Source organism: Drosophila navojoa, chromosome 2, assembly GCF_054131105.1.
Source record: "Drosophila navojoa isolate 15081-1374.11 chromosome 2, UAZ_NAV_1.0, whole genome shotgun sequence".
Lineage (NCBI taxonomy): Eukaryota > Metazoa > Arthropoda > Insecta > Diptera > Drosophilidae > Drosophila > Drosophila navojoa.
This window is the reverse complement of record NC_142890.1, coordinates 20,633,341-20,741,227: the sequence shown is the minus strand read 5'-3', so window position 1 is coordinate 20,741,227 and position 107,887 is coordinate 20,633,341. Positions and strand designations below refer to the sequence as shown.

Below are 107,887 nucleotides of genomic sequence, written 5' to 3'. Positions count from 1 at the left end.
AAACCCATCTGGGACGGACTATCTACAGCTGTCGTAGTACCCTACGAAGCGGCTGTTCTGACGCACAAATCAAATAACGCCAAGACTCATGCTGCGGCTCGGGTTGGCAATATTCTTTGGGCAGCAGCCCGGCACCAGTACCAAGAGTAACGCCGACGCCGACGCCGACGCCGATATCGACATCGACATCAACTTTGCCGCCTGCCCATCTGCACGCCCGCCCGACTGTTCGTCTTTGTCGGTTGGCTGTCGTCATCGCCTGAATTTGAATGCAAAGTCGAAGAGTTGTTGGTTTTGTTGTTGTCGCTTAGGTTGTTGTTATTGCTATTGCTCTTGCTGCGCATAGCAGGCTGAAGCTGCTGCTGCAGCAGCACACAACAGACAAACGTTACGAAAATATATAAAATAGCGAATTTGCTCTTCCGTTTTGTTTCACATTCACCTCAGCTGGATGCAATGCCTTGAATTGCTCAGTGGAAATCAATGCCGGCCTCCCGTGGGCTTTGGTGGCTAATCGGCTCTTCCAAAAACAAAATGGATCCACAAAATGGCGACTCGTAAATGTCGCTTCGGCAGTAAAACGAAGTCAATCGGCGATCGTACATCCTGTTCAATGGTCAAGCAATGCTTCGCTGCGATCGTATGCATATCTACAAATGGACCCAAGAATTTCCATCTGTATACATACTTTTAGTCTATACTATGCAATATGCTAAAAGTAAAATATATGTCTTTGTTTATTAAAATGTTTATTATCTTATTCTATTATCCAATTATGGATTGTTTGTACAATATATGTATAAAAAATATATATACATACATATATGTATATATGTACCCACATATGCCTTTTTTCAATTTGCTAGATAAACTACTTGTTAAGTAAAAAATTAGTAAGTTTAAATTTAAAGGCAGGCTACCATAACTATGCATTTTAACTACATGAGTGCTCAAGGTTTTCAAAAAAGATCTTTTTGCCTCTGGTGTCTATTATTTGAGGCAGAAAAACCAAAACAATCAAGTTTGTAAAAAATATAAATAACCAAAGCGCCACTGTCGACTGTTTTTTGTACTATGGCTTGTTTAAAAAAATTGCCCAACAGAGCGCGCCTTTACGGGGTGTTGGAGCAATGAGCTGGGTACAGCGAGCATGTAGTCGTTCCCAAATTAACCGATAGAGTAAGCCTATGATCCCATCAGTGGAAAAATCAATCCAATTGGAATACTGGTGGCAAAAATATTTGGGTATGCTAAAATAGTAAACAATACATTGACATTAACCAGAGTAGATTAACTTATTGCATACTATCACTTGAGATGATATTGTTTATTATATATTATTTTTTCAGCTAACATTTTTATTCTAGCATTTGAAATATATTCAAAACTATATCACGACCAATCCTCGGGTTTATAAAAGACTTTTCGACATATCGATATGTTGCATAAAATTTCCAACAGAGTGCGCCACAAGCAGTAGTAAATTGAGTTAAGTTAGCTGCGTCCTTTCCAAACAGCTGTTTGCAAAAATTAAAACGCATTGCCGGTTAATAAAGCACGCATAAAAATGATGCAACAAGCTAAACACATTGTAAGTTAAATGCTGTAATACTTTAAACAAAGAAATGTTCGTAAATTGTCATATATTTATGAATTAACAGCTTAAGCCAGTGCTAAATGGATTTCGGAGTCTGCCGGCACGAGGTGCCGCAAGCACGACGGCCGCAGCGCCCGCCAAAATTGAAAAAAGTATATGGAAAATCATTTCTAGGTCTGCATAAATCTATTAACAGGTCCTATTATAAATTTCAAATATATAGCTGTCAACACGGTAACTATATTGGGGCGTGTCGGTGCAGATCCACAACTCCGCGGCTCGCTGGAGCATCCGGTGGTCACCTTCTCAGTAGCTACTCACACCAATTACAAGTGAGTGGAAATGTAACATACCCATAAACATACATATAATGTAACTGTAACACAAATATTTCTTTCGCCAGATATGAGAATGGAGACTGGGCGCAACGCACCGACTGGCATCGAGTGGTTGTCTTCAAACCCAATCTGCGTGAAACTGTGCTGGAGTACCTCAAGAAGGGGCAACGCACAATGGTGCAGGGCAAGATTACATATGGCGAGATAACCGACCAGCAGGGCAACCAAAAGACAAGCACCAGCATTATAGCCGACGATGTGCTCTTCTTCCGTGACTCGAACTAAGAACTAACAATTAACAAACCAAATATCTTCATAATCTTCGTCATGTTAAGAACAAAGTTGAACTTGAATGCATTTAATTGCCTACTAATTCATACATATGTATCATATAAACCGTTATATTGAATATTAATTTTCAAAATTTATAACGAGCTGTAGTTGGGCGGGGTCCATTGTAGCGTTTGTCTTTCATTATCTTGGCTCTGTGGCGGGTGCACTTGGTACTTAAGCTATTGATCTTTACTTTTCTGCATATTTTATTATAGCTTTTAATGACCTGGTTGGTCAATTTGTGCAGCTTATCCAGTTTTTTTTCCAGTCCAGTTATTGCTGATAAATGGTAGTCCATTATCCTGGTTACCTATAGAAATACGTTAAATCTTGTCTCGTAGATATGGGTTTTCTATACTCTCACCAAATTTGGGGATTCTAAACGCACGATGGCTTCTTCGTTATAAGCCTTGAGTTCCTCTTTTAGGTCGTTACATTGCGCAGTCGATTGGTCCGCCGATATAAGTAGCTTCAGGAATGTACGATAACTGCTAGGTCTCAGGGGTATCTGCTCGGGACCCTTTGAGAAATCTATGTAGTTGGCCTGATATCGTGAAAGGAGTTTATCCATTTCATCCAACTGCACTTCGTTCTCCTGTAATTCGAGCTCCGTTTGAAAGATACACTCCTGCATTTTGTTAATAAGCAGATCCACTGTAACACGCTGAAAACGATTGATTATTGGCGAAAATCTGAATATGATTTCGTTTGCAACAGTGTCAATATCTCACTTCTTTCCCAATCTCCAAGCAATTTCTTTCCTGTTCACGTATAAAATCCATTTTTAGATCAAATTCTTTCGCCGCCTCTTCAGCCTCATCTAATAAAACTCTGGATAGCATGTCCAAATATAAAAAGGACATTGGGTCCGATATCGATGGGTCACTCATTGCTAAAATTTAATACTTTAAAAATTGATAAAATCAAAGATTAAATTTAGTAAGGCTATAAAAATATATAATACATATGTATGTTTGAAAATAAATAGGAATGTTGCTAGATGGGAATTGATTTATAATAGGTTGCTATGTAAAGGTTATTGGGAAATAAACATAAATAATGTTTAAATACAATTTTTACTTGCATGGCATAAAAAATATATGACTTCAAATTAGCGTTTATGTTAAAGAGTCATTTGAAATTGCTAAGGATCCCTAATATCATTTAACATTATGATCATGTGAAAACAGTTAAAATAAAAATAAGATTAAATATATTCCTTAAGTTACAGGTACTTTACTTTTTCTTTTTATTTTGTAAATATATTATAATAACCGGAATTTATGCCGAAAGTGCAAAAAATAAGAATATAATTATATCATGTATATACATATGTATTTTGTTATTATTTTTTCGGTCGCGTGAAATGTAACTTAATCCATATCTAATACTCATTTAGACGAGCCTTCAAGCTTTTATAATGTAAAATTTGGCTCTGAGCGACTTGGCAACTAGCTGCAATTACATCTAATCTTGCGATCCACACGCTGCTTGGAAACAAATGATGCTGAATTATAACACACACACACACATTCTTCCTCTTCTGCTGTTGATTTGTAAGCTTATCGATCTAGAATTATGTCACAGAATTGAATAGCAACAACAAAGGGGGCCACAACAAATTTAGCAAACACTCAAATACCGCGATCCACACTCTCAATCGTCGAGCTCTTCCACACATATCGGCGGGAGCGTTTCGTTATCTGTGTGTGTGCGAGTATTTGTTGGGTTTATATGATATGTTCATGTATATGTATGTGAGTGTTATTCAGTCACGACTCGAAACTCATTTCGCGTACTCAAAGCCCATTCAGTTCGCATTTAGCTTTTTGCCAGCACGGCGGCGCTTGCCAATCTCCAGCGCACGTTACAAACGGCTTGGGGTCTCAGTCCCGCCTCTCGTGGCTCTGATAATCGAAATCCCAACTTATTTACATCAAGTGTATTGCAATCAAGTATAAGCCAACAGAAGATGCAAATTGCTACCACTTGATTTATCGAGTTGAATTCAGAGGGAATCTATTTCTTACCTGGAACGATATTTATTGTTGAACAATAGCACTATTAATCTAAGCAAAAATGGCTGTGGATTACGTTTTAGAGGACTTAATGGGCAAACTGGGTGAGTAGATAGGTCAATCACTCCGCCAACGTTACAAAGTGTGTGGCGTCCTTATCATGGGCGCATATCAGCAATGCGTTCGCTTATCTTGTGCCCGGCATGGCGACCGCGTTGTTTCCGTTTATCCAAGTCGAAAATGCATTAATGTTAGATTCAGTTATCCGGCTGTCACTTTTAATTATCAGATGCGAGATATTGTTATCTCTTTGATATATGTCCGCATTTTGCTCGTCCCTTTGATTTCGTATATGCATGCGATTGTGTGCATACCTACATACATACATATATGTACAAACATATAATCTTTCATATTTTTTATTATCATTGTCGGCCAGTCAAGTTTAATACACTTTTAATTGCCCCTGTTTGCTAATTTAATAATCATCTCAAGGTTAAGAGTCGTATATGACTGACTGACATTTAGTTACAACTTCCTATATAGAGAACGCAACTCAGTCAAAATTGTCGATCGTCAGTAATCGATCGTTTCCAGTTGGACATATACATATGAAATAGACTTTACAAATATATCTTTGGGAACGTACTCAGACCGCATCGTCACGCGGTTGCAGATGAGCTGCTTATTAAGTTTTAGAATGGGATGCGGTTTATTCAGGTAATTCACACGTTTATAGATAAATGCGAGCAGTTGAAAAGTCATTATAAATATTGCATTGTAAACTAATGCAAATTTATTAAGATTATTATTATTTTTTTTTTTATAAATACGCGCGAACTACGCTTCAAATTTACTCTAAGCTTACATAACCTTTAATAAGCATTGTGTAAGCCCTATAACCATAAATGGCAAGGCTTATCAATGACAGAATTCAATCAGTTTTATATTTTTGTTATTGATGAATTTATTGGTTAATTGAATAGCAAGAGTTCGTAAACTGCATTTGGCAAATTCTTCAAATCGTAACATATGAATTTTAAGGCGGCCCACGCCGGTCTGTAGAAAACAAGTTTTTATCATTCGATGCCAACCGGTAAGAGACTAATGACCGCATTAGCCACTTTTTCCTCGCGTCAAAGTATATGTTAATATCTTGTATCTACATATATTGTAAGTACATATGACGGCAAAAGATTCGAAAGTCCAAAAACAGGTTATTCAATTTATGTTCTTCTAATATTTATACTTTTAATTATTTACTTATTGTTTCATTTATTTATTTTGTTTTTTGTTTTGCTCAGCTCTACCTCTTAGTGAAGGTGAGATCTGAATTGTTTCTACGTTCCGTGACTTTCTAGTTCTTCTTTTAGCTCTGTCATTCAAAACATGACTCAAACGTAGTGAAATATATATACAAAATATTATATTTACCAAATGTGTTGGGCAATTCTGAATGACCTTCACTTTTACTAAAAAAAAAAAAAAGTTCTTTTGTTATATATATAAATATGTATATAAACATATTTGCGCTGATAAGAACTCTGTTGGACTCTGAGGGGCAAAGGTCTCAACGCTCTGTATAGAATTCATTTATATTTAACATATATGCCCATATATACATTAAGAAAGCGTGCTGTATGAGTTATATATGTAGGTGTGTAAATTATAATTATATAAGTGTTAGTCGAACTATTCAAAATGAATAGTAAAGGGCTTTGTTATGATAATGCAGTGCAACCTGTTGCGATTTACATGTTCTCCCTGTCCAAATTGAATCAGGGCGTAGTCTAGGTCAAGTTTACATACATCGGCTCCATATATGTATATTGAATTTTTGTATATATAGAATGTTCTTTTGTTTATATTTACATTTATTTTGATTCGCTTGTTCGATAATGTGGCTACTGACCTAGAGCGAATATGTACAACAACACACAGATTATACCAATTACTTGCTGTAACACACTCGCAATTATTAAACAAACTTTTAAATATGCATATGATTGAGGAAAAATCCATCAGCAAACTGAAAACCATATACAATCCATACAACCGCACATTGCAGTGGGGCCAACCACAGTTGATGCACTCGATTCGTTTGTGCAACATTTGGCATTGTTCATTTTGTGGCTCACAGTTGTGCAATGGCTTAGTTATAGTGTGTGTAATTAAAAGCAAACATAAGTTCTAAATCAATGTCAAAAAGTTTTAAATGTTACCGAAGAGAATGGAGAACGAAATTAAAATGCAATAGCAATTCTAAGGGGCATTTCAATTTTTTTTTGTTAGTTGAATGATGTGAGCACGCACTAGAAATACAATTGATCTCTATATGAAACATAATATAATGTTTCTATCATTTTTTCACACAGCATAGCTAACATCAATGTAGAGTCGAGTAAAGTATTAATACGTCAATCAGCATATGTTTGATGGGTATTTGAAGATGATAAGCTTTTAACTCGTTTATTCTGTTGACAGTTTTTTGTTTCTTTTTTTTTTCACTGCGAGTCAAAGAGCAAAATAGTATTGGTCTTTTATCTATTCAATAATAACAATTTCCTTGCTCCATTTATGATGACAGTATATTGCAAATACATGGTTTATGTCATGTTTGATTACCAAAATAAACAATTCGTGTTCGTTATTGTGCCTAAGGGCAGGGCTCCACTAAACTGGGCGAAACAGCCCACAATGCGGCCATAAACTGATGAAAAGCTCTGTGGACTGATTTTCTGATAATCCGTTATGATTTCGCATTCTACCGTTTGATTTCATATTCATTTTCAATTTCATTACGTATCGATCGGACGGTCGGCAGTTTTTCTGATTATGCAATTGAATTTAATTAAAGATCGCCGGAGTGTGGAATTGGTATTAATTAAAAACTACTTTTTTGTGCCCGAGATCTGTGACATAATTTCACACTTATAGTGCGATCATTTGAGCAGTTTTACAAATTCTTAGACAATGGTATCACGTCTGGGAATTGTCTGTAACTTTACTGGCATTCGTCTGTTGTTTGTCTTTTTGTCCACTCAACTGGTTGAACACATCAATATTGATATTGCTAGAATAGTTGGTACCGCAAATCAATTGTAATTTATTGTCGATTGAACATTGGACCGATCAAGTGACAAATATCTAGGCTACGTCCAAAGAAATTTACAAAGTGCCTGACCTCGAGAAGCCAGATCACAGCACAGCACAGTACAGTGCATGCAAAAAATATATCAACGCCAATAGTTCCCATAAAACATAAAAGAGAAGAGTAAACAGAGAAAAGCAAAACCAACTGTTGGCAAACAGTTTACCGCGCATTTGTATGCCATTCAATTGAAATCGAATTGAATAAATTCCACTTGATTTAATTGCAAAGTCTGCCGAGTGACGACAATTCTATCGGCGCCGTTAAACGCGTTCAGTTACGCCCAACGAAAAATATCTGATAACCCAATTTGACAACAAAAAGAACTCTGTTGTCATAGCTGATTATATCATATCATGCACGACATATGAAAGTGGATAATCCAATCATTTTAAAAGCATTTATCTGAAGAAAAATATATGGCATGCAAATAAAATACTAATTTGCAATTGTAATCCATGTTGAATCGGCATTCAATTAAACAAATAAGTGGCAGACGCCTTCTTTGCTTATCTTAGCTCATTCATTTCGTGTTTATTTGCAATATTGTTGAAATCTGTTTAATTAAATAAAGCAAACACAAGTGCTTTCTATTATGAGCCCAACAGTCAGTGGCAAATATAAGGAAATTTTCTACATTTAATATCCTTTGCGTTTCAGAAAAGAAAGAAAATAATTTAGAAAGTTTTTACTGATTTTTGGCTACTTTTTCCTAGTATCTTGGTTTCATTATTATTATATGATAAAAAGCGAATTCCATTGTGGCCAAATCAGTACGTCGATAATCTATTTATTTTTACTCTGATAAATAATATTCTGATAAGCCATTCGGAAGAATGGTATTGCATTATCAACTTCCGTCCTAGACAGTATTTATTATTTTATTTAATTAAGATTCGCATATTGACTGATTATATTTTTGTTCTTTAAGGTGAATTCGGCAAATACCAATTCGCTCAATTTTTCCTGCAAGTGCTGTCCGCTTTGACAGCGGGTATGCACATGCTGTCCCTGGTGACTGTTGCATCAGTGCCCGAGCATCGATGCTTTATAGCCGGCGTAGATAACAGTACCCTGTCCCAGTTGCCATGGAACTCTACCGCCATCCTTGACGCCATTCCATTAAAGCCATCCGGCGAGCTGGACTCCTGTCATATGTACAATGCGAGCGCTGGGGATCACAGCCAGATACCCTGTGAGAAGTATGTGTACGATACAACGTATTATAAGACATCCCGCACCATCGACTGGGACTTCGTTTGCGATCGTCGCTGGATGGGTGCCATCATTCAAACAGTCTTTATGTTGGGTACATTCACGGGCGCCGTTACGTTGGGTGGCCTGGCAGATAAGGTCGGTCGCAAGACCGTCTTTTGCTGGTCGGCGCTACTGCAACTATTTGTCGGCGTAGGCGTGGCTTTCATCCCGGAATACTTTTCGGTCATGGTGGCGCGTTTTATCCTAGGTATAGTGGGCTCCGCTGGTGCCTATATATGCGGCTTTGTACTGACCATGGAGCTGGTGGGCGCTACCAAACGGACAGTATGCGGCATTACCTTCCAGGTGAGCACAAAATTTTGCTAATCATATTGAATGACTTGGCTATATGAATCTTCTAGATAGATATTCTGAATCTAAAAACCCGATTTCTCAATCAATTCACAGCTTTGAGACAATATAGGTCAAGGCAAAAAACAAAAAAAAAAAAAAACCAATTAATACGTTTCAAAAACTTCTAATTAAATTAAAGCTTAGACCGTGAAATTTGCAAGACAATTGAATAGATTTGAACTCTACAGAGAAATTATTTTTGAAATCAAATTATTTCTTTTTCCAGGCTGTCTTTGCTGGTGGCATAATGCTCGTTGCCGGCTGGGGTGCCATTATCAAGGATCGTCAAATGCTGCAGGTGGTGTATGGCTTGCACGGTTGCCTGTTTCTGGCCCATTGGTGGCTGATGGATGAGTCGCCGCGCTGGCTGTGGATGCAGGGGCGTGCCGCCGAGGCAGTGGACATTGTGGCAAAGGGAGTACGCATTAACGGCTCTGGCATACCCATAGGCAAGGACTACTATGTGCAGAAGGCCAAGCAACAGGCTGCTGTTGAGGAGAAGTCGAGTGCTGGTCTCGCGGATCTCTTCCGCACGCCCAACTTGCGGATGAAGACCCTGAACGTGTGCCTCTGTTGGTTCGCTAACTCAATTGTCTACTATGGCCTATCGCTGAGTGCTGGCAAGCTTTATGGCAATCCCTATCTGATACTGTTCCTTATGGGTCTGGTGGAGTTCCCTAGCTATATAACCATTGTTTTTGTCCTGGATCGCCTGGGACGTCGCTCCATCACCTCCACTCTGATGCTTGGTGGCGGCTTCTGTTGCATCGTGGCCGCCTTCATAGCTCAGGGTACCACACTGTCCACGAGTATTGTGATGCTGGGTAAGCTGCTTATTGCTGGATCCTTTGCCGTCATCTACAACTACTCGGCGGAGCTGTTTCCCACTGTGGTGCGCAACTCAGCCATGGGATTGGGCTCAATGTGTGCCCGTCTCTCTGGCGCTCTGACACCCCTGATTACTCTACTCGGCGATTCATTTGATCCGAAGATTCCGGCTGTGCTGTTCGGCGTGGTTGCCTTAGTGTCCGGCTTCTGGGTTATGTTCCTGCCGGAAACAATGAACAAGCCAATGCCAGAGTCCATTGAGGATGGCGAGCGCTTTGGCAAGGGTGATACCTGGTTCAGCCAATGTGCTGGCCGGAAGCCACGCCAGGATAGTATTTATCCCGACGATCCTGAGCAAATGGTGCCGCTCAAGACCATCGAAAGTAAATAAGATATGCCAAAGTTTTGTTTTTTGTTTTGTTTTGTTAAGCCTAAGACACATCTATACTGACACACACCCACACACACATGCACTCCCACTATCAGCTGCTTTTGCGCTGTTTAGTTAGCTTTCATCATGTTAATAAATTACATAAAATACATCTGTTTGGAGCTATTGACCAAAGACATGCAAGCCAATGGATGCAGTATCCCACTGCTATTTCAAATATGTGCTTTAAGCTGTTTTCATATTACATTTGAACCGAAAAGTTGCACTAAAGAAGCTTGTAAGATAATCAGATGGAAAATGTATTCCATGAGAAATATAGCTCTCAGACAGGGATTTGATCGAAAATGCCAGGTTAGCAAATTCATTAACCATAACGACATTCGGATCAAGCTTAAAAGTATGCGTTAGTATTGTTACAGGTATATCAGTTCTCAGCTAAAATATAATTATAATTAAATATCTGGGAGTACTGCATCCTTTTAAAAATACGGCTATTTGTAAATTCTATATTTTGGGCACACATTTAAAGGAACCTACTCGATTTTTCTTTGGTTTTATGTTAAAATGACTAACAATTAGAAATCATATCTCAGTGTGATTAAATTATTTGGTTGTCGCCGTCTTCAGAACCATTTCGGGACAATAGAAAACGCACAAGGAGTACATGTACGAAAGCCTGGGATGGGATTCACGAATTGCTGCAAAAGTGGCAAAAATATGGCGACCGCATTGCAAATATTTCACATTTTCTCACGTCAATTAAAGGACTTTGTATTGTTTTTTGTTTAAAATGGTTTTTGATTTGGTTACTAGGTACAATTGAGAACATTCATTTTGAATTTGAATATAACTTCATTTTTCATTTACTTGTTTTTGAATTGTAGCTAATGTGTATACATATATACGTATTTCAATATCAGATATAGATATCCGAGTTCTCTGTGGCTTACAATTAGATTAACATTTACATATACACAGATATATAGATTCATATCCGAATTTCCGTTTGCGATTTCTTCGTCATCTTGAGTGCAAAAGTTCATTTTTTGCAGCTACTTGCAAACATATTTTGTTATACATATTTCTTTTTTAGCATGAAGGTACATTTAGATATTGTGGATAGCCACATCGATACAAATAGAAACAGACACCAAGAGAGAGACAACGCGATTTCGTATGCAAACAACAAACACATCTAGAATCAATTGGAGTTAACAGCTCCACTTGGCGTACATTAAGATAAGCTAATGTTTGTAAATGCTCGACGGCAACGCTCGAGGCAAATCATAAGGAAACGGGAAACCGAAACTTGAAACGCTCCAAACGTGAGAGTACAAGTACTTAATATAAAACATAGCTACGTGTAAATTAATCACAATCGAATTTTGTTTTAAGAAATTATTTACAACAAATTCTCTCAACCGCCAGGCTGCCCACACTGCTGCCCATTCTCAATGGCCAAATGTCCAGTCATCTGGCTTGCCATAGTCCTCATTCGTTCTCTATAGATGCTCAGTATTGGTTGTGGTACGCTGGCGCTGGCTCTGGCTCTTGCATATGCCGCCAAACATTCCGTTTTAAGCTCTTAGTTTGGCGCTTATGCGCGCTCCGGACATTTGGTTTGTACAATCGGTGCTTTGGGCTGGAGTGCAGTGCCTACGCTGCCGGTCTCGGGCAGCACAGCGGTGTGCACAATAATTGCTGGCTGATCCTCACTCTGTGGGTGCAGCTCGTGGGATTCGCCGGGCGTCAAGCTGGCCAATGCAGCGAGCAGATCGTGGTTTACCAACGGCTCACCTTCCTCGCGCGGCTCCCAGCCGGCTGGTGGTGAGGCGGGCGGAGAGATAAGGAACTGTTTGACCGGCGCCGGTGGCTGTAGATTCTTGTTGTTAACAGGTGTCACCGGCTGAGCAAAGTAGCAGGTGATCACTGTCTTTTTGTTAAACTCGTATTGGTGCAGTTTAATGCGCGCATTGGCCGCTGCGACGGCATTGTCATAGTTCACCCGCAGCCGGCGAAAGCTGCGCAGCCACTGGAAAGTGGCCGACTCGCTGAAGGTACGGAACAGTTCCTCCATGGCGTGCTTAAGCTCGGGATTAGCAAACACCTCCGAGTGTATGTTGGTCACGATGATCGACGTGGGCAGATCATCAAACGAATCGGGATCCACCTCCGGCTCTGTATCGGTGTCCACGTCTGCTTCAGGCGGCAACGTCGGGTGCTGACTGGGCAGACCGTCGGCGGCGTTTATATAAATATCCTGATCCGGTGACAGTTTGTCTATGCTTCCACCGCCGCTGCTGTTCTGCGTTGACTTTAATTTGCTGCTATTATTGTTATTATGGTTGCTGCGTGGTAGTGTCGTCGTTGGTGTGACATTGCCGGCATCCCCATCAGCGCTCGCCGAGCTGGCTGCGTTGTTATTCGACTTGGACGTGTCGGACATGGCTGGGCTGTAATATATAGAGAGAGAGCGAGAGAGAAAATGAAGTCAGTGTGAGTATTTCAACTATTTACAAAGCTTGTACGCATACGAGTTGTAAAGTGTGGAGCAAGATGTTTCGACAAACTATTTCCAACTATGCGTGCGAGGAGAAAGGCATCTCCGTTGCTCAAGGTCAGAGTAAAGCGGAAGTCTGTATGTTAAGGCAAGTGGAAAAAATCCATATCCACATTACGCTGCTCACTTGTGGAATGAGGATTTGCCTTTTGCTAAAACAATTAAATATATTCTGCTCTTAAAGGAAAATAGACAAGTTAACCAAGAAACAAACCTGACTCTTTTTTCCCAAGTCAGTGAAATTAAGGACAGCAATTAGCCTTTCATCATTGCCTAAATACGTTTTGCATTATAAAGGTTTCTGTGGGCTATAGCCAGCGGATAACATTAGCACCTTTATTTTATAATTGCGGGCTAATGTTAATTTATCTAGTGATACTCTTTTTGGTTATGCTTGCCCACACACAAAAAATTCTCTTAAGGAATAAAACAGATCCTTTTAAGCAACGTATTAATTGCCATATTTGCCTAATTGCTAACTACTAAAACTCATTGACGTAACACCGTTGGAGCAAGTGCCTCAAAATATTTACGACCAAAAAGCTACAGACGTGTCTACAGATATTTAGAATACAAGAAAAATAGTGAAAAAAAAAAAAAAAAAAAAAAAAAAAAAAATAGAACTCAAAGAAGGGGAAATGTGGATTGGGGCAGTGAAGTAAACTTAAGTATCGCCACGTGAAGGCAATCAATAGCGACTGCTGTGAGCTCGCTTTGGTGACGCACTGTTGATTCACAACTGCTCTTGATTTTATTGTTATATATATATATATATATATCCTATATATACTATATACCCTAAATATAGGTTAAATGAGGGGCTGGGTGATTAATAGCATTGGCGAATTTTTGTGAATGAATGAAAATGAGCAAAGTCGGCGCGACAAAGCTACGGCATGGGGGCAATGACGTCCTCGTTGTCGTCGCCTTTGACGTCGTCCCTGCCATAGGCGCTGCTGTTATTGGGATTGTTGTTGTTGTTTACGGCAGCACCTGCGACTGGGTTCAATTTGCCGACACGAAACCAAGAAACTTTTACCCACTTTTATTATGATGATTACTATTTTGGGCCGAGCATAGTTTTAGATTAGCGCTCAATTGTATGCTATAAAATGCTTACTTCCTTGCAGACTGAGCGCCCGTCTATTTATATAGCGTCTAGCGACAGTGAACAAGTATCTAGGCGTCTACACAGTGGCTTGATTATATATTTGCTTAATATTAGCTTACTTTTATTTTATTGTTTTCTTCACAGCAAGGCAGTCAAAGTGTTTTCCCACATTTTGATATTCACAATTACCATGAAATTATCACGCAATTACTTAAAATTCACAGTAAAATCTCAAACACACTTTTGCAAAAGCATTAAATTCAGAATTCCCATTTTTAATGGGTTCAGAGTTTGAAAATGATACAATATCAAACAGGGCAAAATATAGTCTTACTAGTATTTAAAAAGAAATCCATTGCTTTACCTTTTTTATTTTATTTTATTTATTGCAATTATGAAGGAAATTCTCTTCACTTTCAGACACACTTCAAAAAGTCCAACATTTAAAGGTCAACAAAAATAAAATATCGAATCGCAAACCAGCATCTATCACGGCACATCGACTGACTTTAGTTACCTAAATTCTGTATAACTCGCTCGTTTGTGCGTCATCAATCAATCGGTAGAGAAAAACATAGCAAAAAGAAGAGATAATTGGATTTCAATCACTATTTTTGTTTATTTATAAATAATTTAAACTTTTATTTCTACTGAGCCAAATTTAGTATAGAAGTCGCGTACTTTTTTAAGACTTGCTTCCATTAACATATCTAAGCTGCCATTAACTCATTCTCTACAATTGCAAATGGATAATTTAATTGAAAATGTGCTGGAGATTGGCACTTTTGTGGTTTGTTTTTCATTAAATTTAAATGCAATTACGAACATGGGCAATGTGCTATCTAGCTATTGACAGGGCTATTATGCCAAATTGACACATTCCCGTGGTTGAGGGCGAAGGCAACTGTCAAGCGCAGGCTTTAAAGTGCGCGACTCGGGCCTCTAGGACGCTCAGCGTACTAATATCCTTGTCACTGGACAAGACACGGTGACCGCCCGTAGTGAAAAGCTCTGGTTGTTGTTTTCGCGTTTTGTTTTGTTTTGTTTTTTTGTTTTTTTGTTGTTGCCACGTTTCGTTGGCTTAGCGTGGCGCACAGATGCAAAGTACGAGCGCGATAGGAAGTACAATAAAAACAATGGCCAAATTCAAACAGTAGCCCCAAATGACGACAGCGACGCAACAGACCTGAACGTGTCCACAAGAACGAGGACAACGTCGATGGCACTGGCGACTACGACGAGTTGATCTATTTCTGGATGATTGATTTGCTTAAAAAAACATATACAAACACACATAAAAACATATACGTACATTTCTTACTCGTGCGGAAGTTAAGCTCTGTGTTCGCATGACGTATGCATTATTATGTTGAGTTTCGTTCAGTGAGCCTTTTACTGAATGGGTCTGCTGGAAATACGCTTGAACTGTAGTCTGAAGGTAAGCGTACTGGTAGGTAAATGGAAACCAGAAAATGCAAGTAACTAAGGGAGGTAATGGGCGGAATCTCTAGTAAACGAGCGGCTTGCATGCAAATTGTGTGGCTGCCTGGATGACGTCATCATTTGTTTGCATGCCAAAATAATCGCAAAGTTCTCTTATAAAAGGCGCAATACCTATAAAAAGCCGGGCTTAAAATATTTAAACGAATAAAGACAAAACAACGTCCAGCGCGACTCAACATGATGATGAATTAGCCGACGCTCGTTATCCTGCGACCTTCACTCATTCATAATTGCTGTCATTATTATATCAAGTGGGTCCCTAGCAAATTATAAGAAGCCTCCGCCTAGTTTGCATAGTGGGCGTTAACCTAGCAGAGCTTGGTATGCTAAAGCGTTGGCACACAAATACAAAGAATTTCTGTAAAATAAAAAAATATATATATTCTGATTGTACAAAAATAGATCAAACATGGCCGTGCAGACAATGCAACAACAGGTGAGAGCTAAGGAGCTCGGTCACACTTGACCTTTGCACTTTACCGAAGCTAAATAAATTCTTTGCCCACGTTTAGAGCATAACTTTATCACTATTTTTGTTTTTTTTGTATATAAGTTCTTGCAACTATGGCAAATGCGTAGAACTTTAAATAAGACTATAAACTAATTTAATTGGATTTCACTTGAAAATACAATCAAGTCCTGATGAGAGCGTGTCTGCTAATAGTTAATCAGAATGAGTGCAATTGCAACTGAAAGTGCACAGTAGTCTCTCATTTCCGTTGCCCTTCGTCTGACCTTCAGGAGAAAAACAGAACATGTTTCAATGCCAATGCGTGGGATAATCTAATTTGATTTCAACCAACCAATTTGAGACTGAACCTGCATACGGTATTCATATGTGCCACGAATGCTCGTACGCTTGCCACGCACATTTATTCGATATATGTTTCATGTGGGGGCTTGTTTTTGCTATTGAAGCATGCACAGTTCAATATTTAATTAAAAGTTTCTGAAAGTGGATTATGCTGCATTCAATGCGTCTGATCCATGTTCTCACATTTATAGCTGTCTGCAGTTGATGTAGATGCAAAGAATTGATGAAATATGCAGTTATTAGTTATATCTATTTTATTTATATTAGACTCACAATTGTTGCAGTATTATATGGAATATGCTTTAAATGATGTATCAAGACGGCAGATTATTTTTATTAACAACATTCCCTTCCTGCGTATGCATGATTCATGTAAAGCCTTAAGCTTTTCAAGCAAAAGCAGCAGCAAAAGCAAGCAACACCCACAGCTCGAGCTATTTATGTATCTAGTATGCGAAACGCCCACCTAAAAGTCTGCAATGCTTTTTATAACACTCTTCTATATATAATTTAATTGAGCATCATATGACGCGTGCAGCTTGCCAGGCAGCCACCCAGCTGGTTGCAACTGTCGGCGGCAGCCGGTTTGGTAATTGTTTATAAAGGTGAACCGAACACTGTGTCATAATGCACCATGTACACAATACATATAAGTGGATGTGTGCCCGCACACAGACATGCGTATGTATACACTGCGTATGCACAATTTTCTTTATGTACTACGGAGCCGCAATAGGGTGGAAGGCTTCCGCTTGTGGATTGCCGTGTGGGCATGTCGCATGCAACAAATGCCAAAGATTCCTTATCAGTGGAATGCTTTCACTGCATTCAAGCATTCAGCTGAATTAGCAGACACAGTTTTAACCCTATCCCGTTGTTAATTCATTGAAGAATATTTTCGTTGTTTTTTTGTTGTACACTTTTTCGCATTTGGTTGACTAATTGAAGGTAATCCCTTAATCCATTTGACAGTTGCCTCCCGCATCGTCAGTTATCGCGAGTTCGGCCCCACGCTGCCCACTCATTAAGATGTATACACTCGTATATATTTATATATTACACGTATATAACGTTAACAATCATCCCTACGAAACAATATTTGTATCTATGTATGACGCCCGCATGCGAGTAAATCGAGCGTGTGTGGTCGACTGGGTGGCTCCGGGTGTAATAGAATAGCCTCCGCTGCATGGATTGTTGCGGCATTGTGACCTTTAACATTGGCTGCTTCAGAGCTGCCTCAGAATCGCACAGCTTCAATTTCTGCTGGCTCAATGCTTTTGCCCGTCATGACAATGGCAGCTTTTGTAATTACCCGACACATTCAGGCACAAGCTGTTAATAAAATCGTTTACACGCCGATAAGCAGGCAATCCAACAAAATTGCTGCATTCCATGTATTCAAATAGATGAACATTATTCAAATTAATTACCTAATAATAGAAACCTAGTATGTAATTATAATAATTGTAATTCTAAAATCATAAGATCAACTATTGTTAGGAATGAAATTTGATTGAAAAATTTATATAGATAACGTGTTATAGGCAAAATCATGATATTTTAAAATTTCATAGTTTTTGCATTCAAGCCTTTATAAATTCAGAGTTTGATACATGGGAATTTGATTAAATTGATTGGATTCGCATAATTTGATTTGTTATATGATCAATTTATTTGCTGCCTAGAATATTTTAGCGCAAAGCTTTAATAGACACAACCTGTGGGGTTAAATGCGCCAAGCAACCTTTGAGTTGAGTATGTGACATTTGACAGTTATGAGAGCTTACTCTGGCGCTCTCAGCAACAGTCTGGGTTTCAGATTGTTGGTAAATAGAAGGCAACTACGGCATATATACTTTTAGCATCTGAGCAGTGGCATGTAGGAGAATTATTAATTGAAAATTGCGGCATATCAAAAGCAGCAACTGCTGGCGGTCATAACTCACGTATGGTTAAGGCATTGCTATCAACAAATTTAATAAATTTGAGGGAAAGAGCGCATAAAATTTAAAATCACTTCAGTTCGACTATTTTATTCGAGTATGAAAAGGAAGCTGTAAACTCTTTGGGATTATAAAGCACCGCTCAAAGCCAAGCATATTTTAATCCAAATTCAAAGCTGTCTCTGCGCAAATTATACAAATTTTGTTAAAATCCCAACGTAGATTTTCGTTAAGTAACAAGAGAAGTTTCTTTTCAAGAATGCAAAGCGTACAGTTACTCTGAAAGTACTTTTAATGATTTCCGGAAATTAATAAAGAAATAGAATAATTCTGAAGAAGCTTTAACCATTTATTAATAGCCTGTAAATACGTCATTGCTCCATTCAACATCTTTAACATGAAAGCAGACGCTTGTTGAAAAATTGAATTTTTATCGGACTCAACGCTCCCGACATTGAGCGCTGGCTTCGGGGGAATATTTCGGGACCCACACAAATGACAGCCGTCCACCCACTACCCCATCTAACAACTAGATATGCTCACAAGTTTCGATGGTTATCGAGCATAGCCTTGGGTTTCTGACACATTTTTGCAGACAGGCCCTTTTGTTGCTGGCTGTCAGGAACAACTGATGACATGCCAAAGCAGCCGCTAAAATAGTTTCATCAACTTATGCAAAATGTAGCCAAATTTGGCATGTGTTGCCAAATTCGAATAGGGAGTTATCACAAATATGGAGTAGAAGGAATACTGTCAACTATTTAATATAAAATAATTCTGCATACAAAGCACGATATTAATAATGTAATTAATCATCAGCCCCTTTAGATAGATATTTATTTAATTAATAGATATCAAATTATAATGATATAACGAAACAACAACTTGAACTTATTTAATATATGAAATCGTAAATCATGGAGGTTAAGCTAAAATACATAAACTAGTTTAGGTACACAGTAGGATCGCCATTATAAGCGCATTCAATTTTCATTTCTATAATTGATATTATAGAAACTTTACGGTTTAGTCGTCTATCGTAAATTTGATTTAGCAGAGAATTGCTTTCGGTTCAAATTATAGACTTCCTCTAATTACCATTTATATATACATTTTTTTTTGTAGGTGCCTATACATTCTTAAAAAACATCATTTTTGCCATCTGCAAGGGTATTAGCGTAGGGGTTAATTTGGGGATCGCTTGTTAAGCACGTTCTGTTCTGCTAAATCGTAATTCATTGCCGTAGTGGTCGTCATTGCCCGGCGCTTATCATTGATAGCCCGGCGTTGACGCACCAAATGAACCCGGTTGCAGCTGATGTCGACAAGTTGTCCCCAGTTACCGACTAAACTGATAACAATTAACAGTTGTTATTATCGTTAATTGAGACGTACACACATAAAGAGGCATTGTGTTGCCAGTATATTTATGCCCCAACTAGGTATGCTTCAACTCAAGTCAAGGCGTCGACAATGCCAATCAGCACACTGATTCCATTGTGCTCAGCGAGCCATTCCACTCGCTCGCTCTGACGTCTGTTCAATTGCAACGCAGTCGCCCAGTCTTAGTCTCGAAACTAACCGATTGACGAAAGAGCCAGCCCATGCTCAGTTCGTCAAGTGCCAAGAGCAGTGTATGGCGAAAGACTCGAGTTGTGAGTGAGTGACTGACAGATACTCTGTATGGGGCATTCAAAATGCTATTAAAAACGTGACAAATATATCTAATATATTTTTTTAGAACTCTATTAACTTTCGATTTAGATAGCAAGCTAATGACATATAAAATAACTGAATCAACTATATAAGTATAAAGATTAATGTCTACAGGGTATTTTAAAATAGCGTAAGAGCAAAGTGAACGCAATTTAAAAATAGCCAAAGACGCGTTCAAATGCCCAACTGATATGAAAACAAGAACAATGAGTTGATTTATTTTAAAACTCTTCATATTTTTTGCGTCAGCATCGACGCAAACTATGCAAATACTACGTAGGCTCTGTGTACATATATGCATATGTACGAATACATATGCAGACATGGAGATACGCCCATTGACCGCCTTTACCAAAACTTTCGATTTCCCCTCATTTTACCAAATTGGTATTACAAAATTATAGTATCTGTGTCATTCGGCATACGAATCGTGGCCAATTTAATAGCAAAATATATATACATCAGTAATACATCAGCGAGTGAAAAATGAAATCTATAATAAATATAAATAGCATTTGAAAATAAAACTCGGAATCTGAAATTGCTGAGCTGACTGATTGACTGAATTGAACTAACCTTTTTCTTTGAGTTTTAAAGCAGCGCAAAGGATGTCAATAGCTCATCCTCTGATTAATCAACTGCGCGAAAAGCTATTGAACGCGCTTTTCATCCTATTTATCTCTAAGTCCTAAAAGTTGATAATGTAATTATGACGTGAATAAAATATTTTTATAATTTTGATAGAAAATGAGTTAATAAATTAAGGAGGGCGTACTTGCATAGATTCTAGACGAATACCAATAACTGAATTTAAAGTAATTAAGTAAAAGTATTTACGTAAGGGCCAGAGCTTTTTTTATTTTGTGCTAATTTTTATGATAGCCAAGACAAGTTGTTAAGGCGATGTCTGGGAGTTAAATTGGTGACAGTCAAAGGCTTCCAAACGGGCACTGTCCCGTGGCCAGACAAAGGTCGCTATAGAAACCAAGGTCGAGCTTGGCAAGATGTGCTGTTACAGTGCGTGTGTGATTTAGGTGTGCGTGTGCGTGTGTGTGTGTGTTGCTTGGAGGCAATGTCTACGGCAACGCCCACAGCAATCGCGAAGGAGAGCAAAAGAGAGACACAGAAAGAGAGTAAGGCAACAAAAAATATAAAAATATTTGCACAAGAGCCGATTTTTATTTGCATTTGAGAATTTATTGCTTCTGGCTTCTCTGCTTTCGGTCGGTTTCGACTCAGCAATTTTCATTTTCTGATTTCTGTGCTGCTAAGGGAATTTGTTACTGCGAGGACCGAAAGGCAATGGGCGCTGTACGCGCTGCCCAAAGCAATTAAAATTTTCAAGCAACCAGTGGCAGTCGCACCAGCAGCAAGAACAACAACTACAACTACAGCTGAACCACATCTCCAGACAAGGACGCCATTGTGTTTAGAATTCACAAGCCAGCACAAAGGGCGGCAATTGTGATAGGTGTTTGGGGTTACAGGCTGCCAGTCACGGTCATGGCTGAAGGAACCCCTTCCTCAACATAAAGATGCGATACGCAAGATGGACACGCCAGCTGATGGCCAACAGACATGGGCAGGAAATTCAATAAAGCAAACAAATTTACATATGTGCACAAACAACTAGCAAAAAATATACAGTGCTTTGATCTTAATTGCAAAATACCCTATTGTTAATTATAATAATATTTTAATTTGTAAAATATTATTATAATATATATTTCCAATTTACATTTATATATTTATATTTATATTTATATTTATATTTATATTTATATTTGCTATTTGTATCTAATAAGGTATTGGAATTCCAGGGAATTAAATAATATCCGCGCTCGTTCATTAGGATTACAAAATAATCTGCTGCTAGAATTCTAAGGCACATCGTCATTGTGTGTCGTTGCAAATAAATGACTATCGAGACATAATACCTCTCAATGCTGTGAATGTGTGTAGGGTATTAATGTATTCGCACCCACGCAAATAAGAGTGTCATGGAAAAGGCAGATTTAGAGTGCGAAATGTCGAACACTGAACTTCCCATACACTTGTTACAATAACAACAATTATACAGAGATATATCTAAATGTAAATAAAAGCGAATGGACATTCTTATACGTATTATAGTCAAATAATAATAAGCTTTAATATCGGATGTAAATATTATTTTCATTCCTGAATTATATGTATGTATATATTTAACAAAATATATTATTAGGCATTACTAATAATACCATAAGGTACGATTGGGTAAATCATAAGAATATTAATATATTGTACATATTTGTAATTCAGTGTCTCTGTTACTACTACTACGAAATTCCCTGAACTTGTTGAAGAACTGATATTCCAATGATTCTTCGTTAATTTTCTGCACAAGCAACAACACACACACACTCACGCACACGCTCCTCTAACTGCGCAATTGCGCTTGGACTGAATTTTAGGACATGTTATGGGAATTTATTTGTAGATGGACCTTCTGAATGTGATGATAACATTCGAGTAGGTACTTGCCAAACCAGAACTTTTCAGTATTTTAAAACCCTTTAGTTTTAAGTAAGTTTCGACGGTATGGGGTGGATTTGTGACCACTATTAAAGTTGTATGAGTCGAGCCAAGTCGACCCAGTCCGTGACCCTGACCATACATGCTTGTTACATACATTTTAACAAAATCATTATACCTTAAATTCCCATTATCTATGGCTTCAGGGTATAAAAACGCGCAATTTATCAGAAGCGTCACAACAAATTTCCTCTGCCCTTCGAAATGTGCCAGTTTTAATAGGGGCGAGAATTTGTGGCAAGTGGCAAGTGGCATATAGCGAATATGTGGCAAAGGGGAAGGCTCCTCCGGGTTTAATTACGTTGCAGTGAAAATGTTACGCGTATGCCGTAATACGAATAAATTGAATTTGCAGCAGTGCGGCAATGGCCGACAGTTTCAATGTTTATAAACAAAACGTGAGCAAACAAAAGCGAAAGCAAAACATTTTTCTACATACACATACATACATTCGTATACACACTTATGCACACATACATACATATCCGAACATAAAAAAACTTGCATCTATAGACGCCGCCTTGGTATGTATATGCATTACATAAGCAAATTGGAATTGCGATCCTCACGAATTTGTTCGTCAGCATTAAAAATAAATAATGCATTTACTTACCGCTTGTAAACTACTTCAGGAAACTGACGCCGAAAACGCCGACAAATGTTGTTTATGTTGTTATCTATCCAGCGAAGTTTGAGAACGACGCGAAACAGTCAAATGGTGTGTTCTTAATATTAATTCTAACGGATATCGTGACCGAGCTTGTGTAGTGTATAATGCAAAAGCAAATAAGTTTTGCTTTTTGGCATCTGCTTGACACAATTTGACTTTTCGACAGTCAGAACGCGACACAACCGCTCCCCACAATTTTCGCTTCAATAATATTTGTGTTAATTCCAGTGTAACCAGAGTGTACTCTCCAAAAATACTAATAATACACGTAAAATATGGTACTATCACTAACCAGAGAGCACATAGACCGGACACGTAGTGTAAAGTGTTTTGCACACTTATTTTCGAGGGTAATCTCCCAGTCAACTTCGTATTTGCTCGGCTCATCACTTTTAGGGGTCGGACTACAAAAATATGCGAGAGCACAATCATTTCGCTTTATGCGCTCGACCCAGATGGTCGATGGTTGAACAAAAGATCCCTCTGCGCTCAATGTTTCCCTTGCTCTCTCTCTCTCTCTCGATGCTCTTTGCTCTCTCAAATGTGTATATGTGTGTATGCATGTGAGCACAAGCAGCAGCTCTGAGCTGCCAGCTCACGAAAATTGAAATTTCTTCGCAGCAAGAACCCATGCCTTCCCTTCTGTGTGAAGAGTATACCGAACTTATCAAACTGTTTGCCAAGCTCGTACAAAATATGTATATGTGTTTTCGATTTTATTTGTGGAAAGAGTATGAAAGCGTTGGTGCTCATAGTGAAAATGCTTTCGCGACGAGCGTGCACGCACACACTCTCCCTTGCTACATGTACTATGAGCATTTGTGTGCCTGTGTGCGAAGCTCTTGCTGCCAGTAGCAATTTTAAATCCCAGCATTTGCATTTGGTCGATCTTGTGAAGTGCTCACATACATACATACGTACATATGTATGTACATATATACATTTGATTGTGTGTACGCATGGGCTGCGATGCTTACAATTATGGGAGATCACTTGTAGAAGCATTTATATGCCTATGTGATTTCATATGTGCGTGTGTGTATGGGCATGTGTGCTTGGGAGATGAACATTGGCGTGTGCCTGCCTCAACTTAGAATGATGTGAACGATTTTGGGCTTTTGTAGCTTTATTGACTAGCTAAAGCGACAAGTGCATGTGTGTAGTATATTGACTGGCGAGTAACTCGCGCTTATATTTAAGCACCTGATTTCATTTCAATGAATGCATTTTTTAAAAATATGTAATACCTGATTAAGTTCATTAAGCTAATGGAAAGCAATCCCTTGCACCTGTTATTATATATACATACATGCATGCAAGTAAAAAAACTTATACGCTGTATTGACAAGTGCATATCAAGTATTAAAAAAAATGCATTCATTGAAATGAAATCAGGTGCTTAAATATAAGCGCGAGTTACTCGCCAGTCAATATACTACACACATGCACTTGTCGCTTTAGCTAGTCAATAAAGCTACAAAAGCCCAAAATCGTTCACATCATTCTAAGTTGAGGCAGGCACACGCCAATGTTCATCTCCCAAGCACACATGCCCATACACACACGCACATATGAAATCACATAGGCATAGAAATGCTTCTACAAGTGATCTCCCATAATTGTAAGCATCGCAGCCCATGCGTACACACAATCAAATGTATATATGTACATACATATGTACGTATGTATGTATGTGAGCACTTCACAAGATCGACCAAATGCAAATGCTGGGATTTAAAATTGCTACTGGCAGCAAGAGCTTCGCACACAGGCACACAAATGCTCATAGTACATGTAGCAAGGGAGAGTGTGTGCGTGCACGCTCGTCGCGAAAGCATTTTCACTATGAGCACCAACGCTTTCATACTCTTTCCACAAATAAAATCGAAAACACATATACATATTTTGTACGAGCTTGGCAAACAGTTTGATAAGTTCGGTATACTCTTCACACAGAAGGGAAGGCATGGGTTCTTGCTGCGAAGAAATTTCAATTTTCGTGAGCTGGCAGCTCAGAGCTGCTGCTTGTGCTCACATGCATACACACATATACACATTTGAGAGAGCAAAGAGCATCGAGAGAGAGAGAGAGAGCAAGGGAAACATTGAGCGCAGAGGGATCTTTTGTTCAACCATCGACCATCTGGGTCGAGCGCATAAAGCGAAATGATTGTGCTCTCGCATATTTTTGTAGTCCGACCCCTAAAAGTGATGAGCCGAGCAAATACGAAGTTGACTGGGAGATTACCCTCGAAAATAAGTGTGCAAAACACTTTACACTACGTGTCCGGTCTATGTGCTCTCTGGTTAGTGGTACTATTTTTAAAAAATACCAATTTGGTTTAACAGCTGACACAGTGCAGCCGACTTCATCGCACAGCGTATGCTAGCGATGAGATAATTGATTATTTACTTAAACAGATAAGTCATAAAATCTATATTAATTATCTACTGGACTTTAATTTAATTTTTAAATTGTTACCTATGCGAAAATTTTAATATAAAAATAATGTAACAACATTTATTTCAAGTATCTAGTGATGTGTCATGTAACCGTGACTTGCTAACAGTTACATAGAGTGTCTCACCACTAGTTGTTATTATTTGGTGGTGCGTTTAATTCATATTTGTTTTCAACTCTAGCGTTTAAAGATAATTCAAATAAAACAAGACCAAATACAACATGGCCAATGTTGAGTCAATGATTGTGGAGGAAAAGACGCAGGTCAAGCAAATCGATCGCGAGAAGGTTTGTCACAATTATCATATGGCGAACACGAATGCCGGCTATTTTGGTTTATATGCTTCCTCTTCTCGCTATCATTGCAGACCTGCCCGCTGCTGCTGCGAGTATTCTGTTCCACGGGACGGCATCATTCTGTCTCGGAGTACATGTACGGCAACGTGCCCACCAACGAGCTGCAAATCTACACCTGGCAGGATGCGACGCTGCATGAGCTCACCTCACTTGTGCGAGATGTGAATCCAGATACGCGGAAAAAGGGCACCTACTTTGACTTTGCTATTGTCTTCCCCAATTATCGCAACAATCACTTTCAAATGCGTGAAATCGGTGTGACCTGTACAGGCCAGAAGGGCATCGACGACAATAAGACGCTTGCTCAGGCAAAGTTCAATATTGGTGACTTCCTGGATATATCGATAACGCCTCCAAATCGCATGCCTCCTACGCGACGTCAGCGCCCGTATTAAGTTGACGAATTCTACAGGCTATTCATATAATTTCTCACTTTAAAGTTTAAACTTTACACACAATAATAATAAAGTACAGACGTAATTACAGATTAGTACAATTAAGGCGACGACTTAAAAGCTCATTGACTTAAACAGCTAACTGGAGTTTGGATGCGTGCGTGCGCTTAGTTCCTGTAGATACTGTTGGGACGCTTGGACTTCTTCTTTCCCAGCTGTGACATATCGATTTCCAAGCCGTTGGGCAACACAGCGCGATTTTCCTCGTAATTGATGAAGCCGTTCTCCTGTAGATCCTCCTCATTATTGCGCGCATTAGGATCGCATTTGATTCCCGTCTCATAGTTGTACTCGCGTTTGTTGCCATCGGGATCAATGTAGCCATAGGTACCCCTGCAATAGACAAATTAATTTGTATGATTTCATTATTTTCGAATTCGTCACTCACTTGGTTATGCAGTCGGTGCCAATGAGTTCCTCTTTAAAGGAGCCATCATCGTTCTCATAGCCCCAGGTAATGGAACCATCCTCGTTCTCATCACGCCACTTGCGTATGGTTTGGGCGACGGGACGTTGGCGACGTTGCTGTTGTGAGTTCTGTTCATCCTGGATCTGATTCTGATCGATGAGAGGGCGTGGCTGAATAGGCTTCGGTCTTGGACGCTGTACAGAGACAGGTGCTGGCTCGGGACGCACTGCAGCCGCAGGTCTCGTGCGTATGACGGCGACACGTTGTGGTTGAGGTGGTGCCGCTGCAGCTGTGGGTGTTGGGCGCGACAAATCGAAGCGCTGAGAGTTTTCGAAGCGTCCAATGCCAAAATCATTGAAAGATGGTCGGTTGATGGGCGTGGCTGCAGCGGGACGTTCCGAAAAGCGTGGCGCTGGCAATATTGCTGTCGGCTGGGTGTCCTCATGCTGGAGCAGCTGCTGCACAGGAGTGGCTGTCTCCACGGGTTGCTGGCCATTCAAAAAGGCTGCGGCTGCCTGCTGAAACTGCGATTGCTGTGCTTGAGCTAGCTGCTGTTCGCGCAGCAGGTTGGGCAGGAATGCGTCTGGCTGCTCATCCTCAGGGGGCTCTGTAACGGGTCGCTCCTCCAGTAGAATGCGCTGCGTGACTGCTGGTAAGTGCTGTTGCTGCTGCTGTTGCTGACGTAGCGTCACTCCAGGTCGACGCACCCGCAGCAGTTGCTGGCGCTGAGGTATCGGCGCCGACACGGGGATGGCACCCGGTATGCTCAGCCGTGGCGGATAGTTTTGGGCTTGTGCCAAGACAACGACGCTGCACAACAGCTGCAAATCGTAAGAGTCATTAGTGGAATTGTGGCAGGGCTATAAAAGGCGTGGTCTGTTGAAACTATTGCGGTTGCTTAACCCAGCGTGGCCAACTTTTGATCTCTTTTGGCCACGCTTCTAATTAGCTGTGCGTACTTAATCAGCAACGGGTATTTTTACGAAACGTATGCTCCACATACGTTCCACAAACGTACGAGGTGTAACGTTTGACTTTGCGCTTGTCGTGCACTTCTTAAGCCGCTGTCGCCATAAACAAACTGGTTTACATTTATATACCGCTTAAGTGTTACAACAACAATTTGTAATTGTAACGCTGTGGCGGCAACAGCTACAACAAAAACAGCAACAACAGGAGTAAGTAACTGCAATAGCAATAAATGTGGAACATAAAGCAAATCGCAGAAATTGCTCGCCCGCCTGGCTGGTTCGATCGATCATAACAACAACCAGCAGCGCCAGCACCACCAACCACCGTCACCTACAACAACTACAATAACAGAAAATATTGGTTGCTGCTGTTGTTGTTATCGGCGTCTCGGGCCGGATTGCGTAATTTGCATGCCTCAGCAGTTGGCGGCAACCTAAAGTGGCACAAACTGGCAAAAGAAAAAACTCCATTGAGTTAGTTATGCGAATTTTTCCGTGGCATGTGGAAACCATTTGAGCTCAAGCACGCCGAGTTTCCGGTACACAGAAAAATAAAAAGAAGTCAGTGTCTAGGACAAGTGGCCGTCAAGTCAATGGAAGTCGTCTATTGCGAACTCGAATACTTTCCAAAATACCACTCGTTGAATCAATGTATTAAGTTTATTTTTAATTAGGTGCCGCTTTAATTACGATCAGGCTATGGCCAGCGCACCAGGTTAACAATGCCCACAGCAGCTCCACCACTTTTGCTTTCGATTGGAATTTTTGGTATGGTAGATTTGATACCTATTGTAATTTTAGAATTTCTCACTGTATATAGTACAAAATGGTTATATTGTAACAATATACGTACTTTAAAGTATTAGGTATTTTAAGTATTTGACGTTGAATAATATCTGTAACACGACCTCTAAAAACTGGTTTAGTTTAGGCTAACATGTTATCAAATCTTTTTAATGCATTAGATCAATTATATTGATTATTTTGCTTTGGATACATGCAGTAATTTTTTCTGAAATATATAGATTGTCATATATAAATTTGACTAATATTGAAGTATTTTTATATCAGATCAATTTAGGTTAATCTATTTATCAATATGCATTTATCTACTTTACATTAGTGGTGTATACAAATTGTAAACTATGTTCATACATACATACATATATAGGTATAGTAATTATACTTCACTTCTTGCTACTCAATTAAACGCACAGTGACTTCAGCTTATGCAAATATGTATTATGCATGCACTCCACAAATATTGTTGTATAAATGGGTTTGTTGTTATTTTCTTTTGTTTTTGGTTTTGGTTTTGATTTTCTTAGTTCGATTTGCTTAGCTTTCTTGGCCAGCGGGGTGTTCCTTAGTGTTGCTTTGTGGGCATTCATGCCAAGCATTCCAATGACCAACTGCAGCTTGGCTGGCTGCCCAACTCTACCTGGTCAAGTGAACTATTTGGCAAGCCGTTATAATATTAACAAAAGTAAAAGAGAGTGACAGAGAGAGATAGAAAATAAAGCTCGCTTTACACGCTTTTGCAAACACTTGCAACTATGCGAGTAGTTTTTGCTGCTTGGGAACTTGATTTAATTTAATTAGTTTTTATGGCTGCACCTTAACGACGTGGTTCAAGGAAACCGAAAACAAAATGTTTCTTGATTTTTTTTCTTATTTATTTAATTTTGAGCCAAACCCTAGATGAAGCCATGTGGGCGTAGTCTACGCTCTTATTCGAGTGCGATGACAGAGGAAGACGATGTTGATTGGATGATGGCTCATTAGCAACAATAACCAAGTAAAGGACTCTTGGCCTTGGTTACAACTGTACGGGTTATTGACCGAAAGGGAACGAAAACACCGAAAAACTGTATTGCACTCAACAGAGATTTCTTGAACGTATCTCTCACTCGACTGGAAATAGTTGTCAGTGCACTTTCAGAGCTCAGATATGTAACGCTTTATTTATGCTTATACATATACCATATATACATATATATACTTGTATACAAATATATGCTTATAAACACATACATATACATGTATATGTATGTAACTACGAGTGTATAGCGTACTCGTGCATTACGTAACACACTACGCCCAATTGCGTTATGGAGCAGACTATCTGAAAAGCATTTCAAGTTGTGTTGGAGTGGCTGCATCTACAAATGTGTGTGTGTGTGTGTATGGGTGTGTGCGTGCGGAGAATTTGCATTAAAAGTGTGCAACTTGCGACTTGAGTGCGTTGAGCTGAATCTCAAATAACTTGGTCAGTGGCTCGCGGACTCTGCCAATGCAAGTGAGCCGGGCCAAAGCGACCTTGAGATACATAATCCAAGTCACCATAAAATATGCCGTGTTCACTTTTCTGTTGAATCATATAAAACTGCTCTTAAAATGCCCAAACAATTTGCCGACAACTATTGCTCTGATTGGACTATTATTAAGTTGTTTTTATATTTGAAAATCCATTAGTCCAATGCTATGGCCAAATTGTTGGACAAGCCCCACAAGTCAAGCAATCAATCAGTAACATTAAAATCCAATTAGAAATGGTTATTTATGACTTTAAAAAACTTTCGCAATCTAGTTATATTTATACAGAAATTTGTATGTAATGTCTGGAAATATTTGTATATATTTGATAATAATATTTGTATGTTAAAACATTTTTAGAAAAAATAATTATGAAAATTGTTCAAATATATCTGAATTTTTATTAACTTTCCCCAACAGGTTTCATGGTACTATTCATAAATAAACCAATAAATATTTATTACTAAGCACTTTATCTGTACAGCCTCAGCGGCAAGCTGCAAAGATAATGCTGACTGCGCTTGTGGCCACTGAACAATATTGGTTCACTTTTAAAAATGTTGGCACATTGCCGTCATTCAATGGGGCGGAGACAAAGCCGAAAAAACTCGTTAAATCTGTGACCTGAGGGCTTGGTTAACCAATTTTTTCAATTGAAATTCTTTGGTACCCATAAAAACAGACAATCGTTAATGATTGAATCGCATATTTATGATATCAGGGATTTGTGTTGCGTTTGCTGTTTGACTTTTATGATCGGCAAACGAAATGTCAATTGGTCATATTTAATTGCGAACTGCATTGCATTGAGCTACAAGTACACTCATAGACTTTCTATTAAATGCAAATAAAAACGCCAATGTCTCAATCGGTGCTCAGAGATGGAGATCGAGATCGAGCCTCAAACCAAACGACCTTGGGTGTTCCCATGCACACATGCAGCCGAACAATCGCAGTTTTGAGTGAGTGAGTTTTCCAAAGTGAACATTTGTATTTAATGCTGTAGTCGATGTGCTTTTACGTTGATCTCTTTCGAACTTACCGCGACTAGTTGCAGTTTCATTTTGTGGCCGTTTGTATAACACTTCCGCAATGCTCCGACTCTACTTCTGATATAGAAAAACTTAAACTGCTTTATTTATTTTGAGACCGTCGTAGCTTAGGTAGTTACTTTTGGCCAGCCGATAAACGTTAAAATGCTGGGCGCCCGAGCTGCCGAGTCGGTTTTATAGCCCCGTCGCAGCTTTTCGTCTCTCATGTCCAGCACACACACCTGGAAATTTATGTGAGGCGTGTTGTCGCTGCCATGTGAACGTTTAAACAGTAATAGCCGTTAACGCATCTTGAAATGAAAGTGAACGCAATAATGTTTGCAAATCTACGATGGTTTTCGGATACATATTACTTGTGTTGAGAATTGTATGTGTACTCTGGGAACGTGCTTCAATTTTTAAACTAATTTTACCGCGACTCTCAGCCAAAAATAAGTACATGTGGCAGCGCTGTACTCTGAGCTTTGACAGCTTTTAAAAGCGTTGCGCTTTGGAAATACAAAGCACATTTTGTGCTTGAACCACAACAGGGCGTATGTGTGATTTTACAGTGATGCGCACTGGGTTGTAGTATTGGCTAAATAGCTACGAATATGTAGCAGTAAGCTTATACACATAATTTACTTGATAAATGAAAGATATTTGGGAAACTCTGTTATGATTGAGGTAGTTTTACTTTAAAAAAGTTATTAAGAGAAAAACTATATTCCAGGAAGTGAATTCACAATCTGATCATGATCGACCAATAATTATATTCTTATTTATTCTATTTTTCAAGGAACTTAACATAAGATAAACAGAACTCGCAATCTTAATTGGGTTTAATCCTTATTTATTAAATGATTTACACAATCTTAAGCAAAAACCAAGAAGAGCATGAACTACATATATGTAGGTAGACAGATAAAGACATATATGTCAATGATGATAATGATTAAGACACTTTCTCTTAGTTATTAGATAGAACTTTAATTAACATAATATCACGAACAAAGTAAGTTCGTTTAATGTTAATAAATCTAAAATATCCGAGTCTACAAAAATATTAACAATTAGAAAACTTCTAGAATGCAAATGATTTATAAACATACGTGTACTAAAAGAGCAGAGAATGATAGACAAAGGCTGAGAAAAATGATTTTGTGAAGGCCCATTGACCGATATTTCCAATATATCACAGTTAGAAATGTACATAACATAAATACAAATACGAAGAGATAAAAACTATTCGACGTCCTTCATCAATATGATGGCAACAGCGCCAATCAAACCGCAAACTCCCATTATATTCAGAGGAAGCAGAGCGTCATAATGCTCCTAGAAGTTTGAGAAAACAGATATTATTCATTGGAAGGGTAACAATAGTTGTTCCTCAATAACTTACCAGCTGCCACAAGGAGGGGACCAGAATGAGAGCTATGCCTGATGCCAAGTTACCCATGCCGACGCCAAAGTTGCGAACAATAGTCGGATACTGCATAGCCGTGTAGGTGGGTATAATGGCATTATTGGCGCCTATTAAACACTTGGCTGGAAGGCAATTCAGGTTACATACAAAAACAAATACAAATATGTATATATATTAGCCACTATCGGACACTCACCTATGGTGGCGAGAGCAATGACGCCCGTCTGGTTGTGTTCGTTTTGGGGCACCAGGTTGGTGGCCAGACAGCAGAGGCCAGGCAGCAACATGTAGCCCAGCAGGCTGCGCCTGATACCGACTTTGATGACTACGAAGATGCTGATGCATATGGAAATGGACTCCACACTGCCGGCTACTGCGCTATTTACGTAGACATTGCCACCCAAGTTGCTCAAGTGCAGCGTCAGGCCAAAGTAGATTATAATTAGGGTGAACCAAATTATCAGAGTGAGCAGAGTGGTGCGCCAGTATTTGCTGCTAAAGACAACAAAAAGCGGATTTACATGCACGTGAGGCACATTCATGTGAGGTACATCAGGGGGCATCTTTGTCTCCTGAACGACTGTGGTGACAGCTTCTGTCTGGGATGTGTCCTGTCGGAGTGCTATGGGTACGGCGGCTTCCAGCATCTTTTGATAGTTGTTGGGCAGCACGGTGCCGTTCATCTTGGCGGCGCTCTCAATCAGTCGACTCAGCTCCTCTAGGCGTCCCTGTGCCAGAAGCCACCGTGGAGATTCCGGCAGCCAGTACCTGTTGAAGCAAATAGAGAATCAATGCCATCTCTTTGTATTTATTGCCTGGCCAATGACACTTTGGAATTTTTCATTTTCTTTCGATTTCGAGCAAGTCAAACAATGCCAATGCTTAGCTACTGCAAATGCGGCTAATCTGAGCGCTTTGCCTGAGTAACTGGGATAAACACTGAGGAATGTGTGGAACGTTGCCTTTGTCCGTTCGAAATCTAATTGATCCCACGCAACAAATGCTGTCAATCGTTGGTCAGTGACTGTCAGGAATTTGTTACACATTTCGTTTCCACTTTGATGTTAAATGCGAACGTGAAAATAACAATGAAATGGTTACCTAAACTTTTTGCTTGTATTTTTGACTTAACGCACTAAATGCGGTTTCAAGTCACATACTCGTAAACAATTCTGAAAGCTCGAACTTAAAACGATAAATTCAGCAAATACAGACTAAAGCACAAAAGCAAGACGCAGAGAGGAAATTAGACGTCTAGGAGATATCCTACAATACTACAAAGTTACATTTACATATACACATATTTCAGACTATTTGCAAAATTAATCTAAATTATTTTTAATTAAGTTCTACTTGCTGCTCACACTAAGCCAGAATATAAATCTGTTACATATATTTACCCAAAGCTTTGCAAACCCATTTATGAATTTGTTTACATGTGCTACAGGTAACTACAAAATACGTTTACTTAAATAGGTTGCTAACGATTCGTTTCACTCGTCCCAATTGCCATTAGGTAATTTTGATATTTATGTATTTAACATTACTTTCATATAGACAAATGACTTAGTGATAAGTTAATCCATAACTATATAAGTTTATTTATATATATAACCATATTTTGTGATTGCCATATTAAAAATAAAAAACTCATATATTATATAGTGATACTAATTTGAATTAAACTGTCAAAGCTCGTTTGATAATAATAATAAATATATGTAGAGTGGTAAGTACAAAAGAAATATTTAGTATACATATAACGATATGACTTATCTAACATTTTTTTTCAGAATTGCTTGATATGAAAATAAATATATTAATATATTTTAAATAGATCATTGATTGGGACCGCATGGGAGAGCTACGCAAATACTCAGTAAATAGTAGTGAAGTACATATGAGAGCTATTTTTAAATTTCTCGATAACCTCCTAATATTGTTTTAACGATATCAATATCAATTTCTATACTTGAAACCGGACAGATTTTTAAGCTGATTGAATTCGTCTGAAATTGCGCTATACAGTTAATTGCGTTGTGTTAAGGATTTATTAATAGACTAACAGCTAAAGCAGAAGCGAAAATTTGCTTAGCTTTGACATTCGAAATAAACATGAAAAAAAAACCTTAATAATAATTCGCTTAACTGCGAAACCCTGTTGAGCGTGCTTTAAAAGAATTATAAACAAATATTTCATTTCGTATCAAAAATGATATTATCTTCGCACACAAATGTATAAATGAAGCTTTATCATAAATAACGCAAGCTGTAAACACAGTTTTTAATCGAGATTAGAACGTTTAAGATGTTAGCAAGATTTACTAATTACTCATTTAATAATTAGCCAAAGCAGCGAACAATCAAATGATGATTTGTATGAAAACAGTTGTAGTCTGTTTAAGTAATTGACTTTTAGAAACATAACGAGTGTGTAAACATACAGTGGCATACGATATATTAATATATATTAAATAAATTTATTATTAAATATATATGCAGAAAATTAAGTAAAATTTGTTTCTCATCCAATGTTGGAAATCTATATATAAATAAATAAAATGATGAATTTTAAACTTATTTAAAATTAGTTAATTTTCAGGATTCTTTAACCTAATCGATCAATTGAAATTTAAATATTTAATAAAGTCTGGTTACTTACCAAATTGATAACATGACTAGCCATGGCCAGGATATGACCAGCTGCAGTGTGCGCCAGTCTCGGATCATATAGGCAATGCCAGAGGACAGGACATAGGAGACGGCCACTGGCAAAATGTTTAATATGCCGATTATTGTGCGCCATTTGCCGGATACCAGCTCGACGACTAGCACGAAGCTAACAACAGTCACGGTCATTGATGCGAATCCAATTATAACACGTAGCGACATGAACATGGCCACCGATGTCGAGAAGGCCAAAATACCACCTGTGCCACAGTGGGATAGAAAGAGAGCAAAAACACGTGAGGCAGACAGTGAGAGAGGGCATAAGGGTGTCAGGTGGGAATGCCAGGTGCAAGGCCAGGCACGTAAATAAGAATGTAAACTCAATTAAAATCTGTGCTGCGGACAAATGCAAATGCATGTGTTGCGAGTCCATACCGCACTTTACAGACACCCACACCTACATGAACACGTGGTCTGAAAAGTTTAATTTAAATGACATTTAGAAGATAGACGCCATGGCTGGACTGCTGGTCCAGACCAGCACATGCAATTTGCTCAGAGATTGCCCTATAAACTATTTAGTGGACTTACCGAAAACGGTTTGTATAAGCACAAAGCTCATCAATGTGTGTCGCCGACCAAAGCGGTCCGAGATCCAGCCGGACAGCACGGCTCCAGCGGCTGCGCCCATCAGAAAACACATCTCCACATAGTTTGTAATATTGTTGCCACAAACTAAGCCGAAATCCTGCACCAGGGTCTTGGCATCGCCATCGACGTCAGAGAACTCGAATTGTTGACACTTTCTGTATCCCATAGCAGAGGTATTGCTCGGCCAATTAATTAGTTGTCCATTGTCCAAGATCACCTGACTATAGTCAATGTCAAGCAGTTGGCAGCCATTGGGGGTTTGACTGAGATTCCGCCATTCCGTGATGCTCAGGTTCTGAAGGTTTGCTGGCCTGGCACACCAATAATCCTTTGGCGCAGTCTAGAATTTAGAGTTAAATAAAAAAATAAAAATAATTGGTCAAACGCTTTCTATGCCGTGAGATCACCTTTCTAAATCTAAATCTACGATGAATCTCCAAATTAATTGATTATAAAAATGTTAGGTTTTTAATACAATACTAAACGGGTTTAATTCGGGTTGATTTTATTTATTTCGATTTGGCTTTTGGATAATTAACTACATTATGCATTCAAAAACAAACAAAAGATTTTTTTTTTATTTTCATTTAATGATTTCATTTTTCATGTCATCTCTTTTTGTTGCTTAAATGAATGCATTTGACTAGAAGATACTCTTAACTTTAAAAAAATGCTTAAATTTTGCTTTTGTATTCTCGAATAATTATTAGAGATAATCGATTTATATTTTTAGATTCAAGTGAAACGAGTCGCACCTAATGATATATATTATTTAACTTTTCCTTATACGTAATATAATTTTTATTGATTTCAGTTTCCTTAGATTTTGTCCACAAGTGATAACCGCTTAAATAGGTTCTCTCTTTAGAGCTGAGCTTCATTGCTTTACTGAGCTTCATTCTATTAGTGCAGTTGAATTCGTCGGTTACGATAATTATTTTTTATAAAGCATTTCAAATGTATGCTAGCCTTTTCCTAAACAAAAACAGCAAATACAAAAATAATAATTTATTTTTTAATTGCACATAAATAACAAACGGTATATTTGAGGTCATATAGTAATACAGAAAACTCCGTTAATAGCTATAATTGAGAACATTATTTTCAAATTGAATTTGTTTGTCATATGCTTAGGTTCCTAATAGAACAACGGCAACAACTAGAGTAGTTTTAGAGCTAGATATGAATGGATATTTTTTTGTATGTGTAATAATGTATTTAAGTAATACTTAGACAGCACGTGGATTTAGTTTCATTGAATTAGATTGAAGTAATGATAAGAAACTAATTAAAAATACGTATTGCAACCGAAACAATTCGCAATTGAAATAAAGAAACTTTAAGTTGAATTGTCTGAACTATACCTGCTTTTTATTATTTATATATCTTATATATCAGAGTATATAATTTTGTTTTGTATGCAATCGATAAGTCGATGTTAGGCTATGCAATTAGCTAATGGCGACTGGCGTTTATGATGGCACTTGGAATTATTGGATTAATTAACGCTGCATGCATTTGAATTTCACTCTGGTCAATGGCGAAGTTTATGTAGCTGTTGGCAGTAAAAAAAAGCGATTGCATGTAAAAATAATAAAATGCAGGCCAATGACTCCTCATGAGTATTGAACATGGCTATTATATAGCAGACGGGAAATTGGAAAACATACGGCTGCCTGGTTGGTTGGGATTGCCAGCGAGGCTGATTGATGTTGATGTGGTGACTTTAATGTGGAACAGACAGTCATCAATATCGTGGCATAGGAGAGTAGAAAAACAGGGGTAGATGGGAGGTCATTCACCGGACATGAGTATTCGGGCTTGAGCTACGGCGCATGGAGCGTATACGCTATGCAAGTGTTCAACAGGTTGATTCGACTCCGCTTCGTACGTGCTTCCATTAGGAGTTGGTGTTGTTGTTATTGTGTGTAAGCAAATGGTTTCAAGTTCAAGTTGAAGTTCGTACTAAAACAACACAAAAACATTAACAACAGCAGCGACACCAATGGCGACGCACGTGGAAAGTAAATTAGTCGATTTAATGACAGCACAAGTAAAAGCTAATGCTCGGCGAAACTGCCGGTTGGTCTTTTTCCTTGATTAACGAGCTATATATGTGGACATATAACATAGCTGTTATCTATCCGTCTATGCCGTGCTCTCACGCCATAAACTGTGAGTCCGTTTAGCCGTTGTTTGTGGTTTGAACTGTTGCGGCGCATACTTGTCACGTTTCAGGCATTTGCATACAAAACCAACATAGAATTTAATAGCGTGGACTCAGCCGCATGATCTCCACCAGGCTGCAGCCAGCAAGCCACACCACCCCACTGAACCACCGCTTATAAGTTGTGTCGTTTTGATGAATGGGTTTGCAGATACATTTGCACGAGCTCGAGCCGATTGTTGTCTGCGAGTATGTGTGTGTTTTTTTTGTCTTATTTAATATTTGTTTTTTTTTTTTTCCACCTGATTGCAATTTAATATCATGACGACATCGGGCACACTGGTCAGTAGTCAGACAATGCTGGATTGAAGTTTGCTTAACTGTTTAAAGCCTTTGTTGAAAATAAACAATTAATTGATTCCAATTACACTTGAAATTCCAACCGACAATTCCTCTTCATATGATTAGCGAAATAAGTGAAGATCATTACGTATTTTAAGTTTCCTAAACTTAAAGGAACTATAGTTTCACTAAGTATATATAGGCTCATCATATATAGGCTCATATTAAAATGAAAGTTATTATTTATTTTAAGAAATCATATTGCTACTCAGAGACAAAATAGAATTTTCTTACGATTTGATTTTGATAATCACGAATTTGATGCATACAAGTTTAAATTAATATTTAGTATGTATACATCTATATTTTTAGAGGCGAATAATGAAAGATGACTGATACCGAAAGATGAAAATACCCCAGCATTCCCCAATGGAGCTCGCAAACCTGTTGTCTGTTTCTTATATGTACGTATGATAACCTATTATTAATTGTGCTTCATTGTGTAGGGTCATTGTTTGATTACTAACCTACTGCAATGGTATATACTTATGGATCAAATATATTCTGATATAATGGAGATCGGTTGCTTTTTATATAAGTGTAAATTTCCAAAGAGAAGTGTAACCAGTGTACCTAACTCGTTGGCAGACAGACTGGCCCAGAAATATTTGCGTATTATTTTTATTATTCTTAGTTAATTAATATATTTAGACACATTTAGCGGTCACCATTGGCTGGAGGCGCGAGAGTAACCTTTCGAAGTTAACCTTGGTTAGCGCAACCTCTAGCCAGCACCTGATATAGATCAGTGGGTGTGGAAATTAATTGAAAACTTTTGTAGTCGCAGCAACTCACAGCCAAGTTTAAGGTGCTCGAAAATCGAACTTTTCAGTTAAGGTGAGTTAGTTATCAATACATGTTAAATATCAGGCATTTAAGAACTCTGCCAGTTCAGCGCAGTTCGATTGAGACAGCTGGTCTAACCAGACTCGAATGAAATTGCTGAGATTTGTGGAGTATTTAAACAAATGTGTTTCTTATTAAAAGGTGAATAACAAATTGAATTAGTATATCTTTATTTAAATGCGCTTTAGATTATATTTAGAAAATTTCTCATTTTGATCAGTATATAATAACCATTTTGTACACTTTAAAGGTGTTGTATGCTGTTTTAAACAACATTTCGTATGCTACATTCGCTCAATTTTTATCTACACTACGACTATTTATTATCACAAGACACGAGGCAATTCAAACAGAACGCCATGATTAAAGTTTTTATGTGATTGCTCGCAGAACATCAAAGCAGGTTACAAGTTGTTGGGGCTTGTTCGTGTCTCTATTGAGGCGTTGAAGTGCAACGGCGCTCGCAGCGACAGCGACAGCGATTGCGATTGCGACTGCGAGTGCAACTGCAGTTAAGTAACTTATATGGCCATTGTAAGGTCTTGGCTCTGGGGATCACTCACCTGAAACACATAGACGAATATGTGGAACGTACAAATGGCCTGGTGGATCGATAGCAGAGCGCACCACATGCGCTGCCAGCGGCTTGCAGAGCCCAACAATCGTTGCAACGTCTTCATTTGGAGAAGTTCCAACTGATCGTCGCCGACCATGGGCGTGGCTAGCAACATGGGCGACGATTCGCCAGCTGTATTTATTTCGACCGTTTGCATACTGTGAGCCCTCAATTTGAATCGAATTAGAAAACAAAGTCAACCGACTGCCACTTGCGACACAATTAAACTGATTTAAAATGTTTGCGAATATATATATTTTCAGTTAAGAAACGCACTCACAGCAGCCAATGAGCATAGGCATATGCAAAGTTCGATTTTTATGCGTGTGATTGCTGAGAGCCTCGGTCTTATAGTGGACCACAAGCGTGCTCTTTGCTCTTACAACTGAGTTGTTAGACGGGCAGGTGTTGAAACCGAAGTGGAAGTCACTGTAGCACAGGTGCGCCATCATACACGATTTTTAAAGGGGTATTCAGATAAAATTGAACAAAGCCGACATGACGCTCAAAAGAGCTGCGCTTAACTGATGAACCGAGCTGTGGCATAAATTAACCCAGTTGAGCGTTGAATTTAGTTAAGCTCTCAAGTCATTAATCTCAAGGGGGATTGGAGCAAAAGAGTGAAGCCATTTCTACCACTTTCTGAGTGTTTTCAGTTTGATATGTCTATTTTTAAGTTAACAATTTTTATAATATTTACTTATATGAGAACAATAATATATACATATTTTTAAATTCTCACACAAATTCTATTCTTATTTGTTTCAATAATTAGAACATTTGTAAGATTGTAACATTTTTACTTTGACATGCACGTGTGAGCATTGTCAGCTCATCTTAGCTCGTGACTAAAACATTGTAAGGTTTCATATTTATCGCAGTTATATTTTAAAGCCCAGTAGCATTTAGATTGGGTAGGGTTAGGTAACGGAGTCAGAATGAACAATATCAAAAATTATGCCGATCCCAAAATTTTGTTAGCAAACTGAATGGACATAAGTTTTTACTAATATGCAAATATATCAGACATATGTATGTGGTTAACAGTAATGCCTTGCTTAAAAATGAATTTGACAAATACCCTTTTGATTTTTTTTCTGCCTAATTTTTGTAACCCGCTTTTAATTATGTACTTTATGTACCATTCTCTTACATAAAAGTTTAATTATAGTAATAGGTATATGAAGTTTCTTATGATTGCAATTTTTATAATATTACATCATATACAATCGATTAATTAGTTAAGCTTAGGTAATATTAGCTGGTCGTTAGTTAGCCAATTTTATTTCCGTGCATATAAGAATGGCCCCTTGATTGGGGGTTACGAACATGAAATTATTGACTGGTTAGTAGTCGTACTTAGGTACATATATCTTAAGTTCTTGACTACTTGATGCTGCAATATTCTTTCGTATTTAGTAAGCTCTATCGTACACCGTTCATGTCAAGGTACATTGTGGTTTGTTTCTTTTTTATTTGTATATTTGTTTTTGGCTACCTTTTGAAATGCCCATTAGCACGCTAGTCGATTATCGTTATTATCGTGCCCCGAATCAAACAATCGAAGTGCTCAAATCGGTGTTCGCAATTGACTTGCACGCAAATCCATCTAAGTTTCTGACAGATATTCGCTGTGACAAATGATGGCAGATTGCAAACTTGAGAAGCCTATTGGGTGCGTATGAAATAGGTATAAACGCTGGCAATGCAAATTTCTCGAAGGTCGATCATGAGCGGATTTCATGGCACACGCGACTTCGACAATGCCTTAAAGGCATGAAATTTTAACAAATTTGAGATAATTCATGTATATGTATATGTATATATTTATGTAGATTATACCAGCATATACCTATATATTGCAAGTATATATTATTATTCGCACTCCCATTGACATTTATTAATTTCGACGTATTGCTGACAGAGCAAGAACCAGAACATTATCAAGTGACGGCGGGCCGCATACTTATGATGCCCGGGGCTTTTATGTTATCACATGTTTTCTATTTCATCAAGATAACAGACTACTAGCGAGCGTCGAATGTGAGACTTGATATTTTTTATAGTTCTTTTTACACTTACTCATTAACGACCTACTGAAGTGTCCACTGCTGAGGATCGATACGATTGTAGTATTTTAATTGGACTCATTTACGTCTTATGTATTAAAGAATCTTTTGTCACACATTTCTTGATATGTTTTCATAATGAAAAAGATCAAACGAACTTCACCCAATCGATTGATCACATTAGGTAAAACTTTCTCTTCCCATCACCGATGCAAATCAATTATTAAACCTGTTGCCATACATAATTGCCCTCGATCTGTCTTACCACACAAAACACTAAACAACAAAACACCGCAGGCAATTTATAATTTGGCTTTGAGTGTGCGACGCAATCAACTGTGCAAATATTTGCCAGTCCACAAACTGAAACTCACCTGAAACACAAACATAAACAAATGAAATGTGGTGGGCAACTGGCAGAGGCAGAGCAGAAAGGTCCACATAAAGCTCCATTTGCGATAATGGCCCAGAAAATTGGATAGAACATCGCTATCAACATCCTGGCTAAGATCCTTGACAGGGCTCGCGACTGGCACGGCAACAGCCATGAGGCCGACCTTCTTTAGGTCATCGGAGTGGCGACGAAAATCCATTGCAATTACTTTTATTTCCGGTGTGCCTGGTGCTGGCTTTGTTTCGCGGTAGCCGCCATAAAGGTTTGAATCAAGGCTGCCCCGTGAGCTGCCAACGCAATCGAATTTCAGGGAACCGCGACGCAAGACACCACTCATAGCGCACTCAAGGGAACAAAAATTGTTTAAGAGGCTAAGTGTAACACTTCTTCAAATTGTTTCCGCTAGTGTACATATATTATTTCCTTTCTGTGCTGATCAATCGTACTGCTCGAAGTCGCGCCGTTGATTGTTTGCTTTGCTTTTCGCGACGATCTAAATCCGTTAAAAGTTCAGTCAAGCTATTATAAATGGCAAAAAGCTCAAAAGCTCTAAATGGCAGCATTGCCAACTGCGTCAAATCTAATTGCTAAACTTCGCCTAAGTCAACGACTCGAAAGTTGACGTAGGTTGAAAGCTTTCCGCCTAGAGCCATATGCTGCTAGCAGTAAACGTTTCCACATATTTATTTGTTTATTTATTTATTTATTATTTTAAGCATATTTGTTTTGACACTAATTGATTTACGTTGCTTTGGTAATTTTGATTTACAACAAATTCATATATGTATATGTCATAATTAACATTATTATTTTGTTCTTTCCTAAAATCCAGTTGCGCATTGAGCATTTAACATCAGTTTCAAAGACGATTTAAGATGGAATATCGAAAAGTTAACATAGATTCTTACTTTCTTTTCATTAACATTTAAAAACGTAACTTGATAGCTCTCGCATTATCCATACTTTAACATTACAAATTCATCTTTCATATATTTTTTTTTTTATCTTAAACTTACATGTGATTTTTTGATTGTATTTGTAAATAAAAAACTTGCATTTCAATATAAGCAGTATTTACTTGAAATGAACATAATATAAGATTCCACTTGGCTCGTAAGTACAATTCCAAATAAATCATAAGCAAACACAAAAGCCTACATACAGAAAAGAACTATAATATTATAATATCGTTTGTAAGTACAACAAGCAAGTAATTCTTAACATTTATATTTCAATTTCTAGCCAATTGCTTACGCGTTTTATTTATTAATATTCAACTACATATATTCATATATTTAAATGCATTATTGTGGGAAATTTGTAAATTATTGTTGATGATATTTCGTTAGAAACAAATTTGCAATATGAGGTGTGAGAACAATCAACAAGCAGCATTACCTGCTCTCCATATGCATGTACGTGCCTATATACAAATACATATACACCTAAATATATATATATGTATGTAAATATGTATACATAATTAATATGCATAATTGACCGATATTTAGTAAGCGAATAATTGACTACATTTACCAGAGATAACATTTCTCACTTCAATTCAATAATTACTTTAATTTGTTTCGCATGTTCTATATATGTATGTATGTTAATATGGTAATAGACGAGCACATCGAAGACGGCAACAACAACGAGATTATGTATACATACGTTGACATATTGACAAGACATATTGACAAGAATTTTTTACTTAAATATATTGTGGCTGTTCATTCCGTTGCTGATAGAGTAAATAATTGAGCAATACTTTTTAAATATATTCATTTCTAGTTATTCGGCTACCCTACGAAAGTCTCACATAAATATGAACAGGATACATGTCTATTTTTATCAAAGAATTTAAATAAATTTTGAGAAATTATCTTTACAAATTTTAAATAGAGAGACAGGAAAAAAATTGCTTTAGATACAATTTTTTATTAAACAGGAATGCCTTTATAAAAGGCCCTAAAAATACAAAAAAAAAAGGAAATTTAAGAATTTCTAAATCAGAAAAATGATTTTTGAAATTATTTATGCATTAAAATTCCTGTTGTATTATATTTATGTGAAATTTGTAATCTTCGATGATACCGAAGAGATTTGCCTACTCCGAATTGTGACTTCGTTAACAATATTCATTTGTTTATTCTTACACTATTATAAGCTAAAAGCCATTATTACATTACGAATAACAGTTTTGTTTTAATATATTATTTCATTTTTAAATACTCACTACTTGCTACGCAAATAAGGTCCTGCCTGACTTTTAGACTTATGGCATTCCATGGACATTCGATTAATTGCGCTATTTACTTGAGTTCTTGGTTATTAGAAGGTGGCGGTGGCTGAGGCGGTGGATATGTCAAATCGGGGCTGGGCAGCGATTCAAGTGGGTACTGCTTGATATTAAGTAGTTCTCTGGTAGCCTGTGTGCTCATTTACATACTTTGGACCAGCCAAAATATTTCTTAGGTGACAGGAGTATTGGGAGTGCGGTGAGGCGTATTAGAGTAACGTCTCTATAATTTATTACACCTGCTTAGCTGCGTTCTGGCGATTTGTTGCGGACGGTGCATTTTTCCGCACCGCCGTCTCAGGCAGGAAGAGCACCACAAAGCCGCCAAAAATACTCCAAGCGGTGAGCAGAGTCATCAGCAGGTGGCCTTCGATTTTGTTCTGTATAAAAGAGAATACAAATTTAATATATGTTGTTTTTTTTAATATCCAATTATATTTCATACCAGAAGCGATAAGTAGGGCGTTAATATGAGCGCCAATCCAGCGGCAACGTTGCAGGCGCCCACTCCCACATTGCGTATGGCCGTGGGATATAGTTCGGCGGTGTAAACGGGCATGATGGTATTGCCAGCGCTGATCGTAAACTTGCCCATCATCAGGAATGTGATCTTCAGCCAAAGCATGTCCTCGCGTCCCTCAGTGATCGCAGCACAGCAACAAGCGACGCCGGCACAGAACAGGGTGGCGCAAAAGAGCCATTTTTTGCCCACCTTGGTGATAATGTACATGGCCACCGCAATGGCAGGTATTTCGACTAGGCCAGCTAGCGCCTGCAAGAAAAGACAGAGACATCACATCAGAGAAACAGATCTACTCGAATGTCGACGGACCACACTAAATCAAAGCGGCATCAAAGGTGCGCTATGCCATGTCAAAATAAATTATCTAATAAATTTTCTACGGAAAAAATACTTTGGATATTATGTTGTAGCAAGTGATGTTCACTTAGCGCAATATAAGCTAGATTATGTTATTATGTTTCTTCCACATTATAGTTACTCTAGTAGTCTATTCTGGTCGCGCACACAAACTCTATATTATGTTTTGTAATTTCAATATCTTGGCTTGTACTTAAAAAATTTAATAAACATATTTTTAGTGCGTAAAGAATATATTATAATTTATAGAGCTGCCAAAAAGACTCAGTTATAAAAGTTGGAATGCTTAGAATTTGGTAATAATATCTTTTAATGTTTTTTTCAGTTAGTATAAAATAATAATTTTGAAACATTTAAATTTATTACATTTTATAGAATATTCGAAATTATAATTTATTAATTTCACAAACAGCAGACAGCTTTAAAAGTTTTGTTTAAGTTTTTCAAAAATCTTTTTCATGCAGCATTTGCCTTTGGCACCTCGCCAAATTCCGCACATGATTCTTAAGAGTTGGCATGAGGGGATAGACGGGGGCATTTTGGGCAGCATCGGCAGCAGCAGCAACATCCCCAAGCATCATTTATTTGAAGCTGTTGTAAGCAACATCATAATTTGATAGTAAACACATTTGCCTGTCCTTTTGACCGACTGTCCGACTGTCTGCCTTGGTCGTGGCACGCTGACATGGCACTCAAACACACACATACACATACATACATACACATAGGCATAGTAAATATTCTGACAGATCCAATTAGCGGACAGCTCTGGACTGGGCGGGCACTTAGCACTTGTTAAATTTTAAATGTGTTCGCAACGCACTTGTCACTAGAAAATTGAGACTTGATGTTTGATGGAAACAATTTGAATTAAGTAAGTTACAGAGGAAATTTCGGACCTGGAACAGAATTCCGTAATGCGCTTAAATCAAGGGAAATCAAGCGGTCCTTCGATGCCCTAAATGTTACTTAACGTTCATGTAAAATGTTGACAACTTACCGAATTCAAGTAGACATTGCCACCGAACGAGCTCATATTCAAGATAATGCCGTAGTAGACCAGGTTCATGGTGAACCAAATGCACAGAAAACAGATGGAGATGCGCCTCAAGTAGCTGGACCGAAACAGATACGTAACGTCTTGTGAGCTGCTCTCTTGCGTAGGCGGTGTTAGCTGGTAGTCCGGGGGCAGCTGGCGTCCATTGAAAACGGCCGCAGCTTCAATGATGCGTTTCACTTCCTCAATGCGACCCTTGACCAGCAGCCAACGCGGTGATTCCGGCACCACAAACCTGCCAAAGAGAAGCACACCCCATACAGAATCAGTCTCACGCTCATAAATTAGACACCTCCTCGTCTGGTCAGAGACGTCTCGCATGTATAAATGTGTGTGTGTGTGTGTGTGTGTATGTTTATAATTGGGACACCCACGCGCAGTTTGTTCTTTATTTGCCATTTATTGCTCAGCCGACTCAATGATCAATGCGGTACACACACATAGGCAGGCATAGTAGTTTACTTATTGTTTATGTGTACACGATATTTTATTGGTAATTAACACCTTTCACGCGCCAACTTTTGTTTACCTTTGCGAACAGCTTTTGATTCAGCTGGAAATATGATGAAATTAATTGACCTTACCAGAGAAAACAGAGGAAAATGCCTGGGAGACCAATGCACAGCTGCAAACGTTGATAGTCTTGCGTCAAATAGGCCAATCCAGATATAATCATATACGATATTGGCAGTGGGAATAGGTTATACATGCCGGCTATTGTTCGCCACTTGCCATCCACATATTCGATTGCCAGAATGAGGCCCGAATAGGTCACAGAGACGGAGACGAGCCCCAACAGAGCACGCAGCGTCAAATATAGCTCAAAGGAACTGCAAAAGTACAGCCAGAGACCTAAAGGAATGAAAAGGGAAAATATTAGTAATAATATGATTAAATTTTAATTTACATATATATTTATGCATATATATATATGCATTGAAAATAAGAATCGGGGTATAATAGTTAGTTAAATGTATATAACAAGCAGAAGGGGGCGATTCCGTAAGCAAAAAAGACTAAGTATTAAGTATTTCCTCTAATGATTCCCTCTAAGTATTTTTTCTAAACGCTTATAAATGCTTCCTCTAATCTTTTCTTCTATGTTTTTATTCGAAGTGTTTCCTTCAAGTCTTTAACGCGTAGCTGCATGATCACACACTTCACTTCACTTTACTGCACTGCACGACCGAGCTTGGGCGACTGAAGAAATGCTGTGGCTGCTGCCCTATATATAGGACAAGTTTCTCTCAAACCCTTGATCGCACTCAAATGTTGTAGGAATCGTTGCCGTCGAGCTTTATGTAACCAATGGGAGTGCTCTCTGCTGCGTCAAGCATTCTACATACTCTAGCTTCATAGGGATCGTTGCTCTCCAGCTTCAAGCAACCAATAGGAGCGCTCTCTGCTGCGTCAAGAATTCCACCTTCGTTAGCTTGGTAGGAATGATTGCAGTCGAACTATAAGCAACCAATGGACACACTCTCTCTCTCTCTCTTAATAAATACCTAATGAATACTGCTGAATACATATGCAGCGTCTTTCTGTCTTTCGTATGTGTTTACTGCCCTAACTAAACCAATTTTAAACAAATTTAAGATATGTACCTCGAAAATGAATAGCCAAAGTGCACACAATTAATTGTGGGGCTGCACGTTGCTGGCCAATTCATGCCGATAGCTTATTAGGAATGTCCTTTTGTATGCAAATTCCAATTACATTGAACGTGATTTAATCAACAAGGTCAACACAAGCAGGCAAATGCCGCAGATGCTGCAGTTGAAGCTGTAGCAACCACCTAACGTTGACCCCGTCGCCAATGCCAAGTTCAAAGTCAAAAGGGGACACTGGCGGCATTTGCCAATGTCACTTCCGTGTGTATGTCTCTGAGTGAGTGTGGGTGTATTGAGAGCTGGCAGTAAAGGTCACTGCGGTAGGATAATTATGTGTCAGCTAACGATGATGATGATGATGATGATGATGATGATGATGATGATGGTGATGATGGTGATAGTATAGGGTTGTGGGTGCTATGTGGTCCACTTACCGAATATGGTCTGTAGCACGGCCGATATGAAGAGCATTGTTTTGCGACCAAACTTGTCGGAGAGGTAGCCGGAAATAATGCCACCTGTTGCAACGCCCAGCAGAAAGAACATCTCGGCCACATTTTTCAAATGCTCCTTGTCGCACACCAGATCCCACTGCGAGGTCCAAGTGTTACCGACATTGTCGTTTGTCGCATACTCCCAGCTGTTGCAGGCAACCAGCTTCCCGTCGTTGGCAGCCGTAGCTGCTGCTGCCACCACCGCCGCCTGTTGCTGCAAGCGGCGATAAACGCTTTAGTTACCCGTGGCTGGTTGTGGATTTAAATGGGATTTCATGCATGAACACTCCTTACTTACCTCCATTTGTGAGGGCAGCGTTTCATTGCTCAGCTGGCTCCAATCGATGCCAGCGCGCATATGACAATTGTCCTGGGAGCTGCTCAGATTTCGCCAAGCATCCACGGGCAATTGCTGCAGATGTGTTGGACGCTGGCACCAGAAGTCCTTGTTGGCCGCCTGGTAGACAGATGAGGATATGTGAAACGTGTTTGGCACCTGGAAAAGCGACAGCAGCACTGTCATCAGCAGCTGCCATTTGCCATAGTGACCCATTAGATCGCCAATCACATCGGTCTCATCCTCATCGTCAGCTGGCCCAGTTCCGGGCTCCGTCGCTGCCATTGGCGACTGTGTGGGTGTGGTTATGGGGGACGGTTTGCCGGCTGTGTCGTGCATGACGCACAAAGGAACTGCAAGGTTGGCAAAAAAGAAAATTTTGTTTTATGACCTGAGCTGGATGTGCACATAATTTTTATGTAACGCTGGGAACTCCTTTAAGTTAATGTTAAACTCGCACTACGCCAACATTATCATATACCAAATTTACTTGTTAGTACACTGTAAGCCAGATAAGATGAAATCTTTCCTACAATTAATGTATAAAGTTTCCATTCCGGGAATTTTCTTTATTTAACTATAATATATGTATGATATATGTGTAATGTTTGATCTCTGTTAGATCACAGATATTCATGATTCTGGTGTTTACCTTAGAGTTTGACAAGCTGCACGAATATTTCGATTATGCTTAATGGAAAAGAGCATTCATATTAATTTTATGGCGCGTGTCAGGCGCACACAAAGACGCAATTAGTTAAGTGGCCAGTGGCCAGTGGCCAGTGGCTAGCACTGGCTATAAACCAAGTCAGCCTCTCAGAAACAGGCAAGCGGGCAGGCTGAAGCCGAATGCAGCCAAGTCAAGCAGCAAAGAAGACTCTATTTCATTTATTACGCGAGTCCATAGCCGTTTCCCGCCGCACTTGGCCGCAGTTGCCACCCCTTGCCCACTGCTCGTAACCTGCGTTCGATGGAATTCAATCACATCGTGGGCGATTAACCACAGCCGGGCAAAGTCCGATCTGAGCCACCAGCAAAAGTTGTGTGGGCACACACAAATACAAAGTAAAAGAACAAGAATAATAGCTAAGATTTAATGTAATTGCATTGGATGGGGCTCGAAGGGCTTGGCGGTCGTCATGTTCGTGTCCTTTTCTCAGTTGGCTAGTTCAACATTGTTTTTTTTTTTTTTATTCTGTGGGGCTCTTTCTTTCAATGCGGTCAGCGCATTGGCTTTGTTAGGGATTTGCCAGCTCAGCCAGTGACTGACTAGCAGTATAAAGCCAGAGGTAACAATATCCACGCCAACAACTAACTAATACAATACAAAGAAATAAAGTTTGACTTAAATCTCATTGAGCCTCCCTCTCTTAGCTACACTAATCCTCTGCAAACTTCTCATTGGGGCTGTCTGCCAGCCCGCTTCTCCATCTACCCTTTTGCGTGGCTTATAATTAAACACTTTGCTACACGTCAAATGAAGTCAATTTCACATTTCCTCAATATCATTAAGTATTTACTACGCCCATGCGTCGTTATTGAAATAGGAAATAGGAAAGCAATGTAACCAAATGCTTGCCCAAGCATATTCAATCTTATGGATATATTAATGAAAGCAATTAGAGCAGCAGCAATTAGATTAGGTCAATAATCTCTGATTTCGATATCTGCTTGCTGTAGCTAAATAGTCACCTATTACGATTGAAGTTTGCTTAGTAATGGGGAGCCGTATATAAAGTAATGTACAATTGTCTTAGCTGAAGATCAAAGTAAGTTAACAAATATTAAATCAAGCCCAATTATTACCCAGTGTATAGAGCGTGCTGTTCTCATTTATATATTTATGAGAACTTCATAATCATTATTTTTGAAACATGTGAAAGCTTTAAAATTACAATAAAAATTAAATTAACTATCCAGATGCGCATTTCTGAAATGATTCTCTACATATTACGGCATAATTCAAGCGAAAATGCACATTCCTTTTCCTGCTGCATTCAACAAGGCTTAAATTAGCATTTTGCATATGTATGCCGCAGCTTTGTGGGTGTTGATTTCTCTCTCTCTCTTGCTCTCACTCTCACTCTCACTCTGTGTCTCTGTTTTTCCATATGTGGCCAGTGGCCATATGCCGCATGCCACATGCCGCATGCCGCACGTGATAAGCAGTTAAGCGCAAATTTTCACGCACTTGTAAACACAATAAGCGAAGCGTATACGCGAAAAGCCGCAAGCCAGGGCTGCCTGGTAGGGATTGAGGTTGGTCCGGCGACTGAATAGGGCTGCAAAAACAACGCGCACTGGGAAGTACCAGGCTGGCCGGATAATTAATTATCAATTTCATAAACGCCATACGCTGCAGCTGTGACACACAAGTGTGTAATAGCTGTCTGTGCCTGCAGTGCGCTGCCTTTTCGGTCAGTGGAATCGCGTGGGAAGGAAGAGGTCCTGCAGCAACAACAAGTAGTAAATGTCTGTTTGCTGGCGTTGCCGTTGACAACGTAGTTAGCACACATGGACAGGCACTGCCTGAAGGTCGTCGCACGCAGCAGGCTATCTGGGATGCTGGTAGAGGGCGAGGGGGGCTGCGGAGCCAATGTGTGTGTCGGCGACTCAGTCTCAATGCTATAAACTACGTCGTCGCCATTACAATTTCACCTTCAACTCATTCGCATCAGGCGGACACACATGGCGTATACACAATCTTGCGCCACGCTGAAAATAACACTAATTGCATTTTGCACCTGTCGCCCGACTAACTGGCCAAGCAACCTAATCTATCAACCTACCCAGTGCCAGGCCCGCCTCCATTTTCATCAACACAATACCCGTGCTTATGCCAAATAAAATCTACAGGTTGCGTTTAATATCTCGTATTTTCCAATAAGTCTATTATAGCAACAAATTCAATGGCTCAAAGTGCATCATTGCGGCTGAAATACTCTATATAAATATTCTATAAAATATTTTTATATATGTATAAGCATATTGGATCAGCTAGATGTACTTTTCAATTGCACTATTTCAATAAATTTCAATTGCCATTAGCAAACGCTCTGAGGCATTAAATTAACATATTTCTGAAATTCTACAAGACTGTTTGCTAAACATGGAATGGAAAGGAATGGATTCCAGTTGTGTGCTGCTATTATTCTATTATCCACAGACCATATTGTTGATTTACTGTTGCCATTCACCATTTTTAAATATTTGCAGTATATATTTATTCGAAAGTCATAAGTATTTGAAATATTCAATGAACTTTGAGCAAATAGCAAAGTATATTTAGCGTTGGCGCTCTGACGTAGTTTGCATTAATCTGGCGATCTGGTTTTTGCTGCTAATTTGTTAGCCGATTGCTCCTAAAGATTTTGTTTACAAACTGGGCATGCATTTTCGTGTGCGAGCTGCTGCATAGCCCACTCTATGCAAATGCGGCTGCAATGGACCATGTCGGTTTTCTAATTACTATCGCATAGTAAAACTAATCTATGCATATTTCGATCGTACAAAATATACATATTTATTGAAAGCATTGAAAGTCAGTTCACTCAGGTTTATGGTTTATGATATCTGATACGGATGCATTTGAGTGCGATCTTTTGACACGCTCCAACAGCTAGCTGTGGCTGACTTTGCTCATCGCTCATCGCTCGGTCAATTGAAAAAGATATATACGATGCTCAAATAATGATTTGTTTCAATTGAAAAGTCAATGCCAGCACTCAAAGCCCTGGTCCAAGCGGATCCACCAATGGCGCCGTCCCCAACAACAACAACAACATCATCGCGTAGGTTTATTCATATGTATAATTAATTAAAAGCTGAAACAACGCCCGTCTCTAATTAATTGGGCGCTGAGAAAGCTCTCACAATAAATAATATTCAAAACTCTGCTCAAATTTACATAGTTCAATTATGAATTATCTTTGAGCATACATTAGCTAAATGCGATATGCGCAATTCCGTAGTTAAACATTTCTTTGAATTTATTATATATTAGTGTTAGAGTTAATTACTAATGCCGTCAGTTAAATAGTTGAATCGTTAAATTATATTTAATATCCTCAAGAACTAATAAATGAAACACTAATTAAAATATTTCAAAAATAATAAACTATTTTCTACAAAAACTCCAATGTACACCAATTTTACCTAAATTAAACGATTTAATGCTAACCCAAATTTGCATAGCTCTTTTCCAAACAGCCGCAATTAGCTGCAATTATATGCACTGCCGCAACCAAAAGTGTCACAAACAGCCAGTGTAAATTATGAAAAAAGAAAAAAAAATAATAATAGAGATTATAAGCGCCACAAAACGCGAGAAATGTGCTAAATAATTTTATACAAAAGAAATCGTTTAGCTCTGGGGAAACGTGGCGACAATCGCAGCAGGGGGGGCTGACTGAAAGACTGAGAGATAGACAAGCTGTCGCTGTAATTAGCAGCCATGCATATAAAAGTGCATTCACTTTCATCCTATGACTATGAGATGTTGATGATAATGATAATGGCTATGCTAATGATGACGTTGACAATGTGCAATGCTGACGATGCTGATGATGATGATGACGTTAAAGAGAGGACGTCTTCTGACGTTGCCAGGCAATATTATCATTTAAAGGATTTATTTATTATGCATTGCCATTGCAGAAGCCCCCAGCGTGCATGCCAGGCACTTGCATTTGAATTGTAGAATACTGCCAAGTGGGTAATACTATGTAGTAGAAATCATTATCTGTCCCCACACGTGCATGCTAGTAGTATAACTAGCTCTTCAGCGTGAACAGCTTCCGCTGCGTCCACAGCACGAATAAGATGCCGACATTTAGCCGGATGACAGCTCATCTCTGGGCAGTGGTCGATCTGTCGTCTGGGCTGTCTGGCTCGTCACTTCGCTGTCTAATTGCAACAACAACGAAATCCGCAAATGTCGCGACGTGACAGGTCGGATAAAAAAATGAATTTTTGCGGCTTATGAGTAATATACGAGTATTCATTCAACAAATGTGCTGCACGGTGCTGGCTCCGGTATTGGCATCGTCTCGTTGGACGCATTTGCGAATACTATAAATTCATTTGCAATTCTTTTTCATATTATTTGCGTAATTTACGGTCTTTGCCAAATGCATTTATATAGGCTAATGCCTTTATGCGCTATAAATTGATACAATTAACTTTTTATCCAAGCGATGTACGTGCTGGATTTAAAATTTCACGCCTTGCAATTATCGTTATTGATTTTGGCATGTACACACACACACACACATATATATATATATATAAAACAAACATACCATACGCTCAACATACAGTAGCTGTGATGTACTATATGGGCTTCCTATAAATCACCAAAGATTTATGGCAAACTATTGCGACTAATCGCTCAGTAAATCTGGCTGTGAATAATTCAGTTTTATTTAGCGCAGAATATAAACTGCGAGTCTTTCGCCGATTTAATGAATGTGTGTAGAAATTTACGCAGTTCAAAAGAGAAATAGAACAAAGAGAAATTCACTGCGTTAAAATTTAATTAGTCGCAGAAATTCCGATCAGAGCTATGTCGCTATAAAATTCCCCAAAAACAATAATCAAAGTTCTTTGTTTTCTTTGGCGTGATAGACATGAATTCAACAAGTGTAATATACTATTTTTAAGCAACTAATAAAAATACCTCAACTTACATCAAATTTGTATAAACTATAATAAAATAAACACATTTAATTTGTAAAAAAATATATCCAATCATAATAATCTACACATAAACAGATTCATAGGTAATATATAAAATAGATTTCCAAGAATTTAGTCAATTGAGTCTTAGGCTTTCGTAATTTCCCTCATGTTTCTTAGAAAATTGTATGTAATTTGGTATATCCTTCTTGTATAGTTCGAACGCATACTTAATGTACAGTAAACGCAAATATCAAATTTACAGCGGCCCATTTGCAATTGGGAGGTAACTGATTTTATGGGCCACTCATTTAACGGAGGGACTCAGTTCCGTCTTTGATAGCCACAAATTGAAATCGGCTTAACAATTTCGTCAACAACTCTCATAAAATAAGTACGAGAGATATTTACAATGCCAAATGATTGAATAGAAAGGCACACACACCCACACACACACACTCACACACTCGAAATTCAAATGGAATCAAATCAATTGTGAGGCATTTACAAAGATTTACATTTTCGCAGAATTAATGAGGTGGGCGTATTTGTGTTTGTGTGTGTAACCTTTTGGCAGTAAACTGCAAAATATGTTGATATATTATGCAAATGTTTCCATTGTGTATCTTTACCTGCTGGCAATGTTTGCAACAAAAAAAATCTACATATACATTTGCCACAATGGCAACAAAACGGAAAATGTATTTCAGTGTACATTGCAATATTGGCAGATCCGTTTTGGCCGCAGCTCGGACTAGTTCGCTGCCATTGTCAGGCCACATTGAAGAGTCCTTACAGACTGCCTTCTATCGTCTGCTAGCTGGCCAGCTGCCTGGCGAACTGGCGAACTGGCTTCATGATATTCGCATTTGTTGTAAACAGACCAACAGATACGCCGGTCCCTCGTGGCTGGCAAGAATTTATACATATTCTATTTTATTTTAGCTGTGCTAACAAAATGTAGGTCATCAGTACCGTGGCTATCCATGAGTATCCACCAACATCCTTATTTTCGTATTTTTATTATTTTTATTCATTTTTTTTTAATATATGTATGAACGTCCATTGTTGTGAACATGAATTCGCAAATCTATTTCCATTTCGATTTTTTTTTTTGGTGGCTGTTGTTAATGCTTCTATGAAGCTAAAGAGATGCCCTTGCAGCTGTTCTCTTCTTAATCGAATAGCAAATCGCTTAGCCATTTCAAATTTAGCCAGCTAAGCAGCGATAGTCCACCAACATACAAGCACAGACATCCCCATGTCCCCATTACTTTGCCTTTCGCCCTTTGCCCCTGCCCCTGCACCTGCCCTTGTCTTTCCCCTGCCACACTGTGAGCGCCTTTTGATTACAATTTCAATTTCAAAGTGCGCACTGATTTGCTACTTTCATGTGCTTCCAATCAGTCGTTGTCGAAGAACAGCTTCCGCCATTAGCATAACCCAACATCGATGACTGAATGACTGGATGGATGACTCTTTGGCTGGAGGCAGTGGCAAGCGGCGCCAGGTGATTGCCAGCCATGTTTGTGTCTCTGTTTGATTCATTTTTCTATTTTCCTTTTCGTATTTTTTTTTTGCATGCATTGTTAAGATTCGGATTTCAATTCCAATTGGCTGCATGCACAGGAGAGGACCTCGGCATGTATTCAGTTGCCCTTGGCGCTTTGTGGCTGGCAAGTAAGCCTTTAATATTTGCTGACTAGTAGATAACATTTTATGACATGTTGGTTACCCTAGAGTATATTAGGAGTAACTTTTACTAGTAGAGGACATAAACTAGCCAAATCTGCTAACACTATCTATTAATAGTAAATTTGCTTGTATATATCCATAAAGGATTTTTTCGACTCACAAAAAGACTAAAAGATGTGAGATATAAGTTTGGACTTGGATTTGCAATAAATTTGTATTTTGTATGTGCTGAACATTGAATCCAATGTGTTTTCCAAGAAGCATCAAAACCATACTTTCGCTAAAAAATTCATAAACAACTTGGCCTCTTAACCTAACTAGAGTAAAACAACATATATAAAATATAATAAATATTCCCTTAACATAGTCCTATTGAAAAGTTTACTTCTGAGGAATTGCTTGAAAAAGCTTATAGCAATTCCGACTGCGAAGTTAATACATACATATATTATAATTTTTATTGTTTTTTTTTGTGCCAATTCATTTAAAACGAATATTTCAGATTTTTTTAATAACTACACATTGAACAATGCGATGTTCAGACAGTTATCGCAGAAATCTTTTCAAACGAAATAATAAAGAGATGACTCTGTGTTAATGACACGACAACATAAGGTTGAATATCATTTAGTGCAAATTTTTAATGTGTTTTTTTTTTTTATTTCTTTTATATTTACTTTTTTATAGTTTATTATATTATTTTAGCTTGCAATTGCCATTGTAGAATCAAAGGTTAATAAGCCAAATAGTTCCATAACTCCTATATAGAAGCACATTTAAGAGCAAGCAGTGAGTTTATAAACTTGCGATTGCAAGTGGCCGTAGCATTTTGTTATATTCATATGCCATTCAAAGTGTATATGTATATGAAATATACAGAAAATACATAAAAATGTTCGTATACGCGTGGACACAAAGTTCAGGCAGCTGCTCTGCAATCTGTCAAGATAAAGTCATTGTTGTTGTTTGTAGTCGTTGTTATCCTTATTGTTGTTCCTGTTGTTATTTTTGCTGTCGCTATTTGCTCTAATGCACACACACACAAACACATCCACACACACACACACACAAAGACACCAAATAAAATAGAAAAACAGACGGACAGACAAACAGGCAAATAAATAAACAAAAGCAAAGCAAACACCGCTGGCGGCATATCCGCGAGCCATGCAAGCATCAGGAGCTAAGCATAAGGACAGCCAGGACACAATGTGTATGCTGCTGCTGTTGCTGCTGTCAACATGGCGATGTTGGCAGTGCCTCGTAATGAGCTTACCTTATTGCTCTTGCTGTTGCTGTTGCTGTTTCTGCTGTTGCTGCTTCTGCTAGACTCGGTCTAATCCAGAAACGCGTTCTGCTGCACAATTGGCACCAAGGCGATGCTCTGCTACTGCTGTTGCCTGACTGCCTGCCCGATTTCCTTTCCCCGCTTTCGGGTGCTGTTGTTTCGATGCCTTGGCGCGGAAATCCGTTACCCGCCTTGTCGCGTTTCACTGCTCGCTGCGTTGATCAATTTTTTAAAAGCGCACCAAACGGAAGCAGGCACATAGAACCAACTGTCCCGTATCTTTGTTGTGCTTCTCGTATAATGAGCCGTTGACGAGTTAAGCGTTTGGTATCGTTTATGACATTACGCATACGAGGCGTAGGCCAAGACAAAATTTTTGTTTATTTATTTATTATTGCCTTCTATGTGTGCGGCGAGCTGCGTGCTGCAGTCGCAGTGCTCTCGAATCGTAAATGCAACTGTAATTTGTAATTGCGGATTTCGTAAATGAATGCTAGTGAGCGGGCGCGAGAGAATCAATTTCGCATTTGTTACTCATACGCCGCGTGGTGAGACAAACGAAATATTTTCGCGCGCTTCGCTTAAACGACAGCAAATTGCAGTTTGGAAAACAAATGCAAGCGAGAAAACAATCAAATAAAACTATCAGCAACAACAGCTACAAGCAATTTCAGACTAACACAATTTGCTATAGCTAATGGTTAAGTTAATGAAACTATGCATATATACAAAAATATTATTAACTTATGGCTCTTGACCAGAAACCAAGTGATGCAAGAAATCTTTGCTTCTATTCTTATTATTTGTTGTTGTTCTTGTTGATATTATTGTCGTGCATGTATGTGTGTGTGTGTGTGGGATGTCTACTATGCTCTATTTAACAGCAAATCTCGTAATAGTTGTCCAAACATTGCCGGGTCGCCTTCAGTCTATTACTTATAAAAAACAACTATAAGCATAAGTATTTCTATAATGGCACATATTTATATGTATATATGTATGTATATAGATTTATGTGCTTGTCTGTCTGTGTGTATATGCACATAATAATATTGTTGCCGCGCTCGCATTTGTTGTTGTTGTTGTTGTTGTTATTGTTATTGTCACTACTGCTGTTGCCGCTGTTGTTTAATTTATTTATTTAATTTTATACTATGCGCACTCACGCACCCACAAAACGTTTTGTCTTTGGCTGCTCACACGAAAAAACTCTTCCTGCTGTTGCTTCTTATGATTCTGATTCTCTATGCGATGTCGATGTCGATGGCGACAACGATGGCGACAATGTCGTCTCTGTCCGCTGCTGTTGTTCTTGTCGTTGTCGTTGTCGTTGCTGTTGCTGCTGTTGCTGCTGTTGCTGCTGCTGATGATGCTGCGGCACAAGTTCACACAACCACAACGAATGACCGAGAGCAACTGAGCGCTCGTGCGAATTGCGAAGAACTTTTATAACTTTTGCTCCTGCACGCAACGACCAAGTACTGTGGTTTCTCGCCCAATTCTCTCAGCTGAAATCGAAATTCCCTTTTTGCTTAAGTCAAGCAAACACAATTAATGCTTTGATTTCATGTCAAAATATTTGAACAAAATGCTTATAGAACTATATGGACTTCATATTTCCCCATTGTTACTTATATAAATATTAATCATTTATGGGTAAAAATCGTTGTATATTTTAACACATTACCATAATATAATAATTTAAAAAATATATATATTTGAATCATATTTACTAAGCAAACCTATATACCATGCTATTAGCTCTTAAGCCTATGCAACATTAGTAGTGCAAATATGAATCTGACCCACTGTGCAACGCTAGCAGCGCTGGTGGCTACGTTAACGCCGTCGATAGCGAAAGCGCCAATTGCTGTGGGGGCTGCTGTGGGGTCGCCGATGCTGCGCTAAGACCATTCTTTGGCAGTCGACGTCGACGTCGACGTTCTATCTAACAGCTGCTGCTGCTGCTGCTGTTACTGCACTAGCAGCGCGTTCTCTCTTTGCCTTTCGTTCTCTTCGAGTGTGCTCTCTCTTAGTTCGCCTTGCTTGGCGCGAAAAACTGTTGCTGTTGTTACTTAATCGCCGGCATTGTTTTACTCAACAAACCAATACACTACAACTGTCTCACAGCATGTGAGCTATTCCATTTCATTTGATGATTAAAAATATTGAACTTGCTTTAATTTTATAAAAATAATATATAATACATAATAATAGTTGACAATAAAAATGTCTACTCTGTCAACTGTTCTTTAAGTATTTAGAAGTCTTGAAGGCCATGGTTACTACAAAAACAAAAAAAGAGTATTTACTCTTCTCACAAAAGCACATGCTACCGTGTGATATATTATGCACTAAAAATAAATCAATATGCATATGAGAATGCGTTTCGCGTCAAAGCTGCATTTAGTTTTTAGCGGCCTTTCCAGCGGCTCTACAACAGATGTAGCCCCAGATGTACATATATAGTTCAAATCTAAAATAATCAATGTTATGGGTCTCTCTCCCTCTCTTTCTCTCTCTCTCTGTCTCTATAATTATAGTAACAGTCTATTTGGCATTAGCCGGCACGTGGCCAGCACCGATCGTTGGGCGACGACACTCAGTGACAATTTGCTTGATAGAGATCATCAAAAAAAATGCTGACAATTTGTTGACATTTTTGTATAGTTATTTGTTTCGGGGTATTCTGTATTTTTCTTTTTTTTTTTTTTTATTATTGTGGTGAGTGATCTTGTTGATGAGTATGACGATTGTTTACTGGAAATATTCATTTACTATGATAAAACTGTGACAAAAGGCGGAAACACCGATATATAAATGTGATTAAACATATTAAATTTTATTACATTGAGCTGAGTAATAGGCCCATTGTTAATATATATTATTTGGCACTTTACTCGCACAAAGTAGAAAATGTTAAAAATAAACACATTATTAAATACGTTGATAAAATATAATTCTTTAGCCGATCTAAAATATAAGAATACTGATACCAAAAAGAATAGGGGAATTCATATTTATCTAAAATTCATTTTTTAAGTGTAATAGCATCATTTGCTTCAAATAGCCTGTATTTTATTGATTGCCAGTTGTAAACTAATATTTACTCGGACCTACTTTTATTATTTATTTATCATTTTCACACAATCCAAAAACAAAGGGCTAACACTGTTTAACTGCTTTAGGTGTCGCTAATTGAGTAAAACATCTCCAAAGCGAATATTCTATTGTGATAATAAAGGCGTTTCGAAAGCTTATAGTATTTATTAGCCATACTCTAAGTGATTATCTATATAGATATACCACACAATAAATTCTATTATATGTTGAATTCCAAAATAGGCATTGATACCTGTAACCGGTAAACAATTATTACTCATAGAACATCCTGTTGTGCGCAGAAAATAAGTATATATTTTGGGGCGAATGAATCATTAAATATATTCTTAAAGAAAATAATAAGTGAACCTAATGAAATTAACATTTCGGTATCTTATATTGTTATCTACGCTTATCCAACATATTTCTCGCATGCGATAAAAAATTGCGTTTTTATAAAAATGTAGAATTAACTTTGATATTGTTGTTGCAGATCGAATGCGAGGCGCATTTTGCTTATTAATGATTAACACTTAAATAAATAACAATTCGTTTGTTGATTTTATATGTTGTTGTTTTAATCAATGAAAAAGATTGCGCAGCTGGAGATGAGGCATTGATTAAGATTCTTCACGGCGCGATATCAGCTCTGCTATTTATATGGACGTGTGCGTGAGTATGTATACGTGTGCTTGTGCATATTCTAATTAGAATTCTGGGCGCTACTCGATTTTCATAAATTAAATGGCAAATATTTCGTATTCGCATTTGATTAGAACAAAAAGCGAGCCGCCAGCAGCGCAGTTAGGCTTCATAAACGGGCAGCACTTGCAGTGTGCAAATGTCACTGATTTATGGCTAAGACCGGTGTATGTATGTGTGTGTGTGTGTGTGTATTTGGGTGTGTGCCAGTTGGTTTTGTTTGACCAACTTAACTGGTTTAATAGCCCGGTGCCTAGGTAATGGCGCGTGTGTGGTACTCACTTTTGGCCTGCTCCTTCGATGACAGCAGCGGTCGCTGCAGCTCCAGTTCCAATTCTAGTTCAAGTTCCCGTTCCATGCCAGCTGCGATGTCATGGGCCAAGCAAGCGTCGCTCTGACGTCTTGGCATTTTGTGTGGGCTTTGTTATTGTTTTTGGTCGTTTTGTTGTTTATAATTCAACATGTATATGACTATTAACTAATTATTTGTATTTATATTATACTCAGAATGCTTAATTTGAGCTTTGATTTCAGTTTATTTTTACGACTTGGCGCCCTCGTCTTATCAGCAGCGTGCGCGCTTATCACCGGCACTTGACCATGCGACCAGCTTGCTTCTGCTACTGGCTAATAGGCGACTAGTGGGTTGCTCTATATCTGAGGCCCTCCACATACGCATACGTCACGGCACTTAATCGGAAGCACTTTGCTAAAAGTTGTCGTAGTTAGGATTGCGCACTTGTCCCACATATATCACGTTTCGATTGCCCGCACTGCATATTCCAAATTGGGCAAACGTGTTGGCATTTGTTGGGATTTACTTTATTAGCTTTTGCAAAAATGAATCGATTGGGGCGTTGCTCGTATTCTACCTAGTTTTTGTATTATTTTTTGGTCTGCCACTGTTTGAATATTTTTAGACATTTATTTACGAGAATTGTCGCTGTTTTTGTTTATACATATATGTACGTATATTTTTTTTTTGCGCAACGTGCGAACTGTGCAACGGGCAGCGGCCAACTGACTTAGTAAACGCTGCTCTGGCCAGCCTTAAAGTCGCTTCACTTCTCTTCACCTCCGTTCAGTTCCGTCTCTGGCCATTGAGCCGCACAGTTGAATCGAGTAGCCAAAAAAAAAAAATGAAAAACGTCGCTAAAAAAATATAATAATAAATTCGCTGTGCTGCTGCCGGTTTTTGTTGTGTTTGTTTTGGTCTGATATTATAATTGCGAGTGGGTAGCGGCAAGAGCTCTTCGATTCGAAATCGGATGGGATGAAATGGGATTGACTGAGATGGGAGCTGCTTTTGTAGGATTGGCGCATTAAAATGTATTTACACGTTCATTGAATATATTTAAAGCGGCTCACATTTGTTTATCGCAAAAAATCAAAACAAAGCACTTGCTATGAAACACGGTCACGAATATAATTGACAGCTGAATAACATCGCCAGACGTCGTGTTGAACTGAAATAACCCCGAGGCTATGGATGGCATAATATACTACTTGCAAATACTTAGTAAGTGGGGGCTAACCCTTATCCAAACAACAGTTGAGTTGCCTGCGAATATCAAACAGAAGATGACCAATGTTTGAGATGAAGTAATTTTTTATGCAATCACCCAAGCTGAATGTTTAACCACTCTTGAAATAAATAAAAAATTAATCATATTGATTATTAGATGTCAACTTTCATCATATAGATTAGACAGATATAGACAGATATGTCAAGTTGCTAATTGTCAGCATGGTAAGAAACTTTCCTCATATATTTAATAATCAGCCAATATCAATATATTAAAACAGATATACGTGTGTGTTTGTTGTTGGCCTTTCTATAATTGAAAAACAGGAGATTAGATTGGAAATAAGCTCTTGAAGCTCTGCCGCGTAAAACTTTACCCCAAGAGCTTACCCCAAAAGCAAAAGCTAGATGGGTTTCAAACCGAAAAGCACGATTGCGAAAGCTTTCGTAATATCCTCGTTGGAATTCACCTCGTATGGACTGACTGTTTACTTTTCCCAGGATGTTGCTCGACCATAACCGCATAATAGGGCAGAGATTTAGCACGCATTAAACAACATCAAAATAAACAAACAATTTCGCAGACAATTGCTTCAAGCAGTTCAAGCAGCCACAACGAATTGCGGTCGACGCTAGAGGGAGGGGTTAGTCCTTAGCACTGGAGGTGGGGTGGGATTATCCTGTGGAAAAGTATGCGCGCTTTGCTGGTCGTGTGTCAGCGTACAAATTCACAGACAAATTTTCTCTGGCCTTGTTCTGGTGTGGATGCAATGCACTAATCGATATGTTCCAGACGCAAGTCCTTCATCCACAGAGCCAGTCGAAGGCCAGGATAACAGTTAGGGATGCTGTGGAGTGTGTGCGAATGGGAGTGCGTTTGATGGCTGCTGCTCCAGTTGAGCACGAGTGTAGCATAAAAACGTTTGACACTATCAATCTGTTTCTTGTTGTTGTTATTTTTGGTCGGTCAACCCTTGAATTGAATTATGCGAACATGACTTGAAGCAATTGGATTGAATGATACTTATATAGTGCCTTAGGAATAAATAATATTTATTTTATTTATCACGGGAAAATAAATGTAGATCTTTGTTTAACGAGGTGTTATTTAAACTAATTTTAATTTAAACATTTTTTATTGCCAAGAAAATAGAGAAAAATAGACCGGAAAATGAATTTAAAAAATATTTTTTTAGTGAGAGAAATTCAAAATCCACATCTATATAAAAAATATGAACTAAAAATTTATTCGTCTAACATCAGCCGAATAATTTTACATGATATTAATTTTATAACTTAATATTGACCATTATTTTCCGGTTTATTGGAACTCTACTTCTTTTTTTTCTTTAACCTGACCCTAACCTAATCAAATATGAATCCTATTTTAATCCTTTTCTAAATAAATAAATATCTGTATATGGCCAATTATTTGGTGTGACAGGCGACAAGTACGACAATATGCAAATCAAATGAGAGTAAATTTTATTTCCGTTATTTCCCACAGTCGGATCAAGTCCAAGTGGAAGTGTGCATTGGCGATAATCGCGTCGCTCGGGCGCACTCGTTTGAAATGCGATAATTTAATTGTGGTCCAATGACATATCCGCCGCATAGAAACAACAACAACTACAACTGCTTCAACAACAACCACAATGGAAACAACAACAACAAGAATAGTAGGTGAACGATATTCAGTCGAGGGTAGCTAGAGCAATTGCCGAAGTTAAATTAACAATCGTGTTTACATTGGTTTGTAACAAGATTTCACTTAAGGATGTCAGCTTTGGGCCTGCACCGGTATCCTGGACACTTACCCTGCATCAAAACTGATTACTGTCATCAGCTCTTTGTGACGCGGAGTGTGCGCCGGCGCGTGTGTGCCAAACCAATTTGACTGGTAATGAAAAGGTTTGCGCATCCGCATCCGCCCTGACATATTGTTTGTTCATTGTTCGACTTTGCCTCGAGCTGGTTTTTCGCGCCTCGGGGTTAACGCACGTGACCTGGTCGCCCGACGGGGCGGGGCGAGAGCTCTGACGTAGCTAATTTGTGCGTAAACCAAAACATCAAATAAACATAATTCAATTTCAACAATTGCTCTGGCTGTCTGCGGTTTCAAGTGGTGCCCTGTCCGATACAGATGCAGATAGATACATGGATGGATATGACTCCCTATATATACTTATACACTGAGATAGTGCGGCATTCGTTTAATGAGCTGTAAACTGTAACGGACTGCTCTCCGATGTGATCTAATTGTTGTAAGCTCTCACACAATTTGTCATCTCGTGGGAATCTCACTGATTCGAGTAACCCTCCTACTCGACTCCTAAAATGTCAACAGGTTGACTTCCGATCAACTTTCAAAACGAGGCGCCATCATGTTGATCTCACATTACTAACAGCCTATCAAAGAGCTTTACCTCGCATATGGCAGCAAGTCCGCATTATTGCTGGGGTAAATTAAGAGAAAGAGATACCTCCGTCGCCGGCTGACTACTTTTGGGAGTTCGCCTCCAACTCTGTTTGCTGAAAAACATGGCGGCTGCCTGCTGTGAGCAATATAATGGCAAAATGTCAAAAACAGGTGAAGTATACATAGAAGAAGTAGAAACTTCTGATAAGGTTGCTTTCGGTTATGTAGACCGAAATGTGCACTACATTAAATTGAACAATAATTTGGATATTCTTAATTAAAAGTATATATTGTTGAAGCAGTATTTTAAAAATAAATTAAAGCTTTAAGATTAGTAATATCACAATCTTATTTTGCTTAAATATTAAATTTACCCATTACATAATATAGTATAATCATCAATTAGTTCTAAAAATATAAAATCTAGCTAGTCATAGGTTTCGTTAAACAAATATGCCTTATTATTTTCTCACAGCTTCCGACAAGCATTTGCCTTGTGCGAAAACACCCTGTAGTACTTGACAAGCTCCGCCCCTCAGAGTCCACGGCGAATAGTTGTAAGGACATTTAGGGGTTGCAAACAGGCACACAAACGGAGCAGCAGAGCTGCGGCATTTCCAATTGGATCGGCGATGCTATAAAAGGCTCTGAATTCCCTGGAGACGTTCTCATTACACATTTAAACTTATTGGACATCGCCCGCGTGTATGTTAAATTAATTTAAAGTGCAACTAATTAAGTAGATTTTCCAAGAGAAATTAGTAAAATAAAACGGTTTACCAAAATGTCACGTAATCAATTGCCAGATTCATCCTCATCACCTCCCATAAGGTGAGAAGCTGTCAAAATATAAAAAGTGAAGGAATATTTCTGATATAGTCATTGATTACTGCAATGTGTAAAGAAAAATGTGTTTCCCGACGGCGATTGAATTTTGAAATCATAAATTTTACCAACAGCCATTTACCATATCACAATTTCGACGATGATTTAATCAATGAGCTGCCCTCCTGCATATATGCGGGTCAACATCAGAGTGGGGTCGGTGCTGCTGGCGGTGGCATCTCGTCCGGAAGCTCCGGTTTGCGTCTTAATTCCAGCAATTTGAGACATATTCAACAGCATTATTTGCATCAGGGCAATGGTAAGTAAATATAAATGTATTTATTATATCAAATTATTGTTATAGTTTTTTGACGCAACTAAATTATATGAAGTTATACGATCGATAATTGCCAATTTTCAATAATATCATAAAAACTCAAACGAAATTAAAGCTTTTGATGTTGGAAAAGTGTAGTTATTTGAAAAGAATCATTTAAATAAATAAATTTGTAAGCAGTTTTCTTATGTTGAGATAAAATAATAGAAAGTAATTAAGACGACATTCATGTAGTAGAAGCTCTTACTAGAATAAAATGTTTAGAATATTTTATACAGGTAATTTTTTCCACACTGAATATCAAGTTCCTAGATATTTATGGCGTATTTCTTGTTGCATAGTTTCATTAACAACATAGTGTAATAATTAATTCTTATTTCATTTTAGAAAGCATGCTCGATTCATCTACAAATTCTAATCTGGTGTCTCTGAATTCAAATAACGCCACACCAATGATGTGCAATAGTCCAACTGCGAGCAGTAGCGGCGGTGGTGGCGGTGGAGGCGCAGGTGGTGGCGGTGGCGGAGCCGGAAGTGGTCCAGGACCTAGCTCCGCAGGAGGAGCCTCAAGTGGAAGCTATGGTGCAGCGGCTGCGTCCAGTTACAAAATCCAACGGCAACAAGCAAATGTGCGGGAAAGGAAACGCATCCAGAGGTCCGCACCAACTGGGTACACTAAATGGTCTTTTCCATTGCACACTTAGCTATGCCCCGCATTGACTACAACATGAGCTAATGAGCATTTCTTTCTCTCTCTCTCCCTTTCTCTCCTTCTTTATATATTTTTACTTTGCGCTCTGCAGTAGTATCAATTCCGCATTTGATGAGTTGAGGGTCCATGTGCCCACATTTCCCTATGAGAAGCGTCTGAGCAAAATCGATACCTTGCGCCTGGCCATCGCTTACATATCACTTCTGCGTGAGGTGCTCCAAACGGATTACGATCCACTGACCTATGTGGAGAAATGTCTACGCGGCGAAATAAAAGCCGACCGAGCCAATTGGAATACAAGTGATCTAACGGCACGTCTCTCCTGGATCAATTGGGAAAATCTGGGCGTCCATCCAGGACGACGCACCCTCCTCACATCGCTAGCATTGTCCTCGGAGCCAATGTGCGGTGCACATTGTGGTATGCCATAAGCATATTGCGATTCGTTAAAATTAGCAATTTGTTTTTTGCCAACAAATCTTTGTTATTTAAGGAATATTTAAAATATTCCAATTGGATCTCAAACAGAAGTTAGTGATTCTTAACTTACTGAAAAATGTCTATTAAATTATTTTTACATTTAAGCAGATAAGAGCAATAAAATAATCAATATTTCCGGCATAAAGCCCAATGAGATTTTATGTCGGGATACTTAACTCCGAAAAGTATGCTATTCATATAGAAGCGCGTAGTAAACAATGTATCCAAATTATGTCTTCCCCGAAATACTAATAAAAGACGATCTCATTATCTAACAAATAGCAGTAATATTTATTTAAAAAGCATTATTAGTTGCACTAATCAAACGACACTTTATATCATTTCAAGTTTACATTTGTTCGCTGGTTCGTAGAGTTTGGCCTAAAAGGCATGTGTTAACAAATCAATTCCTCAAATTATATTTCAGGATATACATATAAATATATATATTTAGTATCAGTGTAGACAGTGAGTATTGCAACGTGCTCATTGGCAAACTATAAATACATATGTCATAGTAAATAGCTATAGTGAGGTCTTCTTATTTGTCTGTTTGTACATAGCAATCAACTAACAGGCTTTTGCAAGTACATATTTAATAATTCAAAAGCTGTTTATAAAATAGATTCATATATAATCTAGAAATTTTCTACAAAACACAGCATCATGTAAAATATATATTAATATATGCTACAAAATAAATATTCTTTATCAACAATGAAAATAAGAGCACACCAAAGAAACTAAACGTTTTCAATTTACAGACATACATAAAAAATACTTGTATGTGGCGTATATAGGCGATTGATATACATTATATCTACATATGTATGTATGTTTTCTGCTTACATTTTGGCAACAACTACAACTACTATTAACGCACAACCACATATGTACACATACATATCTATATTGTACATATGTGTCTATGTAATTAAATTTGCTTGTTTATCGAATTGGAATTTAACTTTGGTATCATATTTAGTTTTGTTTCGAATAATACTCAAAATACATTGGCTACTATGAGGCTATACACAAATACACACGAAAAATATTACATATATATATATGAATTGGACACATATAAGCTACATCTCTAATAATTGAATTTTACGATTGCTTTCTTTTGTTTCCATATTATTTTTTGATGAGGGTCTTTTCTCTTGTTACTTTTTGTTCTATTTTGATTAACTGCTTAGTTTCCATTTAGCACAGCTATTTTGCGCAAGCTTTCAACCTCATTGCGTTTCAAACGCAAGGAAAACATGGCTTCTACAAAGCTATGGCAGTCGGTGACTATGTTATCCTGTATCATATGGTCGCGAAACATGGTGGCTAGTGCCGCAATATCGTCACAGCGCAATATATCATTTTTATGTGTAATGAACATGGCCAAAGCTGCGCGAAATACAATCTGCAAATATATATGCAATTATTATACATTGCTAAAGCTCAAATTCTTTGACTTGCCTTATAACCTTCTGCAAAAACACAATCCCATATTCGCAGCACAGTTTCCACGGGCAAAACTTCGGCAAATATGCAAATGAACCATTTGCTTGCTATCACCGCATAGGGTAAATCTGTTTAATTCAAAGAGCCATTTCAAAAGGTTGATATAATATTGCTTACTAAACCATATACTTTACTTACTCATGTCTTCCACGTGCCGGTTAACAGCCGGCACACGCCGTATGACCAGCTCCCTAAACACAGCCAAGTCTCGCAACAGATTGGCCATATTATGTGAGTGATACTGCGGCACAATATTCTCAACGATATGCTTCAGTAGCCAGAAAGACTTCTCCTCGTCATCGGTGACAATGAGCAGCAGGCCGGCTATATAGTTGAGACCCTGGCAATAGCCAACATCTCGATTATGATGCGCATAGGCGCAGAGTATGTTAAAGAGGCGCTCCTTCTTGGCATCGAAGTGGATATTGTCGGGAAACGTTCGAGGTAGATCGATTGATATGGAATCGCAGATTTCCTTGTTGAAATGCTCGATATTTAATAAACTACGATAAAGGTTAGGATTTCGTTGCTTTGCCTCATCGGCACCACTAATTTTCATCCAAACATCCGCGCGATATGGACCTGGTATACCCTTGCGTATATATCGCTTTAATTTCGGACTTATCAGCCTGAAATCCGGATTCTGCTGAAGTAAATTCTCCCATTTAATTCTCCGGCGCGTCAATATCTTTAAATAACCATCCATAAACTTCCCATAGAACTGGTAATCGAACTTTTCACCACGCTTAAATCCGTACTCGTCCACATCGCTAAAAATATATTGAAATGCATGTCATTACTAAGCATCAAACTACAGTGATATGGGACTATATGGGACTAGTACTTACCTAAACTTGGAACTTGCGGTCGCTTCCATATGAATTATGACTAGTTTTTATTGCTCAGTTGGTAAAATTTTTCTATTCTGTTTGTTTTCAAACGGATTTCTGTCGGTTAGTCAGTTGTGCTCGTTGTTGCTGCTGCTGTTTGTCGGTTGTTCTTTTTGGTTCATGGCCCCCATTAATTGCTTTTTGGAATTGTGTGCACGTTCGACGCTTCCGCTGGTCGTTGCTGCCAATGCTGCAACTTCAACTGCATAAATAGTAAACAAAATGGAAATTAATAGGTAATCTTATTTATTTACAGGCGTTTTCCACTACTATTTACATCGAATGTCCTTCAGAATTTTCTAAGCAGTCGCTGTTGCTTTAATTGTTGTTTTTGTAGGCGTTTTTAGCGCGCCTCGAGCACTGATAACATTACAAATAGCAGCAGCAGTGGGTGGTAGTAGGTAGGTAAGGAAATTTTTATCACACACTCAACGTTTCAACTTTCGCTCTGATAGCAGTGCAGTATTGAGGTTGGGATTATAGTACTTTATTAACAATAGCTGACAATTGCTAATTGTATGTTGCTTATCAATTCCAAGGGTTTATTTATCTTTTTTCAACTTCTTTCTGTGCGTTTTTCACTTTTCGATCAAACACAAGTGTTAGGCGTTATGTTAAGAAATGTCAACGAAATGTTTTGCAAATTATTAATGGATAGGATCGTAACACTCACTTGTTGGCGTCACATTAAGTGCATCCTGGACTTTGGTGATGGAATTTTATGTTATCATGTGCAAATTATTTCATCTTATCTCAATTTTACTTTTCTCGCAAATCGCGAGACCAGGTAGCAGCACAACAATGTCTGCTTCTTCCATCGCTTGATGGTCACCCTAATGATAACAGCAATGTAAAAACAACTGCATAACATTTGCTGTTGCTAACAGTGAGCATTTTATAGCAGCTGTCGTAACAGATTTGTGTTTGACGAGTGACCTAAATGATTTTAACGTTCAAATGAAGTTAATTATGTATTTATTGTAAGGTATTTGTTGTCTTTGCGAACTAGTGGCACTTAATTTGGCAACTATACATATAAATCCATTTATTTGAATAAAACAGTTTTTTTTCAGCGTTGCCAGATGCAGTTAAATGACAAACAGCTGTGTTTTTGCCGACATGCTGTTCTTGTCAAGCAATCGCAACGTGCCGGTGACACATTACGCAATGTATGAAACAATCTAAGGTAAAAGGCAAACAATTTTTTGACAAGCTAAAAATTCATGTTACAAATAACGTTAAATTTGCAGACGCTTCACCAAGATCAGACTCAGGCTAACAAGAAAAAAAAAAACAATGCTGCGCAAAGCGTCGATGTTAGCTGCAGCCGTGGCCGTAGCGCCCACCGGGGGAAATCCACCAGCAAAAGATTCGCTTGTGTGTAAACCAAGTGAATTGCCAATCTACGGTTCCTTGCATGCGTCAGAGTAAGTGTATTTACTGAGTTTTGATACCATAAACATATATGTTTTTAATTCTATCAACATGCAGACCACAGAAACGGCCAGAGCACAAGCCCACAATTTCCCCGTTGCAGAATACTCTGGAAGACGGCGTCCGTTACGTTCGACTAGAAGTGGGGAAGGGCTGGAAAGTATTAGGCGAACAGACTGCAATCGTTAGCGACTATTATAATACGGCGAAAGATCACACGCAACGTTCCATTGACTTTCTGAACGAGCCACAGAACTCGATGCACCGCAGTGGAGCGATTGTGATGGGTGGTCTGGCTGGTTTTATATTTGCTGCTCGTGGCGGTTTCTTTAAGAAAGTGATTTACACCACAATTGGAGCTGGCACTGTTGCGTCACTCTGCTATCCACGCCAGGCGGAGGAAAATGTGCGTATTGTATTGTACGAGGGGCGCAAGATATTTGCTGTTGCCTACAACTTCATCAAAGGCGTGAAGCCCGGCGAGGAGGTCTCCATCGAGCCAATTCAGAAGTTCCCCACAACTCTGAAGGATCTCAAGTTCTTGGCAATAGATCTGATCGACGAGGCTAAGGAAACAATCTTCCCCAAGAAGAAGTAAACATAAGCAACACGCAAGCAATACGAGACAACAAATTTGATTAAATCAGTCGAATCAAGATTTCCGATCATTCATATATTTATGTGTGTAGCAGCTTGCTTACTTTTTGTTGACTCTGTTGGCCCACTGTGCCATCAGCAATAAACTCAAGTTGAGCATCAATTTGTTTTTTCAGTGGACCACGCACAGATTTTCGCTTATATTGTTTGGCTATTGATTGAATATTCAAACTGGTGTCAAATGTCGTCGGCTAAAAAGTGAAATTTCGCTGTACTGTGAGCTGGCGAAGTCTTCAATCGAACTCGTACTTGTACTCATACCCCATTGCGATTGTGCCAATCATTCCCACTCGATGACTGAGAAGTTAATGAATGGATCGAAATTGAGGCTGCCGTTAGCTGCAATTGTTGTTCATCATTTACGCACTTGACCGTTGCGGGAAGCTGAAGCATCTCAATTGAAGATTGTAATAATGATAATGCATGATTGCTGTATGCTATATACTATGGATTCATGTAATTGTCGTAGCGAGGGTAGATTGATCAGTAATGGGTCCAGTCTAGACACATTTAATTTGCTGTGGATAATGACAATAATATTGTGGCTTTATAGAGCACATCATAGGAAATCAGGGTTGTTACCATTTATAAAAGGTTGATTTCGTTTTTCAATTTATTTCACCTTTAAGGAATATATATTTAGACACTTTCAGTTATTTGTTGAATGAATTATTTTTCTTCTTCACAAATTTACAATATATTGTCAATAGATTTATTTGAGCTCATCTTTATAAATAAACTTGTTCTTTGGGCAAGATACAACATAATGATGTTTGTATGCGATTTGTTTCATAAGTTATATAGATTTAATTAATTATTAATGCCTAAACTAAAATACCAACAACTTCACAACGAAAATGACTTTTTGTTTTGTTCCGTACTTATTTCTGTTCATTTTTGTTTTTGTTTTTATGTTTTATATATATACACATATTGATGCAATTATATAATTTATATATATCCATATGTTAGACAACTTAAAGACAATTTTCGCTAGACTAACTTAGTGGGCCTGACTAAGTGTGTGCGGTCAATGCAAATTGTTAAATTGAAGCTAACTAAGCTTAAGATTCGTTTAAATTAAAATCACACAATCTTAAAACATACATTTAATAAATTAAAACAATAACAAGAGTTGAGCACATCGACGATATACATATGTATGTAGATACAGCTTATCATCTCACATGCTCCAGTATCCAGGGCACGAATTTGGAGATGCGCGTGCAGACGCCCGGCAGATTGGCCTCGGCACAGCCAATGCCCCAGGATATGATGCCGGCTAGAAAGAAACGTCCGTCCTGCGACTTGGCCTGCAGAAAGCGTGAATTTCAGTTAAGCATCATTTAGTGATTGATTAAGATAGGGAGACTTGGCGTACCTGCAGTGGACCACCTGAGTCGCCTTGGCACGAGTCCTGACCGCCCGTTTCGTAGCCAGCGCATAAGAAGATGTCTGGAATGAATTCCTGGCGGCCGGCGCGCAGAAACATGGACTTGCAATTGTCGTTGCTCACGATGGGCACAGAGACCTGCATTGAGTGTGAGTGAGAAAATATGACGGCGATTTGTTGCCTGCTTGCTTACCTCCTGCAGCACCGAGGGCAGTGTGCCGCCCTCGCTGAGTCGACCCCAGCCAGTGACCGTGGCATTCATGCCAATCAGCAGACTCTCCGTTTCGGGCAGGCAAATGGGACTGACATGCGGCGCAAATTCTAGAGGCTGCTCCAGCTTAACCAGTGCCAGATCGTATTCGTATGTGAAGAAGTTGTACTTGGGATGCACCACCTTCTTCGATACGGCGCGCTCAATGTATGGCAGCTGCTCCTGCACATGAGAGAAGTCATACTCGCCCACGCGTATGCGAATCTGTGAGATGAGCAGACTGCAAATGAGTAGACAGAGGAAAAAAAAAGAGACAAGAGAGGGACAGTGTGTTAGATAATGTTTAATGTGTGTGTGTGTGTGTGTGTGATTGTGTGATGCAGTTGGTACTTGGTACTCACTCGTCTACACAGTGCCCCGCCGTGGCTATCCAGTTCTCGTTGATCAAAGCGCCACCGCAGCGATGTGTGCTAGAGAAGCCAAAGAACGAGGTGCGTCGCACAGACACCTGCCAGGGCCAACGACCGAATGCTGCGCTCTTGCCGCCCACAATCCGAGTCTCTGGACGCGTCAGCATCGGCACTCCACATTCTGAACACATACATACATACACATATATGAACATATATATTTATGCGCAATTGGATTGTGTCAAATACATTAGGCGTGGCTGTACTTGGACTTACCGCTGCGTGCCGCCGAAATGGTCTTCACTTGGCCAAGCATGCCGTCCTCGTCTGTGGAGGAGTCCGTTATCTCATTGGACTCAATGCCAGCCGTGGGCTGCTGAGATGTTGGACTCGGACGTGGTCTGTAGGTTGATACAGCAGCCGCTGCTCCCGCCGTTGTGGATGTGGATGAGGATGAGGATGTGGAAGCTGTTGTCGTGCCCGTTGTGGTGGGCCGCTGGTAGGGCTTAGTGGGTTTCCTAGTCGTTGTTGTTGTGGTGCTGGTTGTGGCTTTCGATGTTGTTGTTGTTGTTGTTGTGCCCTTTGTCGTTGTTGAGGTTGTTGTTGTTACGGCTGATGTTGATGAGGAGGACGCGACTAATGATGTGCCCGGCAACAGCTGGAAGGTAGCCAAAAGTGGTAAACATTATGCTAATAGTTACCCAAGGAGCTCAACATATTTCACATGCAAAGAATCAATTTTTCATTCCACTGCTAAATCTCTGCGGAGGCCAAACGAAATGGCTTTGCTCAAGCCAACTTCTGTATGCCCTTACTTTACCTACTAATAACCGAACATAGCATTCGTATATTCTGTATATTGTCTGGGGAAATACTAAAACTTGCCAAGAAATAATATACATAGATTTTGTCTTTATATCCTTACATATGTATGTATATCTTCAAATATTCTATATATAATTCTGTATCATCTCTTTATTTTCTACATGTTATTTATAAAATATCTGGAAATTTACTTTTCATTAATACACAAATATTTCATAACAAATATTGAACAATTATTCTATCGAATCACTTTACTTGAACACTTTTTTGATACCCTAATGCTAGCCGGCAAGTGCAGAACAACACACCCCAGAGACGAACAGCTTGACTACGTCAGCATCAGCACAAGACAAATCTTACATCAGCTTAGGCTCGGGCTTTGTGCAAACAATAAAATGTCCCCCAAGGCTGTGGCTCCAGTCAGAGCATAAGAGCAGCAGAGAATCCCAGCCTGATCGAGGAGTAAATGACCTCGTCGCTCGTTTGTTTCGCTTTCGACATCAATGCATCACACACACACAGAGCGTGTGGCACAGGATGAGGAATTGTGGCAAGCAGACAGAGAGATGAAGACGCGTATTTACATACCTGAGGCCTGGTCGGTATGGGTTTGGGTTTGGGCTTCGGTCGCGTCTGCATCATTGTCGTAGTCGTCGTCGTCGTCGTCTTCGTCGTTGTCGTTGGCAGCGGCGTTGGAGGCCGCTCGTAGACAATCGGTTTCTTTGTGGGCTTTGCCGGCTTGGAGGGACGCATGGTTGCTGGCAAATTGACTATGCCGGGCTTGGTCCAGCCGGTGGGTCGCGGCCTGGTAATAAAGCTTGGCTCGGTGGTCATGTGCCAGTGGTGGTGCTGTGGCTGCTGCTGCGGCGGCGGCGACTGCTGGTGCGTTGATGTATGCCAAATACTATCTGTTGGTGTAATTGTTAGTTGTTTGTTTGTTGTTTGTGAGTCCATAACTCTGTCTTCCATAACAATGCAACAGGCGCCACGCTCAATACTCACTCGAACTGCTCGTCGCCTGGCTGGCTGCACTCTGCAAATCGGGCGGCGTCGTTGGCTTCGGATGTGGCCTGGATAAAGTGCCCTGATGCACCGGACCAGAAGGACGAATGACCAATGTACCAGCGCCATGTGGACGTTCAATAGTTGTCATACCGCTGCAAAAATTAAAAGAAATACATATTCGATAATACTTATTGGAAACTATGCAATATATTTATTGTTAATGTTAAGGAAATTAAATTTAATTTGTCATAGCTCATCTATTTTTATTAAATAATTCAACTAAACGAAACGTATTCTCTGAACACCACATATTTATTTAAGTATTTTTTGACCTAGAATAAAGAATACAAAAAGTAAATATAAATATTTATGCCAAATATTTTTACTTATTTTTGTTTAACTAGCAATCAAATCAATTTTAATGCTAACTACTTCTTGTCTAATTTCGTTAATCGTTTATTACATTTGAGAAAAGAAATATATATTAAGACTCCTATTTAAGCAAAGATATACTTCAATCTTTAAGTAAAATGAAAATCTAAAATTATCTATAATTTGTAGAAATAACTGGGCTTTCTAAGCTCGCCCTATTTTCAGCAGTTAAGCAAAAACATGTTTGTGTGCAGGGAAATTAAATTGGAAATCTCTTGTACTATGAATAGTATATAAATTTCAAAGGAAATTGGGTTAGAGCCGCCTTTATTTACCCACCTGATTAGCGGCTTGTGTGGCTGTGGTGGTGGTCGGGGCCGCATCGACAGGGGCTTGGTGGGTCTCGTGTATGAGAAGCCCGTGTGGGGCAGCACAATATTCTCGGTGTAGTTGTGGGCACAGCATGAGCCAAACATGAACGAGTCAACGCACATGCCCACGTGCTGGCCCTCGGACTTGATGCACTCCCAAACGAACATGCAGGTGCCCTCGATGCGGCCAAAGGAGCACGGCTTGGGGCTTATCTTAAAGTTTTGGCTGCGCTGCAGATCCGCAGGCGTATAGTAGCCATCCAGGCGATGTGGACTGCGATAGAAACTGGGCAAGGATGTGCTGTCGTCATTCTCATTTGTGGAATCGTAATCAAAGCTGTTGGTATTGCTGCCGCTGCTGCTGCTGCTACCGCTCCCGCTGCCTGTGTGCTGTGGTGTGATAAGCGCCGCCGTCGCCGCGGCTAAGCAATTGACTAAGATAAAGGCTACTAATACTGCTACTATTTGGTGTCTGCTGCTCTCTGGTATCGCTGCAGTTGCTCTGTTGACTAGCCAACGCTGCTTGGGCCACATCTTCGGGTCTGTGCTGCTGCCAAAGAAAAATTAAGAAAACAAAAACAAAAGATAAATAAAAAAAAAAAAGTGTGCTGGGGCAATTTAGCATTAGACTTGTTACCTGCCGGAACACTGGGCATGTTCCAGATGCCCCCACACCCTGCGCTGCGCTTTACCTTCTGATCCCTACTAATTAAGTGCACTTGTCGCATGTTGGGCACTCTAAGCAACTGCAACAACAACAACAACAACAACATTAGCGTTAGCTAAAAAACGGGCATGTCGCTCCAGCGATTTCTACTCTTTATGATTGCCAGCTGTTTGCAGCGGCTGCCGTTGGTTGTTGTCGTTGTTATTGCTGCAGTCACAGTTGTTGCAGTTTTTTGTAAGACTGCGAACAGCCAGTGACTGGTTTAATTACAACTTTTCACTTTTGCCTCATAATCAGTTTTTTTAGTTTGTTTTAGCGCACTATAATAGAAAAAATTTATTGTGATCGCACGAATATGTTTTACAACAGACGACACATGCTACAATTAATAATATTGTCTTGTGGCAAGAAGAAAGAGAGACCCAAGTCAGATATCTTGGTCGGGGCGAGCCAAGCCGGGCCGGGCCAAAAGCTCATCAAAGCGGAATCATTTTGAAGTTTAATTAAAAGTTTACTCAATTCCAACGCAGAGCACACGCCATCAAAGTGGATGTTCGCGTTTCACCTGATGCCACACAATGCAACCACCCACAAGTACGAGTACAGTAATCATATTAGCCCCTACAAGCCAAATGCGTCGCCCCTACCCCTGCCCCTGGTTGACAACTTACCTGTGTCTGCGTCTGTGTCTGATTAAAGTTGCTTGCTTCATCGGTAACGTGCCGGGCGCATGTCTGCAGTTATGGAGTAGAAGAAGCGAAAGGTTTGTTATTAGCTGTTGTTTTGTTATTTCTGCTCGAGAATGGAATGTAGCAGGGCTATAATTAGTGGATAACTATAAGTATATACTTCTATATGATTGGTCATGCATGCGGTGCAAGCGCTACATACGCCCACCCACAAATAACAGCCCCACCATACCATGGCCCAGGCAATTGCATGTCTTTATCGTATATAAACTGAGGCAATATTGCCTATTATAATCGGCGGCGAATAAAACTCGAACTACTTTTCGTTGTGCTGCTTATACATAAGGAATGCGAATATCTTTCATACATTATGTAATTAAAGAATTGCTTATAATAATATTTTTAAGTGTATTGATTTATAAAAATAAAAAATAAAAACACCACACAATTGCTTTTTTTACTGCCCAATCAGGGTATTAACAAAAAAATGTAAGAGCACAATAATAAGAAAAAAATACAATGATCAATAAAAGTCGTGTTCGCTAATTTATGAAGAATATTGTGACATTGAGAGAAAAGGTACAAAAGCAAGCGAAAGGGAAAGTATCAAGTGTATATAAACCTCGCATATAATGGTGATTCGCACTTAAATACATTATTATCAACATTTATTTTAATAGACCTTTAAAAATGGTAAAAAAAAAGAAAATGATACTGTAAAAAAGTAATGGAAAGGTATTTAATACATACTTTTTGTTTCATTGAAAATATACTGCAAATATATTTATTTAAAACTTGAAGGTTTTTAACTTGGCATAGTTAAGAATAAACATTTATTCTTATTAAATTTATTAACACATTTGAAAATGCTTGAATTAATGGGAACGTTTATCGTAAATATTCCCAAGCCCCGTTTATCACTCTCATCTCATCAATTTAATGAGAAACATTTACACTGATGGTAATTACAAATCATTCAAACTGGAACCGAAATATTTCTGCACGTCATGAGCCAGCAGCTGATGATTGAAACTGAAATTGAGATCGAATGACTTTAATTTCAGTATTTGATCTCTCTACGTCTATTTATCGAGCGTTTCCGACCTCTATTACAACTGCTCAATGTACAACTGTTGACGCCAAACGTAATTTTCACTCTAATAACTTTATTTCAGTTTGAAATGAAGACAGGCACCAGGTCGATCCGCCAATCGGCCGGTTGCTCGATGGGAACTGGGAGCTGCCACACGCCATTTATAAGCCATTGAACGCCTGAGCCGTTGCAAATGAATTTCGTTACGTTTTCATTTCCTCAGCAAAACGATCAGTTTAGCTGCTATTGCTGTGTCTCGTAGCTTCTTTTGTTTTTGTTTTAACTAAGAGACCCGAAAGGTAATTACCCCGCTTAAGCGCCCAGCAAGCAGAAGCAGCAGCCGTACCAAAAGTAATCTTTTGTGCTAATGACTATCTTTTAGAGACCCCTCGACTAACAAAAAACCAAAAAAAAAAGACAAGTAGCCAAAGACTGACAAACGATTGGACAGAACCAGACCCGAAACCCCGGCGCTGGCCATGCCAAAGGCCAAATCATTTTGTAGCAAAATCTTTTCTGTTCAACAAAGTATTAGAAAAATGCAGCAGCTGACAGCGAAACTGACAAACGCGGAACAGGGCAACAACTGAGGTGTACTGCTGCTACGTGTGGATCACAGACCAAGCGGCAACCGATGCCACAACAGGCAGCTAGTTGCACAGTAATTGTAATAAGAATTGCGCAATTTGCGTCAGTCACTTAACTCCAAAGACGAAGGCAAAGGCGAAAGCGAGGGCCACCGACACCAGCTACCAGTTAGTAGCTTTCGGTTGCAGTTGCAGTTGCAGGTTCGATCTGCTGTAAAGTGTGGAAAAGTCACAGTCTGCCTGGTAAATGGTGGGCTGGCAGGCGAACCTGCCCGGTAGGCGTTTTGTCAATCGACAGACGATCGACAGGCGACGGTATAGATGACAGGCCGCCCAGGCTAATGAAAAAGATAAACAACTGGATCACACGACCACAGACCAGGCACGCAGCTGGGCCGCAGCTAAAGTCCGGCTTCTATCTCATACGTTAGATAGCACATGTCCATCTACAGCTCGACGTCGACGTCGACGTCGACGTCGACATCGGCATCTTTTGAGCCGCTCTCTTGTTATAATCACAGCGCGTAACGTAAACACAATTTTTGAGTGGCTTCTCCATGTGAAACACACATTGCCAGGGGCCTGATACGACGACGACAACGACCACGATGATCAGAACACTGAGAATTAAAAGTCATTGTACCTATAAATCAACATCGCGATTTCTTGCTAGTGTAATAAATATTGTCTACGCAAATAATACATGAATAAACTCTCAGGGCACTACATAAAAAGCTTGTTTATATAAGTTTTAAGCAATTATGAAAAGAGAATTGATATATAAGGAAATTATTACATTTATTGTGTATTTATTTAATCAAAATCAGTTGCTCAAAAGTTTTTAGATGGGACCAGCCGCAATTTCATTCAAATCTATTTAATGGAAAATAAAGGTTAGACTTCTTATCTGAATTCAAATGAAATAATTTGTATGATTGCCCAACGAAGCAATCTAAGCAATATATCGCTTGAGCTATAAGATTGTAGTTAAAGGTGTTTGCCGACTTTAAATAAAGTTTAATTTTCTATTTACTTAGCTGTCCATTAACTGACGACTATCACTGTCTAGCTATCACCCGGCGCCTATTTGTTGAGCCGCAACTTTTAACGCTGCACATTAATCAATTATGTGCGTCAACATCAACAGCCATCACACATACGCAAGGTGAGCCCATCAAGGAACGGAGCGAGCTCGACTCTGCATCGTTTGCATGCACTTTCCATGCGGCAGAGCGTACTGAAATAAAAGCAACGCGCTGCCGAGCTGTTAGGTGTCATAGACTGGGCCACAAACATAAATCACTCGGCTGGCGAGTGTCTCTGGTTTATTAACCTGCCTCAGCTAATGGCCGGCCCCGTGCTATGCAACCTGACGGCTTAGCTGCACTTGAACCTTTGGCTGCACCACTCTTAAGCCTCTCAGACCCAGTGGCCAATGCCCAGAGCACAGTTATTGTGGTTGTGGCTGCTGTTGTTGTTGTTGTTGGTTCTTCTTTTGTTTGTCTGTCTGTTTGTTTATGTTTGGTTTTCAGCGTTTTTCCTCATTTAGAGCGACCCCGGCGGAACCTTTTGCCTTGTTCCCATTGTCCAAATATTTACTTTTTTCTATGCCCTGTGCAGAGCAGCATGACGTTGCTGGTTTTAAGGTCGAGTTCTGCGGCTTCTTATAATTTCATTTTACCCTCGAGCCGAAAGCAACATAATTAATATGGATTTAGTTGTCTAGTTGGTTTGTTCTTGGACTTGCAGCGCTCTTCCCAGCTTGATTGGCCCAACCAAGCTGTTTATTCATGGCAATCTATTCTAAATAAGTTACTTTATTTTCAATATCATAACGGTCGCACCTGTTTCAATGGAGTGAAAATTAAAGACCCTTAAATGAAAGGGCTCCATTACAATAAGAAATATAAATCTAACTCAATATCAATCATGATCATGGGGCTACGGAAGTGAGCAACACCAACACGTGCGCCCAAGTCATTCACAAACCAACAAAAAAATATATATATGTATCTATATTTATACGCAGCAACCAGCTCCATCGTCATCGTAACTGTTGTCAAGATCTGACATGCCGGCCACTTGGTATTTGAAAACGTTAAGAGTTAAGTAAAATAAAATCGTGCGGCAATCACTTTTGATTATTGAATGCTCCACAAAGAGATCGAACAATGAGGCTCGAGTCTCTGTTCGTGAGTGTGACAATTTGACAGATTGAAAGTGAAAATCTTCAAAATAAACGTCTTTAAATGTCTGTAATGAACACAGACCCGGCCAGGGCAGCCATACCCAGCCAGGGAGAGGTAATTTGCATGAAATGCACGTTGCTGCCGTGCCCACAGCCAATGCTCGAGCACGCCCCGAGCATTCGGTTGCCCATTACCCATTATCCATCCACTACCCAGCTCCAGACTCAGTGGGTCAATCAGCATTCACTTGTCTCATTTTCAGACTGTAAATTGAATAGGGCCCAGGGCGCTGACAGCCAATTTAAGTGAATAGCCAGCTAAGTTGTCCAGATGTTGGATTATTCATGCACATTATTGCAACGAGCTGAAACAATATGATTTCCATGTATTCCCAACGATCCGATCCCGACTGCGAATGGGTATTAAAACTATGTCAAGCAATTTCGTTCAGGCGTCATAATAAACAGCTCGTCAATTGAATGCAAATAATTATTGGTTTACTGGTAAGTGTTAGCCATTGATAATCACGATTAGACAGACAGACAGATACTCGCATGTAAATAAACGAGTAGACGCATTCATTCATACATTCATTCAACAAAACAGGTAATTGTCGGTTTGCTGTGCGGTCATATTAATTATAGTTTGTAGTTTATATGGCCGAGTGCGAGTGCGAGTGCGGGTACAACTGTGATGTCATTGCATGTCAATGGCCGAGCCTCTGTGATGACACAGCACCAACAATAAATGAAAACAATAACAACAACAAAAGAAAGTTGTTATTAATGTACTTTGTTTATGATTCTCACAGAGCTACACACTCCCTGAATTGCTTTCTATATTACTGATTATGTGACTGACCTGTCTAAAATGCATGAAATTGAGTACAAATGAAATATTTATAAAGTGAGCATGCCAATTAATTGCAATCTGAAGTTTTTATCTTAATGTCCTCTACGCCTACATCTTGCCTTTGCCCATATCTGCTATTAATGGAAAACGCCCCTGAAAACCTTTATCAAAGAATTTTCATATAGGTAAAGCACAGCAACTTTATAAATGATAAGGACTTCATTTTAATTATTGTCCGATTTTTATTTTATTTTTATTATCAGATTTATATGTTAAAATTTGTTTTTATATATTTTAATTATATTTATTTCAAATTTTTAATTATATTTCATATTAGTTTGTTACTTAGAACTATCCAAACTTTTTATTCTTTTATATTTGCATTCATACACTTCAAAAGCCAGAATTAAAAGAAAAATATAAGTATGTCTGTATATAACTGCACCTATGAATTATCTTTCTTTCATTTTCCTATGCTATCTTTACGTTAGCAGTTTTATTACGGTCAGCCAAGAATAATTAATGGATATTCAGAAGCAGATGCATTCGTTTGCATATTTTAATATAGTGGGATTTTGCTATCAGATTAGACCACACTCATTCTCATACCTGTTAACGGTGGCAGCACAGCAACATCTCTATGATATAACTGTGCATGTTTATAGCCAAGGTTGTTTGCGGCTGAGGCATAAGTAATTTCATAATTTTCTCGAGGAAAATGTTAACGCATTTAGCCAATTTCGGGACCGAGATATGGCAAACAAATTTTGACAAATGGAATAATGAGTTCAAAAATTATATAATAATCCAAAGACGGTCACAGTTGTTGGCTGAGCTGCAATAAGATTCGCCAAAAGCAAACAACACTCACATGGAGTTACATACAAGTACACACACACACGCACGCACACTCAAATTTGTCGTCTGAAGAAGAGAAAAAAAAATTGTTCGTTTTACGCGCAAGTGAATTGGAATTGTGTTTTACGAGCGCGCGCCTTGATTGCAATCGTCGTGGGGGAGCACGGTAATCGTAATGGCAAGGGGCAGAGTTTCGGGAGCCGCATTGCAACAATTATTCTGCTCGATGACTTTCGCTAATAAAACGACATACGGCCACGCAGCGGATGACAGAGCCTGCCAGCAACTAGTAACTGGCACTGACTCAATGCGAAAGATGGCTTCAGGTTTTATTATCGTAATACCGAGATAATCGCCGCATTTGCCAGACTCTTTCATTGCGCACATACATATGTACTTACGCTTATGCTGATGTATGCGCAATAGTTTATAAACAATTTTATTGCAAAACATCGATGTGCTAGTAGTTCGTAAGCTCACACAAAGTCATTTGCAAATTAGAATGTCGCATTACGTATACGAAAGTTTATCCAACTTTATGACGACGCAGTGAAGCAATCAAATTAAATTTAATCAGCAATTTTCGCTTAGAATGGGAAAACGTTTAAAGCAAATGAGCGAATAGCAATTTAAAACACGTTTATGGTCATATCTGTTATACAAGAAGACAAGAAAGAGGCCCAGTGGAACTCAGGCCTAGCGCTCACAAATGATTGTCAAACAAATTGGAATTAAAACTTAATCAACTTATCATTCGAATTCGTTAGGCTCATAGCTAAGAGAAACTTATATTGGCTGTCGACAGAAAAAAAAATAATTAAGAGCTGACTGATAATAAAAATGATATTTTACAACAAATCTCCAAATTGAAATATCACACTTTTCAATTTGAAAACTTCAATTATAAATAAAAATGAGAATGCCAGCTACTCAATTTGAATTTTAATGAGGAGAAATACAATAAAATTGTAAATTAGATTTTTATTTTTTTTTTTTTTTTTACTTACTAGACTTTTCAATTAAGTATTAAGCTCCCAGACATAAATGGCTGTATTTGGATCGTTGCACAGAAATAATAGTTGAACGTCTTTGAAGACTTTTGGGCTACTTAAATGCGAACTGATTTTCACTAGTCGTAAAGAACAATGACCTGGTAGCTGTAGCTTATCAAATTTGATTTTCACTGGCTGCCATTTTGGCCACTGGGACTTTGATTCGGTTTACACGCACTCGCACTTTTCTGTGCCGCTCTCCACAGATTTCGTTAATTATTTTGTTCGACCGGCACACTTTCCAACGTTTTCATGGTTAGTGGAACAGCAAGTCGGCCGATAACTGCGTGTATGATCCAGTAATGGTAATCAAATATTTTGTTTAATTGATTTTCACTCTTTTCTTTTTTCGAATGCAATAAACTTTAGTAAATATTTGTGGGCGAGTTTATGGGGCAATAACTTCACAATCACGCCAACACTTCCAATCAAAACTAATTCACCACAACCTCTTTTCGACTGGGTCTTAATTAAATTCGTTTTAAGACCTTAGGTTCATTCTTTTTTTCTTTTTCGTTTCCTATTTTATTACGTTTATCTGTAAATGCGTTATTTGCTTTTATTTTATTGCACAATTTTGATTTACGATTTTAGTTTTCCTTTTCCTTTTATTTTTGTTTGATTGTTTTTCACTTTTCCAGCAAGGGTCGTGAGGGCTTGTGAGTTGATTCGCCTTTCGCTGTCCAATTTCTACAAAATAAAACATAATTATATACGTTATAAGCAACTCAGCGAGCAAAATCAAATAAAATGCTTGGGAATTTATGCAAAAAATATGTCGATAAACTTTGAGATAAGGTGCAGCTCGAAAACACATTCGGTGACCCTATTTGGGCCTGTCGTATTTGCATTTGATGGGCCACCAAATGCTAAATTGAATAGCCAAAATAAAATACACACACACACAAAATTCAAATAAACAAACGAACTAGTTAGTGCAGGTAGCTGGAACGCTTGGATAGATCAGGTGGGCAGAACTGGATGTTAATCTTTTTATGTGAAACACCTATGGGAATTGGAAATCATATACGAATCTACCGTTTGTCCAATTTTGTGTTTTAGTGACAGCAAATTTAAAGCCTTTTACATAATAAATTATAGGAGACGTATAAAACTTCATAAATCTAAAAGTAATATTAATAAAACTTGTTTAAAAATACAAAATGAATATATGCTATATACTGATAGTTTCATCTGGCAGCTAATCTGTCAACTGTATCTGCAAGTTCGCTATTCGGATTGTTTTTTATGCCGCCTGAATTAGTTTTCTCTTAGACACTAATTCGACGTTGAGTTTTCTCCTATCTGCGCAAGTTGCCAGCCAAGCAAATCATTCCCTTGCACTTACTGTCACAAGCAGCAACAGTAGCAGAGTCTCAGCCACCAGCTTCCCATCTCGGTTGCAATGGAAGACGCAACCACAAACACCGCAGATACCACAGTTGCTGCTCATTAAACGTACATTTGCACTTCTTTTCGTTTTGCATACAACGAGAACTTGTCAACAATTAACAATTAACTGGCTCAAATGCCGCTACTACTCTCTGGCTGTTGCTGTTGCTATGGCTGCTGCTGCTGCTGCTGCAATGTCTGTTATAGCAGCAAGTTCGTTTCCTAAGTCTTTTGTTTGTCGTATGTGCCAAAGTGCTGCCAATTTTTATTGCCAACTTATCGCTTCATCCTGTCTGCAGCTCTCAGCATCTGTCGCGGCCCCACAGTGGTGTCGTGTGTGGTGGTTGTTCCCACTAAAAGTGCTGCTATTCAAATGCTGTCGCCGTTGTACTTCACTTAATGAGAACCGTTAGCCAGGCCCCAAGTTGATTTTCGCAACGCATTCGAAGAACAAACATCAAACTGTTAGTGGCTGCTACTACTATTTCGCTTCTTCTTCTTCTTCTATTTTTTTTTTTTTTGCCAAAGCCTTAGCGTTAACTTAAGTCAGAGTCTTAGTTGTTGCCTTTGTTTTGCTTTTTGGTATCAAAACTAATTTATATGCAAATGCAGTTCAAGTAGCAGCAACAAAAGACTTCGTCGTCGAGTGCAACGCGAAAACTCACAGTAACTATTCAATAAACAGACTCAAAGAGAGATTGCAACTGAGAACAGCTCGGGACGTTGCACGGGCCAGCTTCTAAGTGGCATTCTTATTCTCTGTCTTGCGAAATCTCTCAAACGGTACGACTTCTGCTTCTGGCAGAGGCAACACCAACAGCAGCAGAAGCACTAACACAAATGTGGCATGATTTACCGTAGAGAACAACAAAGAAATTAATTAACTGCACCTGTATGGGTGTGAGCAGGGCGTGCGTGTGTGTGTGTGTGTGAGAGTGTGTATTAGTTCATGTCTTTGTGAGTGCATTAGCTTTGCAGTTAAATGCTTTACGAGTAACTCGCCAGCATCTGACCGCAACAGCAACAGCAACAACAACAGCAGCAACACCAACACCAATGCCCAGTGCAAGCCAGCGTTTTCATTTGACAGTCAGGAGCAGGCCCACTGGCCAGCACAACTTGCAGCACAGCTGAAAAACTGGCTGACTGGCTGACTGGCCAGCTAGCTGGATGGCTGGCTGCAGCGGGCACCACAATACGAGTATTAACTCACTTTTGCCTGCGTTTTTGTTATTTTACTTATTTATTTTTCTTCTATTTATTACACTAGCAAAGGCGACAGCAACTGCTGCAGACGACGTCGCCCAATGTTAACAAGTGCCAAGTCGAGTGCTGTATGTGCAGCTGTATGCCACAAATGTGAACTAATTAGTGTGCATGTCGCTGACAGAGTTATCGGCATGCAAAATGCAACAAAACCTGTGCACAGGTCATTCGCCTGGCCAGCCAGCCAGTCAGCCAGTCAGCCAGACGGGCACTTGCCTTGCTGTTATCCTTTTTGTCAGCTTTCACGCACAACGCGTCGACTGATAAATTTTATTTCTTAATTAGCAGTTGCTCCAGTTGCGCCAGTTGCCAGGCCAATACAGCATCGGGGCATTGAGTGTTAATTTCAAAATTTCAACGCGTGCCGCTGTTGGGGCTGCAGTGCCTGCTGTGGCTGCTGCAGCTACAACGTACCATGTTGCAATGCGTTGACAGCGAATGCAATTTGAACTTGATGGCCGGCAACGTGACACGCATATTAAGCAGCCAAAGAGGCAGACGGGGCCAGATACCAGAGCTGGGCTCCGGTTTTGTAATATAGGCGGCACTTTAAATACGCATAAAGCGGCCGCGCATGCGCAATTAGTCGTGATTGAGTCGCAAGTTTATTTAACCGACGAAAAGCAAAAGGTAAAATACAAAAAAAAAAAAAAGAAGGCAACAGATAACAGCAAAATTACCTAAAAAGCGTGGAAAACTCTCACTTTTAACTGACTGATTTCGACGAGTGTGTTGTTTTTTTTTTTCTCTCTATTTTTTGCTGTACACTAATTTTGGTTATGTTCAATCGATGATCGCGAATGGCATTAGCTTTTGTCGATCGATTTCATTTCAGAAATTTTTCAGAAATTTATGCGTCTATTTGATTGATTGCGTCTTGTGATTTTGGCTAGGTCTGTAGCCGCAGGCAAGTTTTGGTAAGTGTTATAAAGTTGAGGCACCTTTTAGAAATCAATAACCAGAAAGCCGGTGGCAATCAAATTGCGTTCCAATGCGACACTGAACAGCTGCGGCTGCTGCGACTTCGGTAGAATTGGCAACGCGTCGACAGTTCAAAATTTGCAGGCTCGCAAACGCAACGGTAATCAAAATCAAGTCCGTAACCGTATCCGAACCCGATCCGCACTCGTGCGCTGTGTAAACCAAACTGCGGCCGGCAAAGCAGCAGCCAGCGCATAAAACTGCGCCACTTGCGCCGCTAACCGTCTTGCCAGATGCCCAAAGAGAGTTGGAGTCACAGCGCGGCTCGCCAGAGAGAGGCGAATGAGAAAGAAAGAGAGACCGAGAGCGAGAGCGAGAGACGAGCGCGAGCGTGCGAGCGCGATTGGCCAAAGAGAGATTTATGACGGACAAGTTTGTGCCTTAAGTCTTTTGTCGAACAGCTGATTGGAAGCCCCCAAGCCAGCAGCAGTGGAAACAACAACATCGAAACTCTTAACTTGCATATTGATAAGTGAACGACGAGTGGTGCGAGAGTACCAGTGTATGAGTGTATATAAATGTTTACGGTTTGGCGACCTCGACCCCCCAGGCGTGTGATATCTATGTATATAAATTTTAACAACTTTTCTTTTGGTTTGGCCGCAATCCCAGAGCTGTTGTCACTGTTGGTCACTTGCCAGCTATTTTGCAAGCCCGCCCGCCCGTGTGGGTGATTCATGATTCAGAGGCTGAGTCCGAGCCTGATGCTGATGCTGAGACTCTGTCTACGTCTGCGTCTAAAGACTGATACATAAATTGAAGCCTGAGTCGTACGATTATTTAATCTCCATATTAACGCAAGCCGTATTTGGTCTGTGTGCGGTTTCTTTATTGACTCACTATATTTTGAAAGTGGGTCAGTGTTAAAGATTTTTTTTATGTGATTTTTTTCGGGGCTTTCTTATGAGCTATCAGTGTAACGGTTATATAATATTGGTTTGTGCTGAGTGCAGGCTATTGTGCTTCAATGAATCACAAATTGGTGATTGACACCCACGGATTATGAGGGCACAATGTGCATTGTAATATGGGGAAATATTATGTGATAGAGTCGCATTTCTCCCAGTGTATAATAAGCTTAGCGTTCTAAATAATACGAAAGTGATCGCACCTCCTACAGCTCTCAACTCTTTTGATAAACGATCACTGATCTCTGACAATTGATAGTTCGAACAGTTAATGTGACATGAGTAAAGTTAGCCGCTACGATCAAATGACGATCTCAATCGCCAAATCGATTTGTCAATATGGAGAGTCTCATGTTAGGCATTCTAACTTTTATAAAATGAATAGACAAGTGTTCGTCATTCCACGATAGTTGCAGTTCAATGAACTGAACTGGAGAGCTGCGCTTCGACACTAACACAAGCACAGCTGGTGACAATGAATGTGAGACTGGTAAGGTAAGATATTAATTCATGGCTGACTGCTCCGGCTAAAGATGGGATTCCAGATCAGATCTGGCTGAGCAATTTAGTGACAGAATACTTAACACCGATTGCTGATAACTGCTGTGCCACTCTGTGCGAACCAATCATCAATCAGACTGAATTCAATTTTAATTAAGTGGAATGTCAATAAGCAAAACGGAATGAATTCACAGTAGAGAAATACAAAATATATACAGCTTGATGATAGTCATATACAGAATGATATATGTGTACCGTATTGAAAGTTAGATTAAATCAAATTTTCATATAAATAGATGAATATCTGTTTTGGCATGTATAACATATCAAATATACAGATTCCCAATGTGAAATCTATAAGAATCATATTCATTGACGATGTAAAAACAAAAATGACCAAAATAAGTGTGCAAAGCTGAAAGCACCAACGTTCACTTATTGACTGGAGGGCACGTGCACGAATTTTGCATTTCAACTGTCCATATTATTTCGAGAGGTGTTTAGCTTGTCAAGTGTTTGAAGCTGTTAGCAAACTATCGCCAATGAAAAGAAAATGAAAGTGAGTGCAAGACTTTAGGCAAACGTTGATTTTGTGTCTTTTTTGCTTATCGTCAAGTACTTTATCTTTTCATTTATTCCCAATTATAACAGTAGTTTGGCATTTGTTTACGAGCTGAATAGAGAAACATTATTAATTATTTGGCTTTGAGCCGAACAAATATTTCAATACAATAAATCATCGAGATTTTCGTTTCTATGCATCAATTGACTAAGCCAAACAACAAGCCTTGAGTACACGTTGTTATAAACTTTATTAATACAATATTAAGCTATTAAGATTTTTTAAAACCCCTTAAATATATTTATTTAACGCTCTGCATGAGATTTGTCTTTATATTCGCACCAATCAATTTGGCATAAACTCCAAAACAGAAATTAAGCGGCTGTCTTATACCCGAAAAATACCACCTTACTGACCCATATAGCCTCGCCACAAAGCTCCGGGCTGAGACAAACGCAGCGCGCCCGGCCCCAGAGCCAGGGGCCAGCTGAGTCGGACCAGCCCCAGTCTGAGTGGCAATCGTTGCTAGCGACTTGATTAATCGTTTACACGTGAATGAAATCGAAGAAAAAATCGTTTATTCAAATGGCCAGCATACATTGGAAAAAGTCTAAGTCGCTGTTGCAGATGCTGCTGCTGCTCGCGTTGCTGCTGATGCCAATATATATTGGCAATTATGCGGCGGCTGATTAGGCATGGCCCATGGCATTAACTGGGCCCGATCCTGCTGTCAATGTCAACTGTACGCAGCTGATTGACATTTACATAATATAGTGGAGGGGCCGCGTCAGGGCTTAGAAGATGTGCGGGCCTGGCCAAAGTGAAAGTCCATGCGAGATTAATAGGTCGCAATTTGTCATGCGGCTCTACAGAGATGTCTTCTTGGCCTGGTCTGCTCACTTGGCGTGCACATCATGTCATTTTCATTCATTGTAATCGTATGCTGTCAGCAGTGCCACAAAAGCGCGTCAAATGACATGTGCGAACTCAATCGATTACCATTTGAGTAGGAAGTGTGCGAACTTGTGATGGGTGAAAATCGAGTTTGTGTCTTAAGTCGTTCGTATTTGGTTCCGCACTTGGCGCACACAAGCGGAAATCTGACAGCCAGCACACGCAGACAGCTATAATCATGTATAGACCATCGCACACAGACACACATGCACATCCAGATACATATACGGACACACAAGTTAGCAGAAAAATAGCTAAAACCTTTGGAATGTGGTAATTAATTAAGCCAGGGAAAAGCGCAGAAAAGTGGCTGCAACAGTCAACAGCAGCTGTCGAAGAATTTTTTCATTTGTTCCATGTTAACTTGAAGGTTACCGCACACAGTAGCAGCCGAAGCTGGAAAAGCCATAGCAATATGTATGTAGTTCCAGCTGCCAGTTTATGGCGGAGGCGGAGGCGGAGGCGGGAACGGGTGCGGTGGTAAGCAGTGGCCAGGGCGATGGCGAGATTCTCTGGAATCCAAACATTGCATGCATGAAATGAGCGTAATTATTAAGTACCAAGCGAAGATACTAAGCTGGGCCACAGGCCACAGCCTGCGTTGGGCCAAGGCATTGCCATGTCTTTATTTAATAGTTGTGTAAGTATTTTTCACAGCAATATTGAATTTTCCACACACATATGACATGGGTCAGTAACCTAGAAATGAAAATAACACCTTGCCGCTGCCAACTGCCATAAATGCGGACGGAATGGAGCAAACGATGAGCCATGCCAAGCCAGAAACTAACCCGACCGAACGACCAAGCGACCAAGCGACCAGGCGACCAACCAACCGTCGACCATCGACCAACCAGCCGACCCCCCTGTGTTTCCTAACGTTCCAAGTCCATATCTATATCTAAGCATGTGTATGAGTCGACGTCAACATCAACAAGACGAAAGAACCTGTATGAAAGACAAGACTTTGCACAGATCACTAGAAAATTTGTTAAACCGCAAAAGAAAATGTTGAAAACACGAAGCCCAAACCGCAAAATGTGGCGAAAAATGAGCGCGCACTGGAACGCAGTCCAGAATGTAAATTAAAACAACACTTAAATAACTAAATAGCCTCCTAACATCTCTTAATGGGCGAGCCCCAGTCCGAGTTTCGGGTTGAGTTCGAGTTCCGAAAATGAGCCAACACAATGAGAGGGGCATCGACACCCGGCCCAATTGCTATTGTCTGGCCGCAAGACCGTCACAGTCACTTAGCAGCTGGCATTATGATATAATAAACAATGCTGCCGAAAAGTCACAGTAGAACTGAGCCAGGGCACCACAGAGCAGACCAGACTACCAGCCAGCCGGGCAGAAGATCAAATGCGGTCAGAAGCCTTGGCCTGGCATGCGTGTTACGAAATGGCGAGCGATGATCTTTAAAAAATCGCCCAACACTAGCGTCAAGTCGTTCGTAGATTAATTTCGAGTGACAAATTATACATGGAACATAACGGCAGTCCAATATTTATGTGAAGATTCCCACTAGCTGAGCCACAGACGCAACCGCCGCACCATCAGACACATGCGTGGCGATCAGTTTAGGACTGGCTCTTCGCACGAGGCCGTTGTCTTAGCCAAAGCTCTCCTCCATCGGTGTGGTGCAGTTGACAGCTAAAATTGAGATTAATTGTGCTAAATTAAGTGAGTGAGAAATTACAAAATTATTGCAGCGTTGCAGTTAGAAACTGCAATCAGTTGCATCAGCCGCTGCCGCAAAACGCAACCTCAACAGTTCCTTCCTGGATCTGAGCTGTCGTTGTCTAAACTTGAAGGTTCCAACAAATTGTGCTGGGCTGTTTTGGCAGCTAATGCTCGTTTTGTTGCCAGCGAAAATTACAGGTGTATGTGACTGAAGGCAGCAAAAAGATGCATAGGTGTGATACCATTGCCATAGCACATAAATTGCTGAAGGCTGTTGATTTGCTAAAGTGCACTTACCCCACCACACACAATCAAGCGCTCAGATAGGCTGCTAGAGTTCCACACTTTTTCGTATGAGAGTTTCCGTGTGTGAGTGAGTCATTAATTAATATATTTTCATGAGAAAGTTGCACGTTTCTATGGAAGAGAAGCTAAGAATAATGCTTGCTACGCGTGACAAAATCTAAAGGTTGGCTCAGAGCGACACTTGGAATTACTTAAAGCGATTTACTTATTTTTTTAAATGAAAATGGCAATTAAATGTTAACTAATATATTAAATTATATAATACTATTATTAATCTATGCATATATAAAAAGAAAGAAAGAAATCTATGAAGCAAAAAGTTCTACAATATTAATAAAATTGTATAATTGGGCAATAATTTAGCATTACTTGGTAATCATATTTAAGCAATACCAATTTCATTATGTTATCCAGCTAAAACTCCACTTAGCACTCATTAGCGCCACAGCAAAAATAACAAATTTAACAGATATACGGCTTGTTAAACAAACCTTGACCCCAAATTAAAAACATATTTACACAAAAATTTCTCCAAGATAAAAGCCATACTAACTAATTGAACAACAAATCTGGCACCAGAATTCGTCAGCAGAAATTTCTAGCCTCCAATTTGCAAAGTTTTGTAATGGCTTTTAGGCCCAATCAAGATATAGTTAACCTCTGCTACGACTTGCTCCGTTGCTTCGGCCACAGTTTGAAGAGCATACACCCACATGCCCAGGGGTGACACATCAAAACGGAGCCACATACCAGCAGCAAGTCCCTTTGAGTCAAGCTATGAAAAGGCGTTGCCCAATTGCAAGTGCCACTGACTGTGGCAACTTTGGCCACGGGCCGCACTCCAGTGAACCACAGGAACGTCAAAAGCTGTTACAAATTGTGCAATTGGTTTGGGCTAATACTAATACAGCACAGCACTTTTCTTTCTCTTTCTTTCTTTCTATTTGAGTTTCTACCATACTTCTAACAGTATGAAACTGTGCTTGTGTATTTGTGTGTGTATTCGTGTATTTGTGTGCTCATCAAGCCGCCACCGGCATCGCAGATGTGCCGAAGAGGAAGCACAACAAACTAAAATGGTATACGACCACTGCAACCTGTTTAAGCCAAGGCAACAACGTTGCCCAGCCCCAGCCCCAACTCCGACCCCGACTCCAGCCGCAGCTCTAGCTTCAGCTCCAGCCACACTTTACAGTTTGATTTCTCACGAGGCAGCCGCAGTCGCAGCAGCCGCAGGACCGTTACTTACTTACATCTGGTTCCGCACTTCAAGTTCAAGTCAGACATGTGGCTTGCCCGGGCAAGGAATGGCACCAGACCCAGTTGCAGTGCCTGTGCCAGTGGTAGAGCCACTGCCAGTTCAGCTTACAAATTTGAATAGGGATTTTGTTTTCACTTCTGTCTGGGTCGCCTTCAAGTGGCACAAGGTCAGTGGTGTCACGGACTGGGCCACTGATTAAGCTGTGCCGTGTCCAGCTGTGCACTGGGCCTCTGAAAGCGAGTTATGCAATAAAATCTAACAAGTATACTGTTTAAACGGTTGTAATTCGAAACCAGGTATTCATAAGTAGACGTAATCGTATATTGAGTTAAGATTTCCTCATTTCGCTGCTTTGAACGGTTTTGCTTATTGGCAGCAGGAAAAGCGCTGCCAACCAGTTTTCAGAGAAGACGCAATATTCTGCAGAGAAAAATGCGGCATATCAAAATATTTGTAAATAATTCACTAATGCGAAACTCAAGGTAGACGATAATAATAATGATAATGATGATGATAATGATGACACAATAATGAGTTCTAGTTCTAGCCAAAGTCGGCAAATATCGCAACGCATGTAATTGTCGGCATTGCATTTGTCAAACGCTTCTTTCCGTCCTGAATAGCTGAATAGCTGACGCAGTGCAGCAATTAAAAAGAGAGTCTCGTGTCCAGGGCCACGCACCGGACTTGAACTGGGAATACAGCTTGGGGGACTGGGATTGATGCTGTGATTGAACTGCACTTTGCGACTAGTCAACCAACCGAGAGCCGAGTGGCCAAGCGACCGACCGCAGTGCGTGGAACCTGTTTAGTTGTCTATATTAGATATGAAGCAACGATAAGTGGAGCGCTCTGATGCCTTTAGAGAGCTGTGCGAAGATTTGCAGCGGCATCACTACCAGCAGCATCAGCAGCATCAACAGCAGCAACAGCAACGGCTTCCAGCTTTCAGCTACAGCAGCTGAGATCGTCAATACAAACATGGCAAAGATATCAGCGACAAGCTGACATTCTCTAATAATTGGCAAGTGACATTCCTTCGCGCTTTGAATTTACAGAATTTATGGTCAAAGGCACTCCACTGAGTGTACACCCTGCCCCACACTCCATACGAGCCATGGCTCACCCAATTCTAGGCAAGCGAGCGTCGCTTGATGCACATCCGCCAGCACATTGACTGAGCTCCTTCAAGTCCATTACTCCAAATTACGTGGCCGGCTGTATGCAAGTTTACAGCTTCGTCTGCCATTAGCTACCAACTCCCAGGCCTTCAAATCCCCCCAGAGCGAGACAGCTGAAATCTGTGCGTGTGTGTGTGAGTGTGTACGCGTTTTATGTGGCGCCGCCAACATGAACATCTATATAAAATATATAACCATGTTAGTCTCATCGGCAGCAATTAGCCGAGTGAAATTCAACACTAGCTCGTGAGTCCATTGTCCAAATGGAGCACTCGACGGCGGCATCGTAAATGTCCAAACGGTCAATTGCTGAATATCTATAGAAAAAGTTTATATCCACTTCTGTACGCTCTCCAAGGAGTATCTCTAGATCATTATTAAAGATCGTCTGTTAATTGCATACCAATTTAGTTGTGCAAATCAAAGAAAGAGAAAAAAGTTTCACATTCAACAACTCATCTATCTCGGCAGCTTTCCAATATAAATTTGTATAAATCTATCATATAATGTACATAAATCGATCATGGGCGCAATTGCATTTATATTTTTTTCTAAAGCTACAATCGGAAGAGGAAGAATTCTCCCAGTACTAAAGACCTTTGGCGCTGTGGCTGTTCATTTTATTACGAATTATAGAATTGCAGCCGCAGAGAGTGTTCCCATTGGCCCCTTAAAGCTCGACTGCAAAGATCCCTACGAGGCTAGAATACTTGCTGCTGCAGAGAGTCCTCCCATTGGTCCATTAAAGATCAACTACAACGACCTCTACGAAGATAACGAACTTAGAATGCTTGACGCAGCAGAGGGTGTTCCCATTGGTCACTTAAAGCTCGACGGCAACGAACCCTACCTGGCGTCGGGCTCAACATTTGAGTGCGACCAAGTATGAGTGATAGCCGCCCTATATATAGGGCAGCAGCTACAGCATTTCTTCAGTCGCCTAGGCCCGGTAGGGGTCAGTCGTGCAGTGCAGTAGAGTGAATTGAAGTGTGTGATCAGGCAGCGAAGCATTAGAGACTTAGAGGAAATGCTTAAAGGAATATTTTAAAGGAACAACGGACGAAATACTTAAACGAAAAACTTAGAGGAAATGGAAAAATTGGTTGGAAGAAATACTAGACGAGGATATAAAAACATAGAAGAAATATTTAGAAGAAATTTTTAGAGGAAACAGAAGAAATAGAGGGAATACTTAGAAGAAATACTTAGAGCTTGCATATCTTCTGAGATCGACCCGTACATACACTTTCACGAGCTAGGGACAGGGTAGCATTTAGTCGAATAGTATTACCTAACTTTTCTGCCAACTTTATGATCACGTATAACGAAAGAAAAACAATTTTCGGAATCTCATCAAAATGTGCAAAAGAAATTATTTTCTTTATTGTTTCGAGAAATGCGTAGAGAGCAAACAAACGAATAATATTAAATATAATTTGCTCAACACGTTCGCAGAGCAGAAGCCAAAGCAGCAGCAGAATCAGCTTAAATGCTTAGTCTCGCAATTAAAGTTAAGAGCTTTTCACTTGCAGCCTCATCTATTTATTAAAAGAGCCGTTTGCCCAAGGGCAATGCAAAGCAAAGTAAAACCAACAAAAATTGCCAGCAACAAAATCACATAATAGAACAAACACCGTGGCTCATGTACGATGTGGTATGAAGAGCAGGTATTTCATATCTGTCTATCTGCTATTTGCTTGGTAACAATCTTAACAAGCACCTGTCTTGGCAGCCGCCTGGCAACGACCGTCAGCGAACACCTTTATTTAAAAAAGCCGCGGCTTTAGGATCTGTCTGGTGCGTGGTCCCATTTCGCGCGCTCCAAATCTAACAACTTCGGTTGACCCAATGCTAAGCAGCTATAAGTTGGACAATGGCCCAAAGCAGTTTAACGGACGTATGGTCCACGCTCACGTGCTGTTGCTGTTGTTGTTGTTGTTGCTGTTGCTGTTGCTGTCGCGTTGTCGTCTTTGCTGCGCTAGAAAAAAAAGGGTGGAACAAGTCTTGAGACATGTTACTCCATACTCCATGCTATGCCAGGCAGTCAGCAATGAAGTGAGGCAAAATGTGCTATGTCCAAGTCCGAGCTTGAGCTGGAGTTGGAGTTAGAGCTGGAGTCCAGCACCTGAACTTGTTCCACGAAACGTGTTTGGTATTTGCCTCCGAAAATACAGAAGAAGCAAAAATAACAAAAACAAACGCGAACAACAATTTTTGCCATGCCTTGCGACTGGTTGCGACCAGGTGAACAGGCGACCTGACAGAAGCGGCAGCGGTTCTCCATGTACTTGGCAAACGTTGGCGAATATGATTACCGGAGACACAGATACGGGCCGGCACGTTGGCCCAGAGCCAACAATCGAGTGCCATAACCAGCCCCCAAGTGTGGCCACAAATCGAATCGCAGTTAATTAATAACATTGAAAACAACTCTGTCTCGTCTCGGGCATGCAACAGGTGCGCCTAATTTGGGTGGCGCCCCACGTACACGCCCTTTTTCGCAGCTGTAAACGAATCCTTCGCATTGCACCTGTCCAGACGAGAGCTCAAAGTGCAGTTAGAGGCACAGCGAAGAATATATATGGAGAAGAGCTCACTCGTTTTACTCTCTGTGGCAGCCAGTTTCTGCAGATCTTTGCATAATTTTAATTTGTGGCATAACTTGTTTGGTAATTGAGAATTACATTAATTTTCGTGGCAAGTGCGTGCGTGCGTGCAGAACTAGTTCGACGCCAGGCAGAGCACAACACAGCACAGCACAGCACAGTCATCGTATGGGTATTGAGTCATTTGGGGAAAAGCGGCAATAAATTGGCCAAGATAAGCGAACGTATGCCAATATTTATACCACTTCGTGCTCGCATCGACCGTTGTCTGCCGCCTGTCGAATATTTCTCTAATGATCAACCGTTGATAGCTACTCGCAAACATATCTATCTTTTATTGCACGCAATTTCCTTCCAGCGCAATTCGTTCTGCAAATCATTTCGCATTGCGCATAGACAAACATTTTTAGTGGATGCTGGCGGCGCAGTCGCCACGCTCTTGAAGATAATCAGTGGGTAGTCAGTTGGCCAGCAGCTGCAATGGCTGCACCAGTAGCAACAACAGTAGCACCAACAGCCGTAGCTACCACAATTGCAAAATTTAAACGCGCCACTTGGCAAAGCACTGCGTCCACCTCTATCTCTGCCGGCATTAGCATAAGTAATCAGAGTTTGTAAATTGCATCTAATTATTGTGATCGAAGCTGGCATTGCCTGGCATCAAAATCAGACGCAGCTTTAGCCGACTGTCCATCTCCGACATCAACAAGGCAGTTATATTCCAATCAATTGCTAAACAGCTGATTGATTGCCCTCAGCCTTACAAAAACTATATGAACCATGATTAAGTGAATCGCATTTCCTTAAATCTTCGTCAATTATGTATATTTCCAAATAGTTTTGAGTAACGAGCGAAGCCTTAGCTTGCTTGGGCTGACTTGGGCATTTCACTTTCTAACAAATGCAAAGTGCTCAGAGAATGTTACTTAATTAAAATATATGATGAAGTTATTCAACTCAAGTGCATTGAAAACCCCCGACTCCCTCTGACAGATTAACTCTTATCACTTAATACCGAAGAAGAACTAATGCTGCATCAAGTCATCTTGTTGGCAATATAAATATACGTATTGAAGTCAAGCTGATTAGTTGGAAAAACACAGAGATCTTAACTTGTTGAACTTCCTGTTAAGTGTGTGGTTACTGCGAATAGCCCCACACACACACACACACACACACACACACTCACACAAACAATACTCATCTACACCTATTTCGATATGGGCCAATTGATTTCATTGCTAATGATTGTTAACGGTTTCTCAGACACTTGCAGCATCAGCTACGGAAATCAGTGGTTACCAGGCAACGCCCGATTCTCAAACTGCCACAGCTGCAGCACCACAGAAATTGCGAGCTCTGTCATACCTCGACCAACTCTATTTAGTAGACGCACCGAGCTGAGCTTGCCGACTGCCTGAATGGGTGAGTGGCTGACTGGCTAGCTGGCCGGCTGGTGGTTATTGGCGAGTGGCTAGTGGATGGGTTGACCGGTTGGATTCATGTGGTTGGTTGGGTTGGTTTATCTGGGCAACGATTTGGCGCACGTTTTTGTGTGTGGCTCTCGTACGATGGTTGTCTTCTGATTGATTGTGCATTTCGTTTATTGTCAGTGGCTGGCTTATCACATCAATTGCAATTTGTTAGCCACATGCTTCGGGGCGCATACGCGCCGGCTAACTTGTGTACTTATAATGTCCATGCTTATAGCCTATGCAGTTTTTCCGGTCTGGCTTGGACCGGCAATTTAACATCCCGCGTGCCTTAATTAAGCCTTAAAGTAAAGCACTTTGATTGATTTACATACACGCCACATGATGCATTCGCCTCAGGTTTTATGTGCATTCTGCAATTAAGAGGTGCATGCCAAAGTTGAGGAGCAGACACGGGACAGCGATCCGGTGACGATTCCCGACTACTGCATAATTACCCTATAAGACTCAATTAACTGTAAATTAAAGAAAATGCTCGATTACATTATGGCTGCACTTAATGTCGCGTGTGATAATGGACCGAGCCCACAGAGCTACACAACTGAGACAGACTGAGACCGCGGCGCTCAGGCAGAGGCAGTCAACCAGAGACTGCTAAGGCAGACGAAGTCGAAGTCGAAGTCGAAGTTGGTTGGAGACGAACACGACAAGATCAGCACTGGGGTAAAAGCATCTTATTTTTTCCTTGAACAGCAAGTCGAATTAGAGCGGGAAAATGTACGAAAAAGATAAAAGCAGAGAATTAAATAACAAGGCACTTAACGTTTACACTTAACAAGGCGACGCTGTCGAGATGGCCATAAACTGGGAACTGGCAACTGGGAACTGGGAACTGAGCTGGAGACTTGCAGCTAAAATGCCATTAAGTGTCATTGCTCATTCCGGCGAAAGATTGATATCAAACTTTAAATATGCGTACCAGCGAATGGGGCAACACATAACACACAGAAGAAAAACACCAAATAGCAACAAGGCAAATACAACAGACAGATCGAGTCCCGAGTCCCGAATCCCGAAACTTGAATCCCGATCAGCGCTTTGTGTACATACCACAAGCTGATGATGTTCGTGAACGTGGAGCGGCGACTCAGTGCTGCAATCGGTGCAGGTGCCGAGTGGTAATGCAGTCAGTTTGTTAGTTAATCACATTACGAGGAGCACACACTTCCGTTACCGTAACCGTTACCGTTACACTTTACACTCTACACTCTATTCTATATTGGTATAGCACTAGGATGGGGGGCTCACAGAATCCTGCTGGATCCTTTTGGATGCTCGTGCGATGTTCTGCTGTTCAATTGTTGTTCTCAGATCTGCCACTGGCCGGTCGCACTTGGCCTAGACGAGATCTTGACAAAACTAACTCGATCAGCATTGATCAACACACATTTCAACTGAAAATCAGCCGACGCCATCAGAGCAGCGGCAGCAGCAGCAGCGGCGATCCGCATTGCATCCACAACTCACTTACTCACAATCTTCAAATGTGAGCAGTGTGCAAAAAAATTTATGGCCCAGTTGTCTGCATCGCGCTATACGCTACGAGATGGACTGCGGCGTTACACTGCGATCTACTAATGAATAGAAAGCCACAGTTTGACTCCCAAATCGACTGATAACAAATGGACTAAGTGCTTTTGGCCACAGATCAATCAGTAATGGCAAAAGAAAGTCACGCCAGTTTGGCACCCACAGCTCAAGACTCTCGACTGAAAATGAACGTGGGAAAGTATTACGTGATACGTGCGTACTCAAAGTAAACTTTACAATTTGGACTGAATGGTGTTTAAAAAAAAGTTTAAAAAACTATTAATAATAAATGAAACAAATATTCAAAGTAAGCTATATACAATTTAAGATTTTTGTTGTTATTTAAATGGAAAATAAATAATAATAAAATCAATATTTAAATGCTGAATTCTCATAATTAATTTAACCTAAAATGAATTAATCAAAATACTGAAGTGCTGTAATTATCGTTAATCGTTAAGATCGATAAAAAATAATAGTTTATTAGTAATATACTCTGGTATTTCTGTATAACAAATTGTATTCGCTGTCTTCTATAGCCTATATATTAATCAAGTAGCGCATTAGAAATGTGAAAAATCTTGGTACAGCAGCGACGTCAAGGCAGGCATCGACGCCGACGTCGACGTTCAGCTCGTTTTGCTGCTTCTCATTTTGTGCTTGGCTGGAGCAACAGTACAATCAAGTTTCCACCAATGTGAATTAAATAGTTATCCAAAAGAGAGGCGACAGAGACCTGGCTAAAGCTGCAGCCGCAGTCGGAGCCGCAGCCGCAGAACGCAGAACGCAAGAAATCCCTGACGTGGACCACAAAGTAATGGAAATATTGAGAATTCCTTGGCAGCTGAGGCACTCGCTCTTTAGACTGCCACTGTGACTGAGACTGAGGCTGAGACTGTGACTGTGACTGGGATTGGGATTGGGATTGGGTCTGGGCATTGGCGCACTTACTCAAAACGACCATTAGAAACTAACATTAGCAGAAAGAGCAGCAGCAACAGCGACGGCAATAAAGAACGACAAGTAAAAGTTTTCCAGTTTATAGTGTCCGGCCTAGGAATACCCTTTTTAAGATACACGCACATATATATTTATATAGAGCATTTAAATAAAGAATAGATTTTACGCTATATAATTATTATATAAGCTATATTTAAAATTTATTTATTTATACTTCTTATGTTATATTATATACATTATACAAATTTTAGACTCCTACACAAGTTGGCAATACAAATGTATATAATATAGAATATTAATTAGAATGAGGTCGTCCAAATGAAACCATTTGTCTATTACGTAAGCTTGGCCATAGCCATAGTACCCATTCTCACTTGTTCTCTATAGGTTCGAGGCATAAAAAAAACTAACGAACCTTGACAATTAAGTTTGCGCCACACTGCCAAACCCAATTGGAATTCAATGTGCATGCAACGCCAGCAGCAGCCGCAAATGACGTTTGATGATGATGATGCTACCCTTGCTCTGGCCCCTGGCCCCACAGTTATCATCATTAGTTAGCAACACGAATAATGAAGTTGGTTAAGATATTGCTATATACACAGACTCGCAGACAAACATCATTTTGTGTTTGGCGACTCGTCTCTAGCTGCTGTCGCTTGCTAATTCTCCAACAAATGTTTGTTTATTGTTGTTGCTGTTGTTGTTGTTGTTGCGGCTGTAGCTGCTGTTGTTGGTGAGGCTGCAACATCTACATGTGTTTGTACAAATCGATGTGACGCCAGCATTGACTCGCAGCTCGCTGCCTGCGCGCAGCACGCTCAAGAGTCGCGTGTTGATGCGCCAAGTGGAAAAATCTCGTTAAAGGTCGTGTCACAAATTCAACCGCAGCAGCACCAAGGCCTCAATATGCCGAAGAAAAAGGCTCAGCCAAACAAGTAAGAGCGAAGCAAGACTAGGATATACCCTGAACTTAACATTTCGTTGCATTTGCGACTATTTGATTATCGAGATATTCATACGGATGGATAGAGAGATTGACTTGCCTATTTATTCTGATTGCGTTTGGGATCTGCTACGCTTTCTTCTGCCTACTTCATACATTTGCACAACAACGTTATACCCTGAAGAGCCATACTCGATGATTTCAGGGTATAAAACAAAGAGCCAACTCGTGCCACCGATAGCACACAATAAATTTTCTATATCTGGCCGCAATGGCTGCAATCTGACTATAGACTTTAGCCCAGAGCCAAACAACGGAGCTGCGTAGTTGGGTGGCCACAAGTGCACTTGCAGCTTTGTAGCACCCGAGCGGTTGCTGCTGCAATCAAAATACATTTGTCGCACGCTGTATTCACCGTATTGCGATTAGGCTTACAGATCCACAAGATTTATGAACTAGCCAATTTTGATGGAGGTGAAAGGCGGCGCTCGGCTGCGTCCAGTGGTTGCCCAGCGGAGCAAATCAAGAAATTAAATTTATGAGCAGTGGCAAATATTGTAGCATCTTTGCATTCGGGTACTTAGCACCTTTTCTGTATCACCTATCAATAATAAAAATATATATATATAAAATCGAATTTTAAAGCTTATCTAAGAGTCTGTCTGTAGACGATTTACTTGATTCATTTTCAATTTGTTTATTAATATTATATATTTGTTTGTTCTGTTTGCCTAAAATTGTATGCTTAAAAATGGTTTAAATTTAATTTATACCAAGCATATATTGATTTAATTTCGATTTTGAAGTAATTAAATCTCTAGTAGTCTCTAGCTTCTCAGATGAAAGCTCCACAGTTTTCCTTTTTATATGTAAGCCACTAATTATGTGAAATCAAATTGCTCCTGCGTCTTGTCGCATTTGTTATCTCGCTCATTGTCATGTTTCCGCCCATCAGCCGGCAGCCTTTCGACACGCCGGCATGCGTGACCCCGATTCGGGAGAGGAATATGAGGAAAAGTGGCACAGGTTATAAAAAGGGCAGAATGCGAGGAATGAGGATTTGTGGGCTGCGATAAGCGATCTCAAAATGAGGGATAACTGGTCAGTTAATGGATGGGTTCGCAATAATTGGTGCCACATTAAATTGAGCAAATGCAGCGGCCAGAAAGAAAGTGCAGAAGGGACGACAACGGATGACGCTGATGTTGATGCTGATGCAGATGGTCATGCAGCTACAGCTACAGTTGCTGATGCAGTTGCTGTTGCTGTTGCTGTTGGTGATACTCAAATCTGAAGTGATATTTCACATCAACCTTTCTCCCGAGCCTTAAAAGCGGACCCGCCAGCCACACCAAAGGCGGTATGTACATACATACATACATACATACATATATATATATATACATATATATGCAATAAATTCCAATGCGAACGTGGCCGTGCAGCTACGGCCTTTTAATCAAGCACATTTCGAGCAAGTGATTTTATTTCATTTGTTTGTTGTTGTTGTTGCTGCTGTTGTTGCTGCTGCTGATGCCTTTTGTGCATTTTTGCTCACTGACCAATTTAACCGCTTGAGCACAAAATTTCACCGCAAGATCATCGCACTTTGCACGCAACCCAAACAGTCAAAAAACACACACACACAAAAATTAACTTAAAGCCAAAACTATAATAAACAAGTAAGAAAGCTCTAGTCGAGACTGCTCGACTACGAGATCCCCTGAACCCTTCAAGCAACTGATATTTCAATAATAATTAGCACCCACACACGCACTCATGCAAACAAATACACGCACACACACACAGTCACATATACAGGCGATTTCGCTTGGGTTGCGCTGCAGTGTTGGCAATATTATGAGAACTTATTTGTTGAATAATTTAATTTCTAGACGTACGATCGTAATGAAACTTTCAGAACGTAATCATAATGTTAAAATGTATGTGTATACCGAATCACAAGTCTCTAGTATTTGATATACGACTTTTACAAAGATGAGGGTGAGGGGGTGGATTTAGGGGTGGGGGGTAAATTTTAACAAAAACCGAAATTGTATGACATGCGTCTTAATATACATTTTAAATTTGGAGACTGTAGCTTGAAAGATGTAGGAGATATAATTTTTAAACTGATCTTCGATAAGGTTTTTTGTCGATAAAAAAGTATCGGAATGAGTTATCGTTTTTTAGTGATAAACTCGATATCCGCGTGATATATACGGACATTTTAAAAAAAAGTTGAAGTCTCTAGCTCTTGTATCTTCTGAAATCGACGCGTTCAAACATACGGACAGACAGACGGACAGGGCTAAATCGACTCAGCTCGTCGCCCTGATCAAGAATATATATACTTTGTGGGGTCTGCCACGCCTCCTTCTGCCTGTTACATACATTTTAACAAAACCATTATACCCTGATTTCCCATTTTCAATGGGTTCAGGGTATAAAAACAGTAAATGCCAAAACAAAAGACGTTCCTGAGCTACGTCCCAAAGTTGGACATGGGGCATGTTTATGTTTATGTATGAGTTTGCACACATTTTGGGGCAAAAACTAAAAGAGAAGAAAAAACAAGTAAGAAAGCTCTAGTCGAGACTGCTCGACTACGAGATCCCCTGAACCCTACAAGCAACTGATATTTCAATAATAATTAGCACCCACACACGCACTCATGCAAACAAATACACGCACACACACACACTCACATATACAGGCGATTGCGCTTGGGTTGCGCTGCAGTGTTGGCAATATAATGAAAACTTATTTGTTGAATAATTTAATTTCTAGACGTACGATCTTAATGAAACTTTCAAAACGCGTTCATATTGTTTAAATGTATGTGTATACCGAAGCACAAGTCTCTAGTATTTGATATACGACTTTCACAAAGATTAGGGTGAGGGGGTGGATTTGGGGGTGGGGGGTAAATTTTAACAAAAACCGAAATTGTATGACATGCGTCTTAATATACATTTTAAATTTGGAGACTGTAGCTTGAAAGATGTAGGAGATATAATTTTTAAACTGATCTTCGATAAGGTTTTTTATCGATAAAAAAGTATCGGAATGAGTTATCGTTTTTTAGTGATAAACTCGATATCCGCGTGATATATACGGACATTTTAAAAAAAAGTTGAAGTCTCTAGCTCTTGTATCTTCTGAAATCGACGCGTTCAAACATACGGACAGACGGACGGACGGACGGACGGACGGACGGACGGACGGACGGACAGACAGACGGACAGGGCTAAATCGACTCAGCTCGTCGCCCTGATCAAGAATATATATACTTTGTGGGGTCTGCCACGCCTCCTTCTGCCTGTTACATACATTTTAACAAAACCATTATACCCTGATTTCCCATTTTCAATGGGTTCAGGGTATAAAAATAAATAAACAAGAAGAGAACAAACAGTTAGCTAACAGGAAGGCGGGCTTGCAGCATGCATCATGCAGCATGGTGCAGTGTGCATTTAGAAATTGGTGCAACGCTGCGGTGCACCTCTGAGTGGCACTCGCATGCTCCAATTATTTGGGCAATCCTGTCATTGGTTATATCACTGGCCGAGCTGGGTTGAATGCACCCCAGAGCGTTGCATTTGGAAAAGCGCTTTTCATTAGCCTCTGACTTTGACGCTGATAAATTCGTAAAACGTAGAAATCGACTGAAACGCACACACACACTCACACATACACATATTGAAATGATTGAACGATTGCATGAGCATAAGGCACACTCCAAATGAATCAACAGCCGAATGAATGTACATACGTCCACATTCACATCGACAGCCGTGTACCTGAGCATTCATTTGCTGCATGAATTTGCGCAAAAGCCTTAAAAATTAATTAAAAACAATTATTTTAAAATAAAATTTAATTAATTGCAATGTTGCATGAGTAGACACCTCAGCGATTGCTGTTGCTGTTGCTGATGCTGCTGCTGTTGTTGCAGTTGTTTTGGCTGCTGTTATTGTAACGGTGGCAGTGGCCTCTTCACGGGGCATCCACACTTCTGCTTCGCCTGCAACTCACGGGTGGTAAAACTCCATCGTATGCATATTTTCTGTCCATTGTCTCAATGTCCGATTATATTGCCGCTGCTGTTGCTGTTATTGTTGGCTCTGAAATTCAATACGATGTGGCCTATATACAGGTGCATGGGAATGTGGAATCATTGATGGCCATGGGATGTGCTCGCGGCATGCTTCGCTGCCACATGCGGCTTGCCTGCAGCTCGTTGCAAGTGTTTTTATTATTAATGTTGGATTAGTGCATTATTAACAAATTAAATTAACTGTGCGCTATGAGCTGCTAGTTTATCTTTCTAATTTGACTTTAAACTGCAAGCATAAAGATTATATGCAACATGTTTCTTATCATATTTATATAGAAATAATATTAATTATACGAGAATACTAATAATTAATTAAAATTA

At 39.6% G+C, this 107,887-nt stretch overlaps 12 protein-coding genes and 1 long non-coding RNA gene across 33 annotated transcripts; 6 read left to right on the top strand and 7 right to left on the bottom strand.

Annotated features, from left to right (window-relative positions):
• The first annotated feature begins 1,454 nt into the window (after positions 1 to 1,454).
• Positions 1,455 to 2,350, top strand: mtSSB (mitochondrial single stranded DNA-binding protein). Its single transcript, XM_018098175.3, has 4 exons — positions 1,455 to 1,591; positions 1,662 to 1,749; positions 1,821 to 1,929; positions 2,001 to 2,350. Exons 1-4 carry the CDS (start codon positions 1,568 to 1,570, stop codon positions 2,218 to 2,220), a joined length of 441 nt encoding a protein of 146 aa, XP_017953664.1. The 5' UTR covers positions 1,455 to 1,567; the 3' UTR covers positions 2,221 to 2,350.
• On the bottom strand, positions 2,257 to 3,254 carry LOC108649159 (uncharacterized). Its single transcript, XM_089265654.1, has 3 exons — positions 3,000 to 3,254; positions 2,633 to 2,932; positions 2,257 to 2,578 (listed from the first exon to the last, which is right to left on the bottom strand). Exons 1-3 carry the CDS (start codon positions 3,156 to 3,158, stop codon positions 2,354 to 2,356), a joined length of 684 nt encoding a protein of 227 aa, XP_089121780.1. The 5' UTR covers positions 3,159 to 3,254; the 3' UTR covers positions 2,257 to 2,353.
• An 813-nt stretch (positions 3,255 to 4,067) lies between these two features.
• On the top strand, positions 4,068 to 11,659 carry LOC108660018 (organic cation transporter protein). The gene is made up of 3 exons (XM_018113227.3): positions 4,068 to 4,390; positions 8,369 to 9,000; positions 9,275 to 11,659. Exons 1-3 carry the CDS (start codon positions 4,348 to 4,350, stop codon positions 10,265 to 10,267), a joined length of 1,668 nt encoding a protein of 555 aa, XP_017968716.1. The 5' UTR covers positions 4,068 to 4,347; the 3' UTR covers positions 10,268 to 11,659.
• On the bottom strand, positions 11,346 to 23,401 carry sra (RRM_RCAN_like domain containing protein Sra). 2 transcript variants are annotated; one of them, XM_089257020.1, is made up of 3 exons: positions 23,105 to 23,401; positions 11,837 to 12,720; positions 11,346 to 11,769 (listed from the first exon to the last, which is right to left on the bottom strand). In XM_089257020.1, exon 2 carries the CDS (start codon positions 12,711 to 12,713, stop codon positions 11,865 to 11,867), a length of 849 nt encoding a protein of 282 aa, XP_089113146.1. In that variant the 5' UTR covers positions 12,714 to 12,720; positions 23,105 to 23,401; the 3' UTR covers positions 11,346 to 11,769; positions 11,837 to 11,864. The 2 variants fall into 2 exon arrangements, with proteins under 2 accessions (XP_089113146.1, XP_089113143.1); XM_089257017.1 differs by having other exon boundaries at positions 11,346 to 12,720; positions 23,105 to 23,400.
• A 2,319-nt stretch (positions 23,402 to 25,720) lies between these two features.
• On the top strand, positions 25,721 to 26,479 carry Bin1 (histone deacetylase complex subunit SAP18). The gene is made up of 2 exons (XM_018113230.3): positions 25,721 to 25,910; positions 25,991 to 26,479. Exons 1-2 carry the CDS (start codon positions 25,845 to 25,847, stop codon positions 26,372 to 26,374), a joined length of 450 nt encoding a protein of 149 aa, XP_017968719.1. The 5' UTR covers positions 25,721 to 25,844; the 3' UTR covers positions 26,375 to 26,479.
• Positions 26,384 to 31,347, bottom strand: LOC108660020 (uncharacterized). The gene is made up of 3 exons (XM_018113228.3): positions 31,173 to 31,347; positions 26,823 to 27,664; positions 26,384 to 26,767 (listed from the first exon to the last, which is right to left on the bottom strand). Exons 1-3 carry the CDS (start codon positions 31,191 to 31,193, stop codon positions 26,542 to 26,544), a joined length of 1,089 nt encoding a protein of 362 aa, XP_017968717.1. The 5' UTR covers positions 31,194 to 31,347; the 3' UTR covers positions 26,384 to 26,541.
• A 970-nt stretch (positions 31,348 to 32,317) lies between these two features.
• LOC108660017 (organic cation transporter protein) lies at positions 32,318 to 42,976 on the bottom strand. 2 transcript variants are annotated; one of them, XM_018113225.3, is made up of 6 exons: positions 42,386 to 42,976; positions 35,852 to 36,251; positions 35,253 to 35,520; positions 32,787 to 33,358; positions 32,567 to 32,712; positions 32,318 to 32,499 (listed from the first exon to the last, which is right to left on the bottom strand). In XM_018113225.3, exons 1-6 carry the CDS (start codon positions 42,740 to 42,742, stop codon positions 32,407 to 32,409), a joined length of 1,836 nt encoding a protein of 611 aa, XP_017968714.1. In that variant the 5' UTR covers positions 42,743 to 42,976; the 3' UTR covers positions 32,318 to 32,406. The 2 variants fall into 2 exon arrangements, with proteins under 2 accessions (XP_017968714.1, XP_017968715.2); XM_018113226.3 differs by lacking the exon at positions 42,386 to 42,976 and adding an exon at positions 39,890 to 40,197.
• A 123-nt stretch (positions 42,977 to 43,099) lies between these two features.
• On the bottom strand, positions 43,100 to 62,584 carry LOC108660371 (organic cation transporter protein). Of its 8 annotated transcripts, none has more exons than XM_089257420.1 (8): positions 58,908 to 59,182; positions 57,730 to 58,199; positions 49,031 to 49,435; positions 48,686 to 48,934; positions 47,226 to 47,493; positions 46,585 to 46,876; positions 45,150 to 45,476; positions 43,100 to 45,084 (listed from the first exon to the last, which is right to left on the bottom strand). In XM_089257420.1, the coding sequence occupies exons 3-8, from the start codon at positions 49,419 to 49,421 to the stop codon at positions 44,938 to 44,940; spliced, it is 1,674 nt and encodes a 557-aa protein (XP_089113546.1). In that variant the 5' UTR covers positions 49,422 to 49,435; positions 57,730 to 58,199; positions 58,908 to 59,182; the 3' UTR covers positions 43,100 to 44,937. The 8 variants fall into 8 exon arrangements, with proteins under 8 accessions (XP_089113546.1, XP_089113550.1, XP_089113544.1 ...); XM_089257424.1 differs by having other exon boundaries at positions 57,730 to 58,234; positions 58,912 to 59,182; XM_089257418.1 differs by having other exon boundaries at positions 58,912 to 59,182.
• Positions 62,585 to 65,269: 2,685 nt separating this feature from the next.
• Positions 65,270 to 68,930, top strand: Fer2 (basic helix-loop-helix domain-containing Fer2). 3 transcript variants are annotated; one of them, XM_089265313.1, is made up of 5 exons: positions 65,270 to 65,660; positions 65,965 to 66,320; positions 66,449 to 66,633; positions 67,039 to 67,333; positions 67,455 to 68,930. In XM_089265313.1, the coding sequence occupies exons 2-5, from the start codon at positions 66,274 to 66,276 to the stop codon at positions 67,792 to 67,794; spliced, it is 867 nt and encodes a 288-aa protein (XP_089121439.1). In that variant the 5' UTR covers positions 65,270 to 65,660; positions 65,965 to 66,273; the 3' UTR covers positions 67,795 to 68,930. The 3 variants fall into 3 exon arrangements, with proteins under 3 accessions (XP_089121439.1, XP_017956411.1, XP_017956428.1); XM_018100922.3 differs by having other exon boundaries at positions 65,273 to 65,660; positions 67,039 to 67,321; XM_018100939.3 differs by having other exon boundaries at positions 65,275 to 65,660; positions 67,039 to 67,306.
• LOC108660216 (growth hormone-regulated TBC protein 1-A) lies at positions 68,111 to 71,093 on the bottom strand. 4 transcript variants are annotated; one of them, XM_089265295.1, is made up of 6 exons: positions 70,922 to 71,093; positions 70,526 to 70,811; positions 70,207 to 70,450; positions 69,497 to 70,128; positions 69,314 to 69,426; positions 68,111 to 69,257 (listed from the first exon to the last, which is right to left on the bottom strand). In XM_089265295.1, the coding sequence occupies exons 3-6, from the start codon at positions 70,233 to 70,235 to the stop codon at positions 69,039 to 69,041; spliced, it is 993 nt and encodes a 330-aa protein (XP_089121421.1). In that variant the 5' UTR covers positions 70,236 to 70,450; positions 70,526 to 70,811; positions 70,922 to 71,093; the 3' UTR covers positions 68,111 to 69,038. The 4 variants fall into 4 exon arrangements, with proteins under 4 accessions (XP_089121421.1, XP_089121430.1, XP_089121418.1 ...); XM_089265304.1 differs by having other exon boundaries at positions 70,526 to 70,808; XM_089265292.1 differs by lacking the exon at positions 70,526 to 70,811 and having other exon boundaries at positions 70,916 to 71,093.
• Positions 71,094 to 71,292: 199 nt separating this feature from the next.
• Positions 71,293 to 72,442, top strand: Mic26-27 (MICOS complex subunit 26/27). 2 transcript variants are annotated; one of them, XM_030389699.2, is made up of 3 exons: positions 71,293 to 71,434; positions 71,499 to 71,675; positions 71,740 to 72,442. In XM_030389699.2, exons 2-3 carry the CDS (start codon positions 71,545 to 71,547, stop codon positions 72,278 to 72,280), a joined length of 672 nt encoding a protein of 223 aa, XP_030245559.1. In that variant the 5' UTR covers positions 71,293 to 71,434; positions 71,499 to 71,544; the 3' UTR covers positions 72,281 to 72,442. The 2 variants fall into 2 exon arrangements, with proteins under 2 accessions (XP_030245559.1, XP_030245565.1); XM_030389705.2 differs by lacking the exon at positions 71,293 to 71,434 and having other exon boundaries at positions 71,441 to 71,675.
• A 778-nt stretch (positions 72,443 to 73,220) lies between these two features.
• Sb (serine proteinase stubble) lies at positions 73,221 to 101,386 on the bottom strand. 6 transcript variants are annotated; one of them, XM_018113537.3, is made up of 11 exons: positions 101,061 to 101,386; positions 84,869 to 85,603; positions 78,265 to 78,327; positions 76,895 to 77,476; positions 76,181 to 76,335; positions 75,767 to 76,086; positions 74,630 to 75,011; positions 74,345 to 74,534; positions 73,926 to 74,223; positions 73,721 to 73,870; positions 73,221 to 73,652 (listed from the first exon to the last, which is right to left on the bottom strand). In XM_018113537.3, exons 3-11 carry the CDS (start codon positions 78,303 to 78,305, stop codon positions 73,518 to 73,520), a joined length of 2,253 nt encoding a protein of 750 aa, XP_017969026.1. In that variant the 5' UTR covers positions 78,306 to 78,327; positions 84,869 to 85,603; positions 101,061 to 101,386; the 3' UTR covers positions 73,221 to 73,517. The 6 variants fall into 6 exon arrangements, with proteins under 6 accessions (XP_017969026.1, XP_089121402.1, XP_089121398.1 ...); XM_089265276.1 differs by lacking the exon at positions 101,061 to 101,386 and adding an exon at positions 88,252 to 88,745; XM_089265272.1 differs by lacking the exon at positions 101,061 to 101,386 and adding an exon at positions 88,513 to 88,745.
• On the top strand, positions 80,914 to 83,061 carry LOC149092232 (uncharacterized). The gene is made up of 3 exons (XR_016197688.1): positions 80,914 to 81,127; positions 82,414 to 82,654; positions 82,758 to 83,061. It is a non-coding gene; the product is annotated as an uncharacterized LOC149092232 (long non-coding RNA).
• Positions 101,387 to 107,887: the final 6,501 nt, after the last annotated feature.

Coding starts and splice junctions, on each gene's coding strand:
- Bin1 (XM_018113230.3), top strand. CDS start 25,845: ATGGCCAATGTTGAGTCAATGATTGTGGAGGAAAAGACGCAGGTCAAG. Junction 25,911..25,990: donor AGCAAATCGATCGCGAGAAG/GTTTGTCACAAT, acceptor CTATCATTGCAG/ACCTGCCCGCTGCTGCTGCG.
- LOC108660216 (XM_089265292.1), bottom strand. CDS start 70,235: ATGGAAGCGACCGCAAGTTCCAAGTTTAG. Junction 70,129..70,206: donor ACCGCAAGTTCCAAGTTTAG/GTAAGTACTAGT, acceptor ATATATTTTTAG/CGATGTGGACGAGTACGGAT. Junction 69,258..69,313: donor TTTTTGCAGAAGGTTATAAG/GCAAGTCAAAGA, acceptor ATATATTTGCAG/ATTGTATTTCGCGCAGCTTT.
- Mic26-27 (XM_030389699.2), top strand. CDS start 71,545: ATGCTGCGCAAAGCGTCGATGTTAGCTGCAGCCGTGGCCGTAGCGCCC. Junction 71,676..71,739: donor GGTTCCTTGCATGCGTCAGA/GTAAGTGTATTT, acceptor ATCAACATGCAG/ACCACAGAAACGGCCAGAGC.
- LOC108649159 (XM_089265654.1), bottom strand. CDS start 3,158: ATGAGTGACCCATCGATATCGGACCCAATGTCCTTTTTATATTTGGAC. Junction 2,933..2,999: donor GCTTGGAGATTGGGAAAGAA/GTGAGATATTGA, acceptor AATCGTTTTCAG/CGTGTTACAGTGGATCTGCT. Junction 2,579..2,632: donor GTTTAGAATCCCCAAATTTG/GTGAGAGTATAG, acceptor GTATTTCTATAG/GTAACCAGGATAATGGACTA.
- LOC108660020 (XM_018113228.3), bottom strand. CDS start 31,193: ATGAAACTGCAACTAGTCGCG. Junction 27,665..31,172: donor TGAAACTGCAACTAGTCGCG/GTAAGTTCGAAA, acceptor TACGATTTGCAG/CTGTTGTGCAGCGTCGTTGT. Junction 26,768..26,822: donor GGCACCGACTGCATAACCAA/GTGAGTGACGAA, acceptor TGTCTATTGCAG/GGGTACCTATGGCTACATTG.
- LOC108660017 (XM_018113225.3), bottom strand. CDS start 42,742: ATGAGTGGTGTCTTGCGTCGCGGTTCCCTGAAATTCGATTGCGTTGGC. Junction 33,359..35,252: donor CTAGTCATGTTATCAATTTG/GTAAGTAACCAG, acceptor TTGCTTCAACAG/GTACTGGCTGCCGGAATCTC. Junction 32,500..32,566: donor TCCCCTCCTTGTGGCAGCTG/GTAAGTTATTGA, acceptor TCAAACTTCTAG/GAGCATTATGACGCTCTGCT.
- LOC108660018 (XM_018113227.3), top strand. CDS start 4,348: ATGGCTGTGGATTACGTTTTAGAGGACTTAATGGGCAAACTGG. Junction 4,391..8,368: donor GGACTTAATGGGCAAACTGG/GTGAGTAGATAG, acceptor TTGTTCTTTAAG/GTGAATTCGGCAAATACCAA. Junction 9,001..9,274: donor TATGCGGCATTACCTTCCAG/GTGAGCACAAAA, acceptor TTCTTTTTCCAG/GCTGTCTTTGCTGGTGGCAT.
- Sb (XM_018113537.3), bottom strand. CDS start 78,305: ATGAAGCAAGCAACTTTAATCAGACACAGACGCAGACACAG. Junction 77,477..78,264: donor AGACACAGACGCAGACACAG/GTAAGTTGTCAA, acceptor TTTCTTTGGCAG/CAGCACAGACCCGAAGATGT. Junction 75,012..75,766: donor CCATACCGACCAGGCCTCAG/GTATGTAAATAC, acceptor GCTACCTTCCAG/CTGTTGCCGGGCACATCATT.
- Fer2 (XM_089265313.1), top strand. CDS start 66,274: ATGTCACGTAATCAATTGCCAGATTCATCCTCATCACCTCCCATAAG. Junction 66,321..66,448: donor TCCTCATCACCTCCCATAAG/GTGAGAAGCTGT, acceptor TTTTACCAACAG/CCATTTACCATATCACAATT. Junction 66,634..67,038: donor TTATTTGCATCAGGGCAATG/GTAAGTAAATAT, acceptor ATTTCATTTTAG/AAAGCATGCTCGATTCATCT.
- LOC108660371 (XM_089257414.1), bottom strand. CDS start 61,954: ATGCCAAGACGTCAGAGCGACGCTTGCTTGGCCCATGACATCGCAGCT. Junction 46,877..47,225: donor ATTTTCCTCTGTTTTCTCTG/GTAAGGTCAATT, acceptor TCTCTTTGGCAG/GTTTGTGGTGCCGGAATCAC. Junction 45,477..46,584: donor GCAATGTCTACTTGAATTCG/GTAAGTTGTCAA, acceptor CTTTTCTTGCAG/GCGCTAGCTGGCCTAGTCGA.
- sra (XM_089257020.1), bottom strand. CDS start 12,713: ATGTCCGACACGTCCAAGTCGAATAACAACGCAGCCAGCTCGGCGAGC.
- mtSSB (XM_018098175.3), top strand. CDS start 1,568: ATGATGCAACAAGCTAAACACATT. Junction 1,592..1,661: donor TGCAACAAGCTAAACACATT/GTAAGTTAAATG, acceptor ATGAATTAACAG/CTTAAGCCAGTGCTAAATGG. Junction 1,930..2,000: donor GCTACTCACACCAATTACAA/GTGAGTGGAAAT, acceptor TTCTTTCGCCAG/ATATGAGAATGGAGACTGGG.